The 144,179-nt window shown below is 37.5% G+C and overlaps 8 protein-coding genes, 1 non-coding gene and 1 pseudogene across 11 annotated transcripts; 4 read left to right on the top strand and 6 right to left on the bottom strand.

The window, feature by feature from the left end:
• Positions 1–11,083: 11,083 nt before the first annotated feature.
• Positions 11,084–38,057, bottom strand: LOC100756845. 3 transcript variants are annotated; one of them, XR_004770414.1, is made up of 5 exons: positions 36,209–38,057; positions 35,692–35,772; positions 34,510–34,567; positions 26,556–26,641; positions 11,084–11,672 (listed from the first exon to the last, which is right to left on the bottom strand). It is a non-coding gene; the product is annotated as an olfactory receptor 9G4 (transcript). The 3 variants fall into 3 exon arrangements; XR_004770416.1 differs by lacking the exon at positions 34,510–34,567; XR_004770415.1 differs by lacking the exon at positions 34,510–34,567 and having other exon boundaries at positions 26,556–26,645.
• On the top strand, positions 13,487–17,122 carry LOC100758287 (annotated as a pseudogene).
• On the top strand, positions 32,036–33,066 carry LOC100757711 (olfactory receptor 1013). Its single transcript, XM_035446058.1, has one exon. It carries the CDS (start codon positions 32,149–32,151, stop codon positions 33,064–33,066), a length of 918 nt encoding a protein of 305 aa, XP_035301949.1. The 5' UTR covers positions 32,036–32,148.
• Positions 38,058–38,098: 41 nt separating the features above from the next.
• LOC100758000 (olfactory receptor 9G4-like) lies at positions 38,099–40,592 on the bottom strand. The gene has a single exon (XM_035446053.1). The coding sequence runs from the start codon at positions 40,248–40,250 to the stop codon at positions 39,312–39,314; it is 939 nt and encodes a 312-aa protein (XP_035301944.1). The 5' UTR covers positions 40,251–40,592; the 3' UTR covers positions 38,099–39,311.
• An 8,212-nt stretch (positions 40,593–48,804) lies between these two features.
• Positions 48,805–61,771, bottom strand: LOC100757426 (olfactory receptor 1013). The gene is made up of 2 exons (XM_035446055.1): positions 61,654–61,771; positions 48,805–50,148 (listed from the first exon to the last, which is right to left on the bottom strand). Exon 2 carries the CDS (start codon positions 50,105–50,107, stop codon positions 49,172–49,174), a length of 936 nt encoding a protein of 311 aa, XP_035301946.1. The 5' UTR covers positions 50,108–50,148; positions 61,654–61,771; the 3' UTR covers positions 48,805–49,171.
• Positions 58,412–61,786, bottom strand: LOC118237611 (olfactory receptor 1013). Its single transcript, XM_035446057.1, has 2 exons — positions 61,654–61,786; positions 58,412–59,629 (listed from the first exon to the last, which is right to left on the bottom strand). Exon 2 carries the CDS (start codon positions 59,610–59,612, stop codon positions 58,695–58,697), a length of 918 nt encoding a protein of 305 aa, XP_035301948.1. The 5' UTR covers positions 59,613–59,629; positions 61,654–61,786; the 3' UTR covers positions 58,412–58,694.
• A 5,263-nt stretch (positions 61,787–67,049) lies between these two features.
• Positions 67,050–67,985, top strand: LOC100756552 (olfactory receptor 1013). The gene has a single exon (XM_035446056.1). The coding sequence runs from the start codon at positions 67,050–67,052 to the stop codon at positions 67,983–67,985; it is 936 nt and encodes a 311-aa protein (XP_035301947.1).
• Positions 67,986–76,629: 8,644 nt separating this feature from the next.
• On the bottom strand, positions 76,630–80,308 carry LOC100756262 (olfactory receptor 1013). Its single transcript, XM_027422629.2, has one exon. The coding sequence runs from the start codon at positions 77,569–77,571 to the stop codon at positions 76,636–76,638; it is 936 nt and encodes a 311-aa protein (XP_027278430.1). The 5' UTR covers positions 77,572–80,308; the 3' UTR covers positions 76,630–76,635.
• Positions 80,309–105,189: 24,881 nt separating this feature from the next.
• On the bottom strand, positions 105,190–110,218 carry LOC100755977 (olfactory receptor 1009). The gene has a single exon (XM_027422630.2). It carries the CDS (start codon positions 109,410–109,412, stop codon positions 108,468–108,470), a length of 945 nt encoding a protein of 314 aa, XP_027278431.1. The 5' UTR covers positions 109,413–110,218; the 3' UTR covers positions 105,190–108,467.
• Positions 110,219–131,883: 21,665 nt separating this feature from the next.
• LOC100755477 (olfactory receptor 9G4) lies at positions 131,884–132,837 on the top strand. The gene has a single exon (XM_027422631.2). The coding sequence runs from the start codon at positions 131,899–131,901 to the stop codon at positions 132,835–132,837; it is 939 nt and encodes a 312-aa protein (XP_027278432.2). The 5' UTR covers positions 131,884–131,898.
• Positions 132,838–144,179: the final 11,342 nt, after the last annotated feature.

Raw genomic sequence — 144,179 nt, forward strand, 5'->3', positions numbered from 1 at the left:
GGGAAAAAAAAAACAGTTAAGAAAACTGAGGTAAAGCAAAATCATCTCAAAGTATGTTCGCAGAAACATGCTCATTTTCAAAGCCTGTATGTGCTGAGGCCAGTACTAAGAACTCAGTAGAAACTGGGTTTTTATGAGAATAAGGATTCAAATAAACAACCATATTATATAATTTTTTGTCTTATTATAGTCATTAATTAAAAGACATTAATAGTAAAATATTATAAAAGTAACAAAATTGGTGTTGAAACTAGCTCAGGGGTAGAGCACTCACCTAGCATGCAAGGTTCATAAGTTCAATCTTCAGCAGTGCCCCACTCATTTAAATAAAACACAATTTCTATTGCTATATAATTTATTTTAGAGCAATGATTTTTGTTGAAAACATGCTAAGTAGTAATATGTATATTTCTCTGTACTTAGGTATACAATTTCTCTATCCCTTCTTTTAGTGTCAATCTCATATTTTCTTCTGTTCATATCCTTCTGTTCTCCACTACAAGAGGAGACATTGGCTACATAGTGATGCTATAAAAAAACTTAGAAAATTACTTGCATCTAAATATATAGATTAAATTAATTGCATATCTTAGTTACAAACACATAATAATAGTTAAGTGATTTTAATCAAATTAGAACTTTTCCATAATGAATTTTCAAATTGCTGCATCTAATATTTGAAGGATTAACAAACACTTCACATAATTTTAACATATTTTCTGTTTATACATCATAAGGACTAAGCTGTGTTCTTTTCTTTCCTCTCAACTAAGAATTTTTGTAGCCATTAAAAGGGATAATCATACAGTTATTGAGGTTTCTCCTGTTTTGAGTCACAACAAATCCTGTAGAACATGTCCTCCTCATCATGTTCCTTGCTGTGTAAAGTAGGAAGTAACTTCCTCAGCCTGTTGATTGAATGATTCCTGGGTCTATAAACCCTTGCAGGCAGTGGAAATCTGCTCTTCTGGATCTCTGGTTGTCTTCTGTCTAGATGTCAAAGATATTAAGGATGTGTATCTATGACAATAAGAACATCTCCTTTGCTAGTTGTGTTGCTCAGTTCTTTCCTTCTGGGCTTGAGTATACTGAACATTGCCTATTGGTTGCCATAGTTTATAATCACTGTACATCTGTCTCAAATCCTCTGCTTTCTTCTTAGAATTGGCTTTGAAACCATGTGCATTTTTGTTTGTTTGTTGTTGTTGTTGTTATGACCTCTTACATGATGACTTTATTAACTTTTTCTTCATTACCAAGACACCTTTTCCCTTTGACTCCTGTAATAACAACATTCTTCATGAGATTTTTCTGAGACTTGCTTCTCTTGGGAAGCTGACCAGTGGTAGGAAGTATAGAGTCAGGTCTGGGTGTTTTTCTTCTTGACTTTTGATGTCATAATATCTATTTCCCTCATCTTGGCCTCATAGCTCTTCCTCATTGCTATAACAAGAACTACAATTGATATTTTACAACTGTACTTTTAAATACATTTTTAAAAATTCCTTCTTTATGGTTACAGAAAAAGTGTTCCAACTACTTTGGGAAACTCTGTGCCAATCATATACCACAGCCCAGTTGGCCAGCTCCCCGATGTGCACATAGGGTTATAGAAAGAATGCCCTCAAAATAGCAGGATTCTGGAAAAATTCCTCTCTGAGAGCTAGACTTTTCTATCTGTTGATAAATAAGGAAAAACACACACTTTCTAATGCTAAACTTCTCTTTTACTTAATTTTTTTTAAAAATTCCTTTTCTAAAAGTCTCTCCATTTCCACATAGCTACATATCTTTACATTCAGCTACATAACACTTGCCTCTCCATCTCTGATACTTCTACTATAGCAAAGCATCTGGACATGTTTGAATCACATTTTCAGGGTCATACCGTACTTCTTGAATAAACAATAAGAAATTGAACCATACTGATCACAAAATTTCTCCCAGGTTAGGAATGCCATACTGACTGTCCAGTGAGTAATGCCTGACTATATACATGGCTGTAAGTTGTCAGGGTTCCCAGACAGAAAGTTACATACATTAAAATTTAGAGTATTTTTGGATTCTTTTTTATTTAAATTAGAAACAAAATTATTTTACATATAAATCCCAGTTCCTTCTCCTTCCCATCCTCCCATGCCCCCGACAATGCCCCCACATCCCACCCCCATCCATTCCCCAGGGACAGTGAGGTCTTCCATGAGGGATCTTCAATGTCTGTCACATCATTTGGGGCAGGGCCTAGGCCCTTCCCCATGTATCTAGGGTGAGAGAGTATCCCTCCATAGGGAAAGGACTCCCAAAGTCCATGAGTGCACTAAGAATAAATATTGGTTCCACCTCCAAAGGCCCTATAGACTTCCCTGGCCTCCTAAATATCTTCCGTGTTCAGGGTGCCTGGTTCACTCCTATGCTGGTTCCCCAGCTGTCTGGCTGGATTCCAGGAGCTCCCACTTGCTCAGGTCAGCTGTTTCTGTGGGTTTCCCAAGCATGATATTGACCCCTTTGCTCATTGCTCCTTCTTCTCTACAATTGGATGCCAGGAGTTCAGCTCAGTGCTTAGCTTTAGAACTCTGCTTCTGCTTCCATCAGGTACTGGGTGAAGGTTTTAGGGTGGCATTTAAGTTAGTCACCAATCACATTATAGGGCAAGAGCATTTAAAGTAGCCTCTCCACTATTGCTTAGACACTTAGTTGGGGTTATCCTTGCAGAACTCTGGATATTTCCCTAGTGCCAGATTTCTCTTTAAACCTATGATGGCTCCCTCTATTAAAGTATCTCATTTCTTGCTCTCCTCTATTCTTTCCCTGATCCCTGATGTTCTCCTCGACCTTCCTCTTCTCCCCTCCTCTTTCTCCAACCTCCCGCCCCCTCCCATGGTCCCAATTTGTTCAGGACCTCTGGTCCCTTTCCCCTTCTCCAGGGGACCATATATGTCTCTCTTGGGGTCCTTCTAGTTTCCTAGCTTCTCTGGAGGTATAAATGTTAGGCTGGTAATCCATTGCTCTATGTCTAATATCCGTATATGAGTGAGTACATAACATGCTTGTCTTTCTGTTACTGGGTTACTTCACTCAGCATGGTTTCTTCTAGTTCCATCCATTTATCTGTGAATTTCAAGATTTCATTGTTTATTTTTCTGCTGAGTAGTGCTACATTGTGTAAAGGTACCACATTTCCTTTAAACATTCTTCAGTTGAGTGGCATCTGGGTTGCTTTCAGGTTCTGGCCATTACAAATAAATGCTGCTATGAACATAATTGAACAGATGCCCTTGTTGTATGGATGTGCATTTTTGGGTACATGCCTAAGAGTGGAATTGCTGGATCTTGTGGTAGACTGATTTCCATTTTCCCAAGGAACCTCAATACTGATTTCCAAAGTGGCTGTACACGTTGGCACTCCCACCAGTAGTGGAGGAGTGTTCTACTTTCTCCACATCCTCTCCAGCATAAATCCAATGTTTTTGATTTTAGCCCTTCTGACAAGAGTAAGAAGGTGTCTCAGTGTTGTTTTGATTTGTATTTCCCTGATGGCTAAGGATGTTGAGCACTTTCTTAAGTGTCTTTCAGTAATTATAGACTCCTCTACTAAGAATTCTCTACACCACATTTTAATTGGATTATTTGGTGGTTTGGTGAATAGTTTCTTGAGTTCTTTGCATATTTTGGGAATTAGCCCTCTGTCAGATGTGGAGTTGATGAAGACCTTTTTCCCATTCTGTGGGCTGCCATTTTGTCTTGTTGACTGTGTCCTTTGCCTTACAGAAGCTTCTTAGTTTCAGGAGGTCCCGTTTATTAAGTGTCAATATCAGTGTCTGTGCTACTGGTGTTATGTTCAGGAAGTGGTCTCCTGTGCTGATTCATTCAAGGGTACCTTCCACTTTCTCTTCTAAGATGTTCATTCTAGATGGATTTATGTTGAGGTCTTTGATCCACTTGGAATTAAGTCTTGGGCATGGTGATAGATATGGATCTATCGGCAATCTTCTACATGTCAGCATCAGGTTATGCAGCACCATTTGGTGAAGATGCTTTCTTTTTTCATTGTATAATTTTAGCTTCTTTGCAAAAATCAGGTGTTTGTAGGTGTATGGATTAATATCAGGACTTTCAAGTAGATTCCATTGGTCCAACTGTCTGTTTTTGTGCAAAAAATAAGCTGTTTTCCTTACTATAGGTCTATAGTTCAGCTCCATCTCCACATTCAAGTTATTGTCTTTTACTTATTTAAAAAAATGCTTCATGCAATGTATTTTGATCATATCTTTCTATTCCCACAAATTCTACCTGATCCTTCCCACCTCTTCCCACCCTATTTCATGTTATTTTACTCTCTTGCTCTTGCTCCCATTCTCACTCTCTCCTTCTCTCTCAGAAACATAAAACAAGATAAACTAACTTACAAACAAAATCCCAACAAAACAAAAAGTATAAAACAAGATGGAATCCATATTGTATTGGTCAATACAAGGCATGGAGCTAGCCATAGGATGTTGTTGATATACTCCATTTCGGCAAAAATTAGTTTTATTTTCACAGCCAGTATCAATTACAAATAGATTCTTGGTTAGGAGTGGGACTTCCATTCATTTACTCTCCTTTCTCCATTCTAGAATCTTGTTTGGTGTGAACTTGTTCAGCTCTTATGCATGCTGCATACCTTCTGTGAGTTCATATATGCATGAGCCCTGTTGGATCTTAAGGAGAGTATTTTCTTTTTTAATGCAGAATATTATTTAATTTTAAAAAATTATTTTATCCTCCAACCTTGTCTCATCTAAACTGCTTATTTTTTGCTATTTTATTTTATTTTATTTTATTTTATTAGAAACAAGCTTGTTTTACTTGTCCATCCCAGTACTCTCTCCCCTTGGCACCTGTCTCCCCACCCCTATCCCAAACTTTTTCTGTTCCCCAGGGAAGCTGAGGCCTTCCATGGGGAATCTTTAAAGTCTGCCATATCATTTGGAGCAGGGGCTAGACATTCCCCTGTGTGTCTAGGCAGAGAAAGTATCCCTCCATGTGGAGAAAGTTCCCAAAGTCCATTCATTCTAGGGATAAATACTGATCCACTACCAGAGCCCCATAGATTGTTCAGACCTCCAAACTGACATCCTCCCCCAAGGGGTCTGGAACAGTCCTATGCTGGTTTCCCAGCTATCTGGGGTCCATGAGCAACCCCTTGTTCAGGTCAGCTGTGACTATTGTAATACTATGTTTCCTCATTGAATAAATACCAAGGGGGAAGGTTTGATAAAGACATCACAATTAGGACTCAGTTCTCCAAAGTCTCTTATTCTCTGCATATTGTCCACTTGTGAGGGTCTGCACAGAATTCATGTTATTTTGTGTGCTTTTTGTTTTGTTTTGGTACTTTTTGTCTTATTGGTGTGTTCATTTATTTTGACTTTAATTTTTTTTGTTTTTAAACTTTTGAGAGACAGAGAAAATGAGGTTGGATAGTTAGAGAGGTAGTGAGGCTCTTGGAGAAATTGTAGGGGAGAAATATATGCTCAAAATATATTCCATAAAAATCTTTTCAATAAAAAAGATTATAAGGACTGATTCAGATACTGATGTATTGAAGGTAAAAAAAATTACCACTGAACTATATAACCAGTCTTGGTGCAAATATTTTGGATGTAAACACACTGTGACCTATAAACTAAATGCAAAAACATCTCTAATGAGACTTCCCCTGTGAAATAAGGTTCAAATAACTACAGAGCAGTTTTATGTCTACCAATGCTATTCTCACTAGATTTTTCAGTCTCCTTTTTCTGTAAAGTTCAGTGCTAAAAGGACATTTACCAACTGTTATTTATCACTTTTCCTGAGGTGAATCTAAGGGGGAAGCTGATCAATCATCAACTTTTATTATGATATATTATTATATCATAATATGGACATTTAGTTTGTTTTTTTAATTCTATAATGAAGATGAATAAGTCACAAGAGAGAGAAGAGAATACAATATCTTGCATATGATCTTGTACAGAGTCTTGATTTCAGTGTCTCACAAAATGTATTAGAGATTCTACCTTTCAATCTACATTATCATCAAGTTTCTTATTATGTTGCTGAGGTTGTGAAGTGGGCATAATGATGGTGACCCCAAGGATGCTCAAAACCATTACAAAGCACTGTGTTCTGATGATTCAAACAACATAAATTAGTTTTCTTACAATATTAGATAAAGATAATCCAAGATAAAAGTGCTCTTCCAATCAAGTTTTAGTGAGGACTTCAGGGTTTACAAATATCTTCTTCATTTTTTACAATTAATTTTCTTCTATGTATGTGTAGTAATTATACACAGTAATGGAATATAGCATGATATTTCACTGTACAATAATATTTCTTGGCACTCCAAATGGAAACAGTAAACAACTAATCATGATTATGATTATGCCTAACATGATATTACTACCCCATGTTCTTTTGCACTATTTTACAAGCCATATATATGTAAGCATATGAGGTTCTTACCAAAATAGGACAGAAATACTCAGGTCAGTTATAATCTCATTTATGTAACTTCATGTGATCTTAACTGATATTTATAAATACCATCTGTTACGATAAATCTTTCTGCCAAAAGCCGCCGAGCCCCACTGCCACGTGTGCACTCTACACCAGCCACCGGCCGAGTTAGGGCCCAAATAAATACACAGAGAGACTTGTATTAGGTACAATGTTGCTTGGCCAATGACTAGGATTCTCATCTGTTATCTCAGTCTCAATTATGATACATCTATATATTTTATAAGACTTATCTTATCAGACGCCTTATTGGCGTCCCTCCTTGCTGGTGAATCACATCCCGCCAATGGAGCAGGAACGGGAAAAGAGCGGGACACTTCCTTTTTCCTCTTCTTAAATATGAGTCCCCTTGCTATGTCACTTCCTGCCTGGAACACCACTTCTCTACTACATTTCCCAGAACCCTCTTTGACTCCTAGTCCAGCCTAACTTGCTGTCTCATTGGCCAAGCAAGTACTTTATTTAACAATCAATAAGATAAACATACACAGAAGTATTTCCCCCATCAACCTTCCTCTACTATACATTTTGCATATCTTTTGCCTTCAGCAAGCACCTCGGCAGCCTTGATTCTTTTTCTTATGGAGTATGAATGGTATGTGTACTTTATCATCTGATGGTAATTTCCCTTTGCTTTTAATCCTAGCACATGACAACACAAAGAAGTGCCATAAAGCATCTCCTGTACTCCAGGTATTATCTTCCTTACCTCCATTGTGGAGAAGTAATCCAATTTCCACATGGAAGTCTGAGCCAATCACCCCTTCTAACACTGTTTTCCTTCCATAACATGTTTGCTTAAAGGTACCAGAAGCCCAAAATGGACAAGGGGAATATTAGCTTCAGTTCAAAATTTCAAGGCCAGCAGAATTTAAAGAATGGAAACATTCCCTAGTGGGTCACTCAGGATGGTAATGAGTAGAACCATTCCTTTTCCTGCCCCTTGATAGCTGGACCTGTGGATCCTGATATGAAATGAGTTGTTCCATATATTGGGTACTTATTCAAAAGCATATACTGCCTGTAGAGAAACCAGATCTAGCCCTCTAGAATTCTGTCACCTATTGATGATGTAATTTTGTTTTCAAGAGTCATTTCATCATTGTATGAAGACAGATATATCAGGATTGTGGGGAACATGGTAATACCAGTGTGTTCAATGATCATAGGCCCACTGTTACACATCTGAGGCTGTGAAGTGAGTTCATTTGTCAGAATAAATGCTATATGCAATACCATGATGATGGGTAAGTTTTGGCAGAAAGAGTAAATGCAAAAAAAGTCAAATTTATAACCAGTATCTATTCCAGTAAGGGCAAAGAATTGTATTTTCTTTGAAGAAAGTGGTTCAATGTAATCAACCCATGATCAGGTTGCTGGTTGGTCATACTTGGGGAATGGTGTCCTATTAGGAGCTGAAAGTTAATATCTACTGTTGGCAGATCTGGCTTTCAGCAGCATCTGTAGCCAGGTCATTCTTGGTAAATGGAAACCCATGTTCAAGTGACCATATATAAACTACATCTGTGCCACTGCATCAATTTTTTCATGGGCCAATTTGGCAAAAGCAGGGATGTCTAGGGAAACAGGCTGACTATCCCCAGAATGGGTGAATCTATATACTTGATTATTGAACTTCTCCTCTGCCAATGTCAACTTTTGCTGAGTACTGCCATGGTCACATCCTTTGCCCATTCAAAGTGATCTATCCAATCTGTCCATGTGTTTGTTCCCCAAATGTCTTTCTCATCAATTTTTCCAATCATACTTCAAAGTTCCTGACAATCCAACCAATCCATTGGCTCCAACCCATGAGTCAGTAAACACATCAACTGATTTCTCCTTCCAAGAAAAATGGGCAAATGTGCGAACTGCCCAAAGTTCTGCACACTGTGAAAACTTCCCTTCACTGCTGTCTTTCAGGGTTGTCTCAAAAAGATATTGTAGAGCAGCAGCTACCCAATTCTGAGTAGTCCCTGCATAAGGTACAGAGTTATCCATAAACCAGGCTCCAGTCTTCTCTTCCTCAGTCAACCAAACATAAAGCACACCTTAGCAGGCTATATTTGAATACTTGGGAGAAAAAGGCATTTTAACACTAAAAGAAACCATAACCATTTTAGCAGCTTTTTCATGTGACCTGCTTATGTCTTCAGGACCTGTTTAGACCTGACCACATACATACCAAGTGTTATAATTTAAGAAAAGCTGCATGAGAGAGAAAGATGCTACAAGACAGAGAGCAAACAGATGGTTTTATTAAATTAGAGAAAGGGATCATAGAAAGGGGAGAGGGGAGAAAGCCTCCAAAGACAAGAACAACAGGAGAGAGTAGATAGAAAAGAAGAGGAGAGAAAGGAGATGGGGGGGAGGGAGAGGGAGAGAGAGAACAGAACAGAAAGAGGGAGAGAAAGAAAGAGGGAAGGGGGGATAGGAGGTGGGCAGAGGCCTTTTAAAAAAGGAGCATATTAAATATGCACAGGTGGTGCTCTTAGTGCCTGCAGCTGAGGGCATATCCTGTCAGAACTCCAAGGACAGGCCAGCACAGATGCCTCAATATTAACACCACTTCCATTTGAGAATAGATTGCTGTTGTGTACATCCTATTTTATGACTTGTTGGGTTAGATAGTTCTCACCTCATGATTGTCAGCTTAGTTCATGTGGTAAGTAGGTGGCCCATTGTCAAAGCTTCAGTTTCCAAAGTCCAAATCTAAGTCCAGAGCTGTCTCTCAAAGGAAGACTAGTAGTTTACAAATTATGATAAAGTGTTTTTTGCAAAACCCCCAAGTTTCCCTCTGTGATTCACCTATAGGGACCTGACACAGGCTCCCCAAACAGCATCTCATCTGTCATAGAAACCTGTAAGAAGCCTGGACCTATGGAAAAGCTTTCTTCTGTTTCATGCCCCATTCAAAGTTAGCAGATTTCAAATTCTCTTATAATATGGGCTGTAGTAACACACCCCAATGAGTAATGTGTTTTCTTTAGAATCCAAATAGTTCCACCAGTGTTACACTTCTTTCCTAGTGGTCAGGGAAGCAGACTCAGAAAAGATGGAGAGGACAATATTATAAGAGGTGGAAGTTGGTATTCGGTCTCTGCTAAGAGTAAAGAGACTACCTCAGGGGAGATAAACCCTTCAGAATTTGGTGGTTAAAAGTTCACAACCTTGATGTAAGGGCACTCACTGATAATGAATGGGATGCTGTAATTTGGGATGGAGATACGTGAAAATACCCTTCGGTCTCTGCTAAGAGTAAAGAGACTACCTCAGGGGAGATAAACCCTTCAGAATTTGGTGGTTAAAAGTTCACAAACTTGATAGGGTATTTTCACGTATCTCCATCCCAAATTACAGCATCCCATTCATTATCAGTGAGTGCCCTTACATTAGCCTCTGAGCCCCTCTGAACCTGGGACTTGAATTATAGCTGGAGTTCAGCCATTCTTAAACAAGCTTCATTTGTATTTTCTGAAAATTGAGCTTTATGATTGTTAGAAACAAGATTCACTTCCAGGCTAACTTAGAAATTTTAGATTGTTTATGTGCCAGTCAGTTACATCCCTCAATTCAATCTTTGACACTGTATCCTGACATTCTAGAAGTTGGTTAATTATATCCAAAGGTTCAATCATTTACTTAGTTTATCCAGAAATGCTAGAAACAACTTTTTTACTTCTTTTTCTACATATTGCATATTCCTTATCCCAGAAGAAACCCATAAGATTTTTCTAACCATAGACATTCAGTGTTTTGCATACTAACAAGGGAGCACACAGTAACTGTAGTTGTTGGCAAATTTCCAAGACTGTAACAGCAACTTAAAAAATTATACTTAATATGTCATTTCCCTAGAAACATTCCTGCTATTGTAATTTGTATTAGATGTGCTTCCCTAAGGAACATAACTAATAACTTTATTTGAGTGGCTTACAAGTTTTAGTCAAAGTAGCACAGCAATGACTGTCTCCTGACAGAAAAGCAGCAAATTCAGTACTTATTCACTCCAAAATACTGGATGTCCAAATAGTTCAAGAGTACTTCCAATTTTCAGTTGTCATTGGAATCCTAAAGGAATGTGTACTGACACCTGTGAAGGAAAGAGTCAGTTAAAGTGGGGGCAAGTGGGTGGAAGGCAAAAGGTCCCTTCTTCCATGTCCTGTGCAGGATATCAACAGAAGATGTGGCCTAGATTTAAGGTGATTTTTCTGATCTCAAACAACAGAGCAGAGAAAACCCTGCACAGGTTTACCCAGGTGCATGGTATAGAGTTCCTTCCAAATGTACTCAAGTTGACAATCAAGATTAACCACCTCATGGTATTACTTTCTTCTCATCACTTGTGTATGTTTGGAGCCTTTGAGCTCTATTAGTCTTGGGATACAAACTATATATATATATATATATATATATATATATATATATATATATGCATGTGTGTGTGCAACAGGCATTACTAGACAAAAAATGAATAAAATTGTGTCATTTATAATTGATGAGTCTGCATAGGAAAGTATCTCTTATAATTTTAATCCTTTTTAAATATTTTTATTTATTCTTTGAAAATATCATTCACATATGCAATGTATTTGGATATTAACCACTTTCCTCCATCTTCTACTAGTATTCATCAACTCATCTTTCAATGAATTCATATCCTATTTATTACATATTATTATAATCATTAGTCCCCAAGCTTCAATGAGTTCTGACCATGTGCAAATGGCTGTGCTGGTATCCACTGGAGTATGGATAACCCAGAGGCAGGAACATCCTGAAAGAAAAGTGACACTGTCTCAGAAACCACCAGCTGCCAATCCCTTCTCAGGTAGGAGTGGAGCCATAGAAGCCCTTCCCCATCCTTGCTGAAATTCTGTAGAAGTCTTGTGAAGGAAATCATAGCTGCTCTGAGTTGATGCATGCATTGGCCATCAAATAACCAGAAGACAATGTTTCACAGCTCTCTTCCTCATCCTTCTTGTCTTATATTCTTTCCAACAACACTTCTCTGAGCTCCAGTTGGGTGTGGGTTGATATAGATTGCCCATCTGTGTCTGAATACACCCAATCCCTTATTCTCAGCACTTTGACCAATTATGAGTCTCTGCATTAGCTTCTGTGCACTATACAATAAAAAGAAAAGAAAAACGCTTATCTAATCAAAGTTGAAAGTAGTACAAATCTACAGATATAGACATACATATTAAGAAGGGAATTTGACAACATGATAATTTAGCAAAGCACTATAATAGAGTCTTCCTGGCCTTATGATCTTCCCACACATAGTCTTTTGACCAGAACACAATACCAGATATGAAACTATTCTTGTGAAGCAGGTCTCTAATCAGAATGTGGGAAATTATTTATCTTGCCACTATTAAACCAATTTGAACAACTTGCCTGGTGAGTCCCTATCATGAAATGAAGGGTATATTTATGGGTGAGTTCTTTGATTTCTTTTATTTGCCAGAAACCTGTAGTGTTTCTTCTATGTTTCAGATTACTAACCATAAAAATGAGAATAATCACATTTATACTACAAGAACACTTTATGGCTCACTGAGATTATGTTTATAAAATACTTAGTGAAGTTCTGAACACAACAAAATGCTTAGTAGAAACTAATGTGATAATGTGAATGTTAATAAATTATTCTCACTATGTCATGTTGCCAAAAAGTACAATTACATTAGCCAAAGTTGTCATATTACCAAATAACACATCTTTCTAATGATTTTAAATTCAACAAGTATTGGTAAGTAACAGTAGATGTGACTGTTCCAAAATCTATCTACATAGAAACTCAAAACTAATAAACTTCAGCACAAAGCAGTATGACTAAAGATGCATCAAATTTCATAGAGTGTCCTTCCAGACTGGTAGTGGAGCTCAGTTAGTAGAATGCTTAAATAACATTCATAAATCTTGGGTTCCATGACAGTACACCATAAAAGTGAACAAGTGGTTTATATCTATAATTTCAGGATATGGGTGATGAAGAAAAGATCACAGACATCCTTAGCTACAGAGTAAGCTCAAAGGGATCCTAAAATACATGAGATTCTGTCTCAAAAATTAGTGGTTATAAATTACCAATGTAATAAACTATTATCCCCTGCAAAGCCTCATCACCCTATCAGAACAAACGTGAATTTTAAAAAGAAAGTACATTGAGCACAAAACCTAATTGCACTATCTTGTCCTGATTTTACTAAGGAAATCATTCCAAATATATTTGTTTGACTATAATATTATTTGAAATATGCATTTCTGAGTTTTCAAAAATAGAGTGGTGTTACCATAAATCTTTCTGCCAAAAGCTGCCTGAGCCCCACCGCCATGTGTGAGCTTTACGCCAGCCGCCTGCCTGAGTTAGGCCCAAATAAATATGCAGAAACTTGTATTAGGTTTAATGCTGCTTGGCCAATGACTAGGATTCCTCATCTGTTAGCTCAGTCTTAATTATCATAAATCTTTATATTTTATAAGACTTATCTTATCAGACGCCTTGTTGGCGTCCCTCCTGGCTGGTGGATCACATCCTGCCACTGGAGGAGGAAGGGAAAAAGAGGGCCCTTCCTGTTTCTCTTTCACTTAAATATGAGTCTCCTTGCTATGTCACTTCCTGCCTGGATCAGCACTTCTCTACTACATTTCCTAGAATCCTCTTTGACTCCTTGTTCCATCTAACTTGCTGTCTAATTGGCCAAACAGTATTTTATTCAATAATCAATAAGATAAACATACATAGTAGTACATTCCCCATCAGAGTGGTTTTGTGTAAAGTGGTTTTCTATACATAATAATAAATATCATTTTTTCATTTTACTGTTTTGCATTGAACTAACAAATCAATAGACTTTTGCTTAATTGCCTTTCAGGCACTTTTCAAAACTGTGAGCCCCTGAGATGAAAAAGAAATGTAATCTTTCTGATTACAAGAAAATCTGATCAGGAATAAGTTGCCTGGATTCACCCTGTAGTGTTCTGTTGTGTGTGACTGTGAGAGTTGCAGGTAAGTGTTCTACCTTAGATGGTGATAGTAGAATCTTTCTGGTATTGTTGGTTATCTTTTACATGAAATACATAAAAATCTGGTAGCAGGAATCTTATTGAACACTTCCCTGTTTCAAACATAAGCAACCTCTTCACTTTATTCTCTTGTCTCTAAGTTAACATATCCAAGCCTAAGAGAGCCAAAGAGCCCACCAGAAACTGATAACCTGATGAAAAAGAATGGCTTTCTGATTCAGTAGCAGGTCTCAAAACAAACAAAGAAACAAAAATTTCTGTTGAATAATTCCCAAACCTCAATTTGGTAATTTGTGAAAATATTGCCATTAATACCTCAGAACATAGAATATTAGTGCCCTAAAGATTAAACTAAGTATTACATGTGAATACTAGCTGTGCTTGACTCAGGGCAAACTTGTCTAAATGATTAGTTATGAGTTTTATGCATAAAAAGAGTAAAGACTGTCATTACAAACCAAATTTACATGGTTTTTTGCCAACAGAAAATCTTTGTGTAATTATATCTTATGCTAAAACTATTTTTACTTTGTATGGATTGTTTCACAATAAATGATGCACAATTTCATAGTGAAACTGGAAGACAAATGTCACACAATTTCAATTTTATGTGTAACCTAGAAATGATGAACTTATGGGATCAGAGAGCAGAATTGTGGCTATTAGGCTTCAATGTGGGTCTTTTAACAATGGGGAAACAATTGGTTTAAGGATATAAAACTGCAGTTGGAAAAGAGCCATGGACTCTCTGAAGTCTTGAGATGTACTAAGAGCATGATAAATATGGTTGATAGCAATATGCTATTTTTCAAAAGTTGTGAGATAGTATACTTTAAGTGTTTTCAAAAAATGATGAATATGTGTGATAAAACATGTTAATTGGTTTAATTTAGCCAGGCCATTGTGAACATACTGTATTGTGTATCATAATTGTGCATGACTTTATTTATGAACTAAATAAATGAATGGAGAAAAAAACAATTTCATAGTGAAGAGGAAATAGTTAAATTTATGGAATATTGATGTTAAGTAATGGTTGGTGGTCAGGAGAGAACAGATTTGAAATGAATAAGAAAAGGTCAGGGGTAGATTGCAGTGGATTGCTTGATTAACACATTTTAAAAAGGCATTTGTGAATATGTTAAACATTGAGACTATGGAAGTTAGAACTGTAAAAATACAAGAAGGACAAGCATTTTAAAAACAGGTAGTAATGCATTGAATATATCCTATTCAAGGACATAAAGAGGGTAATGAAAGGAATGGAAAGACGTTTGGGGTTCTAATCAGAGAGGTAATACGGGCCAAGGATACACATATGGCCTCAGTACCTTTGTGAGGATTATGGATATTTCTCAGAATAGGTTGAGAAAAAATTCAAACAAAAATTTTGTTTAGAACAAAAGAACACCATGATAAACAGAATTTTATACATAACCACTCTGGATGCCATGTTGACTCAGGTCTAGTAAAAACAGAATTAGGAGGAAGCACAGAGACTTAAAAATAATACAGGTTAAAGTAAGAACAACAGTGACTTCATGGAGGAGACATATGTTAGAGCAGTGCAACACTGGTTAGATCCTGGGATTGATTTGCTAAATAACCAGAGGCAGTGTGAAACTTAGCACAGAAGAGAATGTGTCTGAATGAATTTCTGAAATGGGGAATAATGCCTCTCTCCTCAGGGTAGAAAGATGGGAAGGGAGCAATGCACAGAACTGCATTTTCCTCAGTTTCTCAGATGACCTCCAGTTAAGGATACTAAGAACCCAAGTACTTAAAGTATATGAGAGAAAGACAACCAACAAATACAGCATTAAAATCTTTCACATGTGTTGAGCATTTAAATCTATCAGGATGTATTCACCAAGGACTTATGGGAATGTTAAGAAGAGGCACAGAAATTGATTCATGAATCTTATTAAAATTCAAAAGTAGGCATAACAAAACTTTGAAGATGAAGTTAAAGAAAGGGAAAAGCAACTCAGGCAGCAATGAGAACAGGCGAACAGGAAAATTAGTTGGTGTTCAGCAGAATGAAGTAACAATGACATCAAATAATATAGTTATCAAGTCAGATAAGGTTCAGATTTAATTACATATTTAGTCACATCAGGCCACTGAATTTGTAGGGAAGTAAGATTCTGACAGCTCCCATTGTCCATATTATGTCTTTGTATATTTTACATATATATATAAATTTGGTTATTAACATTGATATTTAATAATAAGTAAATTTGGTTATTAACATTGATATTTAATAATAAAAATATGAGTTGAGTGTAAAGAGCTTCTCTAGTTTTTTATGACAATAGAAATAAAAACAATATTCCAGAAGTATTATTTGGCTACTAAATAAAAGTTATTTCTAAATAAACCTGTAGAGTGCTTCATCTTTGATTTCTGAGATTACCAGGAGGAATACTCTGATTTACCTGTCTGCTTTTTTTCTCGGCATAGTCATTAGTAAACAATTCTCATTTTCTGTCTTCTAAGGTAAGAAACTTTTCCTTTATGGAGAGGAGCAACCACACAGTATCTGAGTTTATCCTCTTGGGATTTACAACTGACCCCATCATGCAGCTGATACTTTTTGCGATATTTCTCATCATGTACACCTTAACTGTGTTAGGAAACACTACCCTCATCGTGTTGATCTGCAGCAACTCCAGACTCCACACACCCATGTATTTCTTCATTGGAAATCTGTCTTTTCTGGATCTCTGGTTGTCTACTGTCTACACTCCAAAAATCCTAGTGATCTGTGTCTCTGAAGACAAGAGCATCTCCTTTGCTGGCTGTGTGGCTCAGTTCTTCTTCTCAGCTGGACTGGACTACAGTGAGTGTTACCTGCTGGCTGCTATGGCTTATGACCACTAAATGGCTATCGCAAAGCCACTGCTTTATTCTCAGGTCATGTCTATAAAACTATGTGCATTTTTTGTAGCAGCCTCTTACATGGTGGCTTAATTAATTCTTCCATCATCACCAAGAAAACATTTACCTTTAACTTCTGTAATAAAAATGCCATTGATGACTTTTTCTGTGACTTACTTCCCTTGGTGAAGCTGGCTTGTGGTGGGAAGGAAGGATACCAGGCACTGATGTACTTCCTCCTGACCTCCAGTGTCATGATGCCAATTGCCCTAATCCTGGCCTCCTCCTACCTCTTCATCATTGCCACCATCCTGAGAATCTGATCCACCCAGGGCCACCTCAAGTCCTTCTCCACCTGTTCCTTCCACCTCATCTCTGTGACCTTGTACTATGGTTCCATTCTTTACATCTACTCTCGCCCCCGCACCAGCTATTCTTTAGATACAGATAAAATTGTTTCAACATTTTACACTGTGGTTTTTCCCCATGTTGAATCCTTTGATCTACAGCCTGAGGAATAAGGATGTAAAAGAGGCTCTTAATAAACTCTTTAAGTAAATCATTTCCCATATGAGAAGCCCAGAGAACATGAAATGTGCTTATGTGAGTTTTGGTAAGGATGCTGCTAATCTCACCCAAAAGAGTACAAGTATTTCCACCATTCCTGCATGACACTTCAGGAGACTACTAGGGAAGTAGGTTAATGTATGTGAAAATAATTATAATATATGCAGGCTTGTATTGTTGCCACATTTTCTTAGATTACAAATAAAACCCAGAGTAAACAATTCTTTGTCTTACTTTGAAGAGTGCAGCTCATGATTGTATACAGAAAATATGGTGGATTCATGTGCACAATCATTTGTTCTGAATGAGAACATTGTATTGACTTCATTTCACTATTTTCCAATGACTAGAAGTCAGTGTGTCAAACATACTCTTTTAACTTACTATATGTGCAAAACTAGAAAATATAGCAATTTAGAGGTCAAAACTGGTTCCAAAACTAAAACAATTGCAGAAAATGTACTCAAAAATGTGTCAGAATAACGTACTCCTCTCCCCTGCTTTGGAGTCAGGGTTTCTCTGCACATGTACAGAAACTTGATTCCAATGAAATGAAAAGAAAGCAAGTTTCCTTTCTTAATACAGATCAGAAAACATTCAGATACCATGAGCATACATACCACAAGCTGTATGCTCATTTTTTTCTATATGGAAAAGGAACTTTGGCTCCAGTATCATCTATAATTTATAGTAAAGCTAAGAAAGCAGAATGGTAAATATAATCAAGCTGTTACTGAGTTAATGGTACTGACATTTTAGAACATTTAAGACTGTGATGCACTCCTTCATGCTTTATATGGAATGTTTATAACCTTGAAAATTTCAGAGGAATCTTCCACGCTGATTGAAATTTTAGTATAAATTCTTCTGGGAATTTGTTTGTTAAGTGGCAACATTTAAATTCTTAAAATAACTGAAATGAATACTTGTATCTTCAGACATATGAGATATACTAAATTATTTTAATTTTTAGAATTTACTTTTTTCTTTTACATTTTCATTGGTATATATTTATTATATATACTAATGGATTCCATAGAAGCATTTTCATGGAAGCCTATAAATGATGGCGACACTTTTTAAAATCCATTTTTTGATTTCTTGAGATTATAATACATTCACAACAGTTCTCCACATCTTCTTTTCTCCCTCCTATCTTCCCATGTATCCCTCTTTGCACTCGTTCAAATTCATGGTCTCTTTTTTTCAGTAATAGTAACAAACATGCATGTAAATATGTATTCCTAGATACCTAAATACAACCTACTCAATCCATATTTTGTGTGTGTGTGTGTGTGTGTGTGTGTGTGTGTGTGTGTGTGTGTGTGTGTTTTCAGGATTGAATATTTGATAGTGAATAACTAATTGGTGTTGGTGTGCTCTTCCCTGGGAAAGACTGTTTCTCCCACTCACAGTACACCTTAGTTTCCTGTAGTTCCTTGAGTAGAGTTGAGGCCTCATGAGTTTCCCCTTGTTCACTGTAGCATGTCCATTGTTATTTTCATTGTTCAACACATGTTTTATTTGTACAACTTTGCAGGGTGTGTTGTAATTGAGCTTATTTATAAAATGTTTACTACAGTAAACATTTTAAAAGGACACATGACTTTAGAATTACTATTCCATAAGCCTCTTGAACATACACCTTCTACTATAAACTAAGCTGGTTATTGTATTCATTTTCATTCTTCATGGAAATTAATCACTATGATATTTGTGTGGGATATAGGCTCGTATGAAGTCTGGCAGTACATATCTTCCATGTGGCTGAGCATGCTAGAAACCTAGAGCATTTTGTGTTCCACAGAAGTTCAGAGCAATTCTTGGGAATTGATTAATTATCTTTACTTGGGCTTTCAAATGACTTGTTGTCTCAATTCAAATTGCCTTGCCAAATATGCTTCTCTAAAATTTGGTTCTAAACTTAGGACTGGGACAAATTATTTCCTTGAGTTTTAGTAAGAGGCAGGCAGTAACTCTGTAGGCATTAAGCCAAGCTTTCCTCTACTCTATCCTGGGGAAGACTTTTGTGTTCATTTCAGTGTCATCAGAAGAACCCAGGCATGAAAACAAAACCTTGTGTCTACAGAGCATTTTCTTCAAGGCACTACAAACACACACACACACACACACACAGAGAGAGAGAGAAAGAGAGAGAGAGAGAGAGAGAGAGAGAGACGCACACACACTTAAGTTTGTATAAATCTTGCCATTTTTAGCTATAAGGATGGCACTAGGGAATATGGGCCATATGAATTTGTCCGGATGCAAAAAAGCACATACTGCATGAACTCAGATATATATGGTATAAAATTAATAAAACAAATCTACATTATAATAGTAATTTCTGGAACTTGTCATGGCTAGAAAGAATAGATTTGGGACAAAGAAATAATATAATAATTTAAGTTTTCCAAGATGAAAAAATTAGAAATGTGTTTATACCAAGAAACCACTTTAAAAAATAAACCAGAAACTTTAGTGTATACTTGTTATCCCTGTACTAAAGAGACCAAGGTACAAGTATCACTCTGTTTCACTAAATCCAGTATAGCCTACCTGATGGACAATAGGCCAGTCTAAAACAATGCAAGCCAGATTGCTTTGAGGAACATCAAGGATTGTCCTCTGACTCCCACACATGCACACATGTGCACATGCATCCTTTTCCACAATACACCCTCAGACATATGATCTTTTTCTCCTGCATACAAAAACTAAAATAAATTATAAGAGGTTGGAGTTTGAAAAGGTGTAGAAGAAATGTGTGTCCCCAGCCAATCTTGATATTTAAGATAACTTATTTATACACATTAGCATTGTTGCATTGATACTCAACTTGCATTTGTGCCTATACATTTGATGAACCCAATAATTCTATATTTGGGAAAATGATGAAATTCAAGAAGGTAAAGTTGATGGTCTAGTTTGAATAGATAAGTGGCTTGATGAGAAGAAAATCTAGCCCCTCTCTATTCCTATCCCTCTTCCTCTCCCTTTTTCTCCTTTCTTCCCTCCTTCCTTCCTTCCTCCTCTCTCTCTCTCTCTCTCTCTCTCTCTCTCTCTCTCTCTCTCTGTCTCTCAGATGGAAACATCCAATATTTTAAATGGACCTCATTAAAAGATAACCATCTATCCACCCTGATCTTGGACTTCCTTCAACCTGTAAAAATCTGAAAAAGAATAGTATATCATTTAAGACACCACTGCATGGCATCCTGTTATCACAACCCAAGCACAACAAGGCAACATTATCTTCATTCTGCATGTATAGGGACAGATGTCAGATACATCAAACTGATATCAACAGAAAAAGGTAGGATTTATAAATTACTCCAAGGCATCTCTAGCCATGGCAATCACTCTCCAACTTTTTAAGAGACCTTTCTGTTCCTCACATCTTAAAGAGCTGAGCAAATAAGTCTAGGTTGCAGATATTCAGCCAAGGTCACCCTACTCTCCTGAGAGTAGCTGATAATCTAGCGAGGTGGGAAAGGGCACTTCTAAGATGAAGTACTGGGGGAAATAGTCTGCAGGCTGCGTTCACCCCAGAGAATAGGCACAGCTAGTTACACAGGCTCACTGTATCTGTGGGTCAAACAGACTTAAAAGTCAAAATACTTTCACTGGATGCCAATTCTGCTTAGAATTTATTTTACCATTATGGTTTCTCATAAATATGTGATATGAAGGGAGGTGAAGAGGTTGGTCATGGGATACCCACCCTTCACTCCCCAAAAGCTTTTACTTTCTTTCCATGTTTTTCTTTTCTTCTGTAGAACACTCAAGAAATAACCAGTCACAAAACTACTAAATCATCTAGTTTTCTGTCTCTCCTCACTAGGGAGAACACCAATCTCAGAAGGGCATGTTTCATTAATTGGTTTTCACTGCTCACTGTCTTGTTTCTCACGCAGTCCATGAATCACATTTCCTGAGAGGATGAATAAATACACTGAAGAAGAATTTCAATCAAATATATATTGCAGTCCTGTCTAATCATTCCATAAGCCCAAATTCATTGTTTCTTTTCCCATATCTATTGTCATAATCAAACATATGAGTATTGTGTATTCTTCAGAAATACATACCAGACCATTAAAAGAGTAGTTCACAGAATTCAGATGACCACCTTGATGAGAGGAATTTTGTTTCTTTAATATTAGGGTGGTTATGAAGCTCTTGTTGAGCATCACACCATCTGAAGATCTATTAATTTTCTACTTCAGAGTTGGCCACAATGAGACTGAGAACAGTGAATACAAAGACATATCAAAATCCCAGGGCTTCATCTACTTAGCTTAAGTTTTATGTATCATTTAATTACATTATGCTTCAATCATCTCAGGTTTAAAGTAAAATTGATCTTGAGTTTGGGCCTAACCTAAGTTCCAAAGGAAAAACTAAGCTGCCATTCCCCAGATAGCACAGTCCAACCGGGGTTTTTTTCTTGTGTGTGTGTGTGTGTGTGTGTGTGTGAAGCAGGTCTCTCACTGGATTTGAATTCATCAACTAGGTTAGGTTGACTGTACATCAAACCCCAGGATCACCTATCTACATCATCCCAAGTGAGATAACAGCAATGTTCCACCAGTCCAACTTTTTCACATGGGTACTGGCAATTGATTTCAAGTCTAATGTTTACAAGAAAATTACTTTACCAATTAAACCAATTCCACATTCAGCTTATTTAAAAATTCTTCATGAAATTTATTTTGATAATATCCTTCCCTTCCCACAAATCCTCCCTGATCCTTCCCACCCCCTCCCACCCAACTTCATGTTCTTTTGTTCTCTTGCTGTCGCTCTCACTCTCTCCTTGTCAAAGGCATATACCCAAAAGTAGCACATTCATACAAAAAGGACATATGTTCAACAATGTTCATAGCAGCACTATTTGTAATAGCCAGAAACTGGAAGCGGCCTAGATGCCCCTCAACTGAAGAATGGATAGAGAAAATGTGGTACATTTACACAATGGAGTACTACTCAGCAGAAAAAAAAAAAAAAAAAAACAATGGAATCTTGAAATTTGCAGGAAAATGGATGGAACTAGAAGAAACCATTCTGAGCAAGGTAACCCAATCACAAAAAGACAAACATGGTATGTACTCACTCATATGCAGATTTTAGACATAGAGTAAGGATTACCACCCTACAATCCACACTGCCAAAGAAGCTAATAAACATGGAGGTCCCTAAGAGAAACATACATGGTCCCCTGGAGAAGGGGAGAGGTTCAAGATCTGCTGAACAAATTAGGAGCACGGGAAGAGGAGGGAGGGAGCTAGGAGAATGAGAAGGGGAGAACAAGAGGGATGTCAAGGACATGAGGGAGCAGAAAGTTTGAGTCAGGGGAAGAATACACGATAACAAGAATGGAGATATCATAATAAAGGGAGACATTTTTGGATTACAGAGAAATCAGGTACTAGAGAAATGTCTGGAGATCTACAAAGATGACACCAGGTAACTATCTTAGCAACAGAGGAGAAGCTACCTTAAATGCCCTCCCCTGATTATGAGATTGATGACTGACTTATATGCCTTCATCCAGCAGCTGTTGGAAGTAGAAGCAGACACCCATAACTAATCACTGATCTGAACTGGAACCCAGATGCAGAGAAGGACCAGTGAAGAGCACGGAGGTCCAGACCAGGCTGGTGAAACACACAGAAACAGGTGACCTGAACATCCAGGATATCTTGCTCCCAGGTCTGATAGCTGGGATACCATCATGGGACTGATCCAGACCCCAGGAACATGGGTTTCTGTGAGGAAACCTCAGAAATCTATGGAACCTTCTGTACAAGCCCAGTATTTATCCCTAGCATAGGTGTGGACTTTGGGAATCCATTCCATATAGAGGAATACTCTCTGAGCAAAGACACACGGAGGTGGGCCTAGGCCCTATCCCAAAGGATACGAAAGACTCTGATGACACCCTATGTAAGGCCTCGCCATGCAGGGGGAGCAGAAAAGATATGTGACAGATAAGGGTTGGGGGGGGGTAGGGGAGGATGGGTGGGAGAAGGGAACTGGGATTGTCATGTAAAACAATCCTGTTTCTAATTCAAATAAAAAAGTTGGAAAAAATGTAAACCAAGATAAACTAGCATAGAAACAAAAACAAAACAAAACACAAAAAGTATACAAAAGTATGAAATCCTTATTGTATTTGTCAATACATAGCGTGATGCTTGCCATAGAATGTAATTGATGTACACCACTGGAGAAAAATTAGTTTTGTTTTCACAGACAGTATCAATCACAAATAGATTCTTGGTTAGGAGTAGGACTTTGTGTCCATTTACTTAATTTTCTCCATTCTGGGAGTTTGTTTGTTTTGAATTTATATAGGTCTTATGCATGTTGTATAGCCTCTGTGAGTTCATATGTGCATCAGCCCTGTTGTATCTTTAAGACACTACTTACTGGGAGTCATCTACCACCTCTGGCTGTTGTAATCATATATTTCCTCATTAGCATAGGGAAAGGTTTGAAAAAGTCATCTGTCTTAGGACTGAGTGATCTAAGTTTCTTATTCTCTGCACATTGTCCAGTTGTGAGTGTCTGTGTAGAATTCATGTTATTTTGTGTGCTTTATATTTTATTTCCTTTTGATAATTTTTGTCTTATTAGTGTGCTTCCTTGCTCTGATTTTAATAATTTATTTTTAAAGTTTTGAAAGAGAGAACATGAATTTGGAAAGTTGAGAGTTATGGAACCTCTGGGAGAAATTGGAGGGGAAAAGAATATGATCAAAATACATTGTATAGAATTATTTTTATATAAAAAGGTTATGAGGATTGATTCAGACACTTATGCATTCAAGGTAAAAAATTTACCACTGAACTAAATCCTCAGCCTTGGTGCAAGTATTTTGGATACAAACATACTGTGACTTATAAATTAAATGAACACATATACATATTTCCCCTGAGAAATGAGGTTCAAATAACTCCAGAGCAGTTTCATGACTACCTATGCTATTCCCACTAGATTGCCAGTCTTCTGTTTCTGTAGAGGATGAGTTCAGTGCTGGAAGTAAAGGTACCAACAGTGTTTCACGAATTCTATTGTAGATCCAACCTTTTGCTCCACATTATCCAATCAAGTTTCTTATTATGTTGCTGAAGTTGTGAAGTGGGGATAATGATGGTGACACCAAGGATGCTCAAAAGTATTACAAAGCACTGTGTTCTGATGTTTCAAACAATCAATCTTTGTTTTCTTCTAGCATTAGAAAAAGAAAATCAAAGATAAAAATGCTCTTCCAGTCAATTTTTAGTGAGGACTTCAGGGTTTACAAATATCTTCTTTCTTCATTTTTACAATTACTTTTCTTCTATTTATGTGTAGTAACTATGCACAGTAATGAAATATAACATCATAATTCACAGTACTGATAAGAGAGGGTAATTTGGTATGTATTAGTCAGGGTAAAGGAACAGAAATGATAGAATAAACTAATATGTCTACATATTAGTAAGGGATTTATTAGAATGCCTTATAGTCTGTGAGATAAGTAGTCCAAAATGACTATTTCCTGATGGAAAGGTCAAGTATCCAGGAGTTTTTCAATCCATAAGACTGGATGTCCCAACCTGTTGCTAATGTCCCAAGAAGGTCCAAGAGACCAGTTTTCAATCACATTGGAATCCTAAAGTAGACTCTAACAGCAGTGAAGGACTAATTCAAGATAATGGGTTGGCAAATAAAGGGCAAACTGGTAGAAACCACAAGCTTCCTTCTGGCATGTCCTTTTCTGTGGGTTATCATCATAGGTGTAGCCCAGACTTAGTATGAATCTTCCAATATCAAATTATCCAATTTAAGGTGGGTTTCCTACCTCCAATAATAAAGCCAAGAAAAATTCCTCACAGATGTGCCCAATGGCTTGGTTTTTAGTTACCTCCACTGTGGAGAAGTAATCCAATTTCCACATGGTAGACTAAGGCAATCACCCCATTCTAACACTGTTTTACTTCTATAGTCTGTTTACTTAAAGGAATCAGATGCCCAAAATGACCAAGGAAAATCTGAGCTTCAATGCAATAAACTCTTGAATCTCCAGGTAAGAGTGCTCCTTGTCTAGAACTAAAACTAAAAGGCCAGAAGACTTTAAGGTTACAGGAGGAGGAAGGAAAAATTTCCCTAGTGGGTTTCTAGGGGTATCAGTGAATGCAACCATTCCCTTTACCACTCCTTGATTCCTGAACTGGTGCATCCTGATGTGAGATAAATTGTACCATATATTGGGCATTTGTTCAAAAGCATATCCTTCCTGCCATGTAGAGAAATTAACTCTAGCCCTCTAGACTTCCTTCACCTATTGATGCTATAATTGTGTCTTCAAGATGTCATTGCATCATTGTATGAAGCCAGATATATAAGGATTTCAGGGAACACAGACCAATATATTCAATGATCATAGTCCCACTATTACACTTTTATGGCTGTGAAGTGAGTTCATTTGTCAGAAGAAATGTTGCATGTAATACCATGAAGGTGGATAAAGCATTTGGTAAGTTTTGGCATAAGCATTAAATGAAAAAGAAAAAAAGGACCTTAAATCAATAACTAGTATCTATTCCAGTAAAGGCAAAGAATTGTATTTTCTATCAAGAAAGTGGTTCAAAATAATCAACCCACCATCAGGTGGCTGGTTGGTCATACTTAGGGAATGGTGCCATATTAGGGACTCAAAGTTGGTCTCTGCTGTTGGCAGATCTGGCCTTCAGCAGCATCTGTAGCCAGGTCATTCTTGGTAAATGGAAACCCATGTTCATGTGACCATATATAAACTACATCTGTGCCACTGTATCAATTTTTTCCTGGGCCCATTTGGCAAAGGCAGGGATGCCTAGGGAAACAGGCTGACTATCCCCAGAATGGGTGAATCTATATACTTGATTATTGAACTTCTCCTCTGCCAAAGCCACCTTTTGCTGAGTATTTACATGGACACATCCTTTACCCATTCAAAGTGATCTATCCAATTTATCCATGTGTTTGTTCCTAAATGTCTTTCTCACTAGTTTTCCAATCATGCTTCCTCAAAGTTCCTGACAATCCAACCAATCCATTGGCTACAACCCATGAGTCAGTAAATGCGTCAGCTAACTTCTCCTTCCAAGAAAAATGGGCATACTGCCTGAAGTGTGAAGACTTCCCTGCACACTGTGAAGACTTCCCTTCACTGCTGTCTTTCAGGGTCGTCTCAAAAAAGAGATTGTAGAGCAGCAGCTATCCAATTTTGAATAGTACCTGCATAAGGTGAAGAATTATTAATAAACCAGGCTCTAATCTTCTCTTCCTCAGTCAATCAATCATAGGACACACCTCAAAAGGCTATATGTGCATAGGTGGGAAAAGAAGTCATTGCAAGACTAACAGAAACAGGCATTTTGGCAACTTCATGTGACCTGCTAATGTCACAGGACCTGTTCAGTTCTGAACACATGCACATTACTTCCATTTGATAATAGATTGCTTTATGAATTGGTGGGTCAGATAGTACTTACCTCATGATTGTCAGCTTAGTTCATCTAGAAAGTAGGTGGTCCATTTTCAAAGTTTCAGTTCCCAAAGCCCAACTCTAGGTCCAGAGCTGTCTCTCAAAGGAAGAACAGTAGTTTACAGATTATGGTAAAGCTTTTTTGCAAAACCCCAAGCTTTCCTCTGTGATTAACCTCTAGGGGCCTGACATAGACTCTCCAAACAGCATCTCATCTGTCATAGAAACCTGCAAGCAGCGTGGACATGTTGAAAAACTTTCTTCTGTTCCAGGCCCCATACAGAGTTAGCAGCCTTCAATTTTATTAGAATATGGGCCATAGTAACACACCCAAATGAGGAATGTGTTTCTTTTAGAATCTAAATAGGACTACTAAGTGTTACACTTCTTCCTTTGTGGTCAGATAAGCAGGCTCACACAAAGATGGAAAGGGCAATATTATAGGATGAGGAAGTTGGGATGCAGCCTCTGCTAAGAGTAAAGAGACTATCTCAGGTGAGATTAAACCCTTCAGAATCTGGGGGTTAAAAGTTCACAACCTTGGTAGAGTCTTTCCACATGTCCCCATCCCAATTTACAGGAACCCATTCATTATCAGTCAGTGAGTGCCCTTACATTAGCCTCTAAGACCCTCTGAGTCTGGGACTTGAATTATAGCTGGAATTCAGCCATAATTCTTAAGCAAGTTTCATTTTGATTTTCTGAAAATTGAGCTTTATGATTTCTAGAAAAAGATTCTCTTCCAGGCCACACTTGGAAAATTTAGATTGTGTATGTGTCAGTCAATTATATTCCTCAGTTCATTCTTTGACATTGTATCCTGAAAGTTGCTTAATTTTATCTCAAAATTCATACATTTTCTTAGTTACTTTATCCAGAAATGCTAGAAACAACCAAACAGCATCAGTATTTACTTATTTTTCTACAAATTGTCAAGAATTTTATATACAGTGTCCCTAAATTCCTTATTCCAGAGGAAACCCATCAGATATTTGCTAAAGATAGGTGTTCAGTGTTCTCCATATTACCAAGGGAGCCCACAGTAACTGTAGTTTTTGACAAATTGCCAAGACTTCTCCAGGTACTTAAAAAAATCGTACTTACTATTCCTTTTCCCTAGAAACATTCATAGTATGACAATCTGTATTAGACAGGGTTCCCCCAAGGAACATAAATAATAACTTTATTTGAGTTATTTACAGATTTCAGTACAAGTAGCTCAACAATAACCATCTCCTGACAGAATATCTGAGGATTCAGTAGGTATCCCCTCCAAGATACTGGATGTTCCAATAATTCAAGACAACTGTTAGTTTTCATTTGACATTGGAATACTAAAGGAATATGTTCTAATACGTGTGAAGGAATGGGTCAGGATAAATGAAATCACCAGTGAAAGTGGGGGCAAGCAGAGGGAAGTCAAATCTCCCTTCTGCCATGTCCTCTACAGGATGTCACGAAAAGATATGTCTGAGATTTAAGGTAATTATTCTATTCTCAAATAACAGAGGCAAGAAAAATCCCCAACAGGTATACCCAGCTGCATGGGTTACAGTTACTCCCAAATGTACTCAAACTGACAATCAAGATTAACAAAACATGGTAATACCTCCTCCTCAGCACTCCTGTATGTTTGGAAACTTTAAGCTCTATTCGTCTAATATATATTACAGATATTACTAGCCCAAAATGAATAAAATCATGTCATTTGTTATTGACATATCTGCATAGGAAAGTATCTTTTATCATTTTAATCATGTTTAAATATTTTTACTTATTCTTTGAAATTTCATTCACATATGCAATGAATTTTGATATCAAGCAGACCCCTCCAACTTCCACTAGTTGGGAATCCATCTTTCCCTGACTTCATATCCCTTTTATTAACTATTATTTTCATTAGTCCCCTAGCTTCAATTATTCTGACCATGTGCAAATGGCTGTGCTGACATCCACTGGGGCATGGACAACCCAGAGGCAGACACATAATGAAAGAAAAGGGACTCTCAGGAACCACCAGCTGCCAATCCCTTCTCAGGTAGGAGTGGAGTGAAGCCCCTCTCCATCCTTGCTGAAATTCTGGTGGTTTTGATCTTGTGCAAGTCTTGTGAAGAAAATCATAGCAGCTGTGAGCTGATGTGTGCATTGGCCATTCCATAACCAGAAGACAATGTTTCACAACACTCTTCCTCATCCTTCTGTCTTATATTCTTTCCAACTCCTCTTCTATTTGCTGTGGTTGGGCAAGGGTTGATATAGCTTGCCTATCTATGTCTGAATACTCACAATCCCTTATTCTCAGCACTTTGACCTATTATGAGTTTCTGCATTACATTCTGTTCATTACAAAAAAAAAAGTTTGTCTAACGAAAGTTGAAAATAGTAAAAATCTACAAATATAAACATATGTTTTAAGAAGGGAATTTGACAACATGAAAATTTAGCAAAGCACTATATTAGAGTTTCCCTGGACTTATGATCTTCCCAGCCACAGCCTTTTGACCAGAATATAATAACAGAAATTAAACTACTCTTGTGACCCAGGCCTCAGATCCGGTCAGAATATGAAAAATTATTTATCATACTACTATTAAACCAATTTGAACAGTTTGCCTGATGAGTCCCTATTATGGCATGAAGGGTATAGTTATGGGTAAGTCCTTTGATTTCCTTTATTCTCCAGAAACATGCAGTGTTATTTCTATGTTTCAGATGATTAATCATAAAAATGTGAATAATCACATTTATACCACAAGATCATTTTCTGGCTCACTGAGAATATGTTTATGAAGTACTAAGCAAAGTACCCAAAACTAAAAAAACCCTTGGAAGAAACTAGTAGGATAATGTCAATGTTAATAAATTACTCTCACTATGTCACGTTGCTGAAAAAGAACAATGACATTAGCCAAAGTTGTCTTATTACCAAAAAAAGCCATCTTTCTAATGATTTTAAATTCAAGAAATGATTGGTAAGTCATAGTAGAGGTGACTATTCCAAAATCTATCTAAATAGAAACGCAAAACTAGTGAACTTCTCAGAGGGAGCCACTATAGGTCCGAAAAGAGATCTGGAACTAGGGAGATCTCCAGAGACCTACAAGGATGACACGATCTGACTGTCCAGGCAGTGGAGGAGAGGATGGCCTAGAAGCCCTTCCCCTAGAATGAGATTGATGACTACTCTCTATGCTATCCTAGAGTCCTCATCCAGTGACTGATGGAAGCAGAGACAGACATCCACAGAAATACACTGAGCTGAAATCTGGAACCTAGTTGAAGAGAGGGAGGAATGAAGAATGAAGGGGTCTGCACCAGGTTGGAGAAACCCACAGAAACAGTTGGCCTGAAAAAGGGAAAGCATATCGATCCCAGACGCTCTTTGGGAGGCCAGTACGGGACTGATCCAGCCCCCTGATCATGGATGCCAATGGGGAGGCCGCTGCACTCCTGGAGCCTCCGGAGGTGGACTGGCCTTTTGCCCTGGTGTGTGTTGGGGACTTTGAGAGCCCATCCCACTTGAAGGGATGCGCTCTGTCTCTGGACACATGGGGAGGGGCCTAGGCCCAGCACAGGAAGATTTGGTGGACTTTGTGGAGCCCCGGTTGGGGGCCCTACCCTGCCTGGGGAGTGGTGGGTGGATGGGGTGGGGGGTAGGTTGGAGGTGGGGGAGAAGGAATGGGGGTGAGGGGAGGGAGAGGGAGAGGGGACTTACATGTGAAACAAGCCTGTTCCCTAACTTGAATTAATAATAATAATAATAATAATAATAATAATAATAATAATAATAATAAAACTAGTGAACTTCATCCCAAAGCAGTATGGCTAAATATCTAACAAATTTCATAAGAGTATCATTCAGAACTGGAAGTGTATTTCAGTCAGTAGAATTCTTATCTAATATTCATAAAATCTTGGATTCCATCCCAGCACACCATAAAGGTGTACAAGAGGTAGATATCTGTAATTGCTGAATATGGGTGATGAAGAAAGGAAGATGAGAAGTTCATAGACATTCATAGCTACAGAGTAAGCTCAAAGAAAGTTTAAAATACAAGAGACTCAGTCTCAAAAATTAGTGGTTATAAATTATGGATATGCTAAACTATTATCCTCTGCAAGTCCTCATCATCCTATCAGAACAAACATGAATTTTAAACAGAAAGTGCATTGGACACAAAATCTAATTACACTATCTTGTCCTGATTTTACCAAGGTAGTTACTTCCATACATATTTGTTTGACTATAATATTATTTACAATATGTATTTCTGAGTCTTTGAAAATAGAGTGGTTTTGAAAAGAGTGGGTTTCTATGCATAATAATAAACATCATCTTGTTAATTTTACTATTTTGCATTGAACTAGCAAATCAACAGACTTTTGCTTAATTGCTTATCAGATACTTTTCAAAACTGTGAGCCCCTGAGATGGGAAAGAAATCGTGTACACAAGGGAATCTGATCAGGAATAAGTTGCCTGGATTCACCCTGTAGTGTTCTGTTGTGTGTGACTGTGAGAGTTGCAGGTAAGTGTTCTACATTAGATGGTGATGGTAGAATCTTTCTGGTATTGTTGGTTATCTTTTACAAGAAATACATAGGAATCTGGTAGCAGATGATTTGGTCAGTTCTTAAGAAATTTTATTGAAGACTTCCTGGTTGCAAACATCCACTACCTCTTTGGTTTATCCTCTGGTTTGTAGATTATCAAAGCCTAAGTGAGCCACAGAGCCTACCAGATAAAACTGATAACCTGATGAAAAGGAGTGGCTTTCTGATTAAGTAGCAAGTCTCAAAACAAACAAATTAAAATTTCCTGTTGAATAATTACCAAACCTCAATTAGGTAATTTGTGAAAATATTGAAATTAATACTTCAGAACATAGAATATGAGTGCCCTAAGGAATAAACTAAGTACTACATGTGAATACTAGCTGTGCTTGACTCAGGGCAAATTGGTCTAAGTGATTAATTATGAGTTTTATGAATAAAAACAGTAAGGACTGTCATCAGAAGCCAAATTTTAAAGTTTTTTCAACAGACAATCTTTTGTAGTTATATCTTGTGCTAAAACTACTTTTACTTTGTATGAATTGTTTCACAAAAAATGATACACAATTTCATAGTGAAGAGGAAAAGAGTTAAATTTATGGAATATTGATACTAAGTAATGGTGAGTGGTCAGGAGAGAACAGATGTGAAATGAATAAGAAAAGGTCAGGGGGTAGATTGCAGGTGATTGCTTGATTAGCACAATTTATAAAGGCATTTGAGACTATGTTAAACACTGAGACTATGAAAGTTACACCTGTAAAAATACAAGAAGGACAAGCATTTTAAAAACAGGTAGAAACAACTACTAATGCATTGAATATATCCTATACAAGGCCGTAAAGAGGGTAATGACAGGAATGGAAAGAAGTGTAGGAGATCTGATCAGAGAGGTAATTTCTAAATGAACCTGTAGAGTGTTGCATCTAAGATTTTCATGATTACCAGGAGGAATAGTCTGATTTGCCCTTCTGCTATTTTTTTTCAGCTTAGTCATTAGTAAACAATTCTCATTTTCTGTCTTCTAAGGTGAGAATCTTTCCCTCCATGGAGAGGAGCAACCACACAGTATCTGAGTTTATCCTCTTGGGATTCACCTCTGACCCCATTGTGCAGCTGGTCCTGTTTGTGATGTTTCTCATCATGTACACCTTAACTGTGTTAGGAAACACTACCCTCATCATATTGATTTGCAGTGACTCCAGACTCCACACACCCATGTATTTCTTCATTGGAAATCTGTCTTTTCTGGATCTCTGGTTGTCTACTGTCTACACTCCAAAAATCCTAGTGATCTGTGTCTCTGAAGACAAGAGCATCTCCTTTGCTGGCTGTGTGGCTCAGTTCTTCTTCTCAGCTGGACTGGACTACAGTGAGTGTTACCTGCTGGCTGCTATGGCTTATGACCGCTATGTGGCCATCGCAAAGCCACTGCTTTATTCTCAGGTCATGTCTATAAAACTATGTGCATTTTTTGTAGCAGCCTCTTACATGGGTGGCTTCTTTAATTCTTCCATCATCACCAAGAAAACATTTACCTTTGACTTCTGTAATGACAACATCATTGATGACTTTTTCTGTGACTTACTTCCCTTGGTGAAGTTGGCTTGTGGTGGGAAGGAAGGATACCAGGCACTGATGTACTTCCTCCTGACCTCCAATGTCATGATGCCCATTGCGCTAATCCTGGCCTCTTACCTGGTCATCATTGCCACCATCCTCAGAATCCGATCCACCCAGGGCCGCCTCAAGGCCTTCTCCACCTGTTCCTCCCACCTCATCTCTGTGACCTTGTACTATGGTTCCATTCTTTACATCTACTCTCGCCCCCGCACCAGCTATTCTTTAGATACAGACAAAATTGTTTCAACATTTTACACTGTGGTTTTCCCCATGTTGAATCCTTTGATCTACAGCCTGAGGAATAAGGATGTAAAAGAGGCTCTTAATAAACTCTTTAAGTAAATCATTTCCCATATGAGATGCTCAGAGAACATGAAATGTGCTTATGTGAGTTTTGGTAAGGATGCTGCTGATCTCACCCATAAATTAAGTACAAGTATTTCCACCATTCCTGCATGACACTTCAGGAGATCTACTAGAGAATGTAGGTTAATGTGTGCAAAAATATTTAATTATAAAATATGCAGTTATTGTTGCTACATTATCTTACACTACAAATGAAACCCAGAGTTAACAATTCATTATCTTGCTTTGAAGAGTAGCAGCTCACTATTCTAGCAGAAAATTTGGTTTATTAGTACATGGAGAACAGTATATATACAGTCATTTGTTCTGAATGAGAACAATGTATTAACTTCATTTCACTATTTTCCAATGACTAGATGTCAGTGTGTCTAATGTATCATTTTATCTTACTATATAAGCAAAACTAGGCAGTATACCAATCTAGAGGCAAAAGACTATTTCCAAAACTAAAACTATTTTAGAAAATGTACTCTTACAACTATCTATGTTAGCAACACATAACCATACCTCCTGCTTTGGAGTCAGGGTTTCTCTGCACCGTGTACAGAGACATAATTCTAATCATTTTAGAAGCAAATATGTTTCCTCTTCTAAATACAAATCAGAAAATATTCAGATTCTATGAGCATGACTGAGTGAGATTTATGCTCCTTTTCTCTATATATGGATCAGGAATCTTGGTTCCAATATCATTCATAAATGATACAGGTAGAAAAATCAGAAAGATAAGTACAGTCAAGCTATGATTGAGTTCATGGTACTGACTTTTTATAACATCCAAGACTATGGTAAGCTCCTCAATGCTTTATATGGAATGTCTAAAACCTTGAAATATTCAGAGGGATCTTCTACACTAGTTTGAAATTTTAGTATAAACTCTTCATGGAATTTGTTTATTGTTTGCAACACTTAAATTCTTAACATAAGTGAATTACATAGTTGTATCTTCATACATACAAGTTTTAATAATTTTAATTTGCAGAATTTACTTTTTCCTTTACATTTTCATTGTTATATATTCATTATACATAGAAATGGATTCCATAGGAACATTTTATGGAAGCCTGTAAACTGTGGTGCCCCTCTAAAAAAGCCATTTTTATTTCTTGAGATTATAATATATTTATGTCATTTCTTCACATCCCCTTTTCTCTCTTCATATCCTCCCATGTATCCCTCTCTGTACTCTTTCAAATTCATGGTTCTTTTTCATTAATAGTAACATACTTGCATATAAATATGTATTCCTAGATACCTAAATACAACCTGCTCAATCTGTGTAGTGTGTGTGTGTGTGTGTGTGTGTGTGTGTGTGTGTGTGTGTGTGTGTGTTCAGGGTTGACCATTTGATTGTGAATAACTAATTTGTATTGGTGTGCTCTTCCCTGGGAAAGACTATTTCTTCCTCTCACAGCATACCTTACTTGCCTGTAGTTCTTTGAGTAGACTTGAGGCCTCATGAGCTTCTCCATGATCACTGTAAAATATCTCTTGTTATTTCCACTGTTCATTACAACTTTGCAGGGTATGTTGTAACTGAATGTTTTTATAAAATGTTTATTACAGTAAACATTTTTAAAGGACATATGACTTTAGAGTTACTATTCCATAAGTATCTTAAACACAAGCATTCTACTATAAACTGAACTGGCTGCTCTATTCATTTGCATTCATAGTAGAAATTAATCAATGTGATATTGGTATGGTGCACAAGCTCATATAAATGCTATCAGTCTATTCAATGTTGCTGAGCAGGCCAGAGACCTAGAGCATTTTGTGTTCTACAAACGTTCAGAACAGTGATTCTCACAATTCCCTATCACTTGTACTGTTGGGAATTGACTATTTTTTTTTTTAGCTTGGGCCTTTGATTGATTGGTTGTCTCATTTCAAATTGCCTTGCCATATACTCTTCTCTAAAATTTGTTTCTAAAATTAGGACTAGGCCAAATTGTTTTATTGGGTTTTAGTATGAGGCAGTCAGTAAACTCTGTAGGCGTTAAACCAGGCTTGCCCCTTTCTTCTCTATCCTGGGAAACAATAATCTATTTATAGTGATATGCCTGAATGCACTTGTAAAATGCACTACAAACTACCTCTACAAACATTTATTAAGTAGTACTTTATTGATAAGTATAGTATAGGGTGTTATGGTAGGACTCAGATATATATATATATATATATATATATATATATATATTAAACAAAACAATATATATATATATATATATATTAAACAAAACCAACACAGACTCAGTTATCTTGTGGCTTATGTTTAGGAAACTATTTAGGAAACATAAAATCACAAGTTCATGAAATTTTACAACATAGGATATAATAAAAATACAAAACCTGTTTACTTTGAAAGAGTTCTAATGGATTTTGTTTTATTCAGTTACTACAAAGTCAGATTCTCGGAGAATAGTGGATGCATCCAAATTTAAACATGTGTCAACTTGACTTTCTCTATTTATTTAAAACCATGCAATTAGATTAGCATTTTCATTCTAATTAATATCCATTCTGCTTAAACTGCATTGGAGGATGATACCAATACTACATGAAATTGTAGGTGTTCAGTAAAATAACTCTCCAACTTACAAGTTTGACTTCCATGGAGCAGGCAAATGGAGTTGACAGAGCTCACTGGTTATCTTTGGACAGTTTTTTTTTTCTTAATGTCTGGACATAATCACAACAAAAGTAGGATTTAGACCATAAGTATGCATAACAAAGAATCTACTTTATGCTTTCTCCCCAATCCTCCAAATTGAGCCCTCTTGCATTCATAAATCTGAGTCTCCGTGAAAAAGCAAATGTGGTGAAAGGCTGTTGCAATTGTGCCCAGCACTGTCAAGACCCCCGCTTCTTCTAATCCAGACAAAGTCAGACATGTCACCACGTGAATAAAGCTCCTGTTATTCTTTTGAAAAAAATATTCCATAGATTCCTGAGATTACAGTGTAATTATATCATTTCCTTTTCCCTTTTCCTGCCTCAAAATCTTCCTCACAAATTCTCCTTGCTCTCTTTAAAATCTGTTTACTTTTTCCATTTATTCTTCTTTCTTTTTTTAATTAATTTCTATTTAAATTAAAAACAATCTTATTTTACATACCAATCCCAGTTCCTTCTTCTCCTGTCTGCCCACTCCACCTGCCATCTTCCAATCCTAATCCCCATACACTTCTATGGGTATAAACACAGATATTAAACAGTATGTGTGCTTTGGCTTTATCATATCTTTCTATAAAGCTGTCATTTGAGTAGCTATGAAAAAAAGATAAAATTTCCCATTTCTCTCCAATGCCAAAACATTGGCAAAGGGAATTAGTTTTTCTGACTATGAGAAATAAAAATATTGAATATTATAGAAAAGTATGTGATGAGAATAATAACAATATGAGCACACGAAGTCAAGCAGCCATCAGGAATGAGTGAGAAAACAAATATCTCTTGTTATTGAAGGTTGAAACAACAGACCCCACTAGCACAATGAAGTAATGAGAAAATAGAAGTTCTGTGAGAAAAAAATATTCAAGAATATTTGCATCTTTTGATTTCATATTATTTTTAAAAACCTACAACTTAATACCATTTTTCAGTTATATTTGACTTTTTTGAAATCCACAGATATATGAACTAGATATAACTAGGCCTACTGTTTTATGAAAAAGTTGTGCTACTTCATTTCATTTTGATAAGCTTTCTTTGCGTAGAGAAAAGTGCATTTGTGTGTTACATCACAAGGCAGCCTATTGTTCTACCATTCACACTGCAACTACTTATGCAAAAGCTTGATGCAACACAAGTTATATTTAAATAAAAATGTTACAACTTAATGTTTTTTGTGCAAATGTACTTTGAGATTACAATTCAAAGGTATGAGTTTAGAGAATAGAATAGTGTGTTATCTGATTGGCATACACTTATAGGCTAATATAGTCTCTAGCAATAACAAGTATGTTTGGTACCCAGGTTTTCAAGGCAGGCCTCTACTGTTGCTCATAAGGTAGATTTCAGAAAAAGACTGAGGACATGTATGATATCCAAAATGAATGACAAACTTTTATTTTCATACCAAAAAATGTTATTTAAAATCACACGAGTTTCTTCAAAGAAGAAAATACCTATGAACACTACAATATCCATATCCATCAGACCAAGAAGTCCTGAAATGTACATTAATGTCACTTCTACTCTACAGATAACAAACAACCATCTACTTCTACTTCAGGGACACTCAATTGGAGGTAATTGGTGCTTGTTACTACAAACCTATAGGTGGTGAGCCAATACAGCCTAGTGGAGAACCTGCTGCTGCCACTTCCCTAAAGAAATACAATTTCTAACTGCATTATAAATGTTATCCTTCAAGGACAATATTGAAGAGGTATGGATAGAGTGGACAGCCTTGTCTTGTCCCTGATTTTAGCGGAATTGGATTGAGGCTTTTCTACATTTAATTTGATGTTGGCTGTTGGCTTGCTGTATATTGCTTTTATTATGTTGACGTATGTCCTGTTATCCCAGGGCCTGCACTGATATGCACTAGATCTGATGCATATATATTATAGCTTTCAGTTGAGTATTTGTATGGGACTCTGAGTGTATGTGAATGAGGATCTCTGGTTCTTGTGCCTTCGCTTGGGCTCTTTTCCTTCTGTTGGGTTGCCTTGTCCAAATTTGATACAATGGTTTTTGTTTTATCTTTATTGTATTTTATTTTGCTATGCTTGTTGTTATCTCTTAGAAGCCTGTTATTTTCTAATGAGAGACAGAAAGTGAGTGGATCTGGATGGGAGGGACAGTAGGGAGGGACTGAGGGGCAATTGTAACAGGAGAAGGAAATATAAACAAGATACATTGTGTATGTATTGTATAAGAAAAATCTATTTTCAAAGTTTTTATATGGTAATACATTGAAAAAGAAGGACATTACTTGTATCCTTTGTATTATCATTATAGGCAAGACTACAATGTGAACTGTGCAATACTGTGCAATCCAGGTCTATTACAAAGAGTAGTACGGTCTAATACTTCATTTCTAAAATACCAACTGAAAATTAACTGTATAGCATAATTAGGTCATTCTCACAACACCAATTTTCTTTCAAATAATGAAGTTCCAACGTTGAGTTTTAGGCTCTTCACTTGCAAAGTATATGATTTTGAATATTTCAATTACAATGTTAAAAGGAATAACTAAAATATCGACTGAAACTCTCAATTATGACAAACATTTAACTGTGAGTTGACATAAAATACCTGGAGAAAGAAAACAATCATAGGGTCAGAACACAGCTGAATATTTGTTACCTTATATATGCCTTTTCTGTTTAATTATAATATTTTATTTCAATGGGACTTATATTAAAGTAAATCATAAATATTAGAATTTATAATCTTAGGTTAAAGTAAGAAACTAAAATGTGTTTTTGGTCTCAGGTTTAGAATATTTTATTTTTTAGTACTTAGTTAAAAACTTTTTTTACTTTGAATTATACATATGTTGTCTGGGTTTGAGTGTGGGTATATACACCTTTTTTACATGTGGTTATATAGGCCAGAGGTATCAGATGTACCTGAAGCTTAAGTTATAGGCAGTTGTGAACCACCTGTTGTGAGTACTGGCACTGACCTCTGGTCATCTGAAGGGACAATACATACTCTAATCTCTGAGCCATGTCTCCAGTACTTTATTGCTATTTAACCCAAAATATATCTTAAGAACATGTGTATTAATATCCTAGTGCAGAAAATGGAAGTTTTACACAATCAAGTTTTATCTGTTTAATTACAGTTATAGGAAGAATTTAAAAGACATCTTACTAAGAATACTAATATGTAAAACCTTGAACATTTTTTTTGCAATCTAACCATTTTGAATCATTTCTACATCTGATACAGTTCATGTACAAAACTTCATAGTCAAACTAACTGAGAGAAAACAATCGGACTCTTTTTATTTCATTCTTTTGCCATGGTCATCCCAACCAAAAAAGGGGATGTTATTGATTAACAATTGTATTGCAGATAGACTCATTATTATGTATTTGGAAAATTTTAAGTAGCAAGACTGTATTAATCATATTGAGAAGAAGGTTGTTAAGGCTTTCAATGCTATTACTGCATTGTTTCAACTTTAACTATGATAGAAATACACGCAAGCAAGTCTATAAGTGAGTTTTTAAATAGCCATGATACATAAAAGGCAGACTTCATGTTTGTTGTTGTATATTCTGTATCAACTTCTTAAAAGCTTCTTTAACATCTTTGTTTCTCAGGCTATATATGAAAGGGTTGAGTAATGGATTGATGATGTTGTAGAACATGGCAGCCACTTTGTCTCTCTGCAAGGAGTAGTTGGAGCTAGGCCTTGAGTACATGAAGAGCAAGGAGCCATAGAAAAGGGTGACAGAGACCAGGTGAGAGGCACAGGTAGAGAATGCCTTTCGTCTTCCTGAGGCTGAGTGGATCCTCAAGATAGCAAGGAGAATGTTGCAATAAGAAATGAGGATGGCAAGAATACTAGAGAGTACAGTGAAGCCCACCATGCTAGAAAGGATTTTCACGTAGACACGAGTGTCTGTACAGGACATTTTTACCAATGGAAGCACATCACAGAAAAAGTGATCAATAATATTTTTACCACAGAAACTTAACCTGAATGTGTTTGCAGTATGGGCTATAGCATTCAAAAACCCTCCTACATAGGACCCAGCCACTAGCCCAGTACAGAGAGAAGTTGACATGATGCTTGAATAAAGCAATGGACTACAAATTGCAGCATGGCGGTCATAGGCCATGGAAGCTAGCAGGTAGCACTCAGTATAGGCTGCTACACAAGAAAAGAAAAACTGAGCCCCACAACCGGCCAAGGAAATACTCTTATCTTCTGAGATACAATTGACCAAGATTTTAGGTATGTACACAGAATTATACCAGAAGTCCAAAAAAGATAGACCACCTATAAAAAAGTACATGGGCGTATGCAGCCTAGAATCAATACGGATTAAGATAATCAGGGTCATATTTCCTGACAAGGTCATGAAATAGATGGATAGAAATATTACAAATAGAATCATCTGCCAGTGGGGGTCTTCTGTGAAGCCCAGGAGGATGAATTCAGTAAGGATGGTGCGATTGTCCACCTCCATGTCCACAGACAGGAAAGTCAGGGTGGGGAATTGCAGGGAACCCACAGTTTAGAGATAATCCCAGTAAGAGATTTAGAGAAATCAGCAACCAACAATATTGGACCTGAATAACATGATGTGATGAAAACATAGATTAGTGATATAATCAATTTAAAAAGTAAGCAATGTATCCATCAAATCAACAAAGAAAAGAAGGTCTACAGATGTTTACTCTTTTAAATAATTACATGATATCAAAGCACTTTGGGGTTTCATGCTGTGACTATAGAAGATTCCTGGAGTCAGAGTAATAACCCAGGTTTTAAATTAGAAATTTCAAAGTTTAATTTCTGAACTACATCATTTGGGGACAGCCTCTTATCAAAAAAAAAAAAAGACACAGAAAGCTCATGAACATTACTTACATTTTTCTGCCGTGTGGTCAGACATGGTAAAAGAGGTTATACAAGAAAATACTCAATAACTGCATGTGGTAGTTAGTAATCATATTTAAAGGATGTATTAAATAAAATGTTGTATTCATTTTTAAAGTAAAAATTAAATACATGCATGAAAAATGACACCATTTAAATGTAATCAAAAAGACAGATAACTATCTAGAGTATAATTCTAATTTCTCTGCCACATGTACTGCTACAAAGAAATTAGACAGTTGCTATGAAATTTAAAACACTAAATCATCTTTCCATAAGCTAGGAACTGTGGTGATATTTTTATGAGCAGCAGGATATTGTAGTCTTCCAAATTATAAGTACAAAGAGAAATGCATATTTATTACTACTTTCCAAATATAACTCCAAGTCCCATTTCCCACCACTTTCATTCTTGCTTTAGCTTGTATAAGGGACAGGAGAAGCCTGTTGCACGTATTGATAGAAGGGAAGCACAGACTAATCAGGAAGCCCACAGTTATCAGCCTTGTCTGCTGAGCAGCTCAGTTCATAATGCAACTGAGAATCTCCTTGATCAAGTGTATCTTTACTAGTTTTCTTTAATGTACCTAACTGGAAATACAAACCACACTTAAGAGGAGCTCCACATCCAGCAGTAGACAGCCAGCATAAAATGAAGTCAAGGGTACTTTTGGAGATGTTTTGTCTCCTAATGCTTTGTTCAGATGTTTTTTTTTTCCTTGTCTTTTGCTCATCTGTTACTGTTTCTGATTTTGTGATTTTATAGGGTGTGTGTGTCTGTCTGTTGATATATGTATGTGTTTCCTGTGATTTCATTTTCTTTTTGCTTTTTTATATCTCCCTTTGTTTTATTCTGAATTTTTGCCCATTTTTTCTAATAAACTGATAAAAGGTGTAGAATCAGATTGCGAGGAGAAGAGATGAGGGAGGGGAAAAATTTTCAGAATACATGGGATGAAAAAATAATTTTCAAAAAGAAAGGCAAGTATGTTTCCCAAATGTTAACCCATTACCTCCAACAGAAGAGAATGGCTATGTCCTCCCTTCTCTTCACTGACACCATGCTAAATCTGACTAACATTTACTTCCTTAATTTCTGAAAACGTTTTAAAACTATTTATTTTAAAATCACCTTTTTCCACTTTGCGTTAGGTTGTATGGAAATATAAACATGATTGGTGTGTTTTTCACATTACAGATGCACAACATAAGGAAGAGTCTAGGTTTCAATGAGAGGACATCCAAAGGCTTAAAACCTTTGAATTTCATATCTACAAACATGAAAAAATGCTATTGAAAGTTAGAAGACAACCTTCAGTATAATGTTTTGTTTTTCCAAACTGTCTGAACACAAGCAAAAGTTTCAATGCACAAATGGAAGATTTTACTACAGTGTTTGAATTGAGTAAAATAATGCAACTGGTTAGTGCTTTATTCTTTCCCTTGGTGTTTACTACTGTAGTGTAGCACATAATATAGTTTCTAACAAATATTTCTACAGTAAACTGGTGTGCTATTGGCATTATATCTCATAACTATCTCCTGAAACTGATGTTTACTCCTAAACTATTATTCAAGGCAAAATTTACTGGCTGATAGACAATTCCACGCATAATGTACTATCCCATAACTAAAAAGAAAGAATAAAGGTAAAACTAAAGTTTCACTCTCAAGGTCTCTAACCCACCAGGAATTTTTAATCAATTGTAAGTTAAAATATGCCTGGGAAGCAAGAGGCATAAGAATTTCAGAACGTATCACACTAAGTCCTCCAACTGAGAATAATCTATCTGAATAAATCTTACTCCACATAGCATGACTTATGAAGATGTTACCCATAAGGAATGGCTTAAAGAATGATATTCATTAAGACATTTCTAGTCCCATAGCATCACTCTCCTACTTTCCTCATTGGAGCCCATTAATTTTAGTGGAATAAATGGGACATTCTGGCATTTTAAAACCAACACCAATATGAAAACATCATACCTTGGATGTCTGGGAAGCAAACTGCAAAACAATAACTAAATTCACAAGAATGGCACAGGTTCTGTCCTCTTAATTTCCCACAAGTAAATGAGAATATTCATGGTATGAGAAAATGTAGGGTTATAGATAAGGAACACTTGTCTCATTAAATGAGATTTGACTGAGAAGGAAGGAGTGCATTGTGATACAAAAAATACATTTAGAACCCACACAGACCTATGCTAATTATAACCAAGAACATAGACTGACTACCTTGCTTTGCTAAGCTTGGCTATCAATGCTTACCTTTATTTAGAAAGGCCAATTCCTAAATGTGAAACCTTTTACCTGCTCTCTGATGCATAGCCTGTGTCTATTGGACTCAATATACATATTTCCTCAACAGTCCTTTGAGACTTTACTCACATAACAGTACAGTAATATGTGCCTCTGCCTCCAAAGATTAATTAAAGTCCATCAGGAATTTGAGCTTACTGGGTTAATTAGGTTATGTTTAATTCATCAATACATTTTAAAAGTTGATGCAATAACTGTATGTATATAATCATTAAGTATGTCTGAAGACAGATTCTTACATTTTGGTAATTAAGCATGCCTTTCTTGGACTTATGTTCTTCTCAGTCTCTAGGCTACAAAACATTTTCTTGTCCATCAAGAAACCCAGATCCATTGGAAGAAAGTAAAAGGAAACAAAAATGGGAGGGAAGGGATAGAATGGGAGGGGAGAGGAGAGGAGAGGAGAAGAATAAAGGAAAACTTGAAAATAGAGAGTGAGCTTCTCAGAACAGAGAGGGGAAGAAGCTGATGTCCTGTTGCAGTGCTAGGGTGACCCTGAGAATTGGAGGACTTCATTGGGTTCCTCCCCTCCGAGGTTGGTGCTCCTCCGGGAACCCAGAGAAAAAAGTGAAGGAAAGACTGATGTGGTGGACTTTAGGGAGCCCCCATTGAGGGCCCTACCCTGCCTGGGGAGTGGAGAGTAGATGGGGTGGGGACAGGTAGGGGGGTGGGGGAGAGTTGGGGGGAGGGGAGGGAGAAGGAGAAGGAATTGACGTGTGAAGCAAGCTTGTTCCTAATTTGAACTAATAAAAAAAAATTACAAAAAAAAAGTCAGAGGGAATGGAGGACACCAGGAGAACATGACTCACTGAGTCAACTAAGCATGGGTACAAGATTCACAGAGATTGACACAGCAAGCACAGGGTCTGCATAGATCTGCACAAGGTCCTCTGCATCTTTGTTATGGCTTTTGGCTTGGTGTTTTTGTGGAACTCCTAACAGTGGGAACAGGTTTATCTTTGACCCTTTTGTCAGCTCTTGAGACATTTTTCCTTGTATTGGGTGGCTGTATTTGATGGCCATATGAGGACTTTTGCCTTGTCTTACTGTATCATGTTTTGTAGTGTTAAAAATAAAAAGAAGGGGAAAGAAGAGAAAAGGTTAGGGAAGAGCTAGAGAAGCTAGAGATAACTAAGGTACAACACACTCACATGTAGAGGTGACACACTGAAACCCATTAGCATGAGCTATTAACATTATTGAATAAAGATAACAGAAGAAGTAACCTGTTGAAAACTTGAAGTTAAATGTCTAATGTCTTAGTTAGGGTTTCTTTCTTGATAATAAAACACCATAACCAAAAGCAACATGAGGAGGAAATGGTATAACTCACCTTACAGCTAATCAGTCCATTACTGAGGGAAGCCAGGACAGGAACTCAGACCAAGACTGGGAAACAGGGAGCTGAAGCAGATCCCATTAAGGAGTGCTGCTAACTGAGTTGTTCCCTCCTGCTTTCTCAGCCTACTTTCTTTCTTTTCTTTTATTTATTTAATGTATTTGCGTCTTGACCACAGCTTCCCCTAATTCTTCTCCTCCAATTTCCCCGCAGCTGCCTCCACTCCACCTCCACCATCAATCCATTCCTCCTCTGCTTCTATGCAGAAAAGGGGGAGGCTTTCCAGGGCAATCAACAAAGGATGGCATATCAAGTTGCAATAAAACTAAGTACTTATCCTTGCCACCAATGTCCCTGGCCTACTGCTTGCTTCCTTGCCCCCCACAACAGCAGAAGACTTGCACCAAGCAGATCCAGGCCATACATCCTGTAACCTGCCTGCCATCCTGGATTCTGTCTCCTTTTACACTTCCCCAGGCCAACACCATCCCAGCTTGGCCCTGGCCCTGCTGCTGCAATGCCCTGACCTCAGCCCCAGTGGACTTTCACCACTGAGGTCTAAATAATACCAGCCACAATCTTTAAGTGACCCTCCTTCCTGTAATTAGCCCCCTCCCATCTCAGCACCAGCACCACTGTTGGACTCTGGCCTAACTCCAGAGGAATCTCACCACTCTGCTATAGCCCTCCCTCAATCTGCTTTCTGAAGACCCACATCACCACACAACGCCTCCTACCTCATTATCCTCCCTGTGACCAGCCCTTCCCCAGAGCTCCAGCATACTCTATAGGCCCAAACACAGCCCATACCAGTTGGAAGCACAGCCCAAACTGGGATCATCATGTAATTCAATCTTGTTTGTAATTCAAATATATAAAAAATAAAACCTAAAAAAAAAGCCACAGGAAGCTGAGAGAACACCAAATAGACTCAACCACACAAAAAAGTCCCCTTTCAACATAATAATCAAAACATTAAACATGCACAATAAAAAGAATATTAAATACTACAAAGGAAAAGGGCCAAGTACTATATAAAGTCAGCGTGATTTCTTATAACCCAGGAACACTTGTCCACAATGAAATAAGCCCTCCCACATTAGTCACTATTTAAGGTAATACACCACAGGCCAATCTGGTGGAGGCATTTTCTCAATAGAGGTCTCCTCTACTCTAATGACTCTGTCTTGTGTCAAGTTGACACAAAACTAAACACCCAAAACTATAAAAAAGATGAACTTTCATTGTTTAAACTAGCCAGTGTGGTTGCATTCAGAAAAAAATTGCATTTTGTGACCAACAGGAGGATTTTATTTTGTTGCAATCCCATTTTATAGGTAAAAAACATTTAAATTGGGAAATTTAAAAGGAAATGTTCTGTAAGTTTTTAATCAATTCATTTATAATATTGAAAAATGAAAGGGATTAACTCATAAAATGTTATTTTAGGAATAATTATTTCATCCAATAAGAATTTTCATGATGAGTCTTCTTTAGGATATAGACTTTTGAATTCTCACTGTCTCTGACATCATTCTTTTATTGATTTAAGTCTCCTTTTCTCTACTCTAGATAACTATTTATATTTACCCTTCTTCTTTACTTGAACTTTAGAGGGACTCTGAGGAGAGATATCTATTGAATGCATCTATTGTCAATATAACCTGTTATCTTTCAGTTACATCCAGTAAAGGAATAAAGTCCAGAAAAAAATATACATTTACTGGCTTCTTGGGCATTTTTGTGAGGTATGTTTATGTTGTCCTATTTACTACTTGCCTGTTTTCCAGGAGAGAAAACTCCCTATGCATAGTAGGTAACATTAAAGTGTTTATTACTTACAAGTAGAAAGAAAAGGGCAACAGTGGCCTGGGATTCCTTGCAAACATTTCTCACAGACTTAGCAGGTCCATGATGGATATATGGAATTTATTCTCTTATATCTGAAAGTCTGAAAGTAACTTGCCTGGAAAAATGTGTGTGTGTGTGTGTGTGTGTGTGTGTGTGTGTGTGTGTGTGTGTGTGTGTGTGTGTATGAATTATCTATGGCCAACTAGGCTAGAGCATTGAAGAACAGTTTGTTGTTCAATGCAAGTTCCAAAATGAATGGGATAATCCTTTCTTCTTCAGAGAACTGCATGTCCTGCATGTTTTATAGTTAGTCTTGAGAACCACAGGTAAGGAAGCAGGGGTGATTAAATGGGACAGGGAAAAGCCATCCTGAAATTTGTTTTGAAGTCACATTATATATTTTTTAATATTCCCCCTTCTGATGAGTAGACCAAAAACCTTAAAAGTTTATTGATGGAGAATTTTCTCTGTCTAGCCCAGTCCCATTTGCCCAGTTTCTCTCCACCGACCGGGTCCTCACACCAGCATATAAGATAACCACTCAGACATAATATATATTTGTAATTGTTTGGCCAATGGGTTAGGTTCTTGTTCTTATAAATTAACCCACTTCTACTAATCTGTATATCACCACATTACTGTAGCTTACCAGTGATGCCCTGGTATCTTGTCTCCCTGGTGACTACATTGCATCTCCTCAACTCTACCTTCTCTTTCTTTCTACCTCTGTTCACATTTCTCTCCTGGCTTTACTCTGCTTAGCCATTGGCTGAAACATTAACCAATAAAAGCAACACATATTTGAAGCATACAGAAGAATATTGCTGAAGAGCTAAATGTCCCAGGTGGGTGTTCTTGATTCCTTAACTGTACACTATTTTGAATAATTTAATTCACTGTTGATGATGATTTGATAACCACATATATTAATCTCATTTATAGACTTATATACTATAGATACAGACCATAGTGATAACATAAAATATGTGTCTTCCTCTTGAGTTTTTCACAATTCCAGTCATAAGATAGTACATGCGTTATAGAAATAAAAATAATTCAAAAGAGAAAGAAAATGTCTGATCAGATTACTACCCAAATATTTCAAAGTACATTACATAATGCATAATAAAAGGGATAACTAACACAGAATTTGAAATACTAATGAAATATCTTTCATACTTGTTAGAATAGCTGAAATTTAAAAGACAAAGTAAAGAAGTGCTGGTGGGGGTGGATGAAGGGGAGGGAGGCCCAATAAACCAGTGATGGAAACATAAGTTATAATCATTATGACAGTGTGAAGATTCCTCAAAATATTAAAATGGACTACCATTTTATGAGCTCAACAACCTCACTTTTGACTACATGTCCAGTGTAAATAAAATCTATATATCAATGGATATATATTTTGTATTTATTTCAGTGTCATCAGAAGAATGCAGGTATGAAAAAATCCTGTGCCTACAAAGTATGTTATGTAGGCACTATACACACACACTTAAACTTTGTAAAAAACAGTAAGTCTTGCCATTTTTATCAATAAGGATGGCACTGGGGGATTTGTGTCATATGAATTTGTCTGGATGCAAAAAATATACATACTGCATGAACTCAGATATGTATGGGGTAAAATAAGTAAGACAATGTCTAGATTATAGTAGTAATTTGTGGTACTTGTCATGACTGGATACATTTGTAGACAAAGTAATAATAAGTCTTACAAGATGAAAAACTTTGCAATGTGTTTAGCATAAAACATGTTAAATGAATACCAGCTTAAATTGTTGAAATGGGCTTGGTGGATTATAAATTTTCTCACAAGAAGCATAAATAACATATAAAGTGATGGGCATATGAATTAACTTCATAATAATATATTCACATTATATATCATAACATTGTATTATTTACTATAAGGGTATACAACTGTAGATATAAAATATATTAAATAAAGTTCAGTAAAATTACACAGGTTCTCAAATTCTTATTTAACACCATATTAAACTATAATAATGCCAATTAAAAAATAACAATACTATATCACTTATTGTGAAGACTATTTATATATATAATAATATGTTCATATTTATATATATAAATAATATGTTCATATATATATATATGAACATATTATTTATATCAGAGAATACAGGGGAAAAACAAGTACACAGCAATAGTTTTTGAAAAAAATATTTTTTACAAACATTTTGATTTTACAAAATTTTTACCAAGATTGGCCTCAATGCTTCTTCAACATGTTTACTTTTCACATTAGAACCATCACAGTATGGAACATAGATTACTTTACAACAATTATGTTGCAAAGATTATGAGTGATAGGGATCAAATGAAACAAATGAACCATAGTACAATACGGCAGAAAACAGGTAAGATCCAAATGTAGAAAAATCATTAGGGACACCTACAGTGAATTGGTCTAGAAATATAGTAAGTCTATTCTGTAAGAAGAGCCAATCTAACTTTAGTTCAAGGAAAACAGACTAGAATCTGTAATTTTATGAAGATAGAAGAGTCTTTAGGAGAGCAAGTCTTTTGATTATTTGTTTTGACTCAGGAATACCATAAAAATTAATTCAAATACCAAATTATATATGTTTTGGTTTTGAATGTTATCTCATGAATTTTTCTAATTTTTAAAATTGGATAATATGAACTGTCCTTCTCAAAAGTGTATTTAGGATCTCCAAATTCAAGATCCTCCATGAAAGGACTCACCCTATCTGGGGAGCAGAAAAGGGTTTGGATAGGGGGTTGGTGCCAGGCAGGGGAGGAGGGGAGGAAGAGGGAACTGGGAGTGGCATGTAAATGAAGCTTGTTTCTAATTTAAATAAAAATAAATAAATACAAAAAGAGTGTATTTAGGAAAGCTAATACAAGAACTCATGACCATAGCAGGCAGTGGTGGAAGCACTACTATACATACAATTTACCAATCAAACTCATGTTTGCTCCTCTGCAGAAGATGATCATGATTATTTGAACAATTTATTCAGAGCCTCTTTCACATCCTTATTCCTCAGGCTGTAGATCAAGGGATTCAACATGGGGAAAACCACTGTGTAAAAGGTTGAAACAATTTTGTCCCTATCCAAAGAGTAGCTGGACCGGGGACGAGCATAAATGTAGAGAATGGAGCCATAATACAAGGTCACAGAAATGAGGTGGGAAGAGCAGGTGGAGAAGGCCTTGAGTCGGCCCTGAGTGGAGCGGATCCTCAAGATCGTGGCAATAATGAAGAGATAAGAGGCCAGGATAAACACAATGGGGATGATGACATTGGAAGCCAAGAGGAAGAACAACACAGACTGGAAGCTGCCCTTCTTGCCACAGGCCAGCTTCACCAGGGGTGGGATATCACAGAAAAAGTCATCAATTACATTGTCACTGCAGAAAGTCAAGGAAAAGGTGTCTTTGGTGATGATAAAAGAGTTAATTAAACCACCCAGATATGATGCTGCCACAAAAAATGCACATAGCTTTAAGGACATGGATTGTGAATAAAGCAGAGGCTTTGAGATGGCCATATAACGATCATAAGCCATGGCAGCCAAAAGGTAACATTCAGTGTATCCAAGTCCAGCAGAGAAGAAGAACTGAGCCACACAGCCAGCAAAGGAGATGCTCTTGTCTTCAGAGATGCAGGTCACCAAAATCTTTGGAGTGTAGACTGTGGACAATCCAAGATCCAGAAAAGACAGATTCCCAATAAAGAAATACATGGGTGTGTGGAGCCGGAAGTCATTGCAGATCAAGACAATCAGGGTGCTGTTTCCTAACACAGTTATTGCATACACGGTGAGAAAAATCACAAACAGGACTAGCTGCATCACAGGGTCTGTTGTGAATCCCACCAGGATAAATTCAACGACTGTATTATTATATTTTTCCATGGCACTAGGAAATCTCATCTAGGGCTAGATGAAATGAGAATTCAGCTTGAAACAGGAGGCTGAATAAATGGAAAATACATTCAATAAATAAAGCTTCAAAAATATTGAGTAACCTGTATACATAAATAGTCAAATGGAAGTGGAGGTGGAGTTACTATTAGAGAACTTTAGGGAGGGAAAACAGTAAGCTGGCTATAGTGAATGAGAAAATCTATTTTCAATAAAGGAAAAATAGAAGAAATATGAATTCAGTGATATTTGAGACACTCAATTAAATAAAAAACATTTTGATTGGATAGGATTTGGGTTGTTTCTTAATTATAAAATTGCTACCAAATACTGGTGGATAGCTCATTTGCTAAGGTGTTTGCATTGTAAGCATGAAGATGTCAGGATGATACCAAGAAACTATTTTAAAAACAAAGGAGACATTTTGGTGCATACTTGTTATCCCAGTACTAAAGAGGCCAAGGCAAAAGGATCCCTCTGTTTCACTGCACCCAGCATAGCCTACTTGATGGATTCCAGGCCAGTAAGGGACACAGTCTAGAAAAAACAAGCTAGATTTCTCTGAGGAACATTAAGAGTCGCCCTCTGACTCCCACACATGCACACGTGTGCACATGCACCCATTTCCACAACACATACTCAGAAACATGCATACAAAAAATAAAATAAAAACAATTAGAAGAGGTTGGAGTATGAAATAAGGTATAAAATATGTGTGTCCTAAGACAGTCTTTATATTTAAGATACCTTATTTGCACACATTAATATTATTTTATTGATACTCAATTTGCACTTGTGTCCTGTACTACATTTCATGAACCCCATAGGACTACATTTGGAAAAAGGATGAAATTCAAGAAAGTAAAGTTGATTCTCTAGTTTGAATAGATAAGTGCCTTGATGAGAAGAAAATCTAGCCCCTCTATATCCCTATCCGGAACCCTCTCTCCCTTTCTCTCCTTTCTTCCCTACTTCCTTCCCTCTATCTCTCTTTCTCTCAAATGGACACTTCTAACTTGTTAAATGGATCTCATTAAAAATAACCATCTATCCACCCTAATCTTGGACTTCCTTCAACCTGTAAAACTCTGAAAAAATATAGTATATCATTGAAGACACCACTGCATGGCATCCTGTTATCACAACCCAAGCACAAGATAACATTATCTTCATTTTGCATGTATAGGGACAGATGTCAACTACATCAAGCTGATATCAACAAAAAAAGTAGGATTTATACTTAAGATTGTTAGAAGACAGAGCCTAAACTCTACATTATATCAAGCAAATATGGAATACTAAGGTCTCATTTGTTTCCCCATACCTCCATTATGGAATTCAAAGAGAAGAAAAACATAGTAAAAGTTCCTGCTTTCATCTATAGGGATCATTATCCCAGGTCTGTCCTGCAAGGCTCAGCTTTTCATCAGATCTCCTCTAGTGACAGCAATGGACACACGTGACTCATCTTCCAAAAACTTTTTCAATATGTTGTCTTTGCTATCATTTTTAACTTTTACTGTAGGCCAAGTGCTATGCTTTGTACTTAACAATTAATTTAATCATTATTTTCCTATACTGATCTATGGCTGAAGAATATCTCTCCTGGCACATAGTATTAAAATGTAAGAACTAAAACAGAGTGTTCTAGTGTGTCTTACTCCAGTCCAATGAGGATACTATGAATGCCAAAAATTCTTGTAAAGAAGCTTGGAGATTCCTGGAGTCACAAGTCGAAGCTGGAGCAGGACTGAGAACACTAAATTAGACTAAAAATGCTCTCTGCTCCTTCTGCTATGGTAAATTACGCCAAGGCATCTCCAGCCATGGCAATCACGCTCCAACTTTTTAAGAGATCTGCTGTTCCTCAGATCTTGAAGAGCTAAGCAAAAACTCTAGGTTCCAGATCTCTCAGCCAAGTTCTCAGATCTCCTGAGACCAGCTGGTAATCTAGCAAGATGGGAGAGGGAACTTCTAAGATGAAGTACTCAAGGAAACAGTTTGCAGGCTGCATTTGCCCCAGAGAATAGGAACAACTATTTACACAGGATCACTGGATCTGTCGCTTAAACGGCCTTAAATATCAAAGTACTTTCACTGGATGCCCATTCTGCTTAGAATTTATTTTAGCCCTTAAGATTGCTCATGAATATGTGATATGAAGGGAGATGAAGAGGTAAGCAGGTTGATCTCGGGATACCACCCTTCACTCCCCAAAAGCTTTTACTTTCTTTCCATGTTTTTCTTTTCTTCTGTAGAACACTCAACAAATAACCAGCCACAAAACTACTAAATCATCTAGTTTGCTGTCTCTCATTAAAGAGGATACCAATCCCAGAAGGGCATGTTTCATTAATTGGTTTTTCACTGCTCTCTGTCGTGTGTCTTTCACAAAGTCCATGAATCACATTTCCTGAGAGGATGACTAAATACACTGAAGAAGAATTTCAATCAAATCCACATTGCAGTACTTTCAATTAATGCTATAAGCCCAAATTCATTGTTTCTTTTTCCATATCTATTGTCATAGCAAATATATGAGTATTCTGTATTCTTCAGAAATACATACCAGATAATTGAAAGAGTAACTTACAGAATTCAGATGACCACCTTAAGGAGAGGAATTGATTTTTTCAAATTCATGGTGCTTATGAAGCTCTTGTTGAGCATCACACCATCTGAAGAACTGTTAGTTTTCTACTTCAGAGGTGGCCACAATGAGACCAGGAAAATCAAACATAGCTCTGGGAATGAAAAAGACTTTTCAAAATCCCAGGTCTTACTCTATCACTCAGTTAACCTTTTATGCATTATTTAACTCCCTTATGTTTTAATCATCTCACTTGTAAAGTAAAAATGATCATTTCAACAGCAGCATTTCAATAGCAGCATAGGTAGGGTTGTTGTAAATTTTGAAAAATAACATAAAACTTTTGTCTCAACAGTTTTTGAGATCTTTTTTCATTTTTTTCTTTCTGTTTTGAAGAGATGGAATGAATATGAAGTTAGGGGGAGAATCTTAGAGGAGTTGACAAAGGAAAATATTATCAAAATATCTTTTGTGAAAAAATTAAGACCATAAAATATATGATCAAAAGCAATTAGTACATTTAAAAATTCCCTAATGAAGAACCAAAGGTAGCTGATGGCTTCTTGGAAAGGGAGAGTCAATTTTCTTCAGGAATATGGCCCCTGTTAGGTTATCTGTGTGTGGACCCACACTCATGCACATGTGGGTAGTACTAAATGGACTCAAGTGAGTTATTTTTTACTGACATAAAAGTAGGAGGGGTATAGGGTGGGAGGGTTTGAGAGGAAAGGGAGAAGTTTGGGGTATGTATGATCAAGACAAATTGTATATACATATGAAACTGTCAAAGAATGAATAAAATATTTTAAAAGATGAATAAAAGCAAGCAAAACCAAACAAAGCCTAGTTACTGAAAAAATCAGCACAAGGGAGACATTCATTAGCAGCCTCTAATTCAAAGGCAAGGCAGCACATGATGTGGCTGATGCAAAACTCTCTGTGATTCCCACCCCAAGATGGTAAAATTCACTAAGTAGTAGTTCATGAAATCTCCTCTCACTCAAGTAGCCTGAGATAGTCTGACAAAAACTGACTCTACACACTATTGAGAGAAATATAGTGGTATTGTCCATTATTATAAAGATGGCCGAAGTTTTATTTTGTAGGCTTGTTAAGATTTAATGAACTGATGTGTGTGCCAAAAGAGCATGTTACTAGTAGTTATATAATTTTGGAAGACAGCACATTCTCCTCTTCCAGGGGATGTGTGGTCAGACAGCCCTAGGCAAAATTCTGATATTAACTGTTATTTTGAAAACCTAATTAATCCTCATGAGAAGCAATTTCCTTATCTGTAATATAATGCAATTTTCCTCTGTATTTATGTATTTCCTCCAATTTATGGGTATTTTTAATTTATGCACTGTATTTAAAAATATCAAATGCACAATAGATACTATGTTTTGAAGCTAGTATGTTGGTTCATATCATATAACTTACTATAAAACTAATATTATAATACTTATTCAAAAGCAAATATTGAATTTTTTCCATTCTTCCCTTTGCTCTTATTCTCTCTATTCAGTCCTATACTATGATCCAAACACATTTTATTAATAACTTCAAATTTGTCATACTCATGAGCACCCACATCTTCTTTCATAACTTATTTCTGACATTTATTTGATTGGCTTATGCATAAATTGTGAACTATGGTAGGGGGAAGTGACTTTAAGAATCTAAGCAGTCTATATCTCAGCAATAAAAGACATTCAAAACCACAACAAAAACATAGGGAATAAAACATCAACTATTTAATTGTGCTTTTCTTAAGGTTTCCTTAGTAGCATCTAGTCAGAATTGTCCTCAACTATGTATCAAGTCCCAAACCAACTGAGCCTGCACAAACTCCTGTCCCAATATGATTGAAGAAGTTGGGAAGGAAGAAAGAAAGGAAGGAAGGGAGAGAGGGAGGGAGAGAGGGAGGGAGGGAGGGAGAGAGGGAGGGAGGGAAGTGTGGGTAGAAAGGGAGTTAGGAAAAAGGGAGGGAAGGAAAGAGGATAGAAATAAAGAATGGAAAGAGATAACTCTCTTCTGGCCAACCATATTGAAAGGCTATGTCAAGCCTGACAGAGATATCTATTGTCTAGCATTCTTTCAAAACCACTCATGTCTTCTTGCCTTCTGAAAAACAAAATTAAACTAAAAGAAATTTAAATATTTTATAATTCCCTCTGAATCTGAGTTTAGAAACACTAGCCTATTGCCTAGTAGAGTGTATGAGAGAGGCTACTCAGCTGAGCTCCATGCTAAGTGGATCTTAAAACATCATCCTATCATTTTAAAGCCAATTATACTTTTCTATCTATTCCCTTCACATAAATAATCCTACATCACCTCAAATAGAGAGAATTAAATGCCTTTTTATCTTACAAAGTTTACAACCTGCTACAGAATGATGGAGGCATATGAATAAAAGGCTTTGTCATTTCTCCTGCAACAGAAAGCAAATAATTATTGAGTCATTGTGAAAGCAGAATAAAATTTACAAGGCTCTAATGATATACACCATGCTACTTACCAAACTTAAAGAATTTATTTCCTTCTAATTCTCCAAAATTTAACCAGCTAGTTCTAGGATCTTTTATATCAGATATTTAATCCCAGGAGACTCACATATGAAACTCCTTGTGGACTGGTAGCCTGAGGAATAACAAAGCAATGAAGCCAAATGTGTGTTGAAGTTGGGTCTATCTCAGTAAGACTCAGAAGTTCCCAATTGATGGATGTATTCAGTCACATTCTCTCTCTCTCTCTCTCTCTCTCTCTCTCTCTCTCTCTCTCTCTCTCTCTCTCTCTCTCTCTCCGTGTGTGTGTGTGTGTGTGTGTGTGTGTGTGTGTGTGTGTGTGTGTCTTCTTTTTCTTTGTCCTTTGTCATCCTCCTTTCACTCTTCTCTCCTCTCACCTTGTGGGCCTAGAGATAGATAGTCAAATTCTGTGGCCAAAAATTAAGCTATCCCAGTATACTCTCTATTTCCTATATTCCCTTCATAATGTTGTACATTATTAAATCATCATTAACTTGTCTATTGCAAGCAGACATTTCATTCCAAGAAGGACTCACAAAGATGAAATAATTATTATAAAGAGGGTGCCTAGAAATTGTACATTTACAACAAGTCATGTACCAAACCTATGGCCAGTAACATTACATCATGAACTACAAGTGGATTGCAGGGTACTGAGTCCAACTGTTGTGGTATGGAATGTAACTATGACAGACAGTATGGGCTATGAAAAGAATGGGGTCTTCATGTCTGTGATTCCTGTAGCTGGGAGGTAGAAACAGAATTTCACTTCAAGGCCAACTTTAGGCTTATAGGGAGTCTCGTTTGGGAGAGATAAGAAAATTTTCTATCATTACACTAAGAATTTGGAAATAACAGGAAGTAGGAATTTATTTTCCATTTAATATCATATCAAATCATCCTATTATACTGCCACTTACTATTTAAATATATTATTTAAATTAAATTAAATTAAATTTAAATTAGTTAAATTTAAATATATTAAATAGTAATATTTAAATATTTAAAACATAAAATATAGTTTTAAAATAATAGGACTAGATACACTACTTAATGGTCAGAGAGCCTATGAAGGTGATTGCTCCTACATCTCACTAAATCTAGCAAATAACCCACTGTTCTCTTGATAGGTTTCTGTGTCATGAGCCACAGATTAGAGATCCTTTAGGAATAGAGTAGATAGAAGTAACTATGGACTATTTTCTTATAACAAGAAATTTGATTTGTTCTTGAATGAAGACTATCCAATGTGATTATGTCATTATGTGGAAATGCAATCACATTTTATTCTTGTAACTAAGCTAGCCACTGAAACCACAGACTGAAAAGGAATTAAGTCCCCTTTATCTCCATCAAACAGAAATGCATTTTGTCTAGTAAAACTTTTTCCTATTAAACTCCCTTAGAGTCTCCTTTATATGACCTTTTTACATTAACTGGGAAATGAAGTCTGATTTACCTGGCTGTAAAATAAAGAATTTAATCAGAGTGGAAATATATATATATATATATATATATATATATATATATATATATATATGGGGGTGTCCTTAAAACTTTTATTATTATGCAAATAAGTTCATCTGGTCAGAGATCTAAAACAAAGGTGCCCATTCTCAAGACTAAATGACCAACACAAACTAGATGTGATATGAATGGAGAGAAAGCTCAAAGTTTGGATTGCAAGAAGTGGGGTAGAAAATGCATCAATGTGTTTTTCAAAATCAGTCCACTTTTTGCAAAATTACTTGTACAATCTTGTATATATTTCTAGAATATTGGTGAACTGTGACCCAGAAGACAAACAAATTTTCTTTGCTAGCTGTGGAAATCAGCTGTTTTCTCTAGGTGGTAGCCTACACAAATACTGCCTGCTTGTAGCCATAGTATGTGAATTTTCATTTATTTATATATTGTTCCCACTTCTGTGTGAACACAGCAATCAACACGAAGTACAAGGCAGCATAAATACTTTTCATGACCAAATTTATATTTACAAACAGCAGATGGAAGTTTCTGTCCCACCCCATCCTGCAGCCCCAAATAAACACACAGAGGCTCATATTAATTATAAACTGCTTGGCCTATTGCAGGGTTTATTACTAACAAACTCTTAAACTTAAATTAACCCATAGTTCTTATCTATGTTTATCCATGTGGCTTGGTACTTTTTCTCAGAAGTAAGGCATTCTCATCTTGCTTTTCCTCTGCCTTTCCTCTTCCCAGAATTCTCCTAGTCTGGTATGCCCACCTGTACTTGCTGACTAAGTACTGGCCAATCAGCATTTTTCTAAACCAATATGTTTTACTAAACAAATATTTACAGTGAACAAGAACATTATCCCACATCATTCTGCCTTTTTTCTTTTTAAAACAAGAACCCACAACCCTAAGACTATCTATTAGAATAAAAGTCATATATTGATATAGACAAAGAAAATGAAACAAAATTTGTAAGATTCAACAAGAACTCATTTTCTTTTATTTCATATTTCTGTGTGCCATTGTTATATGAGGTTGGTATATGTTATATGTGTATGGTATATATGCATGATTGTGTAGTGACTGTGTTCATGCCTTCATATGCAGGGCATGAGATGTGCTCCTCTACCAATTGCACTTAATTATGTGGAGACAGGGTCTCTTGATTACCTAGAACATTTGAGCAATGATGGCTGTTTAGTGAGCTGTTGGTATCCACCTGGCTCAATATATATATATATATATATATATATATATATATATATATATATATATCCCTTCACCACATAGAAATCTGCACCAATTGCACACAACCTTTATTCTTGAATTCAAAGTTCACTTTCTACTTTAGTTAACATATAACAATTGTACAAAGTGGTTTAGTCATGAGATGACCACAGATATGTAAAATTTACCTTGACCATATATATATATGACCATATATATATATATATATATATATATATATATATATATATATATATCTTCTGTTACTATTTCTCTGCTTACTTTCTCTGTCTCTATTCTTCTCCCAATTGTCCCACTTTAGCAACCATACTCTTTATTTATTTCCTAGCTTCCAAAAAAAATGAGAGATACATAAGTATTTTTGTTCTGGTGTGACTAGTTTATTCCTTTTAATAATTCTCTCTAGTTCCACTCTTTTTCCTACAAAAAATGTTTCATTCCATTCCTTCTTATAATTGAGTAAAAAGCTACCATGTACACATTATAATTTTTCTATATACCTGTAGAAAGATACCTGGAATAATTCCATAACCAAGCTATTGTTAATATTATTGTGATAAGCATGAATGCACAGGAATCTTTATATTAATCTGGTTTGAACTGTTTGTGTATACACCCAGAAGTCATATGGCTGAATTGCATGGATCTTTATCTTAATTTATAGCACTGTGATTAGCAGCATCTTTCCTGGAACATGAGTAGTCTGATTAAATATTTTCTGTGCATCTTACAAGGAAATTATCTTGATTTACTTGAGAAGTTTATTCAGAGCCTCTTTCACATCCTTATTCCTCAGGCTGTAGATCAAGGGATTCAACATAGGGAAAACCACTGTGTAAAAGGTTGAAACAATTTTGTCCCTATCCAAAGAGTAGCTGGACCGGGGACGAGCATAAATGTAGAGAATGGAGCCATAGTACAAGGTCACAGAAATGAGGTGGGAAGAGCAGGTGGAGAAGGCCTTGAGTCGGCCCTGAGTGGAGCGGATCCTTAAGATCGTGGCAATAATGAAGAGATAAGAGGCCAGGATAAACACAATGGGGATGATGACATTGGAAGCCAAGAGGAAGAACAACACAGACTGGAAGCTGCCCTTCTTGCCACAGGCCAGCTTCACCAGGGGTGGGATATCACAGAAAAAGTCATCAATTACATTGTCACTGCAGAAAGTCAAGGAAAAGGTGTCTTTGGTGATGATAACAGAGTTAATGAAGCCACCAAGATATGAAGCTGCCACTAAAAATGCACATAGCTTTAAGGACATGGCTTGTGAATAAAACAGAGGCTTTGCGATGGCTACATAACGATCATAAGCCATGGCAGCCAAAAGGTAACACTCAGTGTAGTCCAGTGCAGCAGAGAAGAAGAACTGAGCCACACAGCCAGCAAAGGAGATGCTCTTGTCTTCAGAGATACAGGTTGCTAGGATCTTTGGTGTGTAGACAGAAGACAACCCAAGATCTAGGAATGACAGGTTTCCAATGAAGAAATACATGGGTGTGTGGAGCCTGGAGTCATTGCAGATCAACACAATTAGGAAGCTATTTCCCAGCAAAGTCAATGTGTATACAACAAGAAACACTGCAAACAAGACCTTCTGCAGCACAGGGTCTGTTGTGAATCCCAACATGATGAACTCACTGATTGTATTATTCTCCTGCTCCATGGATGTAAGGAATGTAACTTAAGGGGAGAGAAAATGAAGTTTCAGATTAAATTGTTATACTAAATAAATGAAAAATTTTGAATAAATAAATGTCATGAAAATGTATTTAATGAAATTTTTAGTGAATTTATAACCACGTAGCTTAATTCAAATGATAGAAATAAAAAAGCAATTTAACTTAAATAAATGATTCTGGATTGTTACATATTATACTTTAGTTCATAATATGAAGAACTCATAATTTGCAGAATAGTGTTCATTGGATTATCTAATAATTATAAAATATCTGATGCATTCTGCTTACCAAGTAGATCTCCAGTTCTTAATTATTTCAACCAAATAACCTTGTAATTTCAAACAGATAGGAGATGGTCCCTGAACATTCTAGTTATATAATACTTATATTTTCCACACACCAAGTGAATTCAGACAAGCATACTCTTTGACTATCCTTTCAGCTATTATTCTATCATTTAAATATAGATGTTACTTGTAACTTCGGTTTGTAAATTTGGTATCAAGAATATCTACTTTCAGCTTGGAGAGATTGCTCACTCAGTAAAGTGTTTGTCATGCAAGAATGAGAACTCAGGTTCTTAAGTTATATATAAAATTCTGTGCACAGAGTCACATATCTGTAATACCAGTGATAGGCAGGTAAAGATAAGAGAATCCATTTTTTTTACTCAGTAGTTAGTCTTGTTGAGTTAGTGAGCTCCTGTATTAGTGAAAAATCCTGTCTCAAAAAATACATCTGGTATCCACACTCCATTGCACATGCATGTATGAACACAGGGGAGCATACACACACACACACACACACACACACACACACACACACACACACTCACACACACCATCTATTTTCTTATTTTCTCAGCTCCTTACATAATTTTAAAGCCACAGCAATGGAATCAAATTTACTAATGTCAAAATCTTGTTCAATAAAATATTTTGCTGACACATCTTGCAGGTTAAAAACAAATTTTAACCTATGTAGCATTTAGTGGAACACATTTATTAAGCATTGAATACATGAAAGACACTATTCTAAAGAGTGTTCCACCAAGCTATCAAAATAATGTTATGAATTAAATGTGTTTATTTCCATGTTCCAAAGTGATTATTTCTGAATAACTGGTTCAAGGTCCTAGTATTCAAAGCAGAAAGAGAGGCGCGAGTCAAAACTAGTCCTCCAAAACTGCCCATCTAAGAGAATTTCTAGTTTCCAGATGTTCTAGGCACCAAGGAAAAGATAAAAAAAGAAATCAGGCATGGGCCTTTACATATAATGGGGATATGTTAGTGATATAAATAAAACCTTTGTAAACAAGTGCTACAGAATGGGTTAGAATCACTACCATTTTTGACTGTAGGGTGTCAAGTTAGAACATACTCAGTTCAGCAACACAAGTGCACACACACACACACACACACACACACACACACACACACACACACACACAAAACCCATGCAAGTGTTTACAGAGTTTGCCATCCAATAACAGACCAGTGAGGCTTAGCAGTAATTTCATGTTAAAGGTTAAAATTTCCCTTCATGGAGATGTTACTCTAGCCAACCTTAATTAGACATCATGGCAACTTCACAGCTATGGCAAGCTGCTGTCTGGCGTTCCTTTCAAAACCACCTTATCTTCTGATACTTGTGAAAATATAAGCTGAAATAACTGAAGCTTTTCATTGTTTTAGCAGGAGCATAAAAATATCCCATTCTGTCATCCACCAAGGATTGGGAGGTATCCACTGCAGGGCACAGCCTTGGAAACGCCTTCTCAGAGGACACTCCTTTAGTGGGAAGTGAATTACATAGCTCTGTTCTCTTCCTTCACTTAACATACAAAGTAGCCTTTCTCATCACCAACAGAAGAGAAGTTAAAACTTTTATTTTGCTTCAGAAGTTTCATAAATTTCTATGCAGTAATGAATGAAGATGTAAAACAAGGTTTTGTAGATCACTGGCTATAACAGAATGCAAATATATAGAAATATTATGGGAATAAGACAAAACATATTTACTTACCACTGATACCTGTAGAATAAGACTTAACAAATTTTCAGCAGACACTTCATTCCAGCATTCAGATAAGCTACTTCCAGATCTTTATAACAGCCTTTGTTCCCATAGGTTTTACATTCACGGAATTCCTCATGGTTTTGCAGCTTGGGGAAATGACAAGCAAGTCAATTATTCAAGAGTCCATTGATGATGTTAGTTTAATTTTATTTACTAAGATAAAGAAAGATATAGATTAGGGGGTAGGTTCCTCAGCAATGGATCTATTCAATTGTAATCTCTATTCATTCTGTATTGCTGTAGTGAATTCAAACAAATGCATATAATTATTTACATATTTAAGCATATATTTGTGTATATCTATATTTTTATATGTAGATATTTGAATATTTATGCATATGTGCTTGGTAATACATATAATGTGGTATAGATATGCAAATTGATCTGAATCAATGGCCATCTTATTCTATGTTCCAAGAGATTTACCCTTTAGAGTGCTACCAGGGGTTGTCTCATTAGGTCTTCCCACCTCTCCCTTTCCTTCACTCTCTCTCTCAGCCTATCTCCAGAAACCAAATTTTTCTTTGGATCAGAACAACTGAAGGGCCACAATACTCTAGAATCTTACTGGAAACCTCACAATTTGTAAAAGCTCTCTAGTTTTATTTTTTTAATTATGAAAACATCCACCCACACACTTCAGTCTTTCTAGAAACAAATTCATTCACCATAATTTTCATATAAATCCACCTTTGCTAAAATAATTTCCATCCATATGACATTTTGATCAGTTTTTAATGCCATGGAGACATAATTGTATTTTAAAAAATGAATTTACTATCTGTTGTAAGACTCTTCTCCCCAGGGGAGGGAGGACAAAGGAATGTCTGTCTCCTTTTCATATGATCACATTGACAAACCAAAGTTCAGTCAAAGTTCAACCTGAAGAACAAATGAGTCTGTTGGGATTACTTAGAGACAATTGGTACAGAGTTACCTCTGCATAAGATTTCTAATCTAAATTAATGCATATCAACAGAGGTAATTCTCAGTATCTTTCATGGATCTTTTGTATCATAATGATGCATTTAAAATAAGTTTTATGATACTAAGTTACAAAGTTCATATACCTCATTTCTCCCCAATACAAGCTTCTGCACATAATCATCAAAAATGTGGGGAAAATTGCATTTGAGTGGTATCTTCATGGACTCCTTCTAGGAATATTATCATCACTTATAAACCAGACAGAACTATGACCAATTTAGTAAATCCATTAAATAAGATTTTATTAAAAAGCTGTTACAGAGACATATAATCGGTGGAAGTTCTAAGAAGAAGAGTTAAGTACTCAGCTGGAAATGGGACATCATTTTCACAACTACCACCTCCCTGACAGGACTCAGGAACTGTCACGGAAGAGGAGGCAGAAGGAAAGCAAGAATTGTAGGATAAAGATGAGTGTCGCAAGTGGTAGACTCTGTATGTGACAGAGATATCACACTTGTGAACTCTTAATAGGCATGGTAATTACCATAAGTCCTTTTCTCAAGATTAAGTCAACAAACCCTTCAGTTTAGATGGATGAGAAGATTTTCAGGTCCTAGCTCTTAATGAGAAGCTATTAGAAGTAGACACCTGCTGGAGTAGGGAATACATTCTTTCTGAGGGTGTTCCCTTGGGAAATTTCTTGTGTCCTAGATCATGACCACACACACACACACACACACACACACACACACACACACACACACAGAGAGAGAGAGAGAGAGACAGAGACAGAGACAGAGACAGAGACAGAGACAGAGACACACACACAGAGGGAGAGATCATTAATTGAATTAGTGTGTTATTAAAAAACAAGAAGTTGAGACAGACATATGTTAAGGGGCATGTTGGGGCAGGTATAGGAAGGAAATTGGAAAATAGCTATGATCATATGTCATTATGAAATTTCCAAAAATAAAAAATTATAATAAAAACAAACCCTTAAACAAACAAAAGAAACTGAAAAGTCCTACAAAGGAATATATATGTTTTAGTGAGTTCAGAAAGAATTGTGTAATAATTATGGGATTTATCCACTGAGAGTTCCTGTGACCTACATTTTTAAAGGTACAGGGAAAAATATTGGGAAACTGTAGAATGTACTTGGAAAGACAACAAACAGAAATATCACCAAGAAGGGATATGCATAATTTGATAATTAACAAGAATACCAAAATATGCAAATATGCATTTGTATTAGATTATCTACACAAATTAAGAGAGAATGAAAAAGAATTTATAATTGATTCACTTTTTTTTCACCAGGGTAACATAGTCACCAAAAACTTTTCTCCATCATATTTAAGAATACCCAATTTGTCAACATACAGTTTTAATTGTCCTGTGAGTTCCTTCCCTGCAGGCTGTGAAATCCTGAGGGCTTTCAACAATCTACAACTCTGGGAATGCAGAACTGGCATAAAAGCTTTTTGGGTAAAGGATGAGCCAGTTTAAAATCAGATAAGATGATATTGTTGGTGAAACTAGGTAAGTCTTGTAAATTACTATTTTTTTATTCTGTATTTGTTCCTAAAATCAGCACAACAGCTTTTTGATGAAAATATGTGGTAAGTGTCAGAGAACAAGATATGTTTTTCAACTTTCTGCTGATACTTTATTAGAGAAGTAGAATTTCAATATGAAAATTTTTCAGTAAAAGACTAATTGTACAAACAAGAAATATAAGAGCCATCACCAAAGAGACAGCCTCAGAATATCTCAAGAGCAAATGAGATGGGAGATAAAGTAGCAGAGATGAGTACACTGGGATAAAGTGAATCACGACAAATTTAAAGTAGCTATTCTTTATAGAAGCCTCAATCGTACACTTAGTTTAGAATTCTGACAACAGAAACAATCTTTAAAGGCTGCATTTTAGCCATTTTGAATGGAAAATTATTTCATCTTTAGATAGTAATAAAAACATGTGACTTTTTGCTAGGAAGGCTATCACATGGACTGACTAGTGCATGCTTTCAATTATCATGGTTTTCTTGTCCCTACTGATACAAGCCTCTTGTACAAAGCCAGTCTTTTTCTCATGCACCCAGTGTCAGAGGAAACCTCAACCTCAAGAAAATACATGCTCTATTTTTCAACTTGTAATCCAGGATAACTTGTACACATTGTATTCCAAGTGATAAGAATTATGTCTTGAATCTGAAAAATAGCTCTCTGCAGCCTAATTACTTATTCTACAATAATAATCCCATGAAGACATGGAGGCATGTCAGAATCAATAGGAAATGGCATAGCTCTAGTCAGGTCACTGTGACAATGGCAATGCAGAAGAGGTATTGGTAGAAAGGAAAATAAATGTTGATGAATAAGTAGAAGAAGAAAGAAGATAACAAGTGAAAATCAGACTACATGAAATATTTTAAGCATATTCCAACTGTGTAGCATCAAAAGACAGCTATTTTCAATGACGAGACACTAAGGACTTTATCTGTAATGTTTCATTTAAATGTTCCTGAAACTTTTGGAAAAACATTTTGCTCTGTATTATTCAGGAAAATCAGATTTAGGGCTACATAAGTAAGCCATCTGTGATAACTATAGAAATTCTTAGCATCACATTAAAGCAAAGCACTGCGCACAGCTTATGTTTTTGAAAGTTATATTATGAAGTGCATTTGCACTTTTATTTTTCAAGTATTTATAATATTGTAAACTATTCAAGTTCATAGACTCTTTTCCTATTGTTTTACATTCACATATATATGCATATATTCCTAAATATAAACTATTGTGTCTGTATAATGTCATTGTATGCATGTTTTCAGGACTGAACATTTGATAATGGACAGACAACTCGTGTGCTCTTCCCGGGGTATGAGTGTTTCTTCCACTCTCAGGATTCCCTAATGGCCTGTAGTTCTGTTTGTAGGGATGAGGCCTCAAGTTGGCATGTCCGTTGTTTCTGTTCATCTCATAGCCAGTCATGCCAGTGAGACTTTATGAAAGTATCTTCTGATATTACTGGGAGACACAGTCTCACAGCAAGCTCCCTGGAACTCTGGCTCTTACAATTTTTCTTTCCTTCCTCCATAACACTCCTGGAGCCTTAGGTATGGAAATATTTTTTCAGATGTATACATTGGGACTTGCCTCCACAAATCTGCATTTTGATTGATGTGGTTTTCTGTAGTAGTCTCCTTCTATTTCAAAGATAATTTCTTTCATGAGAGGTGAGAACTACACTTATATTGAGGTATAAGGGCAAATGTTTAGATTGTTGTTAGGGAATTTGCTGGTTTAGTAAGCAATGGATGTAGACTTTCCTCCAAGATCCATGACCTCACTAGCACTTAGTGAAGGTTTCCAGTTTCAAGCATGGTTTCTTTCTTGTTCAATTGTTCAATTACAGAGCTGTTGGTTACCAACAAGTCCCATGTGTTACCTCTGAACACTTAGGTTATTATATAAGGCTAGTTGTAATTGTTATTTTATGTATATCAGTGTTTTGCCTCCGTGAATATCCATTTACCACACATCATCGGAGGCCAGAAGATGTCTTGGGTCCCCAGGAACTGGAGTTACAGATGATTGCCAGCCACCATGGGGGTGGCTGAGAATCTAACCTACTGCTAAGCCATCTCTGCAAATCTAATTATTTTATTTTTAAAAATATGAATTCCTTTTTGATGTGTGTATATTGATGATGTGTGAGTACACATAGTACTGGGTTGTCTGTAGAAGTCAGAAGACAAAATTATGGCATTCTAGCTCCTTTCACCTTTACATCTGTTTTGGAATGAAACTCAGGTCACCAGGATTGCTGAGTCTTATCATCTCCACAGAAATGATGGGTTTCATACATTTCCTATATGCCAATTTCAGCAGAAATTTGAAGATATGTTTTTCATTTGGAAGATTGACAAATATCTTTAACCTTGTCAGTGAAGTCTTATAATGAGCTTCATCATTGTTGTCTTGTCTTCTTCCTCTTCTTTTACTTCTACCTGATTCTTCTCATTCTCCTCATAATCTTCTATGTCAACATTAACATTATTTTTTATTTTTCCAATCTATATCTCACACTTTGAATCCAGCTATACTTGAAACTAGTAGGTAGCCTAGGCAAAATTCAGATTTGTTGTAATCATTCTGCTTCTGTTTTTCTACTATTGGGATTACAGAAGGGGCTACTACATATAGATGCATCCTTACTATTCAATTCATTGAAATTATTATATTTAAACTTGGATATTCCTATCACCTGCAAAAAGTAATATAAGTTTTTCCACTGGTGCTGCTTATGTTATAGGAGCTTATCAAAAACATTATCCACATTTCATACTCATAAAGTTACCTAAACTCTTCTGTACCCCCAGGCACACATTCCTTGAGGCATGGAGAGGGGAAACCACACAGTGACTGAGTTCATCTTGCTGGGATTCTCAACAGACCCTGTGATGCAAATGGTCCTCTTTGTTCTGTTCCTTGGAGTATATTCTCTGACATTGCTAGGAAACACTACACTTATCATATTGATCTGCAATGACTCCAGGCTCCACACTCCCATGTATTTCTTCATTGGAAATCTGTCTTTTCTGGATCTCTGGTATTCCTCTGTCTACACTCCAAAAATCCTAGTGACTTGCATCTCTGAAGACAAAAGTATCTCCTTTGCTGGGTGTTTGTCTCAGTTCTTCTTCTCTGCTGGATTGGCCTATAGTGAATGTTACCTACTGGCTGCCATGGCTTATGATCGCTATGCAGCTATCTCCAACCCCCTGCTTTATGCTCAAGCCATGTCAAGGAAGTTGTGCCTCTCTTTGGTTATGTATTCCTATACAGGAGGATTTGTCAATGCAATTATATTAACCAGCAACACATTCACATTGGACTTTTGTGGTGACAATGTCATTGATGACTTTTTCTGTGATGTACCACCTCTCATAAAGCTGGCATGTGATGTCAGGGAGAGTTACCAGTCTGTGCTGTACTTCCTCCTAGCCTCAAATGTCATTACTCCCACCCTTCTCATCTTGGCCTCTTATCTCTTCATCATTGCTGCCATCCTGAGAATCCGCTCCACCCAGGGCCGTCTCAAGGCCTTCTCCACCTGCTCCTCCCACCTCATCTCTGTGACCTTGTACTACGGCTCCATTCTCTACATCTACTCTCGCCCAAGTTCCAGTTACTCCCTAGAGAGGGACAAAATGGTTTCCACCTTTTATACTGTATTATTCCCCATGTTGAATCCCATGATCTACAGTCTGAGGAATAAAGATGTAAAGGAAGCTCTCAGAAAACTCTTCAAGTTAGCTCCTTCTAACATCTAAGTTTATGCACACTTGGCAAGCAAGGACTAAGTGACAACAAACTATTTGAGGGTAAGGTTGGGAAACTTGGTATAAACTTTTTCTATTATTTGAAATTTGACCAAGAAATTTTCATATTTTTTCTTTAAAAGTGTAAATTGCTTTTGGCTTTGGCTTTGGTGTAATAAATAATGAGCTACTATGTAATATATCCATGTATGTATATAATAAACTTTGCTCATATACACTTCATATTTACTTTTATCAAATGATGGAACTAGGTTTATGTTAATATTAACACAGTTTTTAAAATGTAGAACTTGAGTTGAGTGTGAGATAAGAAAGCATGTCATATGTCATAGATGACTGAAGTTCTCCTTCCTAATAACTACCCAATTATGGTCCTTGAATAATGGCTATTATGGAGCTATGAAGGAAATATCCTATGAAATGATGGCAGATAGGGAATGTACCTTAATTTTTTTATGTTCAAATACTAGCAGACTCTTCAATAACAATGAATATGAATATGGAATGTCAAAATTAATTTTAAAGAAAGAGAGGGGGAACACACTTGTAAGAGAAAATAAATGTCATGGGAAAAGGGAAGAATGAGAAACTTGTATCTAATACTCCTCATGTGGTATGAGTAGCTATTTGTTATAGTTTTGAATTTTAATAGGCTCAAAATGTTCCCATTTTACCAATTATAGCACAATACCTGCACAAGATCAAGCCATCCAAAACTGCAGCATGGACAGTGGAGGAGAATCATGAACTCTTACCAATATCTGAGAAACGGATGATATTTGATAGCTTCTGGAGTAGAAAGAATAAGTTATCTTCAGGGATGCAGCCACTGAACAACTACCATACTTCAATAGAAGGTCCTATGCTCAAACATATAAAAACAATACTAAGTGGATTCAGTAACTCTAAAACAAAAATAGAGAGGACATGAACAGGGGAAGGAAAAGGGTGGTATGTATTGAAGGAATTATTGATGAGAATGCAGGGGTAGATTTGGTAAAAATGCATTGAGTATATGTATAAAATTTTCAAACTATAAAAAGTTTAATTTCTGAGCAAGAAACCTCCAATTGAAAACATTCACCTCCATTCATGCACATGATATTGAAATATGATTATATACAAACCAAACATGTACTAAAAATTCAGTTATTTCTTAATTAAAATTTTCCATTTAAAAATACTAGTTTTGAGTTTACAGTGTTCCATTGACCTGAACCTATATTTGGAAATTGCCTGAAGGTGTGGCAGAGAAGTTGCCCCAAGGGAGTACCTCACACAATCCTAAAACAATACAGCAGGGGGAAGAAGTAGAAGAAGAAGTAGAAGTAGAAGAAGGAGAAGGAGAAGGAGAAGGAGAAGGAGAAGGAGAAGAAGAAGAAGAAGAAGAAGAAGAAGAAGAAGAAGAAGAAGAAGAAGAAGAAGAAGAAGAAGAAGAAGAAGAAGAAACAATCCCTAAGTAACATGTTGATCAGCCCACTCCATTTATTAACGTAACTTGAATACAAAAAGGATTTCAGCTGGTTCTTGAAAACTACTTAAGGGCAGAGGTGTTCTGTCTGTTTTTGGCCACTAGAGTTGAGGTATTGAGTTGATGCGGTTATAAAGAACTTGCCATAGCCAGACATGGTTTTTGCATGTTTAGTGATGTATTTGTTCCACCAATGTTTCTGGCAGCAGCATAATCAATTTTGTCAGGGTTTGTTAGTGTTAAAGACACTGGTAAAGACTACAGAGAAAACGAGGTAAGATAAATACAAAGAAAGAAGAGTGGACCTTACCAGTAAACTTTGCTGCTGGTGGTTTATTTGTTTCATGGTCTAAAGTCATTATTTTCCTCTGATGTGTTGTATTAATGCATCATTGAGGGAGGATTTTTATGAAGAACCTGCCCTCCCTAGGAGACAACACATTTGTTAGGATAACATATAAGTAAAAGTATTCATTTTTCTTTAAAAAGTTGGAGAAATTCTCAACTATTCTGCCTAAAGTTGCAACTATGTAAAAACTGGTATAGTTTATAAGATTTTTTATTCTCTATGTGTGGTTTATCAAGGATTAGAAGTAATACCTTACTAATATGTAATTATAAAATCTTGCTCACAAATTTAGGAATCTCACCATTCTAAATCTTTAGCAAGTTGCAATGGCCTTACAAATTTAAAATCAAACTAAATCACCAAAATTCTGTTATTTCCCCACAATTGTTTCATAAGTATTCCAAAGAAATCAATTTTTAATAAGATTAAAAATACACTATAGGAAAGTAAAAAAACTCTCAAATGCTATAACATATGTGCACTAAATGGTTTATATCATACAACAGGAGAACAATAATAATGAAAAGTCATTAGCTCAACAAGTCATTGCTCAGAGGATTACAAGTTGGATGTAAGAGAAGTTCATAAACATACAAGTTTGTCTATAGTTGAGTGATTTTGTTCCTGAAGGTGTCTTTGAGATCTTTTTATCTCAAGCTATAGATGAGAGTGTTGAGCAGTGTGCTGACCACACTGTAGAATAGAAGACCAATTTGTTCTTCTCTAGAGAGTTGTTTGAACTAATATTTTGTTGTGGGACAAACATTCCAACTAAGAGGAGGGTTCATTAAGACACTGAACAATTACAGGAAGGTAAAACAATAGGATTTCTAAGGTACGGTGAAGTATTCCATCTAGTAGGAAACTCTCCTTAAAGTTCAAAAAGTAAACAGCTCAAAACAGTTTCAATACATCTCTGAAACTGGTTAGAGTCTCTAGGGTTCCCCCCCAAGTATGTATATGGGCACTAAGTTGTGCTCAGAGACACTCTCAAACAAGCATGGTGGGAAGATTTGAGAACAAAGACCCACCCCTAACTGAAGACTTGATATCTACTTCGAGAGACTTGGTTTTATTTAACAGTTTGACCTATGCTCCAGGGGATGATCCCACACCCAAAAATATTTAGACAGTATAAATTGGACTGGATGGAATTTAGAAGCAAAGGATTGGAAGTTGAGAGTGTATTAAGGAAGTAGATTTATAACAGGGAAGATTTGGGACAGAGAGTTTGAATATAATAAAAATATTTTGTATGAACTTCTCAATCAATTGAATATAACATCATTGAAAGAAAATAAATTGCACATCCAAGTGAGAAGCAAACATGCTGCAGCATCCACATGGATTGGTTCATTAGAATTCATCATCTCTGCAGCATTTTTATTCCATGCCACCTTCACTGGAGCAAGAAATCACTGCAGACAGCCTATATCTATCTGGTTCCAAACATGAATTCCAGGAAATAAAAGTAACTCATGCCACTAGTTTCAACATCACCAAGTGGCAGAAACAATGGAGTCAAGATCAACTCACTCGTTCTTATTGAAGTTTTACTGTAAAATTATATCACATGGTGGCTCAATACAAATATCAGACTGTATTTCAAACTACTATCAGGACCAGATGTATCATTGTCTGCTATCCACACGATGTGTGTGTGTGTGTGTGTGTGTGTGTGTGTGTGTGTGTGTGTGTGTGTGTGTGTGTGTGTTTTGTGTACCTGTAAACATGGTTGGCATTGCAATGATCTTGGGAGTTAAGCTGTTTTCTACTCTACAAGTTAATTGTATCGTGGAGAAAAGACTGATTAGCTATCTCTCATTACAAGTTCTTATCTTTGGCCTGCAAAATTGATTCTCAGAAGTGACACTAATTTCTTTGATGTAATATTTCAAAGACATTATTTTGTTTTAACATGCATCAGGGTCCACTCTAATAAGTTTTGTATTAAAACATAATTTTCTTGTGTATGCACACACATACACACAATGTAAACAAACTATAGCTTGTACAAGTAACGTTGAATGTAGAACAATGCATACCAAAGAAAAATTTATTAAAGAACATTGCTATTAATATGGTATCTTCTCAAAGTGGTATGCCTCAACTACTTTTTAATTAAATTTACTTACTTATTCTACATCCCTTACTGCAGTTTCCCCTCCCTCCTATTCTCTAATTCCCTCTCCCCACTTCTCCTCTGCCCCCTGCAATCTGCTCCTCCTCTGTTCCTGTTCAGAAAAGGACAGACCTCCCATGGGTATCAACAAAGCATGACATATCAAGCGGTAGGAGAACTAAACACCTCCCTTGAATTAAGGCTGGGCAAGGCAACCCTATATGAGGAATAGGTTCCCAAAAGCCATCCAAAGCATTAGGGATAGCTCCTGCTCCAACTATTAGGAGTTCCACAAGTATGCCAAGCTCCACAACTGCCACATGTATGTGGAGAACCTAGGTCAGTCTTGTGTAGGCTCCTTGATTATTTGTTCAGACTCTGTGAGCTCCTATGAGCCAAGGATAGTTGTTTTGTGAGTTTTCTATTAATGCCCTTGATTGATCTGGCTTATACAATCCTTCCACCCTCTCTTCAATAGGATTCCCTGAGCTTGACCTGTGGGTCTATGCATTCATTTCCATCAGTTACTGGATAAAGGCTTTCTAAGGAAATTCAGCCTATGGGCTCTCTACAGCCTGGAATGCCACTGCTGTCCTTAATGCCTAAAGGATGGCCAATCATAGTAATTGACCTGAAGGACTGCTTTTTCACTATACAATTACAAGAAAATGGTAGAGAGAAATTTGCATTTACAGTGCCATCTCTTAGTAACTCATAGGCAGTTCAGAGATACCAATGGAAGGTTTTATCTCAGGGGATGCTAAATAGTCCTACTTTGTGTCAATACTTTGTACAACAACCTTTAGAAATAATTCTTTAAAAATGTCCACAATCTCTTGTTTATCATTATATGGATGATATTCTTTTATCGGATTCTAATAAGGAAACTTTGGAACATATGTTTAAAATGATGAAGGAAGTTCTGCCTAGATGGGGTTTACAAATTGCCCCAGAAAAGATACAAAGAGGAGATTCTATTAACTATTTAGGATATGAGATAAACTTACAAAGAATTAGACCACAGAAGGTACAAATTAGAAGGGACCTCTATCAAACTCTTAACAGTCTTCAAAAGCTACTAGGAGAAATTTCTCAATTACAGACGATTTTTGGTGTAGAAGGACATGACTTAAAGCATTTAAAGATGGCACCAAAAGGTGATAAGGACTTAAACAGTCCAAGAATATTATCTGCTGAGGCAGAAAAAGAGTTACAATGGGTAGAAAACAGAATATTGTATACATATGTAGATCAGATAAACCTTGATTTAGACTGCATTCTGGTTATCTTGCCATCCAGAGAATACCCTTCTGGAATTCTGATGCAGAGGGAAGACACTATATTCGAATGGATATTTCTGCCACATAAGCAGAATAAAAAGTTAAAGACGTATATAAAAAAGATTTCTGATTTGATTTTAAAGGACAAACTAAGACTTCGTCAGCTGACTGGAAAAGATGCAGCAGAAATTATAGTACCTTTAACTAATGATGAAATTTCCTCCTTCTGGAAAGATAATTAATATTGGGAGATAGCTCTTACTGACTTTTGGGGAACAATTAGTAACAACTATCCCAAAACCGACAGAATTAAATTAATTAAAAAGACAGTCTGGATTCTTCCACTCATTGTAAGACAAACTCCCCTTTCTGGAGTTCTTACCTTCTACACTGATGCTAACAAATCAGGTAAGGCTGGTTATAAAACAGGTGAGGTATGTAAAGTAGTTCAAAGTCTGAACACATCTCTACAGAAAGCAGAATTATATGCAATTCTCATGGTGCTTATGGATTTTACAGAACCTCTTAATACAGTTACTGATTCCCAATATACAGAGTTGTCTTACACATAGAGACTGTAGAATTCGTCCCTGATAATACTGAACTAACCTCGTTGTTCTTGCAATTACAGGAAACAATCAGAAACAGAAGTAATCCACTGTAATTATGCATATCAGATCCCATACGGGTCTGCCATGCCCACTGGCACAAGGCAATGATGAGATTGTTCGTTTATTAATTGGCACTGTGCTAAAAGCCTCAGAATTTCATAAAAAGCATCATGTAGATAGCAAAGGTTTAAAGAAGGACTTCTCCATCACTTGGCAACAAGCCAAGGAGATAGTGAGAAACTTGTTCCTTTTATAACCAGAGCCTTGAGTACTGACTTCAATCAAGTTGAGGATCCCAACCTAGATCTTCAATCAAGCAAATCTCATTTAACATGGACTTTAGATAACTCATTAGAGACTTTCCCTGTACTAGCATATTTTTTCCCCCACAGGACCCCACATGGCTACCATTGTCCCATTTCAGCAGGAAGTAACTTAGAAGATGCTATGCCTCCATTCCCCATTATTGTTTAAGGTAATGTAAGCCTAGAAGGAGGTGTTCAGGTTGGACACACCTTTCAGATGACTTTAAGACTTAGCTGGAATAGACATAGTTAGGATGTGCAATAGCAGATTATTGTATCTTCTTATATTTCACCTTTATGATTGTTAATTTTGGATGTTTTACACTATTGAGTTTTAATCCTCTTTTAGACTAAAAGGGGAATTGTAGGGAGACACTGTAACTCCACCTCCAGGTAACCCGGACAGGTGTGCCTGAACAGGCCTGTGAGGGTGGGGTGAGGGGAAGTCTAAGGTGACGTCAGGAAAGCTTCTTAAGGGACCCCGGCCATGTGGACATTCCCTTCTTCTGGCCCTGGTCCCGGCTCCCTTCTCCTCGCTTTGGCCTGCGCTTGGCTGGTGTATCTGAATAAAGATGTCTTTGCCCTATTGCCTGCTGAGTGATCACTTTACAAACTTGTTTCCTGTTCCCTCCAGTCCAGAGCAACCATGACTCTGTTTCTGTGAGTTTGATTACTGAGTACTTCATTAATAGAATTACATAGCATCTATCATTTTGTTAATGGTTTATTTTTCCTTGCATAATGTCTCCAAATTGTACCCATTTTAGAGCATGTATCAGAATTTCCTCCTTTATATGGATATAGATATTGATGTGTTTGTATCATGCTTGGTTTATTCTTTTGCCCATTTGTGGTAGTTTGAATGTAATTGCCCCCATCAGCTCATAGGGAGTGGCACTATTAGGAGGTGTTACCTTGTATGTGGCCTTTTTGGAGGAATTCTGTCACTGTGGGGGGTGGGCTTTGAGGACTCTTATGTTCAGGCTTCATCTGGTGTAGACAATGACACTTCACTTCCTGTTGCTTGCAGATCAAGATGGAGAACTCTTAGCTCCTTCTCCAGCACCATGCCTGCTTGCTTGCCACCAAGTGTCACCACCATGATAATAATGGACTAAACCTCTAAACTGTAAGCTAGGTTTAAGTAAATGTTTTCCTTTATAAAAGTTGCTGTGGTCATGGTGTCTTTTCACATAAATTGAAACCCTAACTAAGACACCATTAATAATCATTAGGTTTCTACATTGCTTTACATTTCAGTCATTGTTATAAGAAAATATGAGTATACATATCTAAAAATTTGATCCACAGACCTATTGATATAATGAAGAGTTGTTGGTTTTTTTAAATGTCTTTTTCTGTATTCCAAAAGCATGCCTGTTGCTCAAAGATGCCAGAAGGAAGAATGTAATTCCCAGGAACTAGAGTTACATATGATTATGAGGCACCATTTATGGTTTGGGGCCTGGATCATCCAGAACAGAAACCAATGTTCTTAACTACTGAGCCATCTTTGAAGCCTTCTAGTGTGGTTTTCTCATCCACTCTTTCTCTCTGCAAGTTATGTAATTACTTTCCAGTTATCAACTCTGGATTGAGATTCCAGTGTTTTTACCAATGAAAATGACTAGAAATCAGACACTAAATCCATCAAACCCTAGTACCAATTCTACAACCATTTAGAGAATTGTTATCTCTACTTTAAAATATTGAAGTATGGGAAAGTTACAAAATATCTTATGAGGTATTAAAGCTTCTCAGAAAAACAATGTCCTCATATAATCTGCTCCAACATGGTAAATATAACAGTTTTGTTAAGTTATTCATCTTCATTCAGCCTAGGTGTTTATGAATGAATAGTGTGTGTGTGTGTGATCTATTCTGTTGTGAGGAAAAATAAAATCTGTAGAAAGTGGATGGATCTGGAAAGTATTATTTTAAGTGAGGTGATCTAACCTCAGAAAAATAAATACCACATTTTCTCCCACATATGAATTCCAGCTTTTAATGCATTATATGCACACATATACAAACATACCCTCACAGACACACCACACACACATGAGTATGAGAAATGAACACACACATGAAAGAGGACAGGAGTGTTCAGGAAAGAACACAAGAGGTAACATACCAACCCACCATACCAACATACCAACACACGCATGCATACACACATCAGATACACAGATTAACAAATTCATAAATACAATAAATAAATAAATAATAAGCAACTAATATATTTGTGCCATTAAAATGTTGACTATGACTACAATTCACTCCATATATTTGTGTAATTATAAAAATAATTACAAGCTTGTACCCAATTTGAACTAATAAAAAATAATTAAATAAAAAAGAAATACAATTTAACATAGAGAAAACATCCATTTGCATATTAAGAGAGTACTTTTATATCCCTAGTATGCTTATTTCTGATAGTACCATCTAAGAATAATTGCATGAAGATAAACATTTTAAAATTGCTTAGTTTTTTTTTCCTTCATGAAAACTTGGCTGTATCTAACATTTTCTTAAAGGCATCCTTGACATCTTTGTTTCTTAAACTGTATATCAAGGGGTTCAGCATTGGAATCACTACTGTGTAGAATACTGACACTACTTTGTCCCTCTCCAGGGCATAACTAGTGCTTGGCCGGGAGTAAATGAAAAGAATTGAGCCATAGTACAAGGTGACAGCTGTCAGGTGAGAACCACAGGTGGAGAAGGCCTTAAGACGGCCCTGGGTGGAGCGGATCCTCAAGATGGCTGCAATGATGAAGAGGTACGAGGCCAAAATAAGCACCGTGGGAGTGATGACATTAGAGGCCAATATGAAATACAGCACAGCCTGGTAGCTCTCCTTAACATCACACGCTAACTTCACAAGAGGGGGCAGATCACAGAAGAAGTCATCAATGGTATTGTCTCCACAGAAGCTCAGGGTAAATGTCTCACTGGTGATAATGGTGGAGTTTACAAAGCCACCAAGGTAGGAAGCTGCAACAAGCATGGTACAAAACCTTGGGGACATAGCCTGGGAGTAAAGTAAGGGGTTGGAAATGGCTGCATAGCGATCATAAGCCATGGCAGCTAGTAGGTAACACTCAGTGTAGGCCAGTCCAGCAGAGAAGAAGAACTGAGCCAGGCATCCAGCAAAGGAGATGCTTTTGTCTTCAGAGAAGCAAGTTATCAGAATTTTGGGGGCATAGACAGAAGAATACCAGAGATCCAGGAATGACAAGTTTCCTATGAAGAAATACATGGGTGTGTGGAGTCGAGAATCAGCACAGATGAGAGAAATCAGGGTGATATTCCCTAGGAGACTGATGATGTAAATGATGAGGAAGATGAAAAAGAGTCCCCGCTGTAACACCATGTCTCCTGTGAATCCTAAAAGGATGAATTCCTTCACCTCAGTAACATTTTTCTCATCCATGATTTTGGGTATTTATGGTGCTTTCTGCAAAACATTAAATTATGGCTGAATCACAAAATACTTTCTCCATTAGTTGTCATTCTACAACTGGAATGTAAACACTAGGCAATAAATGTTATTCATTAAAAGATATATGTGTAGCAAATAGGTCACCACTGGTATGAACTGAAAATTAGCTCATGTTGCACACAGAGATCAGTTACTAAATACATATTAGTGCATGCCACTTACATTTCCAACCTAAAGTCTCTATCTTTATGAATTTGTACACTGTCCTTTTATTTCAATTCTTTTATTCTTTACTTTGGACTTCATAAGACATTGGTAGTTAGATTTCACAAAAAATTAAAGAACTTGATGAATGACTTCAGAAATTAAATAACTGATGGTGATATCTGGAAAGGATGCTACTTTATTCTTCTTTAATTCTCTAAGGGTAAAAATAAAATACTTTTAAATGGCTTTATTCACGTTTCTGCCCTAGGATTATTAACTATTTTTCATGGATACTAAAACCACACCCAAGTGCTTGTGTATATAGTGTAGTAAGATCTAACCATATACTCTTATATATATAGTATAGTAAGATCTATCTGTTTACTCTACGATGCATGATGCCTTAGGCTTGGCTGTCCCAAGGAAGTAAGGTTTATTGTGACATAGGAGGTAGTGAATTTATTAGAGAACCATTTATTAGACTGAATTAAGGCAAGGAAGAGTAAATTAAAGTCTACTTAAATTAAAGTAATATCTATTGATAAGAACGCTACACCCCTATATTCTAGTTTCTTTGGCACTAGAAAGTACTCTACAGGCTATGGAAAGAGAAATCTGCACACCATCCCAGCCACAAAATCCTCTCTAGCTACAATTTGTCCTGTCTGCTAGAAATGCTGTGAGTAATGGTAGCACAGAACTTGTGGGAGTAGACAATCATGTCTGATTTAACTAGAGACCAACTCCATAATAGGGAAACCATGACCAACACTGTTTGGATGGACAGAAGTCAGAGCCTGGATACCCACAAGACCTATTGTTGCACCAAACATGACTGGTCTTAACAAAAACAAAAAATGAAATGATTCCTAATGATATTCTGCTCTTCCCATAGATCAGTGCTTTGTCTAGTCATCATCAGAGAGGCTTCCTGCGGCAGCAAATTGGAGCTGATAGAGAGACCTACAGCCAGATTTTATGCAGAATGGGAGTCTAAATTAGAGATCTCCATCAGGTCCCTCTCTCTGAAATGGGAAACCCACAAAAGAAGAAGAGGAAAACCTTTGGATTCGCAGTGGATGGAGGACAACAGGAGAATATGGCCCAACAAAACAAATGAGCAGGTTTCACATGGGTTCACAGAGGCTAAAGTGGCAAGAATGAGCCTGCATGGATCTGCATCAGGTCTTCTACATGTATGTTATGGCCATTTGCTTGTCTATTATGGGACTCCTAATAATGGGAGCAAGTATGTCTCTGACTTTTTGCCTGCTCTTAAGTCTCTTTTCCTCCTATTGGGTTACTTTGATCAGTCTCTGTATGAGGACTTCTGCCTTGCATTATTGTTTTTTGTCCTATATGGATGTTTTCTTTTGGAAGTCAGACCTTTTCTGGAGAGGAAACAGAGAGGGAGTGATCTTGGGGAGAGGGGAAGTGAGGGGAGCTGGAAGGATTGAAGGGAGTGAAAACTGTGGTTAGGATGTATTATATAAGAGAAAAATGTGTTTTCAATTAAAAATTAAGAAAAAAGACTAAAGATTAAAGGATAGGAACTATGATTTTTCTGTAATGTGATATCTAGCTTTTCTATCAAAATACTTAGATTCATTTTTATCCTTTTGCCTAGGCATCTCTTTTTTAATATTCCATTCTGTCTTTTATTAGAAAAATAATTATACATGTTAAAAGAATACTATATAATACTTCAACAATCATGTCTACTGTTCACTAATCAAATATAGACTCCTCTCTCAAACTCTCCTACATAACCTCTAGTAGTCACTGTTTTACATCCAAGGTGACTGTATACATACATTGTCTATCTTCAGTTCCTGGATTATTTTACTTACTTGATATTCTCCAATTCTGAAAATGATAGGAAACTGATTCTTATTATGGCTGAATAGAAGTCCAATGAATATGCATTACAGTTCTTCATTCATTGGTGAACCCTTTGGTTTATGCCATGTATTTGCATTAGTGAATAGTACCACAGTAAGTGTGGATGTGCAAGTATCTTTTTTGTGTGCTGATCCTATTTTCTATGGGTATACAGCCAGAAGTGGGCTTATTGGATCTTAGGACAGGTTCCCTTTTAGTTTGACGAGGAATTTCCAAACTGTTCTCTGTAATAGAAATGTTTAGTTACATTCCTACCACCAACATGTGACAATACATTTTTACTTCACATACATACTGGCATTTGTTACATTTTAAGTCAACTGAAGCATGTAATATTTGCCACTCTAACTAGTGTGAAATTGTATCTCATGGTGGCTTGTTTTTATTTCTAAAATTGCTAATGGTATTGAGTATTGTCTATAATTGAACAAATTAGAGATTCCAAATTCCAGACAAAAATCCATCCCTGTCAAGTCAACTAATCTATGGCACACTTGCCAAAAGAAAACACTGAAAGAATGGCTTCTTTAATTAGTGCTGTTGAAAAAAAAACTCATGTGCAGAGTATTAAATCTTAATCTCTCACCCTATATACAGATATGATGGGGGATGTTCTTCTGTATATATATATATATATATATATATATATAATATATATATATATATTTCTCTTCTTGGTTGATGAATAAAACACTGACTGGCAAGGAAAGGCAGGAAGATAGGCAGGGCTAGGAGATGAGGAGAATGCTGGGGAGAAGCCCCAGAAGAGACACCATGTAGAGACCAGGAAGACAGGATGAGACAGGCATTCTCTGGTAAGATAAGGCCATGTAGAAATACATAAATTAGTAGTTAAGGGTAAATAATTAAGAGATCTCGCCAGTAAGAAGCTCTAGCCATTGGCCAATAATTTTATAATTATACAGCATCCGAGTATTTATTTGGGGAATATGACTGTGGGAACAGGCTGGAAAGAAACTCAAGCAACACATATAAGGAATTGTTGAATATCAAATCAGTGCTCACCCTCTCACAACCCAATTTAATGCAAATAAGTGGGAAGTAACAAATACATGTGAACTAAAATAAGTGGCAAAACTGAGAGTTAAAGAATTAATCCTTGGAGGCCTGCTTTTTTTCTGAAGGGAAACAGTGAGACAGTGGATCTAGGAGAGAAGGGAGGTGCGGGGGAGTTAGGAAGAGTGGAGCAAGGGGAACTGTGGTCGGTGTATATTGCATGGAAAAAGGAGCCTATTTTCAATATTTTTTCTTCCTTTAAAATATTTTATTATTTGAGAAAAAGGCATGGTATTTTAACCATATTCACTCTTTCTCCAACTCCTCACAGATTAACCCCTATTGTATACCCACTCAATTTTGTGTTCTCATTTCTTTTAACTCATTTATTTCACTTAGTGCTGTCTGTATGCTGTTGGGTGTGTGGCCATCCACTGGAGCATTTTAATGTTTTAGAGGGCACACATTAAAAAAAATAACTCCATTTCCTAGCAGCTATCAGTTACCAATACCCATCAGTTAGTGGGGGAACTGGGTGACACCTCCTGGCTCAATGCTGGGATTTTTGTCTGACTTCAGCTTATACAGGTCTTATGCTGACACAGATTTGTGTAAACAGATATATAAAACTAAAGGCTAACTTATGAAAAATTCTTTAATAATAGATTAATTTTAGAAAAAAAATGATGGTGACCACTGTGGAGTTCTGAGGACTCTGAGAGACCCATGAAGGCTCTGAATGGGAAGGAGTCTGCAAAGCCCAGAATAGCTCCAGAAAAGAAAACAAAAAACATCTTTTCTTATGAAGATGCTTCTGAAAATGGACTTGTGAGCCAGGCGTTGGTGGCGCACGCCTTTAATCCCAGCACTCTGGAGGCAGAGGCAGGCAGATATCTGTGAGTTCGAGACCAGACTGGTCTACAAGAGCTAGTGCCAGGGCAGCCTCCAAAGCCACAGAGAAACCCTGTCTCGAAAAAACCAAAAAAAAAGAAAGAAAGAAAGAAAGAAAGAAAGAAAGAAAGAAAGAAAGAAAGAAAGAAAGAAAGAGAGAGAGAGAGAGAGAGAGAGAGAGAGAGAGAGAGAAAGAAAATGGACTTGTGAAAGAACAGAGCTGCCAGAGGCAGAGACGCAGAGATTGACAATCTATAGCCTAAAGCTCCCGCAGTAACAGGGAAGTACTGTCCAGTTCCCAGCATGGAGCCACCAAGACTGTGGCTCCTGCTCCTTGCTCTGCTGGGAGATATAAAGCTTCTGGTAGCAGTCATACCCACAGCCTACCAGCACAACAGACATGCTGTCCAACACCTAGGATAGGATAGTGTACAGGGGCCTGGAGATCTCTTGGGAAAGTCATTATTAAGGGTTGATCCAGCATGGAGCCACTGTGCCTGCAGCCTGTGTTGCTTGCCCTGCTAGGAGCCAAAGTGTGCTGGGGAGACTACAAGCACAAAGATACAGCTGAATGGGCCTCAAGGCAGCAGAGCTTGTTCAGAACCTGCCCCTGGATTTACTGCCTAGACACAATACCATCCTGACTCTGGGCAACAGCAGTATATCTGAAAAGAGTCTCGGCAATGGTCCAACATTTACAGTGCTTCAGAAACCTTGAATTAGTCCAACGTCTCACTGCAATGAATAGTTGCATATAAAGCTGTTAGGACGAAAAAAAAAATAACCTATGGTGCACATCGCAGTTTCCATTCTCACTACTACAAATGAACATCCAATGGAGAGGTAGGAAAGATAGGGGACTAGTGTGGTGAACTAGAGACTTGGTAAGTGACAAGCATGAGAGATGGCTGCAATGGATGGAGGAACATGTCCTGTTGTGTGGGGCCAATAGCATGGTGTGCAACAGCCTGGAGCTTGTGCAAACTCAGACCCTGAACATGCTGCCCAGCCTTGGTTCTGAGCAAAGCAGTTTTTTAAAAGAAAAGGATAAGTGGGGGGGGGGTGAGGCTTAAGATATGAGGAAGAGGAGGAGCTGTATGTGGTTAAATAAAATGAAGGATGCATGAAAAAGACTTAAAGAAACTGGCTAGTGAGTTTCTGTAAGTTACTACTCTAATTTCAAAATACATCTCTTTTAAAACTGTGTTTGAATTAAATAACCTTTCATGGGAAGGCAACAGTGTTCCCAGATACATGTGTTATTAAATGAAAATCACACTACAAAGTATGTAATATCGTCCTATAACTTTTGGTCAGGGAGTCCTGAGAGGTCTCCAAAACATCACAGCCTATTGTCATTGCCCTTGATTGGCTCCCATACCCATAGAGTAAGACCATATTGCTGAAGACACCAAAACATTGGCTGGAAAACACAGAAAAATCTGTCTCAAATTGACCCAGCTGTTTCCTTCTTTGTAAGTGGATTTGACAGTGAAAAAGGGTGTTAATGCATGCTATGGAAAGAAAAAAGACATCTGCTGTCTTACCCAGAAACTAACCCTGCATTTCATGATACCGTCTGGTACCACAAGAATACTGTTATTTAGGGAATAGCCAACCATGCTCTGATTCTACTTGAAGCCTGCTTCACAGGCTAGGATTCTAAGTCTTGTACTGAAAGGCTGGTGAGAAGCTCATAGCTAGAGTTTATACGCCCTAGGATGGAACCAGTTAGTGTTATCTTGCTGAATGCCCATGGTTTCAGTTCTTATCTAAATATTTATGCTTATAGTCATAGACCTGTGGTGTTATCAATCTTAATCAGAGAAGCTTCATTTTAATGTAGGCATCAGGCAATGGAGAGATGTATAATTTCTCAAAGCGCCAAAAACAAGAGGCTGAATGTCCAGTTCTAAAGATACCTATGTCAACACAACACCACCAAGGCTCAGAGAACATTGCAGAGGGTTATAAATGACATAAGACCCTATGGGTAATGAATGTCCTGAAATTTCTTCTTCTGGATATGACATAGCTACTGAACTCATGAATACACAGCACCTGCCAATACCTTAATAAGACCTAAACCAACAAGATCAAGCCAGCTAAAATCATAGTGTAGATGGGGTTGATAGTCTCCAGTCCATATCCTGTACTGAGGAGTTATAGGAAATGAATAATTCTGGGAGTGGGGAGAGAATCATTCTCCTTTTTTTTTTTTTGAGGATGCGTGAACAATAAGTCCCCAAGTTCCAGTGGATGGCCCCAACCTGTTCATATACAGGAACCAGTGGACTTGCCTTTAAAGTTCAAATTATTGATAACAGCTGTGAAAGACCTTTCTTTCCTTACAATTTTGTTTCTTCCACAATTATAAAAACTGAACTAAATATAAGTGTGGAGGTGTGTGTGTGTGTGTGTGTGTGTGTGTGTGTGTGTGTGTGTGTGTGTTCAACTGGACTTACCAAATACAATTAATTGCAGGCTGTTTGATAGACAAAAAACACACTAAGCCACAATCCAAATTTTATTGGTAAAAGGCATTCATTAATAATGCCAAAAAGAAAGAATTCTAAATATATGGAGAGAAGAATAAAATGGCAAGTCTTATCTATGGGATTGTGTGAATCACATATTTCACCAGAAATTTTGGTCCATTTCATAGATGTAATTAATAGTACTCAAACAATGTAATAAATCATTCAGGAAACTTGCTAACATTTTTCACACTTAACTTTAGAACTTTCCTCCTAAAGTTTCTTGTAAAAGGTATTAGTGAAAAGTCATGTATAACATGGACATTACCATCCATGAGTCTGGTTATGGAAATGTATGGTGGCAAATAAGAAGACAGAAAAAAACATATACAAATGTTTTCTGGGATGTACTTAGCTGCTAGGCCTTGATCAGTGTAAAGCTGGCTACATATACATTGGATTCAAGCTGGGATCAGAAAATTTCCCCTCATAAATTATGCCTCTCTGTCATCAGATAGTCCCTTCCTTAAGCATTTAAGGAAAAATGCTTAAACAGTTACTTATCTCTCTCCTCTCAAAGCTTATAATATCAACTGACTGTGTCATTTCACTTTGGTCTCTGCTATTGAGTTCTTCATATATGGTTATCATAAATACTCAGCATAAAATGAGCATTTACACAATACACATATGTATGTGTATATGTATATATATATATACATATGACTTACTCCTGAGGAACTAGCTTATCTATTCACTGCTTAGCAGTACAAAAGAAAATTTTCCACAATCATGAAAATATTAATTCATGATGTTTCTAAGTAAACTGCTATAAGTACAAAAATGGTCTTTACAAATCACAGGAGGGACTATATTCATAGGCCATAGCTACAGAAAATCTATGAGAATAAAGGCACACACCATGTTTTCATTAAACCCAATTTTTTAAAGAAAATAAAGGATAAACGGGAGATATCTTAAGACTCTTCAGCTTTCCATTAAGTATAATCACAAATAGAAAACCTCATTGTATTTCATGAAATAGAAGTCTACTGTGGATTGTTTATATTAAGCATCATTTTTTTTTTGGTTTTTCGAAACAGAGTTTCTCTGTGTAGCTTTGGAGCCTATCCTGGCACTCGCTCTGGATACCAGGCAGGCCTTGAACTCACAGAGATCAGCCTGCCTCTGCCTCCCGAGTGCTGGGATAAAGGTGTGTGCCACCAATGGCTGGATAAGCATCATTTTATCTTTTGTCCATATCATAATTTACAGCCTAGTTACTTTGGCTAATTACACTTAATACTTACTTTCATGGACTGTCAACTTCATCTGTATTTGAAATGAAATCCAGAATTTCCTTCAAATACCTCAGAATAAAACTGTCTTCTCATATATACTCTCTTTCTAGTGACAATGGTACTGGAATATCATAATAGCCTGAATCATCCTATGGGAGCTGTTGCTAAAGAAAAGGTTTCTGTGTACTATTATGGTGCCAAGTGACCAATTATAGTGCTCAGTTATGCTCCAGAACAAGGTGGGGAAAGAGACATCAATCAAGTCACCAAAGGAGCTAATTATTGTAAAAGAAAAAGCTTTTTAGTGTGAGTTAATTGATGAATTTGAAATGAAGAGAACCTAGCAAGAGTCGTTACCTTTAGAGGTGTAGGCACTGGCGAGTTACCCATTTTCAGATGGAAAAATTTTCTTTATATTCATGTGGAAAGCTTTTGTTAAACTCAGTGGGCCAAAAGAAAAAAGCCAATGAAAGACATGACTGTAGGATAGAAACTTCTCAGAAAGAAGAGATTGGTGTAGTGAGGAGGAGGACAGAAGGGTGGAAGATGTGGATAATCAGAATAGTACATGTATGTATGTAAAAATATCAATGTCTAAAAATATAAAAGAATAATTTAAAAAAACTATAGAAACAGTATCCTAAAAACAGTAGATATCCTTTGCCTTGCAGAAGCTTCTCAGTTTCAGGAGGTCCCATTTATTAATTGCAGACCTCAGTGTCTGTGCTTCTGGCGTAATGTTCAGGAAGTGGTCTCCTGTGCCAATTTGTTCAAGGGTAGTTCCCACTTTCTCTTCTAGAAGATTCAGTGTGACTGGATTTATGCTGAGATCTTTGATCCATTTGCACTTAATTAGTAGGATAAAACGACCACCCACAGAATAGGAAAAGATCTTCACCGATCCCACATCTGACAGAGGACTGATTTCCAAAATATATAAGGAGCTCAAGAAGCTAGCCACCATAACACCAAACAACGAAATTAAAAAGTGGGGTGCAGAACTAAATAGGGAATTCTCAACAGAGGAATCTGAAATGGCTGAAAGACACTTAACAAAGTGCTCAAAATCCTTGGCCATCAGAGAAATGCAACTCAAAACAACTCTGAGATACCATCTCACACCTGTCAGAATGGCTAAAATAAAAAATACCAATGACAATCTATGCTGGAGAGGATGTGGAGAAAAAGGAACACTCCTCCATTGCTGGTGGGAGTGCGAACTTGTAAGACCACTCTGGAAATCAGTATGGCGGTTGCTCAGAAAAATGGGAATCAGTCTACCTCAAGATCCAGCCATTCCTCTCTTGGGTATATACCCAAATAGGGCATGTACTTACAACAAGGACAATTGTTCAACCATGTTCATAGCAGCATTGTTTGTAATAACTAGAACCTGGAAACAACCTAGATGCTCCTCTACTGAAGAATGGATTGAGAAAATGTGGCACATCTATGCAATGGAGTACTACTCAGCAGAAAAAAGCAACGGAATCTTGAAATTCGCAGGCAAATGGATGGAACTAGAGGAAACCATCCTGAGTGAGGTAACCCAGTCACAAAAAGACAAACAAGGTATGTACTCACTGATATATGAATTTTAGACATAGAGCAAAAGATTACCAGTATATAATGCTCTTCACCAAAGAAACTAGGAAACATGAAGGACTCTAAGGGATAAATGGTCCCCAGGAACGGAAGTGGCATGAACTCCAAAACTAATTGGGGGCATGAGGGTGGGGGGGAAAGGAGCTGCTACAATAAGAGCAAGAGAAAAGGAGAAGAGGAGAGGAAACGGAGAGGCAGAAACATTGAGTTGGGGGAAGAATAGAGGAAAGAGAGCAAGATGAGAGATACGATATCAGAGGGAGCCACTGTAGGCCCGAGAAGGGATCAGGAACCAGGGAGATCTCCAGAGACCTACAAGGATGACACGATCTGACAATCCAGGCAATGGTGGAGAGGATAACCTAAAAACCCTCCCCCTAAAATGAGATTGATGACTTCTCTTTATGCCATCCTAGAGCCCTCACCCAGTGACTGATGGAAACAGAGACAGACATCCACAGATATACAATGAGCCGAAATCGAGAATTTAGTTGAAGAGAGGGAGGAATGAAGAATGAAGGGGTCTGTACTAGGATGGAGAAACCCACAGGAACAGGTGACCTGAACAAGGGAGAGCACATCGACCCCAGATGCTGTCGGGGAGGCCAGTACAAGACTGATCCAGACCCCTGAACATGGATGTCAATAAGGAGGCCTCTGTACTTCAGGGAGCCTCTGGTAGTGGGTTAGTATTTTTCCCTGGTGCAAGAAGGGACTTTGAGAGCCCATCCCATATGAAGGGTTACACTCTGGCCCTGGACACATGGGGAAGGGCCCAGGATCAGCATAGGAAGACTTGGTGGACTTTGCAGAGCCCCGTTGAGGGCCCTACCCTGCCTGGGGAGTGGTGGGTAGATGGGGTGGGGGGTGGGCTGGGGTGGGGGAGGAAGTTTGGGGGTGAGGGGAGGGAGAGGGAGAAGGGACTTGAAATAAGCTTGTTCCCTAACTAGAACTAATAAAAAAAACAGTAGATATCAGAAATGATTCTAGTCTATAATAAAAATTATATTGATCTAATTGATATTAATTTATAGTGTACAACTGATAGTAAAGACATCTATAAAATTTAGATTGGTTATAAATATATATATGACACCTCATAATCAATGGGTCCAAATTAAACATCCCTGCTCTAGTATAGGGAGAAAATCCATTCATACATAAGACTAGATATATGAATATGTATATGCCTATATATGAAGGCTAAGTGCCCTAACATCTGAATTATGTAAAATTAATAACAAAGATTTCTGATGATAGTGGTTTCTTCCAGTAGTATGAAACCAGCCTGGGCTACATAGTGAGTTCCTGGCCAGACAGGGGTGCAGACAAGACCTTTTGTGAAAAAAGAAAAACCCAAAGAGAGAGTGCATGCAAACCATTATGCCTCATGAGTTTAAATAGCAGCACTAATGGAAGAAATACTTGGAGGCAAATTGTTTGCTACTGTTTAAATTTTTATTTAAATATTTCAGAGACTTTCATACATAAGTACTGTGTTGATATAATTTCCATACCACCATCTCCCCTTTGAATAACTCCTGTGTAAATAATGGCTACACTATTTGACATATGAACATGGATAGGTCTCATCTGTAGATGAAGAGCTACAGTTAATCAATGTCTGCTGAGAGAGAAAGAATCAGTTTCTCCAGAGCCATGCAGACTGATAGGTGATCCAATCCCAGGTTGTCAGCCCTGGATTGCCAACCATATGAACAACCTTCCTTTCCTTAAGAAGAAAAAAATTAAAAAATTATAAATTTACTCACATTCACAAGAAATTAATTTTCTATCCAATGATGCTCACAAGCCCCTTAAAACCTAAATTTTCCATAGTAGTTTTGAAAGTATATATCTAAATTCTAGCCAAAGAAATGTGGACAAAATTCAGTCATCTTTCACCTTCTCCTCTGCCAAACTATATTAGCTATATCATAGAGATGGTGATTACATGTTCAGAGTCACTATGCACTGCAGACATGAAACTCTCAGAGAAAATGTACTGTATCTCCATCTGGTCTACCCTTTAGTAAAAGATTTCATAAGTCACTTACATGACAAACAAATGCTTAAATCCCAACAACCGTACAGTATTTATACTTACTAATAATGCATGTCCAATGGAAACACCAGCCACTCAATGAAGATAATTTAATGGTAGAAACATAATTTGTCAGCAAGCTATTAAAACAATATATGTATTACAGACAAATGTAAGAAACAGAGTCTATATAAAATGAGGATCTTCTGTACATTGCAGGGAGTTCTGGTGTGAATCTGAAATGTATGGTAAAAGAAAAATAATGCCTTGGGCAGGAGAGATGGCTCAGGCATTAAGAGACCCTGTGGTTCTTGTTGAGGACCCAGTTTCAGTTTCCAGCATCCTCATGATGGCTTACAACCAAACCATCTACTGCTCTAATTCCAGATGATCCCACACCCTCTTCCCAGCTCTTTGATAACCAGCACACAAACAGAGCCAGAGCATAAATGTATATATGGTGATAAAGCATGAATACCCATAATACAAAAACAATTTTTCAAAAAATGCCTTTTAACAAAAACCTCAAGAAAAGACATAAGAATCACACTTTGAAGTTGTTGACCAGGACTGTCCAAGACACTACCAAAATATACAACCTATCACTGTTGTCCTTGGTTACCTTCTAGAGGTGAAAGATGTGTTCCTATAAGACACCACGAACTTAAGAACACACCCCAGAGACACCTGAGCTGGAACTGACCTGATTGCTCCCTCCCTGGGAACTAGCTTTCATGGTATTATAATGCACCATGCAAGCTTCCAAAGGAAGGAAGGAACCAAAAGTCCTACACAGTCCTATGCCTATCAACTCCCAGCATGGAAGACAACCCTAAGTATGCAGTAGTATTAGAAATGCCTTGGCAGTAAGCAAAAGCTGTCTAATTGGACTTGAGACTTGCTTAACAAGAGGGAAACCATGTCTAGTACTGGAAACCTAGCTGACTACTCAGTTTTTGTGATGTTATGGTTATTTGAGGATATTATAGAACTAATTTACTAAACCAGCATAACATCTAACAACAATTTACAAATTTTGTCCTTATACACACAGATATGTGTAGTCTTCACCATTAAGCAAGTAAACTTCTCTTTGCAACAGGCAGAGATCACCACAGAAAACTGCAGAGTGGAAAGATGGGTTTCATTGCATACATATACAAAACACCTCAGAAACTAAAGGTCAGGGGATGTTGCAGAAGAGAAAGCAGAAAAAAATAATAAGAGCCAAAAAATCCAGGAATTTCCTTTGAAATTATGTCTCCTACAAACCTTAGAAGCTAAACCCATAAAGTGTCACCAACATGACCAACCAAATGTAAGTTATATAAGAATGATATCATTGAACATGACAAGCTGGACATGGAAAAGCCAATGAGACCTCAACCTTACACAGAGTCTTAGAAGAAACTGAGAAAAGCTGAGAGGAGAGGTAGCCTTCCCTCAGGAAGAGCACACCAATTAGTTGTCCAGTGCCAAAAACATAAATATAAGTAGCATTATATGGAATGAACAGGTTATATTTAGGGTGTGTGTGTGTGTGTGTGTGTGTGTGTGTGTGTGTGTGTGTGTGTGTGTGTGTGTGTGTGTGTGTCCATCCTGGCTAGTTTTGTGTCAACTTGACACAAGCTAGAGTCTTCTGAAAGGAAGGAACCTCTATTCAGAAAATACCTCCACAAGATCCAGCTGTAAGGCATTTCCTTAATTAGTGATTGATGAGGGATGGTCCAGCCCATGATAAGTGGTAGTATCCCTAGGATATTGGTCCTGGGTTCTAGAAGAAAGCAAGTTGAGGAAGCTGGGAGAGTAAACCAGTAGTACAGTACCCCTTTATAGCTTCAGCATCAGCACCTACTTCAGGGTTCCTGCCCTATTTAAGCTCCTGTCTCCTGATTTTCATCAATGATAAACAGTGCTGTGGAAATATAAGCTGAATAAATCCTATCTTTCCTAATTTTCTTAGTCATGGTGTTTCAGTAAACCATATATGTGCAATAATAGTTTAAAATGGGGCCATGACTTTAAAGATGCGAGAGAGATATATGAGAGGGCTTGGAGGGAGGATACAGAAGGGAAAATGTCATAATTATATTCTTTTTACATATTTTATTTTATTAATATTAAACTTAAAATTACATACCAATCCCAGTTCTCTCTCCCTTCCATCATCCCACTCTCTCCACTGTCCCCCGTAACCCCATCTGCCCATCAGAGAGGGCAAGGTCTCCCATGGAGCATCACCAAAGTCTGTCACATCATTTGAGAGAGGACCCAGGCCCTCCCCTTGTATCTAAGCTGAGCAAGGCATCCCTCCATAGAGAATGGGTTCCAAAAAGTCAGTTCATGCAATAAGGATAGTGGTCCCACTGCTGGCAGACCCACAAAGTTCCCAAGCCCCCCACCCCAACTGTCACCTGCATTCAGAAGGCATAGTTCAGTCTTATGCAGATTCCCCAGCTGTCAGTCTGGAGCCAGTGAGCTCCCAATTATGGCAGCTGTCTCTGTAGGTTTTCCCAACATGGTCTTGATCCCTTTGCTCATATTATTGATCCTCTCTCTCTTCATCTGGACTCTAGGAGTTCAGCCCAGTGCTTAGCTATGGATCTCTGCATCTGCCTCCATCATGGATGGAGGCTGGATGATGGCTTTGTGATGACAATTAAAGTAGTCATAAATATAAAGGAAGGGCAGTTAATGTACCCTCTCACCATTGCTTAAATTCTCCATTAGGGTCATCCTTGTGGATTCCCAGGAATTTCCCTAGTGCCAGATTTTCTCCTTAAGCCCTTAATGGCTCCCTCCTTCATGGTATCTCTTTTCTGGCTCTCTCTCTCTGTCCTTCCCCCAACCTAACCCTCCAGATCCCTGATATTCTCCTCCCCCTCCCTCACTCCTCTCCACTCTTTCTACCACCCCCCCTCCCCCAATGGTCTCAATTTACACTGGAGATCTTGTCTATTGCCTCTTGGGGCCAGCATGTCAGAGGTCAATGTATGTGTCTTTCAGGGTCCTCCTTGTTTCTGGCTTCTCTGTGGATTATAGGCTGGTGATCCTTTGCTTTATGTCTAATATCTACTTATGAATGAGTACATACTGTCTTTATCTTTTGTTGTCTGGGTTACCTCACCCAGGAGGGTTTCTTCTAGTTCCATCCATTTGCCAGGGAATTTCAAGATGTCATTGTCTTTTATTTCTGAGTAGTACACCATTGTGTATATGTACCATATTTTCTTTATCTATTCTTTGGTTGAGGGGCATCTAGGTTGCTTCCAGGTTCTGGTTATTAAAAATAATGCTGCTATGAACATAGTTCAACAAATGTCCTTTTTGTATGAGTGTACATACTTTGGGTATATGCGCAAGAGTGGTATTGCTGGATCTTGAGGTAGATTGATTGCAAGTTTTCTGGGAAACTGCCATACTGATTTCCAAAGAGAGTATTCCCCTTACTCTACATCCTTTCCAGCATAGGCTTTCATTAGTATTTTTGATTTAGTCACTCTGAAAGGTGTAAGATGGTATATTAGAGTCATTTTGATTTGCATTTCCCTGTTGGCAAAGGATATTGAGCAATTCCTTACGTGCCTTTCAGCCATTTGAGATTCCACTGTTGAGAATTCTGTATCTAGATCTGTACCCCATTTTGTAATTGGATTACTTAGTATTTTGTTGTCTAGTTTCTTGTGTTCCTTGTATATTTTGGGGATCAACACTCTATCAGATGTAGGGTTGGTGAAGATCTTTTCCATTCTATAGGCTGCCATTTTGTCTCGTCAATTGAGATTCTCAAAAAAATCAAATGACTTTTATAAAGAAGGGATGTAGAAGTTGAATCTGAGTAGGGGTAGCCATAAAGTAGAAGTTTAAAGGATATTCATCTTTCACTTTCTATGTATTTCAGCATAATTTGGAATTTTTAGTAAGAGGCACAGTATAATATAGTGCCCACATAGTTGAAATTAAGTTTTGCTTTGGCAATATTATAAAAAAAGTGAAAGAACAAAAAAGGAAAAACTATGTCTCTGAGCTGTCTGCCACTGGGGGCCATATCAATGTCAGTGGCCTGTAATTCCACCTGAAGCCATGTTGACATCTGGATCCCTGATGCTGCTGCTGAGAGCCATATCTGGGTCCATGGGCCCAGAGTAGCTGGGTTTTTTGTTGGTATCTGTGGCCAATGTTACTGCCTAAGGCCATGAAGATGTCATTAGTCTGTGCTTCTGCCTGAAGTCATATAGATATCAGTGGGCTCTGATGCCACTTAGGGTCGTATTGATTTGAGTGACCTGCTCTGCCACATAATATTATGTTGATGTCCCTGGTCTGTGCTGCTGCCAAGGTCTAGGATGATGTGCATAGCCTCAGGAGCATCAGTGATTCATGGTGATGTCCATGATCTATACGGTTACTAGAGATGAAGCTGAGATCTGTGGCATGTGCTGATGTCAGAGACCATGTGGATGTCCAAGGTCCATGCTGTCACTAGAAACCATCTGTAAGACCATGATCCATGCTCCCCCTGAATGTAAAGGACAAGAAAAATAATTTTGTAATGGCATTGATGACAAAAGACCCCTATCCCCACCCCCAAAAGTAACAACTTAGACAAAAAGCCATCAAAGAACATTCTTAAAATTTGTCATAAGGATGCAAAAGTGTAACTCTCCACAATTGATGGCTTCTGCTGAGGGGGGTAAGGTACTACAAGTGGGGATGGACCCAGTTTTCTTTTAAGGGGCTAGCCACTGAGAGTTTGACCAAACTTCAGTGACTATATGGGTAACAAAATAAACTTCCTTTTTTCTTTTTCTTTTCATTTTCTTCTTTTTGCAGGGAGGTATGGGAGAGGTCACATGGTTGAAAGAAGCAGACCTGGGAGGACTGGGAAATGAGTGTGCTTGGGGTTCATTCGTGATATTTCCCCCGGTGTGGTCTTGACCCCTTTGCTCATCACTTCTCCCTCTCTGCAAATGGATTTTAGAGTTCAGCTCAGTGTTTAGCTATGTGGGTCTGCTTCTGCTTCTATCAGCTACTGGATGAAGGCTTTAGGATAGCATATATTTATTGATTGAGTCATCAATCTCATTATTGGGGAAGGGAGTTTATGGTAGACTTTCCACTATTGCTTAGATTGTTAGCTGGGGTCATCCTTTAGATCTCTGGACATTTTCCTAGTGCCATATTTCTCTTTAAACCTATTATGGCTCCCTCTATTATGGAATCTCTTTTCTTGCTCTCTTCTATTCTTCCCCTGACTGTCAGTTTGGAGGCCTGGTCAATCTGTGGAACTTCTGATACTGGATCAGTATTTATCCCTAGTATATGAATGGACTTTGGGAGCCCATTCCACATAGAGGGATACTCCCTCAGCTTAGACATACAGGGGAGGGCCTAGGCCCTGCTCCAAATGATATGACAGACTTTGAAGATCCCCCATGGAAGGCCTAACCCTCCCTGGGGAGTAAACAAGGGATAGGAGAGGGGGTCGGTGGGGGTCAGGGGAGGAGGGGAGGGACAGAGAACAGGGATTGACATGTAAAACAAGCTTGTTTCTAATTTAAATAAAAAAGGAAAAAACATGGATAGCATGTTTTTGTTATTATATTTGATATGCACTCTGTGTGCATGTGTGTGTATCCATGTCTGTGTGTGTGCAAATAAGCACACACTCTGCATTGAGCATTCAGTAACTGGACTCATCTCTAGAAGAGTCTAATTCTCCTCCTCCACAAAGTCATTAATTGTCCATAGTTCTTTGTCCAAGGTTGGAATTATGTGAAATTTCCCCCCTTCCATATTAATATATCTGTTGATACTTCCACTCTTACAGTATTGTTTGTGCAAACATTTCTTGGAAAGACTTTTTCACAGCAGGCTTCCCAGTATTCTGGCCTTTACTATCTTTCTTCACCTTCTTCTAAGATGTTCCCTGAGCAGTAACTGTGTTGGAGATATGTCTGTTTTATCTAGTTTTGGTTTTCTGTGATTGTCTTCATTTTCTATAAAGTAAAGCTTCTTTGATAGCAGTGATAACTATACTTCTCTACGGGAATAAAACAAGATTCAAAATGTAATAAATAATTAGGGTCTTCTACCAAAATGGTGAGAGTACATTCTTTTTTTATTAAACTTATTTCTTTGATTTATTTTATTTTACATTCCAACTGAAGTTCTCCTTACCACCCCTCCTCCTACCCCTCCTTCTTCACCTCTACCTGCAGCCTACTCCCATCCACTCCTCTCAACAGGTAAAGGCTCCCATAGGGAGTCTATAAAGTCTAGCACATTAAGGTAGGACAGGACCAAGCCTCTCCCCCCTGTATTAAGGCTAAGCATGGCATTCCCTCATAGGGAATGGACTCCAACAAGCTAGCTCATGAACCAGAGATACATATGTGTGAGTACATTCTAGTCTAAGTTCCATGATCTCACTAGCCCAGGTAATCTGGCTAGCTTTCTAATACCATGCATGACTTTACTCCTGTTGAAAGGGTCTTAAAGCCAGTTAGATAGCTGTTGACTACCAGCAGCATGTGATTGCTACCATTTGCACCTTTATGCACAGCTTGCTATGCTGATTATTGCTGTTCATAGGTGCTATCCATAAGTTCATAAGTATTGTGGCTGGTTAGGACTCTTTAATTGCTTCCTTCCTTTGGTCATAGTAATTTTTGGTACCATGAAAGATATGGCCACAGGAAAGAGGCTTTCATGTCAAATCCAGCCTGTAGACCATAGTTTTGTGTCCTAAGTATATAGTGTTTTCAGCAATAAGGGCCTACCATCAACCCTTGAGAGGCAACCATGGTCTTACATGGGTAATACTGTTTTGAGAGTCACCTGGACTACCCTGACCAAGCCTTCAAAGGGAAGTTTCTCATGTGTGGTACTGTGGTTTTGTGAGTCTATGGTTCTTGTGTGGAGTTCTGTCAGCCCAAATGGTTTAATTTCCTTTAAGGTTGTGTGTGTGTGTGTGTGTGCGCGCGCGCGTGCGTGCGTGCGTGCGTGCGTGCGTGCGTGCGTGCGTGCGTGCGTGCGTGTGTGTGTGTGTGTGTGTGAGTGTGTGTGTGTGTTTTGGTTTCTATTGCTGTAATGAAATACAATGACAAAAATACCATTGTCACAGTTCACTAAAACAGAAAAATCCCTAGAATATATATGAAATCATAAAAGACATCAAACTACATCAGAGTCAGAACAAACTACATCAGAGTCAGAACAAATTATCAAGCAGTTGTGACCAAAAGAGTAAAACACTAGCATTAAAATAGACCCATAGGCAAACAACACAATATACACAATCAAGAAGTAGATAAAGCCTACTACTATTCAACAAATGTAGAAATGAGGGTATTTTTTAATGAATAACATAGGAAATAGTGAATATTTACATGAAGATAAATAAAATTAGACCATATTCCTCACATTATGCAACATTCAACACTCAGTAGATTAAATATAAAACTCTAAGAATCAAACAATGGAACTACTAGATTTAAAGAATGTTCAGTGGTTGACACAGGTCAGGATATTTTTAGATTAAAAAGGGTAACAAAACCAAAAGTGAACCGATGGAGTATGACAAACTAAAAGGGATAAACTAGAGAATGGAAGAAAAATATTTCCAAACTATATAACTGACAAACACTTCATAGCTTCCTATTTCTACTTAGACCCTGGCATCATATCAATACTGAGACTCTTTGTTTCTGAATCTCCACTGAATTCATTCAAATGTTTGCTATGATAAATGTGTGTATACACAATGACTTTTCAAGAACAAGAAATAAAATATGTTGATGCATATAAATATCTAAATATATTTTAAAGCCTATATCCATTAATTTTATAGCAGAAGTTTCTCAGAGTAAAGATCTAGATAAATTTAGAAATAACCACGCAGATAAAAATAGAAAAAGAATAGAAGGCCAACAAGTATCTATTCCCCTGAGAGAATAAAGTTGTTTCCTCCATTTATTGGCTCCATCAAGAAATAGTGATTCTCATGTCAAATAATCTCTTCACTGCCATATAAGGAGTATCAAAATTATCACAATATAGTTTTTACTTTTAATATGTTAAGTCCTTTAGAAAAAAATGTTAATCATAAAATTTTTAGTACTCTTTCCAGTTTAATGTCTATTTGATCTTGTTTTCCTTCCTCTTCCCTTCCCTCCCTTCCCTTCCTTTTTTCTGTCTTAATGTATTTTTCATCTTTTTTCTCATTCCCTTTTCATCCTTCATTTTAGAGTGCATGTCATGTTCCTCTAAAAGATCAGAAAGTTCAGGTCCTAGACCAGTTTATGGTTGTAACTTATTTTATGTAGAGTAATAACTTAATTTTCTATTTGTTATTTTTAGTTCCATCATTTAACAAAGAAAAAGAATATCACAGATTACATGCTGTATAATTTTATAGCTAAGTGTTTTCATGACTAGATAAAACTTTTCATAATGTTGGAGATTGGGCTACAGTACTTAACGCTCCAGAGAAACCATTAACTTAAACTCTTCTTACTAATATAGGACTGGGTCTCCAAGGCAAACAATTGCTACAGATCTTTCTAACAAGATGCTTTGAGCATCATTAATATTTATTGCGTGCTCAGAGACAAACAATTACCAAAGTTAATAAATGATCTGTCACACTCCTAAACAAGTTTCAGAGGAACCAATTAATCAGGGCAATTTTAAGTTAGAAAACTTCCTGGGTGTTAATTGGTGTTCAGCTCTGAAGTCATCTCCAAGGACTTGGCAGATAGCAAAGAGGCAACAGTTATGATGACAGGCAGATTGATGAAAGGCAGAAGGGCCCATCTGCAACATTATTGTTCATTAACCTGTGTCCTGTCATCTTAGTCTTTAATCCTTCAACCAATAAACAAACCAAACAGAACACAACATTCAATTCCACAACAACCAGCAGATCAAATAATAAAAACTGAAAGCTGTAGGAGAAAATAGAATTCATATATTCATTATGTGAAGAGCAGAAGTCTTTCCAGATAATCACACTGAAACACGGCCTTTTGGTCTGGAGCAACTGCTTAAAAGTCTAGAATTCTCATTCCCTCAGTGTAAAAGGAAGTTAGCTATAGAGATCATCAGTCAAGAATTGCACAAGATGTTGTACTGAGTGTGTGAATGGTACATAGAATTCAATACATGTACAAGGTCACCACTGTATAGTTTCCTTTGTCCTTCTCATCCCCAGGCTCTTTCTCAGCTGCATCTAGATCGTGTGCCCCTGGTCAATTCTAACTAACTGACTCCAGACTAAGAAGCTCTGCTTTTAGCCTCTTCCTCCAGGCCAAGAGGAAAATCAAGCCCTCCAATTTCAATGTTGTAAAATTCATTCACTAATATTCAAATTATCAGTCAAAACCATGTATCTAAAGGTTTGAGACATGGCTCAGTTTTAAAAGCTTATTGTACAAGCATGATAACTTGTGTTGAATCCTCAGCACACACTAAAAGCTGGGTTCTATGGCATATGTCTATAATCCCAGAGTGATGGGGTGGACATAGACAGATTCCCGGTGCTTGCTGATTATGGATAATCAGCTAAAATTAATGGATAATCTAGCTAAAATTAATGGCACAACTCACTGAGAGATTGAGTCCAAAATTAAGTTGGAAGCTGATACAGGAAAACACCCAACTTTGACCTTTGTAATCTACACATACATACACAAGAGAACACACAAACACTTAAGCACACACTATTACTTATCTAGTTCTCCTTTCCATAACACATGAGTCAAAGGCATTTTGTTAGACATAGTGGCAGAAAGAAATTAATGAAGACAGACAATTACAAATATGTATTTATCAGCATTTGAGAACCCCATTTATGCTATAGATGATATATTTCAGACCAAAATTCTATTTCTAGAATTAATTGTTGCAAGCTTAGATCTACTTCAGCAAACAATAGTAGAGTCAGTATTTATGTATATATTAAATCCATTGTTTGGATCAGAAGCTCAAAGAAGCAATCCTCAGCAACATCCAGCAAAGCAATGATTGGAGAGAATTGGTGTATACCAATACAGTCAAAGAGATGGGAGTCAACACAAAGGCTGCCAAGCTGGACAACACAACCCTTACATGTAAGATTCAGTGATATTGTAAGAGTGGAAAGGCTGTAAGAGCCAGAGGAATATCTTCTGTGATAGGCTGTCTTCTAGATATGACAAGGATTCCACCATATCTATGACATTTCAACAACATGGTCTCTGTATAAGACTTGCATAATGACACCACCAGTTGATATGCCAACGTAGATGGAGGGAGTCTCACAAGGCTCCACACCTAGATGAAGAGCTTTAGGCAGTAGTGGTTGAGGAAAAGGAGATTAAGTTTTCTGCAGATCTGAGGCCCCTGATAGGTTATCCAATGCCAAGTGATCACCCTAAAGCATGCACATTTTGAGCAGCACTAAATGGAATGTAAAATATATATTATATAATAATTACATAAATGTGGGTGTAACAATAATAATTAAGATATAATTAACATAGACATGGATTAATAAGAAGAGGAAAGAAGTCAAGAATTTGAGAGGGAGTTAAAGGACACAAAGAAGTTGGGGGAATGGATAGAAATGATGTAAATACAGTACTCATGTATAAAATAATCAGAAAATAAAATTTAAATTTAAAAGGATATATACATCAAAAGAGAGAAAGAGAAGGGAGAAATGACATTATTATATTACTATCTCAAAAAACACTGAACTAGGCCCTCTGAATGTGGGTGAAAGTTACGTAGCTTGATCTGTTGAGGGAAGGGCCCTGGCAGTGGGACCAGAACCTCTCCTTGGTGCATGAACTGCTTCATGAACTCCATGCCCTATGGTGAGATATCAAGCCTCAGCCTTGATACAGGAGGGAGGGGCTTGGTCCTGCCTCAACTTGGTATGCCAGACTTTGACACCCCAAAGAAGGCTTTACCCCTCTAAGGAGTGGATGGGGGCGTGAGAGGGGGGGATGTGGGAGAAGGAGAAGGGCAGGGAGGGGGAATTGAGGTAAGTATGTGAAATTAAAAGAAATTTTTAAGTTAAAAAAAGAAACCAGAAAAAGAAATATTTTAAAGGATATTATTTTTACAAGTTTCACAAAATAATTGTTTATGTGGTAATCCAAAATTTAAATACATTCTTTTGTGAAATTATATACATAAATATACACCTTACAGTTATAATGTTGAACAATTTTTCCACGAGAAAGATCACATTGTATCTTTATCAAGTTTCCCATAGGGCACCATGAGTTTTTGACATTATAATACAGTGTTTACTATAATACACCCTCCCTTTTGACAATAAACTCAGTGTCTCATATATGTCATCTTTGAAGCACTATTTATAAGAGACTGTGAAATGCAACTGTTCTTTAAGCTTTCTAATATTTTAAATGAATAATGATCTTATAAAGCCGTGTATAGTTTGAAATTATGAATGTCTCTATTTTCATTGTGTAATATGGATAATGGAATAGTTTAAATAAATATCCACACTTTTCTGCTTAGGTAATTCAACAAGTTTCCATGGTTTTATGAATAAATGTGTTTTTGATATTCAAAGTATAAAATTAAAAATTTAAGGTGGCGTTTTAATTCTGGGCATGTTTCCTCCATATCCAATCTAAAATAAGATAGTTTTCATTAATTTTAGGGGAAATTAAGATTACATGTTGATGGATGAATTTACAGCTGAAAAAATAATACTTGTCTAGAAATTGTCATTTCTGTTCTAAAATCTAAAAGAAATGACCTGTGGAAGCAAAATCATATCTCTAATTCAAATTTTTAAATGATTTTTTGTTATTTAAATAAGTTTAATAGTATGTCACCTTGTATTTTATTTTACAGAAAATTTTCAGTTTTTTTAATTTATATTTGGTGCATTGTGGGGTGTGTGTTTGTGTGTGTGTGTGTGTGTGTGTGTGTGTGTGTGTGTGTGTGTATGTGTTAGCACCTGGAGATAAGAGTATGACTTGTGAAACTGAGTTCCCCTCTTTGACCATGTGGGTTCCAGAGAAAAAAATCAAGTTGTCAGGCTTGACAACAAGCACTTTTAAAAGTAAGCCATCTCACTAGCTGCACAGCACACTTTTCAATTAATGATATGACATATCAATTCCAATTTACACACTCTTTCTTTCTAATTATCCAATGAGGTACTCAAATATTAAAACTGTTCTTTATTAATTTGTCACCTCATCTGAGTCTACCAGGACACATCTGGTGGAGAATTGCAGGAAACTAAGATTAGAAAAGAAATAAAAATCCACTCATGTCTAAATAACATACAGTGCAGTTCATTTTTCTTTAAGGTAGACATTGACAAGATAAGATACAAATTCAGTTCTACTTATGTTTAAGATCAAGCAAGGTCAAGGTTGCTTCCCTAGCTTAATGGACCTTACTTGGAGGTATTACCAAGTCTAAATTATCCATTCTCTTCTGCTCTTTTCTATTTTACAGAAGGTGGTCAGTAATAGGAATATTGAAGTATTAATATAATTCAGCCTTTTATTACATCAATCCTACTCCTAAGCAGTTTAATTATATAAGATTATAAAGGTGCCTTCTTCACTAGGGAAATGTCCATGGATCCACAAGAATTACTCCAACTCTTTTAGCAACATTGGAGAGCTACCTTAAAGGCTCTTCCCCTATAATGAGATTGATGACTACCTTAAATGCCAGCCTAGAGCCTTCACTTAGTAGCTGATGGAAGCTGAGGCAGAGATCCACAGCTAAGCACTGAGCTGAACTCCTCCAGTAATCCAGTTGTAGAGAGGCAGGAGTGATGAGCAAAGGGGTCAAGACTATGCTGGAGAAACACACAGAAACAGCTGACCTGGGCAAGTGGGAATTCATGAACCCTAGTCTGACAGCTGGAGACCAGGATAGGCCCAAATCAGGCCCGTTAAAAGTGGGTGTCAGTTTGGAGGCCTAGTCAGGCTATGGGACCTCTGGCAGTGGAACAAGTATTTATCCCTAGTGCACGAATGGACTTTGCATTTCCCTGATGGCTAAGGATGTAAAATGAAAAATCACATGATCATCTCACTAGATGCTGAAAAAGCCTTTGAGAAAATCCAACACCCCTTCATGATAATGGTCCTGGAGATATCAGGGATAACAGGAAAATACCTAAACATGATAAAAGCAATATACAGCAAACCAACAGCCAACATCAAACTAAATGGAGAGAAACTCAAAGCAAGTCTGTCCACTCTCTGGATATCTCTTCAATATTGTACTTGAAATTCTAGCTAGAGCAATAAGACAACAAAAGGAGATAAGGGGATACAAATTGGAAAGGAAGAAGTCTTACTTTTACTATTTGCAGACGATAGCATAGTTTACATAAGTGACCCATATAGCTCTACCAGGGAACTTCTACAGCTAATAAACACCTTCAGCAAAGTGGCAGGATACAAGATTAACTCAAAAACTCAGTAGTCCTACTATATACAGACAATAAGAGGGGGCTGAGAAAGAAATCAGAGAAACATCACCCTTTACAATAGCCACAAACAACATAAAATATCTTGGGGTAACACTAACCAAACAAGTGAAAGACCTGTATAGCAAGAACTTTGAGTCTTTAAAGAAAGAAATGAAAGAAGATACCAGAAAATGGAGAGATTTCCCATGCTCTTGGATAGGCAGGATCAACATAGCAAAAATGGCAATCTTTCCAAAAGCAATCTACAGACTCAATGAAATTCCCATCAAAATACCGGCACAATTCTTAACAGACCTTGAAAGAACAATACTCAACTTTATATGGAGAAACAAAAGACCCAGGATAGCCAAAACAACCCTGTACAATAAAGGAATTTCTGGAGGCATCACCATTCCTGACTTCAAGCTCTATTATAGAGCTATAGTCCTGAAAATAGCTTGGTATTGACACAAAAATAAACAGGTAGATCAATGGAGTCAAATTGAAAACCCTGATATTAACCCACATACCTACGGACACCTGATATTTGACAAAGAAGCTAAAGATATACAATGGAACAAAGAAAGCATCTTCAACAAATGGTGCTGTTTTTTTTCAGTCCAGAACCCCAGCCAGTGAAATAATGCTGCCCACATTCAGAAGGGTCTTCCTGGAAACATCATAGATGCATCCAAAAGTGTGTCTGCCAGGGGATTCTAGATCTGATGACAAAGGTGGCAAAGATTAACGACCATAGAAACAGTTAAGCAAAACTTCTAAAATAATAAACAGGACACAAAAGACCTATTAGTAATAATGTTAGACTTATAAAAGACTTAGTAGTAAGTGTTCTATCTAAACATATGTTAGAGCCAAACTGATGATATTGACCCAGAAAAGAAGACTGAATAAAACAAATATCACTCTACTATATATTTCTTAGTCCAACACAAATGTAAAGGAGACATGGTGATAGGGAGTAATGATTGAAAACTGAGCAGAGTATAATTTGACATCTGTGGGTTTTTGTTTTGTTTCCAGGCAGCTTCATGAAGCCAGTGACACCTACCAATCACAGCCTCTCTGTCTCTCAGAAGAGGATGGTTCCAACTTTGCAGTGTCATCTTGAAACAATATTATTTTACAAGTATTACAACACCACCTCTTACAGTTTTTTTCTATATTCTCATGCTGAAAGTTCGGCATGTGTCAGTATTTTAAATTTTACATTATGTATTTAGCATAATGAGCATAGATTTATTAAAGAAAAGTGAGAAAGAACTACCAAGAGCAAGAGTGCCACCAAGAGATGAAGGCCTACAACCCCCATTACTACTAAATGAGCACTGCCCCACAAAAAGAAAGGTTTCTTTTAGGGTATTTTAAAGTTCCTGAACAATTAAAATAAAATTGGAAAACAAAACAAATATTCTAATACTCAACTGTAAGAACAGCAATGAAAACAACAACAAACATTTTTTGTGTACTTCAGAAGTAGTAAAGGACCAACTAGGAAAGTAATTGAGCTGTTTTATCTGTTATTGTTCTGATGACATCAGGCATGAAAGAATGTCTGATGAGTCAAAACTAAGCTGTGTGTATCTGGGATGGACATAACCAAGCTCTGTTATATGCAACTGGAAACTCCTTATCCTTTATAATTAGTCCTATAATCAAAAGGCATGAATGTTAAAACCTATCAGTGAGGGTCAAATGTTTATGTGACAATGAAATTCTATAAGCCAATTAAAGTGCTGGCTTTTCCCTATGGAATCAACGCACACAGGCACATGATAAACTTTCCTTGATCTCTCAGCCCCCAGAAATCATTCGTTGTATTTGGAAGATTTCTCCAAACCTGTCATCTCCCTAATGCTACAAGAACAAATAGAAATATGGCCAGGCCTCTTCATATATGGTTTCTGTGCTGATGCTGCCATCTAATGGCCAGAGCAGCAATAGCATAGGAAGAAATGTCTGTTTCACAAGAAACATAGAAAGGCCTTTATTGAACACATTTTATATTTCCCAGCAGGTGATTACTTAAGAGACACAGGGAGGAACAAAAAGAGAGTTCCTCATTAATTCTGTAAAATGGCTCATGTCATGAATACCCTATTATAAGCAAAGTTTGACTTTCATATTCCAAAATACAAGTAGCATCTAAAACTAAGTTGCTAAAAATTCAGCATATAAAGTCATTTTGAAAGAATATTTATTAACCTAAAGCTAAAGGAATAACATAGATGATGGATTCAGGAAGCTTGTAAGAGCTAGAGGACCAGGCTCCCATAATCCCAAATGATCATGCAAGGTCCAGCCAATAGTCCGCACTCTGGATAATCAAAATATGTCAGGTTAGAAATACTAACAAGAAAATCTAGGATTTCCCAGAAGCATTCTCAAATCTTCCACTGGTGTATCATTGGTTAGTACTTGATTATTTGGCAACAACCAAAGGACATTAGAAAAAAAGGCCTAGAGATTTGTCGTTGGTTAGTACTGATCAAATTGTAACAGCCTAAACATAAAAGGAGATTAGAAATCTCTGTGAGTTCAAGGACAACCTGGTCTACAGAGGGGGTGTCAGGATAGGTTCCAAAGCTACACAGAGAAACCCAGTCTGGATAAACCGAGAAAGAGAGAGAGAGAGAGAGAGAGAGAGAGAGAGAGAGAGAGAGAGAGATTGGAAAATGTCATGTATCTTGGCTGAAGGTACTTATAGCTAAAAATTGCTATTTTAAGTGAAAATTATAATAATGGAAGTTGGACTTCTCCTGTAGACATTTATACCAGAGTTGAATGCAGTACAATTGGCTTCTTTCTTTCTTAGTCATTCTTTGTATGTATAGCCTTATTATCATGATGGTACAGCCCATAAGGGCAGTGTCTGCCACACCCATACATTTGAAAATGAACAAATTCTAAAACCTTGTTTGTTTCTTCTGTGTGTCTCTCACCTTCACAGCTTTACAGGGATGCTGGGATCAAAATGTCCTGTGGGTAGAGTGATGTAGCATCGTGGAGACTCGAAGTAACCCAAAAGTCTTACTGGTTGAACCAGCCATGCCCCAAATGATTCCAAAGGTATACCATGTCACCTCAGTCACCCAGGTGAACATGAGTCCTGAGCTGAACCTCATTACCCCTGTAACAAGTGTGGGAACATGAGTGACTTTTGGTCAAGTTAGCAAAGCAGCTTTTGTTTTGTTTTAGTTTGTTTGTTTGATTTAAGAGTTTTTTATTTAAATAGCTGTGTATATTTTCTCACTTAAATCATAGAAAAATATACTCAGCACATGAATGTGATTCACAACAACAATCTCTGTGATTAGAAATTCAATTGCCACCACTCCAAGCAGACAAGAGTGTACTATCTGGAACCCGCAGTTGGTGCAAATATTTAATGACTGAGGCTTCAGGAAGAGTGTGCTTTGGTCACAATGGAGCACAGTCTCCTGGAAGAGGAATGCAGATTGCTGGATGTAAATGGTTCTTTTTCTTACCCAAGAAAGGACTAGAAATGGTGCCAAACGAGGCAGAAATACAAATCCTGCCTAAATAGCTATTCCTTTACCTGTGACTCAGAAACATCACTCAGTAGCCTGGAACCATGGGAGCATTCCAGGTGCTTTGCCTGGAAGCTCTAAGAGCTCCACCCATGCTTTATGTGTGTATGTTTGTGTGTGTGTGTGTGTGTGTGTGTGTGTGTGTGTGTGTGTGTGTGTGTGTGTGTTCAAGCTCATGTACATGTGTGAAGATCAGAAGAGAACCTTATCTATCAGTTTGCATTTTCCATCTTGTTTGCCATAGGGAAACATAATGTTTACAATGGTAAACATTTCATATTGTTTACCATTGTTACTGGCAGACTAGCTGACCTACTAACTTCTTGAAGCTCTCCTGTTTCCACCTCCCAAGAAAGCTGTTTTTACAGATGTAAAAATCTGCATCAATTTTACATGGGTTCTGGAGGGCTGAACTTGGGTCCTCTGCTCTACACACTGAGCCATCTTCCCAGCTCTACAAGATATTTTTAATCTATTTACTAGTCTGAAGTGTGTTTAGATCTTCTTCTCTATAGGCAACCCTAATGTTGGAAGGAATTGTTATCAGAGACATCCTAATTCAAAATAACCATGATTTAAAAAGCCAGAAAACCTTGTTGTTCCTAATAAATAAATTCAAATGTAATCCTCATATAGAATGGATTTTTATCACAATTGCAAGAGAAAGAGACTGTACCTTTCTACAGTCTGAAAGAATTCTCAGCTAAAATAACTTCAGTTAGAACACCAAGTTAACTATACAACTGAATGATAACAAACTAGATGGTGAAAATATAAGACTCTCTCATGCTATTTTATCATTTTATGCAGTTAAAGACATCTTAATAAAATAATTTTATATAAAAAGCCAATGATGGTGTACCAGACTATTCAAAGGTATACCAGTTAGGAGATGAAGAAAGTGGGAAGACAGTGAGCACAGATTTGAAAGTTTGTCCACCACAGTGACACAGTGACACTGTGATGTACCAATGACACAGAAGGTGTGTGTGCCATGGATGACAGGATTCTGAAAAAAAAAAAAAAACAGTCAAAGAACCTTTGTTGTCAAGCACAGATCAAGCTTTGACAACTTTTTGTTCTTAGAGAGAAAAAGCAGTCACACTTTTTATTCAAAGTGGCAAGGACACTCATATCTGAGATTGCTCAGCTTAGCCTCCATCTAATTGTTTAAAAAATAAATAGTATAAGTTAAATGGAAGAACTTTGTGAATTACCATATGCATTCCTTTTACATTCTCCTATTGACACTGCTTCTGTTTGCTTAGCAACCTGACTCATAATCCAGGCCTTCTTTCCATGACAATTTCAGCATGCAGCCAGGAAAAGTCTTATTTATGTGTCCTCTGACCTATCTGGGTCCAAAGTTCCTGAGAAAGCCTGACGAACCAGTCTGAACCCAAACTAGTGTATTCTCAATCCTAGTGAAGTGCTGTATTTAGAACATTCAAAGGATGTCCAACTTCCTAAAGAAGAAGAAAAGAGGACCATGAGGCTGTCTTTTCATCAGGATCTTCCTCCATCAGTATCTTCTGAGCAGGCACACTGGGACCAGCAACCTCATTGTGAAATCCTTGTGGGCAGAGCTTGAGATAACTCTACAGCTTAGGTGTTCCTTGAATCAGTACAGCATGCTTCACCTGCTTTTATTTCATCAGCTATAGATCTTGTTAATAGGCATATAATTGGCATAATTATTAACTAAGTATTTTATAGCATACCCAATTAACATAATTAAAGATAATAATAGATTCTGATTTATTTCAAAGAGTCACTTTCGAGCATAACTTTATCTTTTCGAAATAACCCATTGTTTTTATTCTTTGAGTATTTCATACAAACAGATAAGACTTCTGATCAAATCCAGATGCTTCTCTGTGTTTGAGCTCTTCAACAACAAGAAAGTTAGCAAAGTTGTCCATAAACTTCAACTATTGTTTATTTTGCTTTGATCAGGAATAAAAAAAACTAGCATGAAAAACAGATTATACAGGCAGAAATTTAAATAAATGAGGAAAATACTTAATTGAAATTACTTTCAACCTCAGCAAAGAGTTCTACTCATTATTTTCAATTTTACATGAAGAAATAAGGTACATACATACATGCTGCAATGTACTAATAACATCTTGTATTCATAGGATTTTACCTTACTTAAAATAATAAATATACTTTAAGGAATAAAACGTGCTTAAATAGTAGTAACATTCATAGTGACGTAATGAAATAAAGCTTAATTGTTTTACTTAGAAAAATAAAGTGTATTTTATGTAGCAAAATAAGTGCCATATGGAAGGATTAAAAGATGTCAATTACAAATTCTGCAAACTATTATGTTGAGATGGTGTCTAGGTAGATCCAATCATTTCTAACAGCTTTGCCTTGAATCTCTTCTATGTTCTTGATGACATTTTAGTTTTTGAGGAAAAATTTGGCCTTGGTGACTGTCCTTCCCATTGCCGCTTTCACCTCTTTATTCCTCAGGCTGTAGATGAGTGGGTTGAGCATGGGAATCACCGCTGTATAGAACACAGACACCACCTTATTGAGGTCCAGAGAAGAAATGGCACTTGGCCTCACATAGATAAAGAAGAGAGTCCCGTACAAAATGGAAACTGCTGTGACATGGGAAGAGCAGGTGGAGAAGGCTTTTCTCCTCCCTTCAGCAGAGCGGATCCTCAAGATGGCCATGAGGATATGAAAATAGGAGATTAAGATGGTGGTGCTACTGACAACCAATACAGCTCCCGCCACAATGAAAACCAACAATTTATTGATCCTTATGTCAGCACATATGAGGGAAAGGATAGGAGACATGTCACAGAAGAAATGATTGATAATGTTGGAGCCACAAAAGGGGAGTCGGAAAGCAGCTGTAGTGTGAGTCATGGTGTTGAAGAAACCAACAGCATAGGGTCCGACCACCAGCTGTATACAAAGTCTCTGGGACATGGCCACTGAATACAACAGTGGGTTACAGATAGCCACATAACGGTCATAGGCCATGGATGCCAAGAGAAGGCACTCAATGGCCACAAAAAAACCAAAGAACCATTGCTGCAAAGCACAGCCCAGAAAAGAGATAGCTTTCCGTTCTGCAAAGAAATCTGTGAGCATCTTCGGGCCCACAACTGATGAGAAACAGATGTCCACAAATGACAGATGGCTAAGAAAAAAGTACATGGGAGTGTGAAGACGAGAATCTACACGGATAAGAATGATCATACCCAAGTTTCCTGTCATAGTAACCAGATAAAAAAGCAGAAAGAGCAAGAACAGGAAGACCTGTAGTTTATGGTGGTATCTCAAGCCAATAAAAATAAATTCTGTGATCCTTGTGTAGTTGTCATCTGCCATGGGTACGGTTTGTCTCTATGGCAAGAAAAATGAAGAACTATAGTATAGTCATGACTTACAACTGCTTGATAATGCATAAGAGAAGAAACTATAGGCTGACATCACAAGCACTGAATTTTAGGATTAAAAAAATATGGTAGCAAATTGAATCTTTATTATCAGAACAGTAACATGAATTTATATGTGATTAAGAGAAAATTAGAATATAAGTATAAAATAGTTCAACATTACCAGTAAAACCACTGCCTTTACAGACTAAAGGGAAAAGGGTTATTTTCAAAAGAATTCAATAAAAGGTAGATCTCATATAAACTTTCCAAACCATAAATACAAATAATTATTTGTGCTTGAGTAGAAACTGTGTGAAACAATGCCTTCCTTGTAAATATCATGCTCTGGGTTTGACACTAATTGTAAAAGTACTAAACTTAATAAGGAGTATCTCCCTGAAAATATGTAGTATAGACACTGATACAATCATGTCATATGAGGTTGTATAGAAATTATGGATTGGGCATAATAACAGAGTTCTCAGCACTCTATAAAACCTATAAAGAAATCAAAATAAGAATTTCAGAAGTGGCTGTGGCTGTAGGGATTTACTGAGTGGTTAAGAGCTCTCACTGCTATTCCAGGGGATGCCAGTTCAGTTCCTAACACCTGTCTTGGTGTCTCCCAGACAGTTGCTGCTTCTGCTCCAAGCAATCTGATGTGCCCATGTGGCTTCTTTGAGTGCCTGTGTACATGAATGTACACACACACACAAATCAAAATTACACGAATGGACTGTGGGAGCCCACTCCACATAGAAGGATACTATCTCAGCCTAGACACACTGGAGAGGGCCTAGGCCCTGCTCCAAATGATTTGACAGACTTTAAAGATTCCCCATGGAAAGCCTCACCCTCCCTGGAGGCAGAAAGGGGATTTGATAGGGGGTTGGTGGGGGGCAGGGGAGGAGGGGAGGGAGAGGGAACTGGGACTGACATGTAAAACAAGCTTGTTTTTAATTTAAATAAAAAAGGGGGAAATAAGTTGTATAACTCTCAATGAAACAATTAAATGACTAAGTAAATTGAAAAGATATATGTATGCAAAGAAATCTCAGTAGTAAATATACATTTCCTTCCAGAGAACAAAACAAAACAATCTCTTTCATTAGGAAATTCAGCCTTTCTTACTCACACAGCAGTGACTGAATTTTCACTCTGCTTGGATAGGTAGTCTCCTTCATGCCTATGGACTGATTTTATCAGGAGATACATTTAAACCTGTTTTTTTTTTATTTTTCTTACACTAATTGGGCTAGGAGTTTTGTCAAATTATTTGGCAAATCCAGCTCAATTTCAATCAAAAATCTAAACACAAATTATAATGCAACACCAAACTTCAAAGTCTATGGAAGAGAAAACAATTAAAATCAGCCAAAGCCATGTTGAAAACAAAATAGAGGGGAATTTTCCATTAGACAAATATCAAAGCAAATTATCAAGATAGAGTAATCAGAACAGTATAATATTCTTTCCAGGATAAACAAGGACATGACAAAAGAACAGAAAAAAATAAAATTACCATAGCCAATATAGGCACACGTGTCAAATTAGCATTAGTAAATGAAATGAGGTTTAAACAGTAAAAATAGTGTCATTCAAGATGACCAGAAATACCAAAACCCAATAAATATGAAACATGATTTCTCTTTCACAATCCCAGATATAACACTGCAATAGTAATATTTTCTGATCAGCAATTTATATCCACTTATATTGCCAAACAACCTTTTAAATATTTGTTTTGAAACTCATACCTCTAGGTTGCTGTCAGCCTTAATCATGGAAACTGATTTTTGCATTGGGTTTCAACTAATTCAGACACTCATAACTCATCTAAGTGCTAGAGCAATTAGCAGTACATAATCAGCCTTAACTGCAACATCTGCATTAACCATCCCCAAGAGAACATCATAAAAGATGCCCTATGAAGAGTGTAAAAACAGAAGGATGGAGAGGTGGGGAGTACTGTCTTTTTAACATGGCATGGCAATTGCATCCATTAACCCCCAGCTATGGCTACCAACACAAGATTTCCACAAGACCAAGACAGTCAATTTCCCACCAGAAACTCTGGAATAACTTTGGGGCCCCAACCATGCCTGAGGAGCTATCAGAAATTGATTCTTTAGAAGCAAATAAATCTTGGTGTGCTCATTTTAAGAAACTGTCAAAATTAGTCAGTTTCAGGGTTGCAGAGAATGTTCAGAGGATAAGACATTTGCAGCAAAACTTCATCTCCAGAACCTGCATAAAGCCAAATGCAGTAATATGCATCTTCAATCCCAGAACTCCCATGGTAACACAAGAGGTATAGATAAGAAAATCTGTAGAAGCTCATAAACCAGCTTGTCTGGTATATACAGTGACAAACAACAAGAGTACCTGTCTTAACATGGTAGAAAAGACAAATGCCCAAGGTTGTCCTTTGACTTCCACAAACATGACATGGCATATGGATACTCACACTGAGACACGTGAAATTACATACACACGCAAAGACAGACACACTGATACACTTACCATGTACCCCAGCATGCACACATACACAAATGCATACATACAAATATTCTATAAAATTACACATTTCTTCAAACATATATTAAAAAGAAGATACTCATGAAATAAGGTCTACAATGCAATATTAGAATTCATTTTAAGCTCTCAGAAGTTTTTTCAATATGCTTAAATTTCACTTAAATAAGATAAAAGGAGTTCAGAAAGAACGACATAAAATCAAAAGGAATTTCTCTGAGCAAAAAGGACAGGGAAATGTATTTTGGTGAATAATCAAAGAAGACTCAACCTTTAATTCAGCTCTACTTGAAATTTTAAGATTTTAGTACAAAGAAAAAGTATATGCATATGGCCTCTATAACTTAAAAAAAATCTAAAATCAAATTGCAGATAATAATGATCTAAAGCTCCACAAAGCCAATGGGAAAATAGTTACCAACAGCCAATGGGAAAGTGGCTACCATCAGTATGGGACAAAAACAATCGAAAGAAACATGTGAACCGCAGGAAGCAGAAACTCTCTAAGTTATAAATTCAGAGCCCTAGATTTCAAAATTTCTGAGAATCTTAGAGAACTCTGAGCCCCACCTCACTTTCTTAGAAACTAGTTCTTCAAGATGTGTCATTAATGACTATAGAAATAATGTCAAGGTACAAAGTCACTTTACACCCTGAGTGGAAATGACTGGGTGAGACTGTTTTAATGATACAATAAACCTGAGGCTCCAAAGAATGTGGGACAATGACAAGGACGGTTCGGTGTCCACAGGTCTGACTACACCCAAGCTCCTTTCCAGAATCAGTGCATTTGATTTCACCTAAGTCTGGGTCATCATTACAGTACAGAACAAACTCTCAAAGTCTTAACTATGGAAGGGGATGTGTCTAAAACTCCAGGGTTGGTGTTTCCTAAAAGCATTAGGAGATTTTCATCACTCTGACTGAACTCAGTGTACATGGTTTTTCCACACTGAAACTTGTCTATCAGGGAACCTGAAATCTCCTAATATCTCTATGCAATCCTACACATTTTGTAGAATACAAAATGCTCAAAGCTTAAAAGTACATCTAATAGTAAAGTGGTTGTTAAATCAGAAGAAATCAGGGAAGTCCCAAAGAAATGCTGTTTGGGGATGAAGTTTGACTACAAATTATGCTATCATGTGTAGCTCCCTTGCTAACTTCAACAGGAGATCATTCCCTGAGTACAAAGTATGTAGCTTAAAAAAACTATACAAATGCCAATACACCGGCATGCACGTGCGTGCGTGCGCGCGCGCGCGCGCGCGCGCGCGCGCGCACGCGCACACACACACACACACACACACACACACACACACACACACACACACACAAACTGGGAGGCCCAGGAATTTTCCCCACGCATCTTGTGTGACCTAAAGAGGTATCTGTTTTGTGTACTTGAAGATCAATTTAATTTAAACATAACTTCTTTGTTCACTTCCAGTTCAGAGTAAGTACCCACTAAATTTTAGTATAGTTGTTATAAAAATATCCATGTCTCTCTATGACACATTTCAAATTTTTCTCATTTTTTGTTTCCTACAAATATTTAATTCACCTCAGAGTTCTTAAAGAATGAACAAAGATACAAAAATGAATTTTGAAGGTGACCTAAACTTACATTCAAATGAGTCTCTTTCTTCTTTGGAGGGGACAAAAATAATTAAACTTAAAACAGAGCACAAACTGGACTCTCTCAAAATGTAGTCATCCCCAGTCCTGCCTGTGCCTATGCACAGAGAAGCCAGATCTTCCAGGAGTTAATTCTTACTTATTCTTACTTTTCTTTCCATAGAACAAGTATGACTCATCTCTGGAACAAATTGTTCTTCATCTACATGAAATTCCCAGAAGTTACATCATTTTCTACCTTTAGGGAGTTTATGTTTCTAAAGTGTGCTTTGGGAATTTTGTTGTTGAATGAGAAGTAAATTAAATGCACTTGGTGTCATAAAATTCTTTAAAGAAAAACCCAGTGAAGTTAACTTAATTTGTTTTGCATATTTGAGTGGATAACCTTGTTGTACTGAGCTAATTCCAAAACAAGTAAAAGAAAGTTTGAGACAAACTTGCTTTAATAAATAAAGTAATGCATTTATACATTAGAAGACAGTTTGATACTATGTCAGTTTAGCCAAACAACAGTAGCAAGTTCCTACTCTAGAACCTATGACTTTCATTGGCCATGGACTTTTGATCAGGCTTATAGTACCAGGTTTGGATCCCTTCTTGAAGAACAGGACTCAATGTACAGAGAATTGTTGGTTACTCCAAACAGTTGTGCCACTATTTCAGCAGGGGGTACATCTTGCCTGGGAGTTGGTATTGTAGTTCATAATGCTCAAACTTGGGTAAGACCACTGATGCCTTTTTCTTCCCAGCAGGCTTTGTAGCACCTTTCAGCATGACAAAAGCTAACAAGTAATGATGAAACTCCCAGCTTAGTGCCAGCATTATTTCTTTCTATATCCTGCAACCAATAACCAATGTTTATAATGTCTTCAGCAATAAGGTCTTACCAGTAAGTTCTGTTGGACAACTAAGAAAAATGACAAGAGTCTGTGTAATTGGGGAGCCTCTGAGGTCTCTTTGACCAACAAATCATAAGAAGACACTGGATACCTGGCATTGGGATTTGTGTTTAACAATCCATTGCATCTAGGATCAACCATATCCAGCAAAGCAGAGTATCTCCCTTTAACCTTTTACTCTTCTTAAATTATATTAATTATCTTATAAAATAGTATGTTTCTGTACATCTTTTTCATACCACATTCATTTATGTTAACTCTCCCTTACCTATTTATTTCTCTCTCAATACTACCATCTCCATCTCTGCTTAAACCTTGCTCAACCATTAGAGAAAACATTGCAGAATCATTTCAAATTGAAAACAGAAATATTACAAAATCTAGAAAACTACTGGTGAGTACATATCTAAAGGAAATGGTGAAATTCATTCATAAGATCTTCACAATGATATTCATTACAATACTATTAACAATTATCCAGATAGGGGATCATTGTAACTGTCCACCAGAAAACACATAATAAAATATTGTATACAAACACAATCAAATAGTAGCTGGCCATAAAAACCACTAAATCTTTGCATTCATGACAACATGGTTAGATACAAAAACAATTAATATATCCTAATTAAAATGAAAAAGAAAAGAGGAATTTCTTGGTTAAAAAATAAAAGATCCCATGGAGAAACACATACATACACACATGCACACGTGTACAATTTTCTCAAAAATCATTTCTTTAAAATAAGACATATTTAGGTAATAATAACCAAATACTGTGGAGATCATGTTAATCATTCCACTTCAGGTGTATGTAAGTCTTTGGGATTTGATTTCTTTGGGGATTTGGCTCTGAATTGTATGATCCCTGGATGAGATCCCTACTTGTGTGCAGCATGTGAATCAGGGATTCTCTCTTCATTTCCTGGATGGGAGCTTTGTTTCTTCTCCACCTGTGTAGAATCCCTCAAGAGAGGGTCACTACCATGAAGTTTTTGGCTCATTCTTCCTTCTAGAAAGCATCATAGCTTTTGAAGCAGTTAAAGCTGTGGTGATATCTTGTTTAAATAAAGCCTGTCTGACTGTCAGAATGGAACCTGCCACTAGCTAACCATAGAGGTCTAGAGGTCTATACAGACAGACAGACAGAAAGTGAGATAGCTGGGTGGAATTAGGATATAAGCAAGGAGAGACAGGAACTTGCTCTTTTGTCGGCAGAGACACTAAGGTGGATAGGTGTGGCAGCAACACTCACTGCATTCCTCCTCCCAGCATTCTCTTAGACTGGAGTCCTGCCTATACTTCCTGCTTGGCTACATCCTGCCTACCCATTGTCCAAACAGCTTCATTCATCATTCAATAAAAAACATATATTCATAGCATACAGAAGACATCCCCCATCATAAAGATGTTTCAGAAAGAAGTGAGTACACAACATTTCAGGCTATTAGATGTATTGGTGAACTCAATGTGGAGTCAGATGCAAGATTTATGATGGTAGTTTATTAATAAATAGAACTCATGCAGATACACTTATCAAGGTGTCAGGGAGCAAGAGAAGGGAAGCCATGTGAGCGACCCTAACTACGTAAATCTTTCCCACATCAATCACCATGCCTACGTGGGCATACTTCAAAACACCACATTATACATGTGCATGTATAAACTTTGATTACCATTAACAATAAATAACTCTTTAAGAAAAAGTAATAATGTTTAGGGCTGTTGTTCTCAACTTGTGGGTCAGGACCCCTTTCTGGGCAGCATAACAGATACCCTGCATATTAGATATTTACATGATTCCTAACAGTAGCAAAATTACAGTTAATAAGAAGCAATTTAGTATTATTATGGTTTGGGGTCATCATAGCATGAGGAACTACAGTAAATGGTTATGGCATTAGGAAGGTTGAAAATCACTGTTTTAGAGAAAAGTGAAAACCATGTTAGACATGAATAGTACAAGGATTATATTTTTACTCTATAGAAGATTTAAAGTAAAACATTTCAATAATCAAATAAATAAAACTTAAATATATAACTAGTGATTGGTAACAAAATAGAATAACGACATACTATATTTTCATATGCCTGAGAACTTATGAATGATGCTTAGAAATGCTATGTTAACATATCATTGCTATTAGGAGTACAAATTGGTTGATTTTGGTGGTTTCTAATATATATTTTATAGTAGACAGATGGATTCTGTAGGGTTCAGAGGGATAAATAAAGAGAGATAACAGATTATCTCCTGAAATGTCATACCTTAACAATAGCAGTAATTTATAGGATGGAGTGCTCTGGAATCCTATCAAAATATTGACTGAAAGAAACTTAGAACCCATGGTAGCATTTCATACTGTTGAAGTTCTCACCCAGTTGGAATCTGTCTTCATTGGTGTATTTATGTCTTGCTGTAGTGGAGGAAGTAACCTTGGGGTTTGAAGTCTAATTAGGAAAACACTCACAAAATATAATTAAGGTGCTTGAAAGCATTTCTGTACTCCAAGCCTTCAACCTCCTATCTCAATAACACCCAGTACTGTATATAACTTATTTTGTATACACACTTATATGAGGAAGAGGAGACAAACTGTATACTTAAGCAGTCTCTCAGTATCTCTGACTTTCTTTCACCCAAGCCACTTCCAATCTCAGATCCCAAAGCACCTGATCATCATCTCTTCTCTCTCCTCAACTTTCCCTGCCCATATCAGATTTAGAACTAACAAAAGAAAGTCAACATGCAGACTGGTGTTGGTGGTGCATGCTTTTAATCCCAGTACTCAGGAGGCAGAGGCAGGTGGATCTCTGTCAGTTTGAGGCCAGACTGGTCTACAGAGCCAGTGCCAGGTTAGGCTCCAAAGCTACACAGAGAAACCCTGTCTAAAAAAAAAAAAAAAAGAAGATAAGTCAACATGCTAAAATTCATTGCAAAAGCAGCAACAAAGTAAAAGATTCAGCCAGTATCTCCTCTCCGAAATCTACCAATCCTGTAGAAATCCTTGCCAATGAGAATTACCTACACAAATTCAGAACACAGAATTTGAAAAAAAAAAACATAAATTTCATCAAAGAGTTCAAGGAATTTAAAGAAACAAAGAAATCACTTATTGAAATTGAGGAAAAAGAATTACAGAAGAAAAAAATATCTGAGCAATGCCCAAGAAAACTCAAGCATAAAGCTAACAGAAATAATGAGAACAATTCAAAACTTGAGAACAGAATACTTCAATAAAGACATGACGATATTGAAGAGAGATCTATCTGAAATCAACATGGAATTTAAAAACCTCTGGAAGAAAACTCAAAAGAAATCCATATCAAATAACCATGGAATACGGAAAAAAAAAAACTGGAAAAAATACTGAAAAAAAAAGGAAATGTGGGATACTATGGTAAAAACAAAATTTCAAATTATAGGCATAGATGATTTGCAAAAAAAGAAAAAAAATGAAAGTCAGTGGCATAGACCACTATATCTTCAACAAGTTGATAGAAGAAAATTCTCCAAACTAAGGAATAACACAAAACATCAAATAGGCAAGGCCAGAAAAGAAAGCCTTGAAGATATGTAATTGTTAAAGCACTAAGTATTCATAAAAAAAAAACATGTATGGAAAACTGAAAGAGGAAAAAAGAGAATCACAAATCATGTATAAATGAAACCTATGAGAGTAAGACCTGATTTCTCAATGGAAACTTTGAAAACCCAAAGAGCATGGAGCAATATATCCAAAATCCTAAACGACTATGATTCCCCACCTACAATAATATACATAGCAAAGCTATCTGCCATAATTGAGAAAGAGAAGTTATCACCATTGACACTTCATTTCAATCGAGACAGGAGTCACCCAAGAAGACATTACTATCCTAAACATATATGCACCAAAATCAGGGGCACCAAATTTCATTAACTATAGATAGGTAGATAGATGATAGATAGATAGATAGATAGATAGATAGATAGATAGATAGATAGATATAGATAGATTATAGATAGATAGATAGATAGATAGATAGATAGATAGATAGATAGATAGATAGATAGATAGATAGATATGTATATACATATACAGATATAAATAGATTTAAAGACACAGCTTTGTGTCATTCCACTATTAGTAGGTGATTTCACAGTACCCCACTTTCTCCAATTGATGTGTCATTTGGAATAAAATTGAACAGAAAAATCAGAAATCAGAAATATTTGATATACATCAAATGGGCGTAGCAAATATCTACAGTATATTCTATACAAACAATACAGAATATACATGCTATTCATAAGCAGAGAAAGCTTTTTTGAAATAGAATAAATCCTAGGACATAGAACAAACCTTTGCAAATACTAAAAGACTGAAACACTCTTTGAATCCTATTTGATCACAATGCAACAAAACATAACATTGACAACAAACAAGTCTCTGCTAAATACACAAACTCATATAGATTAAACAACTTATTACTAAATGATGAAAGGTTCAAAGAAGAAATCAGGAAAGAAATAAAAAAAGAAATCATGGAACTAGGTTGAGTGGAGAAGGCACACATCTTTAATCCCAGAACTCAGGAGGCAGAGGCAGGCAGATCTCTGAGCTTAAGCCCACCCCAGCCTACAGAGTGAGTTCCAGGACAGGCCTCAACGCTACATAGATAACCCCTATTTCAAAAAAAAAAAAAGAAAGAAAAGAAAAGAAAGCCAGGCTGTGGTGGCCCAAGTCTTTAATCCCAGCACTCAGGAGTCAGAGGAAAGCAGATCTCTATGAGTTCATGGCCATCCTGGTCTACAGAGCTAGTTCCAGGACAATTGCGTTGTTAAACAGAGAAACAATCTCAAAAAACTAAATGGAAGAAAAAACATAAGCGATTAAAAAGTTGGGACACCTTGAAAACAGTGCTATGATGAAAACGTATAGCTCTAATTGCCTACATTTAAAACTAAGGAAAAACATTAATAAATAATTTAGTAATGCAACTCCAAAAATTGTGAAACTAAGAAGAAACCAAACACAAACCCAATCAATGGCAAGAAAATTAAAAAAAAAAAAGACAGAGCAGAAATCAATGAAGTAGAGATAAAGAAAACAACACAAAGAATCAATGAAGTTAAGGGTTGTTTCCTTGAGAAGATAAACAAGGTTGACTGACAGGCCCTTGGCCCAATTAATAAAAAAAAGTAACTCAGATTAATGGAATCAGAAATGAATGGGAAACATCACCACAAACACCAAAGAAATTCAGAATAACAATGTAATATGTGTGGGGTTTCTTATTTTTTTTTTATTCTACCAAAGCTTCCCCTCCCTCCCCTCTTTGCAGACATCCCCACATCCCCACCACTTGATCTTATCCACTCCTCCACTATTTCTCTTCAGATGTAGGCAGCATCTCATTGATATCAGCCAGTCATGATATATCAAGCTGAAGTAAGACCAGGCACTCCCTCCTCCACCAAGGTTGGATGAGGCAATCCAGCAGAGGCAACAGAGTCATAGATATCCCCCACACTCACTGCTAGGTGTCCCACACAAAGGCTAAGTTACATAACTGTAACATATGCATAGGGCCTAGGTTGGTCATATGCTGGCTTCCTAGTTATTAATTAGTTCAGTCTCTGTGAGACCCTATGGCCCAGGATACCTAGTTCTGTGGGTTTCCTTGTAGTGCCCTTGGTACCACTGAGTTCTACATTCTTTCTACTCCTTTTTTCAGGATTTCCCAAGCTCTGCCTAATGTTTAGTTGTAAGTCTCTGCATCTGTTTCCATCAGTTGTTGGGTGAAACTTCTTTGATTACAGTTGGGCTAGGCATCAATCTATGAGTATAGCAAAATATCATTAGGAATCATTTTGTTGATGTTTTTTTCATTCATTTTTGGTTCTATCACAGGCCTCTGGTGTATCCAGCTTCTGGGCACTAGCCCTCAGTGTGGAGCTCCCTCTCAGGGTATGGGTGTCCAGATGTGCCAGTCATCAGTTGCTTACTCCCATAATTTTGAGCCATCTTTACCCTATCACATCTTGTATGCAGGCAAATTGTTGGTTGAAAGAATTGTGGCTGGGCTGATTTCCCAGACCCTCTACTAGAAGTCTTGCCTGGTTACAGAAGGACACTTCAGGCTCCATTTCCCCTATTGCTAGGAATCTTAGCTATGCTATCCCTCATATATTCCAGAGAAATTCTATTGCTCTAGGCTCTAGCTCATCCCAGAGATGCCCTACCATTCAAGTTGTCTCTTCTGGTACTCTCTCCCTCCTTGCTTACCCCACCTGATCCCTCCTGTTCCCATCCCCATTCCCCATTCCAGGTACCTCCTCCCATACACTAGCAATGTCCATTCTATTTCCCCTTCACAGTGAGCTTCATGCATTCTCCCCTTGACCCTTTCTTGTTACTTAGGTCCTCTGGATCTGTGGGTTGTGGCATAGTTATCATATATTTTACAGCTCATATTAACTTATGAGTAAGGATACACCATGTTTATCTTTCTGGGTCTGAGTAACCTAAACTCAGGATGATCTTTTCTAATTCCATCCATTCACCAACAAATTTCCAAATGTTGTTGTTTTTGACAGCTGAGTAACTCTCCATTATGTAAATTTACCACATATTTTTATTCATTATTTGGTTGATGGACATCTAGGTTATTTCCAGTTTCTGGCTATTATGAATGAAGCTGCTATGACATAGTTGTGCAAGTGTCCTTGTGATATAGGGGGATGTCCTTTGGGTATATGTCCAGGAGTGGTATAGTTGAGTCTTGAGTAGATTAATTCCCAATTTTCTAAGGAACCACCATATTAATTTCCAAAGTGTCTTTGTAAGTTTGCACTCTCACTAGCAGTGGAGGAGTGTTCCTCTTGTTCCACTCACTCTCCAGCATGAGCTGTCACTGTGTTTTTTATCTGACATGTATAAGATGGAATTTCAGTGTCGATTTGATTTACATTTCCATGATGGCTAAAGATGTTGAACAATTCTTTAAGTGTTCTTGGCCATTTGAGAATCTTCTGTTGAGAATTCTGTGTTTAGATATGCACCCCATTTTTAATTGGATTATTTAATTTATTGATGTCTAGTTTCTAGAGTTCTTTATATATTTTGAGTATTAGCACTCTATCAGATATGAAGTTGGTGAAAATCTTTTCCCATTCTGTAGACTGACATTTTTTTCTTTTTGACAGTGTCCTTTGCCTTATAGGCAATTTCCAGATTCATGAGAGGAGATCCCATTTTTAATTTCCTATCTTAATGCCTCAGTGATCGGTGTTCTGTTTAGGAAGTTGTCTCCTATGCTACTGCATTCAAGGTTTCTCCCCACTTTCTTTTCTATCAAGTTCAATGTATCTGGTTTTATGCTAAGGTCTTTGATCCAACTTGGATTTGAGTTTTGTGCAGGGTGGTAGATATGGATCTCTTTGCAACATTCTAAATGTGCATATCCAGTTAGACCACCAACATTTGTTGAAGATACTTTCTTTTTTCCATATAAGTAAACTTAAAGACAAAAATCACATAATCATATCAAAAGGTAAAATAAAGCCTTTGACAAAATCTAGCATGCCTTTATGAAAATGGAACATACCTTAACAAAATAAAAGCCAACATCATCCTAACTCCCATTGAAGTCAGGAGTACAACAAGGATGCCCATTATCCCTGCTCATTTTTAATAATTTGCTCAAGATATAAACTGGAGCAATAATGCAAAAAAGGAAATTAAAGTACTAAAATAGAGAAACACCAATTGCAGTCTATGCTGGAGAGGATGGGGAGAAAGAGGAACACTCCTCCATTACTGGTGGGAGTGCAAACTTGTACAAACACTTTGGAAATCAGTATGTCAGTTTTTCAGGAAAATGAGAATCAGTCTACCTCAAGATCCAGCAATTCCTCTCTTGGGCATATACCCAAAGAATGCACATTCATACAATAAGGACATATGTTCAACTATGTTCATAGCAGCAATATTTGTAATAGCCAGAAACTAGAATCAACCTACATACCCCTCAACTAAAGAATGGCTAGAGAAAATGTGGTACATTTGCACAATGGTGTACTACTCGGCAGAAAAAAAAATGGAATCTTGAAATTCATAGGCAAATGGATGGAACTAGAAGACACCATCCTGAGTGAGGTAACCCAGTCACAAAAAGATAAACATGGTATGTACTCACTCATATGTGATTTTTAGACATAGAGCGAAGGATTACCAGTCTACAATCCACACTGCCAGAGGAGCTAGGAAACGAGGACCCCAAGAGAAGATTACATAGTCACTCAAAGAATGAGAGGGGGATAAGAACCCCTGAGCAAAGTGGGAGCATGGGGTAGGGGTGGAGAGGAAAGAGGTGGGAAGGGAAAAGGGGGAGGGGGAGAAGAACAAGAGGACTGAGACAGGGGAGGAATAGAGGAGGACAAGAAAGGAGATGTCTTGATAGAGGGAGGCAGTACAGGTTTGGAGAGAGGTCTGGCACATGGGAAATGTGAGCAGATCCACAGGGATGACCCCAACTAAGAATCCAAGCAGTGGTGGAGAGAATGTCATTGATGTCCTTGCCCTGTAATGACATTGGTGTCTACCTTGGTTACCATTCCTAGAGCCTTCAACTGGTAGCTGTTTGAAGCAGAAACAGGCACCCACAGCTAAGCACTGAACCACACTCCTGAAATCCAATTGCAAAGAGGGAGGAGGGATGAGCAAAGGAGACAAGACAGTGCTGCAGAAACCCACAGAAACAGTTGTCCTGACCTAGTGAGAGCATGGAGACTGTAGTCATAAAGCTGGGTAAACAGCATTGGACTGAACCAAGCCCTCTGAATGTGGGTGACAGCTAGGAGGCCAAGACAGTCTATGGGACCTCTAACAGTGAAGCCAGTCTTTAACCCTAGAGCACAAATGGACTTTGGGAGCCCATTCCCTATAGAGGGATGCTACTGCAGCCCAGATACAGCAAGGAGGACCTTGGCCCTCCCCCAAAACAATATGACAGACTGTGAAGGTCCCTGGTGGAGGGCCTCACTATCCCTCAGGAGGAGTTGGGGGATGGGTTGGGGGCTGGGGGGGAACATGGAAGGATGGGAGGGCAATGGAATGGGGGGATATGTAAATATAAGTAGTAAGTAGCAATTAAATAATTTTTAAAAATAAAAATAAATAAAAATATGTCATTTTTTTCTATTTGTAAATAACATGTCCTTATACATTAAAGATCTAAAAATTCTACCAGAAAACTTCTAGAAATTATAAGCTAATCCATGCTAACAATGTAAAGAGAGTCTATGCTCATGGATTGGCAAAAATAATATTGTAAAAATTATTGTTTTCCAAAATCTATTACAGATTCAATATAATCCCAATCAAAATGTCCATATAATTCCTTAGAGAAATTGAAAAAACTTTCCTAAATTGCCTACAGAATCACGAAAGAACCCAGGTTGCTGAAACAATCTTGAACAAGATCATTCTGAGGGATTAACACCCAGAGCTATAGTAGTAAATATGACACTGGCACAGAAACATACATGTAGACCAATAGAACAACATCAAAGAACCAATTTGAGCACACATAACTTCAGCCATTTAATATTTGACATAGATGCCAAAAACAGAAGCTGGAGAAATAAAAGTATCTTCAACAAATGTTCTGGAAAAACTGGATGTCCAAAACCAGAAGAATTAACTTAGTTCTGAATCTAGCATCTGAATTCACATTTATGTGAATTCAGAAACACTGAAACTGCTAGAAGAAATACATAGTCAGTACCCTATATGATAAAGGTATGAAAAAGGACTTGCTGAATAGGACTCAAGTTGTCTAAGATTTATGGCGAAGAATTTAGACATTGGACTTCACGAAACTAAAAATCTTCTGCAGAGCAAAATAAATAATCAACTGCATGAAGAGGCAGACCAAAGACCGGAAGATAGTCTGCCAGTTACACACCTTAAAAAGGAATAGTATTCTGAATGTATTTTAAAAAAAAAAATTCAAAAAACAAAGAATTAAACACGCACACAAATTTCCCACTCAAAATAAAAATAAAAATAAATAAATTGTCCAAGTACCTTGTCTTAGTCAGTGTTCTATTGCTGTGAAGAGATACCATGACCATGACAACTCTTATAGGAAACATTTAATTAACTAGGGAGGCTTTATAAGTTCATAGGTTCAGTACATTAACATCATGGCAAAAACATGGCAACACACAAGAAGTCATGGTACTGTAGAGGTAGCTGAGAAGTCTAAAACCAGATAGGCAGTCAGCAAGAAGAGAGAGTAACACTGGGCCTTGCTTGCGCTTCTGAGACATTGAAGCCCATCCCAGTGATACACTTCATCCAACAAAGCCACACACACACACCTACTCCACCTAAAAGGCCATATCCTCTAATAGTGTCACTCCCTATGGGCCTGTGGGGTCCATTTTCATTCAAACTACCATATACCTGAACAATATTTCTTAAAAGTAGAAAAACAGTTGCTAAGAAATATTTTTAAATTTTCATTGTCCCTAGAAATTAAGGAAATGCTAATCAAGACAACTTATGTTAGCTCCATCAGAATGGCAAAGATCAACAAAAACAATAACAAAATCCTGGATGAGACATGGCGGAAAGGAAACCCTTGTTGACTACTTGTGGGAATACAAGCTAGGGATGACTATGGGAAATCAATGTTGGAACTCTCAAAAATCTAAAAGTAAATCTTACATAGGACTCAGTTATACCAGTCATTGGCATATGCCCAAAAGACTCAACATTCTACTTAACAAATACATGCTCACTGGTGTCCATGGCTGCTCTATCCATAACAGCTAAGAAATAGAAACAATTTAAATATCTTTGACCTACAAACTTGTAATAAAATGTGTCACATATGCACTACAGAATACTGTCTAGCAGCAAAGAGAAATGAAATAATAAACTTTGCAGGTGAATGCAAAGAACTAGAAAAGATCATGTTGAGTAAGGTAAGCCAGACCCTGAAAGACAAACATCACATGTTCTCGCTCATTGATTGCTTCTACCTCCAAATCTTCTGATGTGAGTAAATCCTGGATTAACAGTAGAAAGTAGGAAAGTGAAAATGGGCCTTTGCCAGCAGAGGGGTTTGAGGGAACAATAGAGAGGAGAATAGTGGGATATAAGCAATCTGGTTATAGTACTCTACAATGTTGGGGCATCATTCTTCAGCCTATAGGCATAGCATGTCTGACAGACTTTTTTGTGAAGCACGATTTTTTGATGGGCTGTCACTCCTTGTGTTGGCGAGATTTCTCCAACCTAGCTGAGGAGAGGTTACAGTCTGAGGCTTGGTGAGAGCTCATGGATGCAGGAACATACCTTTTAGTTTGAGGTAGAGGTGAGAGCTAGTGGCTGGCTGCTTTCCTTCCCTGATCTTCAGCTTGAAACCCAATATCTGTCTCTGGGTTGTTTATTTATTCATGTTACAGACCACCTAACAAAAACTCTCAAACCAGGCATGAAAACCCTTACTTTGAGTTGTTGGTTAGTTTTGTTCATGGAACTCCCCAAACTGGTTATTTCTATTAGCCTTTACTGCCCATAGAAGTGAAAGATGAATCTCTATTGCTGAAGACACCATGCACTTCAGACACTGAATCCCCTGATCTAGAACTAAACTGAATGTCCCCTCCCTGAGTACTAGATTTCATGTTGCTATTAGGCACCATGCATGTTTGAAAGATGGGAAACACTCAACAGTCTGATGATGCCTATGAATCATATCGTGGCGTAATAATGCTGTGGGTGAAATAGTGGCACACTCTTCACTTTGGTTACACCACTTTGGTTGTAAAGAACAACTCTCTAATTAGACTTAAAATCCACACATATGTATCACACATACACACACACACACACACACACACACAGAGAGAGAGAGAGAGAGAGAGAGAGAGAGAGAGAGAGAAAGAGAGAGAGACTCAATTGTCTTCTCTATTAATCCACACCTTCCATGAGGACTTTTATTCCTAATATTCATAATGTCTAATGACATGACTGACCCATAGTAGACACATTTGTTAAACTGATAACAGAATTTTTTATTCCCCTTCTGTCCATACTTCTCAGAGACTAGTTGTCAGTGTTTGTTGGAAACTGGTAGAATGGGTAGTTGAAGAAACAGGAAAGTGTAGTGAAGAACAGGCCTAAAATTATTCTAGAACATTCATTATTACTTATATCCTTCACAGTATGGGACCTAAAAGAAATTGCCTTGGGGAAGTTCTTAAAAGAAATTCATAATGTGGATTTTAAATGAGTTTTACATCTATCCTTAAAAGTGCAGATTTTTATCCCCTCATTGTTGAGATATCATCTCTGTTCCAGTAAAGAAACATGCAACAATGTCTAGGAGAATATCACATTGAAAGGAGAAATGGAGCTGCATCACCAGGCTACAAAAAAGGTGTTGATTATTACTGGTGAGCATGTTTTTCCTCTGTAAAAAAGATAATGACTGATTAGCCTATGACACAAAAACCAGTAAGTAAGACCTGACACTTAATTTTCATAGCTCCCCAACCCTGCAACAATCCCCATTTTACTTTCTAGTTCTTCAGTTACTACAGGTCATATACTCAAATCTAAAGACTACATTTGTTTTATAATATTACATATATATATTATACATATATTATATATAGAGATGATGATGATGACAGATAGATGTATATAAATAGATATCTTTTCCTCTCTCAACTTTAAACACATATAATATGCTTCTTGATTCTGTTTTGTATAAATTAGTTAAAATTTAAAGAAAATTCATTGTGAGTTATCACATTACTAATTTGAGATGACTTTGCATATAAAGCATGACATCTTCCAACATAAAAATCTTTATCATAGATAATCAAGCATATTCTTTTGTTAGGAACTCCATAAGGAAACACCACACACCAGGCAGACTACACACGCATTGACTTTCTCAAAGTTCTGAAGGCTGAAGGAGTTGACATAGATGGTTTCTTTTGAGGGCTCCCTGCCTGCACTGAAGATGACTTCTCTATTCTTTGCTCACAAGAGACCTCTCTGCTTACTGATGTCTCTCATGTCTCTTTATGTAGCACATCTTTTGGTGTGAGTCCACTCATTGTCTCCTTTGATCTTAACCACCACTCTAAAGGCCCTATCTCAGAATAACTTACATTCTGAGGCACTGGAAGTCAAGCCTTCAGACTATTAACTAGGGCAGACATGAGTCACTTTCTAAGACAACAGGAGGATAGTAGTCTATACACAAAGGAAAGAAGATGGCAATGAAAAATTTTGGAACAATGACATATTCCAGAAAATTCTGAATAGTATAATTTGGAAAAGTTCTATCATAAGATGTTTTATGCTTATATTGTAACTTGGTTGCATATGCACAACTTTTAACAAAGCGTTACTCCTTGGATTATACCCTAATTGATACATCATTCCCAAACTCTAAGTGAACTCTAATTGTGTCTTTGGAGAGTGAAGTGTATATTTCTGGTTACTATGTATAAGCAATCTATTTCCTGTTATTGCTATGTAGAAGTAATTGGCCTCAATAGGCAATAGAGGAAAACTATATTGGGTCAAACAAAGACACACCAAAATACCAAAAGAAACACAATTGTGTCACTTGCAAGAACTGACTTTACAGACAAAGGGTAAGTATCTGGGAACGAGAGAAAGCTAAACAGTTTTCTTTTACTGGGACATCAGCTACAATAAACATGAGAATATTATGTAGAGTCTGGCTTGGCCAACCAAAAATCACTTCTAAGGTAAATATGAATACAGATGTACACACACACACACACACACACACACACACACACACACACACACACACACACACACACAAGACATGCAAGCATGCACATTTCATTTAAAATTCTATTTGTTCGTGCACAATTTGAATACATGTTTGATGTTTATACTGAAGCATCATTATTTAATTACACAGTTAAACATTAGTATTCGTGCTTTCAATTTCATTGTTTGCAATACTTTATGCATTTCCATCTGTGGCATGTGTTTCTTCCCCTAGAACTGATTTTTAGATGCCAGAGAGATACACTTAAACAGTTTGGTTTTTTACTCCATAGAAGCAGCTTTGAATAGAGGAGACACACAGGCAATACATTTTAAAAAGCCATCCTGCCTGTGTGCTGTATCGTGACTTGTTCTGATATTTTCTGTGCACTATATTTTCATAACCATGTATAATCAGCAGTTTGTCACAAATTCAGAATGGATTTGAGATTCTAAGGATGAGTTTTCACTTAGTCTTCCTTCTTGCTGTGATACAGGCTGCCACTCTTGACAGGTTTGTGTTGTCAGACATTTAATGGTAGTACTGATCTGAATTTTTAAAGTTCTGTTAGAAATATGCAATCATTTAGGAAATACAAGCTCAAGAAATGTGATCATTATTTATTTACTTCATGAAATGTTCTCAATGCCACAATATAGCAGCAATTAGCAGATAAATATTTTCTGCCCAGTGGAAGTTGCATTTTAGTGATGAGAAACAGGTGATAGATATATTAGGAACTGATGAGAGTTGTTATAAATACTTCAACATAGTGATCAACAGAGTGGGAGCTCAGTAGTGTCATAAGGATGACAACTGTTGATGGAAGGGAGAAAGGCTGTTTTTAAGTGATTAGTTGTGGCCCATAGTCAGAAAAAGACATTTGGAGGGCACTTACAGAGAATATATATTAGCCATGAAGATGTCCATCAGTTAGTGTTTCAGAGACTGGGAATGCACTGCTAAAAATTCTTTGATAATGCACATGAATGTCATTTTGGAGAAAGGGAAAGAAAAAAAGGTTGAAGCAGAATCAGAGGTTATACAGAGTGTTAGAGATAAAGTCCTATAATTAGGGAATATCCAGAACAACATATCCATGGTACAGGAGCAAGACAAAGACAAGTAGGCACTATGGAACATGTATGTCATCTTATACATTATGGGCAAATCAGATGCGAGTATCAAGCATGTTTGCTTCCTGCATAAAAAAGGACTGATGAGAGTGGTGCTCTCAAGGTAAGTTACAGCCTGCTTATAGAACCTCAAGAGTAGGATTAAAGTTCTTGCACCCTATATGCTAATGGGTGTGATGCATAGTTTAGCAGTAGTGAGACAAGTAGTCTGGCTTTACATCTATAAGCTGAACTGACGACAATGCATCGGTTAAATTCCATGGTTAGTGAAAAATATCAAGTGCCTTGCCTCCTTAGTTTGAGGAAAACAGATAATACTAAAGGTCTTGAGTGTACCCTTCTAGTGACAATGGTGACTGGCTTTGCTCAAAGGTGAGTTTTTGAAAATTGAAATCCATCAGCAACCTCTTTTTGGTTTCTTAGTTGTCACTTGGCATTAACAGCTAGAGATAAAATCTGCTCTTTATTATGGTTCTAATCTTGGTTGTACTTTAGGGAATTTCTGGAATTTTTGTGAGAACAATTTTCTAACTTCATGGTTCACAGTTCCTCAATGCATTATCAGTAAAACAAATTAATTAAAATAAAAAGTTCTTCCTAGTGTTTAGTATCTACTACATTTGAAAATGTCTGACAAATGCTTCTGTATCTCACAGCAACTACAACAAAGTGAATAGTAAGTGGTTTTCATTTATAAAAGAGCTATAGCTTTATAGTTTTATCCACAGGAACATGGGTGAAATAAGTAGTTGTTACAAGACACACAGGGATCTTTGAGAGCACGACTCCCTTCCTTCCTTCCTTCCATCTCCCTGGCCCATTGTTGACCTTCCATTCTTTTTCCTCCTTTCCCTCCTTCCCTTCTTCCCATTTTTTCCATCAATTCATCCTCCTTCCTATCCTGCTTTTTGGCTGGCCTGTCTTCCTGCCTTCCTTTCTTACTTCCTTTCCCCACTCTTTCAAATTTAAAGAAATTTTTACTGACATCCTCAAAAACCTCATTAAAAAATGGTGCAAATTTATGTAGAGCTGATATTCAAATACAGTGTGGAATATTATAATTGGATTAAATATAACAATATCATCATCAAGCATTCATGTTTTCTTCTCATTTTATTTAGGTTTCTATTAGGGTTGCGTGTGGGGGGAGGGGTGAAGCGTGGGTGTCAGAGGGCAACTTGGAAAAGAATCATGTCTCTCCTCCTACCATGTGGGTCCTGAGGACCAAACTCAGGTTGTCAGTCTTGGCTGCAAGATCTTTCATCTAATGAGTCATCTCACTAGCCCCATTAATCACTCTTTGATGGGAGAATGTTCAAATTTTTTCTAGTGTTTGAAACAGTCATTACAGTTGTCTGTAGTCTATAACACAGTAGAATACTGATTTTTTTTTATATTTCTAAGTCTCAGCTAGTTCCTTAGCACACACTCTTGGGTAAGCTAATTCAAGACTTAAATATCTATTTTGTTGATGACAAGGCTGTGTGGCTGGTTATTTACATTCTACACACTTGGGTTTTATCAATTACATCATGAAGTATGAAATACCACTTGAGCTATGCATAAATGATTCGAATTATGTAAATGAAATTAGTCATAGAGTTCAATGTAGAATCTGCTGTATGATCCATATATGTGTGTTCTTTCAGTTTGTTACATTAACAGAAGGAATAAAGTATATGAATGCTTAATTCTTTGTTTGGTTTTGTTTCTTGAGACAGGGTTTCCCTGTGTAGCTTTGGAGCCTGTCTGGGAACTAGCTCTTGTAGACAGGGTTGGTCTTGAACTCACAGAAATCTGCCTATCTCTGCTTCCCAAGTGCTGGGATTAAAGGTGTGCACCATCACCACCTGGCTATGAATGTTTAATTCTTGACACATGAGATATTCTCAGTTAATGATGGAAGGATACTAAATTTGTGTGTGTGTGTGTGTGTGTGTGTGTGTGTGTGTGTATGTGTGTGTGTGTGTATGAATTTTCTGTTGAAGATACTATGAAAGCTTAAGATTAACCTGAATTTAGGATCTTCTTGTCTCAGCCATGTGTATGTGGTAAGTGACATCATGTCCAGTTCACCGTACTTCAATTTTATCTGACCAAACTATGTTCAGAGCATTTTCATGTGTATATTCTTTATATAAATGATACCAGTTGTTTATTGCAATTCTGTAAGCTATTTCTCTTATCCGTTTCATGCCCTACATTAAAGCTACTATATGTAATTTGCCTAATTTTAAATTCATTCATACCACAATTGAGGTGATATTTCAAAGTCACAAACTAAAGTTCTATAATTCAATATAGTAAATAATATCTATTACACTTCCTAGTAATTTCTGAACTACCTGATATGTTTTCTATCATGATTTACTGTTTATTGATATCCAGATTCTCCTCTGTGATCATGGAGGTCGACAATCGAACCATCCTGACTGAATTCATCCTGGTGGGCTTCTCAGCAAACCCCCGTTGGCAGCTGATTTTATTTGGAATATTTCTAACAATCTACTTGTTGACACTGTCAGGGAACATGATGCTGGTTGTCTTAATTCGTATTGATTCTAGACTACATACACCTATGTACTTTTTCATCGGCAATCTGTCATTTTTGGATTTCTGGTATACTTCTGTATATACTCCCAAAATATTGGCCACTTGTATCTCAGAAGACAAGCGCATTTCCTTGGCTGGATGTGGGGCTCAGCTGTTCTTCTCCTGTGTTGTAGCCTACACTGAGTGCTACCTTCTGGCAGCCATGGCCTATGACAGACATGCAGCAATTTGTAGCCCATTGCTCTATTCAAGCATCATGTCCACATCTCTCTGTACTGGGCTAGTAGCTGGCTGTTACATAGGAGGATTTTTGAATGCCATAGCCCATACTGCTAACACCTTCCGACTAACTTTCTGTGGTAAAAATATTATTGATCACTTTTTCTGTGATGCACCACCATTGGTAAAAATGTCCTGTACAGATACACATGTCTATGAAAAGGTCCTCCTGGGGGTGGTGGGCTTCACCGTGCTCTCCAGCATTCTTGCCATCCTCATTTCCTATTTCAACATCCTCCTTGCTATCTTGAGAATCCGTTCAGCCTCAGGAAGACGAAAGGCATTCTCCACCTGTGCATCTCACCTGGTCTCTGTCATGTTATTCTATGGCTCCTTGCTCTTCATGTATTCAAGGCCTAGTTCAACCTACTCTCTAGAAAAGGACAAAGTGGCTGCCCTATTCTACACTGTAGTCAACCCATTGCTCAACCCTCTCATCTATAGCCTGAGAAACAAAGATGTCAAAGATGCATTCAGGAAAGCAACACAGACAATAAGACCACAAACATGAAGGTAATTCCTCTTTGCTAGGTGCTGTTAATACATTCTTCCCGTAATTCAGTTTCTAATGTGCTCACACATTTATGCATTTCACTTAAATTCAACAAGTGATCCTCTAAACAATGAAATGTTAAGCAAATGACTTTTACTTATTATCATTTTCATACTGTGTATAATATAATTCATTTAATACTTATAGTTTATAATAGTGCTCTTTAATATTATATGTCTTAATTTTCATAAAATTCATCTAGTTGGTTAATTCTGAAATTATTTAAGAAAAAAGAAATTACAATTTCAAAGGATATGGAATAATTTTAAGTTTGTCAAGCTATTATTGCTCCCTGAGAACAAGGTTCAGACTGCTGAGATTCTTGGGTGTGTAGGCATGATTGTAGGATTTTACTTTAGTACAGTGCTACCTCCAATCAGTTTCTTAATAAAGCATAAATGGAGTATGTAGAAGCACTCTTTGTAAACTACATATCTTTTATATCAATGTAGCATTAGACAAAGAATGTAAAAGTTGTGAAGATTATGAGATGTTGCTAAAAATAAACCCTTTGCAAGTCTATGAGAAAACATAGGTTCTTCTAGGTGTGTAGTACTTGACAGGTAGAGTAGGTACTTGACAGGACCCCATCTCAGGTCACATATTAAAGTGGCTCAATTAGGTGAGGAGAACAACTTTAAGAAGAAGAAGAAAAAAAAAACAAGGTCATTCTGCTTGCTTGTATCTGTCCAGATCCATCAAATGCCTGTTTGTCTCTTAGGGACAAGCTAGGGAATTATAAGCACATTTCCAGCCCTAACAAAGCTGTTTATGTTGCTACTGGAAACCCTGGAGGATCAAATAGTTGGTACCCCTGTCTCTGAGCCAACTGCCTTACAGGTTCATATGAACTTAAAGTTATAATCCTCTAGTGGATGGATACCACAGGGTAGAAAACCTCTGCCTTAAGGACCTGCTATAACCCCCTTATTATCTAAGTTCCATTAATAAATGCAGTAGATCAATCAACATGCTCTCTAGGGATTTACTTTCTTGGAATCCCAACAGATGGTGTTTTAGGAAAGTGTGGAGCAATAACTTGAAGCAAATCCACTGCTTTCTCTTCAAGTCAATTCTACATATATGTTTAGATAAATGAAACAATGCTCTAGGTACAACACTAGTATTATTCTAACAGGCAATTAAAAAAACTATAATTCAAATTTTAGTACACAACAGGGTTAGTTATTAAGTTTCTAAATCATAGGTTAAAGAAGGGGTTTCTTTATCAGAGATTAAGTTTTATTATTACAATTGATAAAAATGTGAACATTTATATATTCAGTAAAATTTAAATATATCCAATAGTGGCAGGCAGTACATCAGGTGATCTAGCTCCCAGATCCTCAACTTTTTTTTTTGTCTCCGATTGTTCTGTCATGCATAAGTGTCATCTTCCCTCCCCTAAAACTACTTTTAACATTGCACATTTATAGTTCAAAGAGAAATCCTTACCAAGACAGAACTATTAAAACTTGCAGATTGTTATATATATATATATATATATATATATATATGTGTGTGTGTGTGTGTGTGTGTGTGTGTGTGTGTATTGTCATATATATATACATATATATATTAATAATTCATAATATGTTTCCTTCACATATCTACAATACCTATTGTGCAAGGACAAGAATCAGATCAGTACTAGGAGAGAGAATAAACTAAGCATCAATCTGATAAGAAAGTATTATAGGTTTTCCTATTTCACATCCAATTAAAATTTTGTGTTTTAAAACTGCATTAATAATACAAATTGATAGTCAAAAGTAGATTTCAGTCCAATTACTCAACAACTAATACAAAGCAAGTGAGAGAAAAGTACATTGTGTACAATTATGTACATACATGGAGACACAAAAATGAAATTCTTAACATATTAAAAAACAAAGCTGTTACACTCTTAAAGAAAACATGTATGCTAATAAACATTTTCTGTTGAGTTTCAAATAATGGAAATTTTATCTCTAGATTTTCAGTTCCTTAACCATGCCCTTAAGTAGTTTGTTATCACTTGGTCTTGGATTGCAAAGCATGTGACAACTTAGACATCAAAATGAGATAACCTAAAGAATTTTCTCAGAGCTTCCTCCACATCTTTACTCTTCAGACTGTAGACCATGGGGCTCAACATAGGGGATGGAACAGTATAAAAGGTAAACACCATTTTGTCCCTCTCCAGGGATGGCTGGAACTTCTGCAATAGTACATGTAGAGAATAAAGCCATAGTACAAAGTCACAGAGATGAGGTGCATCTTATGACTTCTGCAGGCTTCTAATGCCATCCCTCCCACCCTGCTCAGCTTGGCCTCCTATCTGTTTGTTATTGTTGCCATTGGAGGATCCAATTCACTCAGGCCCAGCTCAAGACTTTCTCAACATGCTTCTTGCACCTCAAGGCACCAAAAGGCAAAGAGAGAACATGCAAATTAACGAAATCAGAAATGAAAAGGGGGGCATAACAACGGATACTGGGGAATCCAGAGAATATTCAGGTCATAATTTGAAATCCAGTACTCCACAAAATTGGAAAATTTAAAGGAAATGGACAATTTTCTAGAAAGATTTCACTAGCAAAATAGAATCAAGAACAGATCAGCAACTTAAACAGACCTATAACCTCTAAGGAAATAGAAGCAGTCATCAGAAGTCTCCCAACCAAAAAAAGCCCAGGGCCAGATGGCTTCAGTGCAGAATTCTACCAGAAATCCAAATAAGAGCCAATATCAATACTCCTAAAATTGTTCCACACAATAGAAGCAGAAAGTTCATTGCCAAACTCTTTTTACAAGGCTATAATTACCTTGGTACCCAAGCCACACAAAGACACAACAAAGAAAGAGAATTACAGACCAATAGCCCTCATGAACATTGATGCAAAAAATATTCAATAAAATACTGGCAAACTGAATCCAAGAACATATCATAAAAAATCATCCACTGTCGCGTCCACCCTTGACCAGCAAGAACGACGCAACACCGAGGAATCTTCTTTAACACAGTTTAATCGGAACTTGATTTACAGTGAATGGCGGCCCCGGGCAGAGGAAAACGGGGCCTCATATAGTCTACATCTACCAATCACCTAACCCTACGTGGTGCGTCAGGATAGGTTGTCTCCATGCAGAATTAAGAGGATACATGACCTTTACCAAATTAGGAGTTGTTTACCACAGAGAGCACTTGCAGTCGGGCTGGCGGAGGGAGGAAACCGGCGCCATCTTTTGGGCGCGGTACTTTACAGCTCCCAACAATCCACCATGATCAAGTAGGCTTCACCCCCAGGATGCTGGGTTGGTCCAACATTCAAAAATCTATCAATGTAGTCCACCATATAAACCAACTGAAGAAGAAAAACCACATGATCATCTCACTAGATACTGAAAAAGCCTTTGACAAAATCCAAAACCCCTTCATGATAAAGGGCCTGGAGAGACCAGGAATAACAGGAACATACCTAAAAATAATAAAAACAATATACAGTAAGCCAACAGCCAACATCAAACTGAATGAAGAGAAACTCAAGGCTATTCTCTAAAATCAGGAACAAGACAAGGCTGTCCACTCTCTCCATATCTCTTTAATATTGTCCTTGAAGTTCTACTAGAGCTATAAGACAACCAAAGGAGATCAAGAGGATACAAATTAGAAAGGAAGAAGTCAAACTTTCACTGTTTGCAGACAATATGGATAGTCTACATAAGTGAACCGAAAAACTCTACCAGCGAACTCCTAAAGCTGATAAACACATTCAGCAAAGTAGCAGGATACAAGATTAACTCAAAAATTCAGTAGTCCTACTATAAATGGATGATAAATGTTCTGAGAAAGAAATCAGAGAAACATCACCTTTTAAAATTGCCACAAACAACACAAAATACCTTGGGGTAATGGTAACCAAAAAAGTGAAAGTCCTCTATCATAAGAATTTTGAGTCTTTAAATAAATAAATTAAAGAAGATAACAGAAAATGGAAGGATCCCCCATGTTCTTGGATAGGTAGTATCAACATAGTAAAAATGGCATTATTGCCAAAAGCAATATATAGATTCAGTTGTAGATTGAATCCACACAATTCTTCACAGACCTTGAAAAAAATTTCTCAACTTTATATGGAAAAACAAAAGACCCAAGATAGCCAAAACAACCCTGTACAATAAAGAAACATCCAGAGACATCACCATCCCTGACTTTAAGCTCTATTATAGAGCCATAGTCCTGAAAACAGTTTGGCATTAGCACAAAAATAGACAGGTTGACCAATGGAATCGAATTGAAAACCCTGATATTAACCTGCACACCTATGAAAACCTGATTTTTGACAAAGAAGCTAAAGTTATACAATGGAATCAAGAAAGCATCTTCAACAAATGATGCTGGCATAACTGGATGCTGGCATGTAGAAGACTGCAGATAGATCCATCTCTATCACCATGCACAAAACATAAGTCCAAATGGATGGAAGACCTCAACATAAACCCAGCCAAGCTAAACTTATTAGAAGAGAAATTAGCAAATACCCTTGAACAAATTGGTATAGGAGACTGCTTCCTGAACATAGCACCAGTAGCACAGACACTGAAATCAGCAATTAATAAATGGGACCTCCTGAAACTGAAAAGCTTCTGTAAGGCAAAGGACACAGTCAACAAGACAAAACGACAGTCCACAAATTGGGAAAACATATTCACCAACCCCACATCCGACAGAGGGCTGATCTCCAAAATTTATAAAGAACTCAAGAAGCTAGTCTCCTGTAGGGAGCTGCAGAAAACCGCACCCAAAAGATGGCGCCGGTTTCCGCCTTCCGCCAGCCCGACGGCGAGCGCTCTCTGTGGTAAACAACTCCAAATAAGGCAAAGGTCATGTATCCTCTTAATTCTGCTTGGAGACAACCTATCCTGGCGCGCCACGTAGGGTTAGGTGATTGGTAGATGTAGACTATATCAAGCCCCGTCTCCCTCGGCCCGGGGCCGCCGCCATTATACATTGTACAAAGCAAAGAGGTTCCCGATTAAACTGTGTTTGAAGAAGATTCCTCGGTGTGGCGTCTTTCTTGCTGGTCAAGGGTGGACGCCGCAAGTGGTGGCCCGTACGGGGACGCCGCCACCGCCGCGAGTGGTGGCCCGTACGTACGGGGAGTCAGAACTTCTCACAGTCGGGGGTAAGTTCCCAAGGTAAGTGGAACTGTAAAGTCCGCGGTGAATGCGGAGATAGGTCTCCGGTAAAGGAGCACCAAGGTCCTCGGGAAAGAGGAGATAGGTCTCCGGTAAAGGAGCACCAAGGTCCTCGGGAAAGAGGCGATAAAGTCTCCGGTAAAGGAGCACCAAAGCCCTCAGGAAAGAGGTGATAAAGTCTCCGGTAAAGGAGCAATAAAAGCCCTCGGCAAAGAGGCAAAAAAGTCTCAGGAAAGGAGCAACACTGTTCGCGACAAAAGCGAACCGAAAGTAAAAAAAAAAAAAACCTCGCTTCTGCTTTAATTTGCAGAGTGAGAGTAAGTTAATGGACCCCGCTATTATAGTGGTGATTTGGCTGCCTTTTAACATCGCAGTGTGGGCTTTTATTTTCTGGTGGTGTTATCCGACTTGCAGTGAGAAATCAAAGGAGAAACAGAAAAGGGATAAGAAGCAAGTTTATCCTTCTCTAGGAAGGTTGAGAAAGGAGTTAAAAGAACCAGGAGAGGATTCAGAATCAGAGCAGGATATATGTGAGGATGAGGACATCATGGAGGAAGAGGAGGAAGAGATTATTGAGCTCATGGAAAAACATTCATTAAAAGTATCAGAAAAACAGCGTCCTAAAATGGCGACTGTAAAACAAGGGCACCGCCCTACCGCTCCTCCCCCCTACTGCTCGAAAGAGGAAGTAGGAGGTCCTGGTTGCTCCACCTTCTGTCCGGAAGTGTGGCGTACGGTTCGCACTGAGCTTCAGGTTACTCAACCACTGGCTTATCCAGTTTTTACAGACGGTAACCAACAGAGATATCATGAACCAATTGACTTTAAAATTGTCAAAGCTCTGGCAGAATCGGTACGCACCTATGGGGTGACAGCAGCTTTTACAATTGCTCAGGTAGAAGCGCTCGGTCGCTACTGTATGACACCCAGTGATTGGACAAATTTGGTAAGAGCTTGCTTATCACCAGGACAATATTTAGATTGGAGAGCTTTTCAAATTGAGTTTGCCAATGATCAAGGTGCGATTAATCGTGCAGCTGGTGATCAATATTGGGATGTGGACATGCTTCTTGGTCAAGGACATTTTGCACAGCAACAAACAGGATATCCTCCTCAAGTGTATGATCAGATTAATCAAATAGCCATTAGGGCTTGGAGGTCTCTGCCTAACAAAGGTGAGGTCAGTGGAAATCTTACAAAGATATTACAGGGTCCTATGGAACCCTTTTCAGACTTTGTGGCAAGAATGGTAGAAGCTGCAGGAAGAGTGTTTGGGGATCCAGATACTGCTATGCCTTTGATCAAACAGCTGATTTATGAACAGTGTACAGAAGAGTGCAGAGCTGCAATAACTCCATATAAGGGTAAAGGCCTTGAAGTCTGGATGAAAGTCTGTAGGGAGTTAGGGGGTCCGCTGACTAATGCTGGACTAGCAGCTGCTGTGATGCAATTAACTAAGAAAGGTGGAGGTTCAGGAGCTTGCTTTAAATGCGGCAAGCAAGGGCATTTGAAAAGGCAATGCCCCGAGGGAGGAAACACTAAAGTCAATAACTTTGCTCCACGCCCTAAGCAACCTGGCTTATGTCCTAGATGTAGAAAAGGAAATCATTGGGCTAAGGATTGTAGATCAGTAAAAGACATCAGTGGACAGCCTCTTGTTCAGGGGTATGGAGGAGCCCGTCCAAAAAACGGACGACGGGGCCCACGACCCCAGGGCCCACAAATATATGGGGCCATGGAGGATCAGAACCAGGAGCAGAGTCCCGAAACCTGGCCCTCTCTTCGTCATCCGAGGGACCGAGGAGAGCCACTACAGGCTCCGCGGGGCTGGACTTACGCTCCACCACCAGACTCGTATTAACTCCCAGAATGGGGGTCCAGCTTGTTGACACCGATTTTAAGGGACCCCTTGAGCCTGGCACAGTAGGTTTGCTTATAGGAAGATCATCTGCAGCATTGAAAGGTTTACGAGTACATCCTGGAGTTATAGATCCTGATTACATGGGTGTAGTAAAGATCATGGTAGAATCTCCTAGAGGGATTACAGCCATTTCTCCTGGAGACAGGATAGCACAGCTACTGCTTTTGCCAAGTTTGCATGACAAGTTTCCAGCACAAGCCAGAGAGAGAGGAGAGGGAAACTTTGGCTCCACTGGATCAAACTTAACTTTCCTAGCTTTAGACCTTGATCAACGTCCAACCCTTGAGTTAATAGTGAATGGTAAGAAAATCTTAGGCTTACTAGATTCTGGAGCTGATAAGAGCATCATAGCCACTAAAGATTGGCCCTCTGGCTGGCCTATACAGGTTTCTTCTCAAAGTTTACAAGGTTTAGGCTATGCTAAGGCTCCTGATATGAGTGCTAGACAATTGCCTTGGAAAGATCAGGAAGGGCATTCAGGGACCATGCAACCTTATGTGTTAGACTTACCAATTTCATTATGGGGAAGAGATTTGTTAAAGGATATGGGTTTTAAACTCACAAATGAATACTCAGAAACATCTCAAGGTATCATGAAACGAATGGGATACGTCCCAGGCCGAGGCCTCGGGAAACATCTGTAGGGTCGTGCCAGTCCTATTATCCCACAACCAAGACCAAAGAATCTAGGTCTGGGTTTTTCCTAGGGGCCACTGAGGGAGGTATTCCTATTACCTGGAAAACAGAGGAGCCGGTATGGGTTCCTCAGTGGCCACTTTCCTCTGAAAAACTGGAAGCTGCTAAGACTCTAGTGCAGGAGCAGCTGGATCTGGGGCATATAAAAGCCTCTGTATCTCCATGGAATACTCCTATTTTTGTCATTAAGAAAAAATCTGGTAAATGGAGATTGCTTCACAATCTTAGAGCTATTAATCAGCAGATGCAAATTATGGGCCCTGTACAACGTGGTCTTCGGGCAATCTCATTGTGGATAGTTGGGATAAGCTTGGAAAAGATCTAGATTTTGTCCGGGCACAGGGAACGCTGAAGCCAGGGACGAGGCCTATTTGGAAAATGGTTCGCAGCTGTCTAGAGGATCAAAGATGCCGCAAGGCTGTAGAAGAGGGGCAGGAGGTGGTAGAACAGCTGAAGGAAATAAATAGATGCAATCATGGGGCCTGTGCAGCCTGGTTTACCGTTGCTGTCAGCCCTACCCAATCATGAAGAACCTGATTTGTGATGTGTGCAAGATAGTGTTAGGTTTGCTTTTACTTTACCTTCTATTCTCCATACCATTATATGAGTGGGTGGTTTTACCCCAGGGTATGGCCAATAGCCCCACTATGTGTCAGCTTTTTGTGTGTCATGCTATTGCTCCTATTAGAGAGAAATACCCTGCTGTGAGATGTGTTCACTATATGGATGACATTCTCTTAACTAGTAAGGAGTTGAAATTGCTGCACTTAGCATATGGAGATTGCATTGGATATCCAATCTACCCTTAATGCTCAATTGAAAGGTGGCATTATGGTTTTGAATCAACACATTGATCTATTGCAGGAACAATTGGATACTTTATGACAACTGGCACAGTTGGGATGTGAATGGAGAATGCCTGGTTTGTGTATAACAGCTGTTTCCTATCAGAATTATTCTTTAGCAGCAAACATGTCTAAACAACCTTCATAGTATCTTCTAGGCAACTGGTCTGGGGATTTTGACAAGCTGATGCAGGAGCTGAGACTCTCCATAGTGCATGTGAATTCCACCAGGGTCGACATCTTGGTTGCGGAAGGACTGTCTGCGTGGATCACTCAAGCCATGAATCATCTGAAAGAGTGGGCGGGAATGGGTGCCCTGGGAGGAATGCTTATCCTAGTTAGTTTCATAGCCTTATGGTGTATCTGCAGGATGAGGGTCACACAGCAGAGAAGTAATACCATGATTGCACAAGCCTTTAGTTTAGTTAAGGAATGGGCTGGAGTAGGGGTTATGTTTTCCATGATGCTGTTAGCCATTTTTGTTTGCTTGTGGTGCCTATGCAGGATCAGGAAGTCACAAAAATCCCAAGCTGCTATGTTGGTACAGGCCTTTGCTGCTGTGGAAGCAGGACAGTCCCCTCAAGCATGGTTATCCATGCTGACAGACAAATAGATGTCTGTCTCGCCCTTGCTGAGTGAGTGATGCGTATCTGAATCAGTCATGCTCAATGACGGGCACCTACCCTCATGCTGAGCGAATAAGCATACATGTGTTCCCTTCAACCTAAGACATGAGCCTGTGAGGGCGACACAGTGACTCTTTGACGGGTAAGATAGGGACACTGGGGTTGAACCTAAGACAGAGATGACTGAAATCTGACAACAGATAGATACTGCTACTCCTATAATATTAAAACAAAAAGGGGGAACTGTAGGGAGCTGCAGAAAACCGCACCCAAAAGATGGCGCCGGTTTCCGCCTTCCGCCAGCCCGACGGCGAGCGCTCTCTGTGGTAAACAACTCCAAATAAGGCAAAGGTCATGTATCCTCTTAATTCTGCTTGGAGACAACCTATCCTGGCGCGCCACGTAGGGTTAGGTGATTGGTAGATGTAGACTATATCAAGCCCCGTCTCCCTCGGCCCGGGGCCGCCGCCATTATACATTGTACAAAGCAAAGAGGTTCCCGATTAAACTGTGTTTGAAGAAGATTCCTCGGTGTGGCGTCTTTCTTGCTGGTCAAGGGTGGACGCCGCAGTCTCCAAAACACCAAATAATCCAATTAAAAAGTGGGGTACAGAACTAAATAGACAATTCTCAATAGAGGAATCTAAAATGGCTGAAAGACACATAAGAAAGTGTTCAACATCCTTAGCCATCGGGGAAATGCAAATCAAAACAAAGCTGAGATACCACCTCACACCTGTCAGAGTGGCTAAAATCCAAAACACCAATGACAGTTTATGCTGGAGAGGATGTGGAGAAAGGAGAACACTCCTTCATTGCTGGTGGGAGTGCCAACTGGTACACCAACTTTGAAAATCTGTATGGCGATTTCTCAGGAAAATGGGAATCAGTCTACCACAAGATCCAGCAATTCCACTCTTAGACATATACCCAAAAGAAGCACATTCATAGAACAAGGACATATGTTCATCCTTGTTCATAGCAGCATTATTTGTAATAGCCAGTACCTGGAAACAACCTAGATGCCCCTCAATGGAAGAATGGATAGAGAAAATGTGTACATTTACACAATGGAATCTTGAAATTCGCAGGCAAATGGATGGAACTAGAAGAAACCATTCTGAGCAAGGTAACCCAGTCGCAAAAAAGGCAAACATGGTATGTACTCACTCATATGTGGATTTTAGACATAGAGTAAAGGATTACCAGCCTGCAATCCACACTGCCAGAGAAGCTAGTAAACAAGGAGGACCCTAAGAGAGACATGCATGGTCCCTTGGAGAAGTGGAAAGCGACAAGATCTCCTGAGCAATTTGGGAGCATGGGGTGGAGGGACTAGGTCAATGAGAAGGGGAGAGGAGGGGAAGTGAGGAAGACATTATGGGGTAGGGCATTTGAGTTGAGGTAAGAACAAGAGAGTGCAAGATAAGAGATAATATAATAGAGGTAGACATTATAAATTTAAAGAGAAATCAGGCATTAGGGAAATGTCTGGAGATCTACAAAGATGACACCAACTAACAATCTAAACAACAGAACAGAGGCTACCTTAAATGCCCTCTCCTGATAATGAGATTGATGCCTAATTCATATGACATAGTATAACCTTCATCCAACAGCTGGTGGAAGTAGAAGCAAGACACCCATAGCTAAACCTTGAACTGAAAAGGAATCCAGTTGCAGAGAATGAGGACTGATGAGCAAAGTGGTCCATACCAGGATGGTGAAACCCACAGAAACAGGTGACCTGAACAAGGGTGAGCTTTGGTCCCCAGACTGATACCTGGGAAACCAGCATGGGACTGATCCAGACCCCCTGAATGTAGGTGTCAGTGAGGAGACCTTGGAAATCTATGGGACATCTTGTAGTGGATCAATACTACAAGATTTCCCATAGCATAGGAATGGACTTTGGGATCCCATCCCACATGGAGAGATACTTCCTGAGCCTAGACACAAGGGAGTTGGCCTAGGCCCTATCCCAAAGAATAAGACAGACTTTGAAAACACCCCTATGGAAGGCATCCCCCT

The sequence above is a fragment of the Cricetulus griseus genome, chromosome 6, assembly GCF_003668045.3.
Source record: "Cricetulus griseus strain 17A/GY chromosome 6, alternate assembly CriGri-PICRH-1.0, whole genome shotgun sequence".
Lineage (NCBI taxonomy): Eukaryota > Metazoa > Chordata > Mammalia > Rodentia > Cricetidae > Cricetulus > Cricetulus griseus.

Bases quoted from the DNA above. Each gene is read 5' to 3' on its own strand.
- LOC100757711 (XM_035446058.1), top strand. From the start codon at position 32,149: ATGGAGAGGAGCAACCACACAGTATCTGAGTTTATCCTCTTGGGATTC.
- LOC100758000 (XM_035446053.1), bottom strand. From the start codon at position 40,250: ATGGAGGTGGACAATCGCACCATCCTTACTGAATTCATCCTCCTGGGC.
- LOC100756262 (XM_027422629.2), bottom strand. From the start codon at position 77,571: ATGGATGAGAAAAATGTTACTGAGGTGAAGGAATTCATCCTTTTAGGA.
- LOC100755977 (XM_027422630.2), bottom strand. From the start codon at position 109,412: ATGGCAGATGACAACTACACAAGGATCACAGAATTTATTTTTATTGGC.
- LOC100755477 (XM_027422631.2), top strand. From the start codon at position 131,899: ATGGAGGTCGACAATCGAACCATCCTGACTGAATTCATCCTGGTGGGC.
- LOC118237611 (XM_035446057.1), bottom strand. From the start codon at position 59,612: ATGGAGCAGGAGAATAATACAATCAGTGAGTTCATCATGTTGGGATTC.
- LOC100757426 (XM_035446055.1), bottom strand. From the start codon at position 50,107: ATGAGATTTCCTAGTGCCATGGAAAAATATAATAATACAGTCGTTGAA.
- LOC100756552 (XM_035446056.1), top strand. From the start codon at position 67,050: ATGGAGAGGGGAAACCACACAGTGACTGAGTTCATCTTGCTGGGATTC.